This window comes from Acanthochromis polyacanthus, chromosome 2 (genome assembly GCF_021347895.1).
Source record: "Acanthochromis polyacanthus isolate Apoly-LR-REF ecotype Palm Island chromosome 2, KAUST_Apoly_ChrSc, whole genome shotgun sequence".
In the NCBI taxonomy this organism is placed as follows: Eukaryota; Metazoa; Chordata; class Actinopteri; family Pomacentridae; genus Acanthochromis; species Acanthochromis polyacanthus.
Window position 1 is genome coordinate 19,653,451 of NC_067114.1, and position 144,179 is coordinate 19,797,629.

Sequence of the window (144,179 nt, forward strand, 5' to 3'; positions counted from 1 at the left end):
AACCAAAATGCATCACAACAAGACACAACTAATTGGCTCATTTACCCCAGCCTTTGATCACATTAGACTCGAAGTGAACCGCGTCAAATGCTAAAATAAATCTCAGTTTTCTCTGCTATCTTGGTCTGAACGCGGTAATTGGTGGAAGCTCATTTGGGTCAGATTGGCTCCCGAACAGCTGGGGTTCTGGGCTGCAGGGGCTCTCACCACCAGCAGGGGGCGAGCGGGAGCCGTACACATCCAGCACCTCACCCAACCTCCCCCCTCCACATCGCTCTCTCATCCAACCACCACCCCTACCCGCACGCGCTTGCGCACACTGACGCACCCATCTTCCCTCCATCCTCTCTCCCATGTGACAGAGAGAGACTGAGGAAGAAAAGGGGGAAAAGAGAGAGAGAGGGAGGGAAAGGAATGTGATTTCGCTAGAAGGCCAGACAATTAGTGGCTGTTGGAGAAAAGCATGACACACATCTCAGCTGAGAGAGGAGAGCAGGACTGACAGAGGGAGACGGCCTCATGCACAGAGATGGAGAGAGGGGGAGATGGCCTTTTATTTGAACGCTTAATCACCACCGCTGATGTGTACTGTCATGTGACACTACCTGCAATGTTTTCATCCCACCGTGTCCGTCTTCATTTGGCCCCGTCAACAGGAAATTAAAGCCGCAATTAACAAAAAATGTCACACAAGGACAAGTTCAAGCAAGTGTCCAAATGTGCGTCTCCTCAGTTGTCCTACCTGCTAAGGTGCATTTTCAATATAAAGAGGAATCCTTTTCCACGGCTGCGGATTTCAGTCCACGACGCTGATGTTTTTTTAATACACCAGAGTGCATCAATGACAAATCTGCAGCGTCAATGAGCAATCATGCATGACGATGTTTCCACTGAGAGACGTAATTTGATGATGTGTGTTACAAATGGGAATGGGGCTTCTATGGAGACTTGAAGTTGCCTCAGATCTTTAACGTTTGTGTGTGTTTGGGAGACCGAGATGAAAGTGCGCTCCTCGTGCCCCTCAGGCATGCCCATAAAGCCCGTGCACAGCCGCGCACAAGCGCGGCCCCTGACGAAAAATTAAAGCAATACCCCCCTCTTGTAGTAACACTTCTCCTCAGTGTGCTGCTCGTGCTTTATTAACATATTACATCACTCTAATGCTTCCATCGGAATGCGTAGTTTTTGAAATACGGTTATGTGGCCACTTGGAATTACGCACCAACACTCTGCTGTCCCTCTATTTTTTTGTGCTTCCATTACACTCAAAACATCTCCAGTAAGTCTCTCTCTCTCTCTCTCTCTCTCTCTCTCTCTCTCTCTGTGTGTGTGTGTGTGTGTGTGTGTGTGTGTGTGTGTGTGTGTGTTTGGAGGTATCGTCATGCACACTCACACTGAGAGTAGGGAGAGTGAGTGAGAGAGACACACACACACACACACACACACACACATAGAGAGAGAGACAGAGAGAGAGAGAGAGGGAGGGAGTTGTGTACCAGGGAGGGACGGACATTCTCCAGCCGGGGAGCAGAGCTTCTGTCTGGGCAGCCAGGAGCAGCAGCAGCGCTGTCTGCCCTCCCCGTCAGCGCCACCACCACCCACCTGCACCCCGTTTTGGACTAGACACCCCGTGCTGTGACACTGTCTACGAGCACGGTGTGTGACTGCGTGTGCACGAGTGCGTGCGTGTCTGTGTGTGTGCGTGTCAGTCGTGGAGCAAAATTTTTTTTTTTTTAAATTACCCAGCAGCTTGCGGCTTTAAAAGGCAGCGTCTTCACCCCCCACAACGCGGATCAGGGGGAGCGCAGCGGAGGAGCGGAAGACAGGAGGGGGGTACCGTCGGTGGCATGGAGCAGAGGTGTGTGTGCGATTATCCGCGGAGGCAGGGCTGTGGGATGTGGTGTCTGACGGACGCGGAGAGATGCTGTGAGCTCTGGTATTAGCAGGCAGCTGCGCACCGAAGCCGCTCTCCCCTCCCCACCTCCCTCCGTCCCTCCCCCTGCCCAGCATCGCCGCGCTCCCAGCACCGACCATTCGCTGAAACCGGGGATTCGGCTCCGCACGGCAACGCTTTGCTCACTACCGCTGGGCGTCCTGCACGGGGATCTGACACCACCAGGTATGTGCAGCGGCGCAGCCCGTTTAGGGCGCCGGATGTGTGTGGTTGAATGGCGTGGGGATGTTGACTGTTTGACTTCATCCTGTGTCTTCTTGTTGCTTCCCTCCCCTCCCTCTGTGGCCCTGTCAGTGGATTAATGAAACCTTATTTGAGAATGATGCGCAGAGATGGCATCATCTATCGATATGGCTGAGGTGGGAAGAAAAAAACACACGGAAGAAACGTGAGGTGGGGATGATACTAAATCGTTGTGTTGCTTAGACTAAAATCCCACGTTGATACAAACACTATCGATTCCACTGATGTCCCGTTGCTCTCATTCTCACCTCTCCCCGTGTTGTCATGCATAACGCACAACATAAACGCATGTGAGCAATGCTGTTGTTTCACACTGAGCAAACGCGATGAGACAGGTCCTCGTCATGCTGGCCAAAGAAATTGTAATATTTTGATTTACGAGGGGAGACAATCTGTTGTGGTGTTGGCTGGTTTCCTGAGGCTGCAGGCAGATATTTGACTGTTGGGAAATAAGACTACACAGGTTAGGAGAATGAGGGGTAGAATGTAACTGAGGATGGGCGTGAGGGGGAATATGATGTGAAGATGCTCACTACCTCAACACGCTCACCCCCCACTGGTGCACTTCGCTCTTCTCTGGGAGCAGCAAATGCACGCTTTAAAGCAATCATGCACGGAGGCATGCATGGCGCACATGTGTGTGCATGCATGGCTGCACACGCACAGACGCACGGGCGTGCAAGCACACGCACCCGCATGTGCACTAATCCACTCTGGGCCATAATCCATAATCATGTGTTCTGGAGACATGACGTAACATATCTCTCGTATACGCGCGTGAAAGGTTTGCACACAAAAATATTGCTCATTCCCACCCAGAAAGGACAAAGAAATGGAGAGCACGTCTCAGCGTGGAGGATACTTGCTTGCAGCATGACAACCTCAAACTGGCATACTTGGGTTTTCATCAGGAGGAAGGAGCGGTTGTACTATTGTGAGAAATAGGTTAGCATGCCTCCAACTGACACTCATTTTCATTAAAGGAGAGTGGCAGAGGCTGTGCAGGCTGCGAGAAATGGACTGTTTTAAAGTGCTCTGCTAATCAGATGCATTAGGGGGGGAAAACGGGGGGAAATAGGTCCCTGGACAGTAATGCAGGGCCCTGGGTAGCAGTGCCTCAGAGCTTTGGTAAAGTGGGTGTGGCTGAGGTGCTCCCTCTTCCTCTGGAGGTTTCTCTAGTCTGACTCACAGATTGGGAGGGGCTGTACCTCAGGACCACAGGAATTCCCAGATTTTTTTGTTTTGTCATAGTAGCCACTCATTTCTGATCCAGCAAGCTGATTAAAGATTCCTTTTTTTCTTTCTCTCTTTTTACAACCTGCTAGTGAGGAAGATAAAACGTTTAATCCAGTGGAGCAGCTGGAGATTCAGTGCCTTGCTCAATGGCCCAGCGCCTCATTTGTAAAGGAAGGAAACAGGAAGTTTATGAAGGTGGAAAAACCAATTACACAGACGTCAGATGCGTTCCACGGTTTGTGGAACATGCGACCTGCTGGATGTTGTCATATTCAGTCCAATTTTATTATGCATGTCATTTAATATTCTAATGTAGTAACAATGTGTGCTCCAGCCTGATTTTTATAAAGGGTATATGTGTCTGTGAGGCTGCTTACATAAATTAATTGAGACTTATCCTCTTCTAAAAATCAATAGCTACTGTCCACTTATCTTTACTTAGGTGCTTCAGACTGAGTTCTATTAGCCTCGATATGCTTCTATTATGTTCAAATCTGCAGTGAGAAAGAGCACAAGTGCAGATACTGTAGAATTAGATAGCGTCTAATTGTCACGTGCTTGTCACGATGGCTCGGAATAAATGGTGCCATTTCATTTGTGGCCCATTTGCTGCAGAATCTGCCCACAGAGGCATGCCTTTACATGTTCACTAGTCAAATTGGTAAAACTCACATGAGTAGGACAAGGTGATCAGTTATGTCATCCTTTTTTCCTTAATTCTTGCATCATTACACTCTAATGGGACGCTACAGGCGATAGCTCATGGGCATTAGCAAGTCATTTGCGCATCAGGTCTGGCTCTGAAACGAGGTGAATGCTTCATTTGTCAAACCTTAACATGCAGATGTCAGGATGTTGGCTCTGTGAACAGAAAGGCAGCTCCCTAATTAGTGATCAACACTCATTAAACAGGAGTACTCTTTCAGTGTGATTTGTCCAGACAGAGTGCAGCACAGTGTTTTATGTAAGTGATGTTCCAGTGTCTGCTACAGTAAACAGTGCCAGACGGTATCAGCCATGATTGTGGCTGTTGCTCAATTTAGTTCATTACAAAAAATTGCATCACAAATGGATTAAGGTCATTGGTGGAAATTAACCAGCAGTCATTATTAGGCGTCTTTTGTGTGGGCTGTTGTGCAATAATGGTTCATTATGGTTGAGTCATTTAACGAGATGCAGCTTAAAACATTTGTGTTGGATAAATATAGTTTTGAAAATGGGCCATCAATTTTACAAATGACTGAATTTGGACTGAAAGGGACGTACGTTTAAATATTTGCAAAACCTGCTTCTTTGACCTCAAACAAAAAATGGAATTTTCACTTTTTACTGTGATAACATCATTTCAAGACAGGCTTTGGAAAGGTCAGGTTTCTGCAAACCAAACCTGAAGAGTCTTTTAATGTCTGAATCTTTGCATTTGTTGTAGTTAATCGTATAAAATCTATAATTGCATTTTCCCTGTTTTGTTTTAATCAAACCAAACCATTACTGTGATTCAAAGTTGATGTTTCTCAATATCTTGCAACATGCTGCATTTCTTGATACAGGGCATTGTTCTTGATTTTTTTTTTCCAAAATGCTTTGCTTTTGTCTGCGTAAGTTAAAATACTTTGTTAATATTCAGACATTGTTGGAAGTCAGATGTGGTTAGCATCCTGCGTTCTGTTTGACAATAACCGCATAGTAACCACATGTATGTACTGAGCATTAGCAGCACATTTCAACAACTCTGTGTTCAGACAGCATCCCCTGTTATGTAACCAGTGGTAGAAAGTAACTAAGCACATTTACTCAGGTACTTCAGTACAATTTTGAGCTATTTTTATTTTGCTTGAGTATTTCCGTATTCTTCTACTTTCCACATTGACACCACTACAATTCAGAGGCAAATAATGTCCCTTTTACTCAACTACATTTATTTGTTATTTTAAGATAAAACTAAATTCATCTCACCAGATAGACTAAAAGTGGTTAGATGATCTAAACCAGCTTAAAAAATAAAGAGATGAACACATTCATGCGCTTATAATTAGAATCCAGTAGTATACATTTTTACTAAGGAACAATGGAGTTATGCGACTCGGCGTACGTTTATCCGTCTGTTTGTCCGTCTGTCTGTTAGCAACATTACTCAAAAATGGACAAACGGATTAGGATAAAATTTTCAGGGAAGGTCAGAAATGTCACAAGGACCAAGTGATTTGATTTTGACAGTGATGTGGTTTATAGACTGGATCCACAAATTTGTCAAAGATTTCTGTATTGTGGTGTCCACTTCATTGTGCCCACTGTAACTATGACTGCAAGTCAGCTGCGTGCTGACAATAACATGATTGCAACTGTTGCGGACTTATCGGGATTTATCCGTCAGAAATGATACAAGGCACAATTGATTAATGTGATTAATGTGTTTCCAGACAAATTCCATCAATTCCCACCGCCTGCTACATATTTGTTCCGTTAGGTATCCGTACAAAACGTACACATGCATAACACACGCATGTGCTCAGTGCAAGGTCATTTTGTTTGTGTATACATCTATATTAAATGGCCACATTCTATAGTGCTGTGATTTCTGCTGTTGGAAATGATACAGCGGCTGAGTAGCCTTTCCGTAGTACTGCGCTCCAAGAGTGCTTTTCTTGTTCTGATATGTGGTATTGTTTAAAATGAGTTTTTACTTTTTTGTACTTTAAGTATATTTAGATATTCCTTTTGTACTTTTACTAAAGTAAAAATGTAAATGCAGTGCTTTTACTTGTAACGGAGTATTCCTACGTTGTGATTTTGGTACTCGGCTACTTAACTAGAGAGCAGCGTTCTTCTTCCACTTGTGCATGTAATCCCTACAAGTGTGCAGCCTCCACAAAGGACGACAGAAGTTTGTTTGATCAGACCAAAAGTGCAGTCAAACGTGGGTCAGACATCTCCTACCTGTTGGGCTGGTGTCAGAGATGGGTGAAAACCGTCTCACTGCAGCTCACCCTGCTACACCTCAAGCACTGTCTTGCAAAGACCAAAACCAATATGTCAGCTTCACGTAACATCAAAGGAGAAAGACTAGTTTGATGCCAGCGTTGATCTTAATGAAGTCTTTGCTGCCTTTAGCAAAGAAATGCTGGCAGTTTTTTATATCAACCACCATATTCTTGTAAAATTTTCACAACAAATTACTTAATTATATTCTACTACTGCTGTCATTCAAATGTGTAGCTCATTAATACTATATTTCTTTATTTTTTCCATTTTAACTTCACTGCATTCCACTCATAATTTCCGTCTTATAATTATTTCATGCCTACATTCCATTCTCCTCATTATATCGTGTTATTCAAGTGTGTAGAAAATGAATATATTCATTTATTATAACAAGTCATTTTTGGTATGTCTCTCTGCATGCTACTGTGAAAGAAATCAATCAATGGGAAGAGTTGACTAATTTCATCTCTGACTGACTATAAGTAAAGGCTTGTCTTCCACTAATAACTAAACGGTGCCTCACTTGACTGTATAATGTTAATTAGTTCATTTAATTAAGTAATCCTGTTCAAACTGTATATGGTGACAGCACTGAACCTGACAAACTATGACAGTGATAACTTTCAACATATGCAAAAAGGCGTGACATATCTGTCTTTAAATTGGGTGTTCTGCTGTTTTAGAAAACATCCACCACAGCTTTAAAATACTGGATTTATTTTTAATGAAACTGTCAACAGTGACAAGATACATTTTGTTTTTTTTATTCATTTGTACAGCCATTAAACAACCACAGTCCAGCCACACTGCTGTTGTCACTTTCTATTTCCTGATTGGACGTGCTAACTGAGAAATCCAAAGCTTCTTTACTGGCAACAGTTGTTTTACAGCACATGTCCCTCAGGCAACCCATTTTTCAGCAGTGTTTTTTTTAGACAGCCATGTAGCAGGAGATGTTTTGAGGGTTTTTTTTTTTTGGCCCATAGGTACCAGTCCATTCAGCTTGGTTTAAGAGGTGTGCTGGCAACTTTTCCCTGTAGGATATCCAAAATTTCCCACAAATCAGGGTCAAAGCAGCTGTAATTCAAGGGTGGGGAAAGATTTATCAGTGTTATTTGCTTTCACCTGTGAAGCTTTCCCACAATCTCAGAACTTTCTCCAAGAATGAATAAATAGTCCACCTGTTTTTATGTGCTTTTTCAAATATACAAATGGACTCTTTAAATAGCATGATCTCAATGCGCCTTTTTTTATCTATTTAATTTTTTGCAATAGTTTTATGGTAGTAGATGTAAATCACTATTCTTTCACATGTATGTTTTGAAGTTTACTTGTTACAATTTGTACAAAACCTGACTACCACAAATTGACTGTGCTTTTGCTGTGGCATCTCCTCAGGTTCTGTATGCCATTTAAAATTTAGATGAGCGCTGATAGTGAGGTAGTTGAGGCAATCTCAGGACATATTCAAACGATTCTGCTGTGATTTATTTATGGTGGGACAGCTTTGGGTCATGACCTATCGGTTGCAAAAGGCAGCTCTTGGCTTTACGCCAGTTTGTGAGAGAGCTGAGTCATGAACCTCCTCATGGCATAAAATATGCTGTAGTTCTTCCTCACCTCATGTTGTCATTCCATTTCTGTAATGACACATTTTGATACATTTTTTCTTAGCTTCAAAACCTAAGATTGCATTGGCTTATAAAAGTATCTGGGCAGTTTATAATTACACATTTACATTTAAATGCCAGCTTAAGATAGTTTTTTTTAATTAACTGTAGTTTATCAGCTCCAGCTCACCTATTAAGATTGGTGCTTTAGCAAAAGACATTTGCTTATTAGGTAGAGTACAAATAATGCTGGCCCAGGCCTGTGTCAAACTTTATTCTGAGTTTAACAAATAGCCAAGCTGTTCCATTCATTACATCATACAGTGGTTGCAGGAAAATGTATATGCTGGCAACCAAGACTTTGCTCTGTTTGCTAATGCCTGGTCCTTCCTCAGAGGCCTGCAATGAAAGCGAACTGCGATTCTGTGTTTCACAGCTCATTTCAAGTGAGCATGTCTCTGTGGTCATGAGACTGTAGACGCATCAAGCTCGAAACCCCAGAACTAATGAGGAGCAGCTGTCGGATCCTCTGCACAAAAACAATCCCTCTTTTGACTCAGCTGACCAGTTCCACACACCTATCAGGGCAACTCCAAGGTGTTGAAGGTTTAACACTCTTTAGCTTGATTCAAAAAGTTGTCATCCTCTTTTCAGTGGGCATAAGATGTTGCCCGCTCGGTAGCTGTATAGTTGGATCAAGTGCTGAACCATTTTAATTAAATGAATGGAGACATCAAGTGTATGACAACACAAGTGATTAAGTTAACATTTTTAATTAATGAAAGCATCTACATCATCCTAATTTTAATTAACATAGAGATAATGAATTGAAATGTAATGACACTGTCTTCTGATTGATTGTTTGTTTTCAGAAAATTCATTGTTGAAAATGTAAAACAAAAACATAATTCACTCCCTATATGAAAATGAAATATTTCCTTACATTGTTGAAATATGATCACACGTTAGTTTGTTGCCGCCTCTGCTCCACAGACACGGTCAAAAGAGTATAGTAGCACTGAAGCAATTATAATAATTGGCTAGCTCCTGCTGTAAAAGCTGGACACATCGATGTAACCAGTGTGTCTATTGCCCTTGACTGACACATACACACGTATGTGATAGTACACACTGTCATGTTTATCTCTTTGACTTTTCCTCTCTCGAACACTCTGCTGTCCCTCTTTTTTTCTTTTTGCTTCCATTACACTCAAAGCATCTCTAGTATTTCTCTCTGTCTCTCTCTCTCGGTCTGTCTGTCTCTCTCTCTGTCTTTGTGTGTGTGTGTGTGTGTGTGTGTGTGTGTGTGTGTGTGTGTGTGTGTGTGTGTGTGTGTGTGTGTGTGTGTGTGTGTGTGTGTGTGTGTAAGAACCTCTGGTATTCATTTAAAGTGACACCATGTTGGATGAATGACTTGAGTTATCTGCGTGATGTCCAATAAAATGATGCACTTGAAAATAACACTTAGAATTAAGAAATGAGTACTAAAGTACCAAACATGTCCTTATTTCAGTGTTCAAATAAAAGTGGTCAGTTATTCTATATAAAATGTGGTGACTATTTAAAGAGAAACTTTGTATGTAATTGGTCTGCAAAGTTACAAAGCCTAAAGTTCATGTCATGTGGAGCAGAGAAAACACTCTGAAAGAACTGTCAAACGCCCAGTCCAGGCTTTTTTTTTATTACTTATTTAAATTGTTATATACCAAATTTATATAATGTGGCCAGCCTGCCCTCTTATAGAATGAGCAGCTCCCTCTGAGTGTGCCGTCATCTACTTGTTTCAGTCTCTTTTTCTAACTGTAACTCTAAATTGTCTCAAATCTTCTGTTCTTATTCTTGTTCTTGCATCTTTATTCCTGGGATCTGGGGACATAAAGATCCACTATCAAGTATTGTTTTGGATGGCTCCACAATCATAGGAAAATTCTATGTATTTGTATGTTGGATGGCTAATGTAGGCAGCATTATCAGTAGCTTTGATTGTGTCCCCACAGGCCAGAGTTATCTCGAGATTGTAATGCTAAGGAATAGTCAGAAATTGCAGGACCTTTAAGATCAATTTGAAACCAATAAACAGGACTGGCAGTGGGCTACTGTGTATTCATGTCACCTTTTGTGCTAAGTCAGCTGGCTCTCTGCTTGCATTCCCTGATGGTACATATGTGAAAAAATAAATGGTCTAAAAGCAAACTCATTTCAGAAATGGTGACACCACTGCATGAAAATATTGCACATTGTGTAGCATAGCGACATCTGCAGGAATCGCTCCATGTTCTGGGTCTGAGTCGAGTGCAAACATACAGCAAAATAGTGGCTTTTGAACAGATTATCCATTGTCTTGGCAAATGCAAACTTAAACCTCAGTCTCTGCTGTATTTATGTGTAATATGGAAATCTGCAACTACACACTAAAACAAGTATTCTTTTTTTGTCTTACAGAGAGATGTTTCTTAACTGGAAGAAGGCCACTGGATTCAAAAGTATTAGTGAATCTCTACGCAGACTGTGGTTTTAGAGATTGTGAGCTGGGCCCACACTGTCAAGCACAGGTTGATTGTGCTTGGCTCACCAACGCTGTATTACCAGCCAATTTCTTCTTTCACCAGATGACAAAAACAGTCCACAGGATTGCCATCCATGGTTTCTGCCCTAATCAAGACTATATCATCCTACATTGAAAAGATTTGCAAAGGAATGTTTACAAAGAAATTGGCAAACCCAATAAAGAAGAAAGAGAGAAGCGAAAATAAAGAGCCCAAATTGACCACTGATTTGCAAGCACACAATCTAACTCTCTCTACCACACTGAAGACTACAGTTAAAAAGATTTCCAAATGCTCTTCGGCACGTAACATATCGCTTGAAGAAGACGACGGAAAGAACGACTGCTCATCCCTGTCACCCACGTTCAGTTATCGTGTAGCTATAGCAAATGGACTCCCGAAAAACTCTCTTTTTTTGAATAATAATGAAAGTATCTTTCCTGACATTCTTTCAATTGATAGTAGTTACTCTGACTCCTTGAGTGAGACAAAACCTGTCAGGAGACTGGATGAGCATAAATCACACACTATGCCTGTGAGACGAAACAGAAAGAGCCTCATCAGTTTGGCTCCCTCTGATGGCAGTTCTGAGGGTGAACGAGTGGAGCGCTCCAGTCTACACACACTTAGGCTGGGTGCCCTACGCAAGTTAAGAAAATGGAAAAAGAGTCAGGAATGTGTCTCCTCAGACTCCGAAGTGAGCAACTGGAGGAAAACCCTGGGCATCCGGAGTAAATCCTTGGACCGCGCTGGACGGCAGCAAAAGAGTTCAACCCTTGAACCTGGCTCCTCCTCCACAGGTTGCATCAGTCAGACCCAAGATGTGATGGAAATGATCTTTAAGGAGCTTCAGGGGATCAGCCAGATAGAGACAGAACTATCTGAGCTACGTGGTCATGTAAATGCCCTAAAAAGCTCTATTGATGAGATCTCCAGCAGCGTGGAAGTAGTTCAGAGTGAGATTGAACAGCTTCGCTCAGGATTTGTCCAGTCAAGGAGGGAAACACGTGATATCCATGACTACATAAAACAAATTAGCCACCAGGCCAATAATTCAACCTTGCGATTCCTCAATGTTCCTGAAGAAAGATCAGAAAAAACAGAGATAGTGATATATAAAATCCTGAAAGACAAAATGGGTTTCATTGATGCCCATAAAACAATTAAAATTGAGCTTGCTCATAGGTTAGGGCAACAAAGAGAATGTTCAAATGCAAAACCCCGCCCTATAATTGTTATTTTTGCAACGACCCAAGATAGGGATGTAGTCTTGAAAAAATGTTATAAACTGAAAGGAACTGGCATTACAGTCTCTACCGATAGCTTAACTCACGATGGAAAAGAGAGGAAAGATAAAACAATGTCATCTTCACAAACCTACGAGAGCATGGATATAAAGGTCTCAGGAAAGGAGAAAGTTGTGGAAAGTGATGACTGGGACTCAATGGACAGTGATAAAGAGTTGGATGAATTAAGCAGAAATAAATATGCAATGGTGATTTCAAAGCCTGTCCATAAAAGCAAAGCAGAGAAGAGGCGGTCACATGACCATAGCCGGTCAGGAGATGAAGCAGGCTACTCAGGCACAGTTCACTATGCGGATGACTCTTACTATGACCCAGACAAGCATGCAAAGGCTTACTACTCTGATTTGACCCCTGGTTGGCTTTCCCAGAGTGACTATTCCACCCCAAAACTCAGCCGCTCTGAGTCTGACTGCTCAAAACTTTGCCAGTCATACTCCGAAGACTTTTCAGAGAGTCAGTACTTTACACGGGCAAATGGCTGCTCACTGCTGTCATCTTCAGATCAGGAACTGTGGCAGAGAAAACAGGAAGACATGGCCTCCTCCTGGTATGCTAGTCCCAGTCATCCCCTTAGTCATGATAATCAAACTTATGAACACAATGAAGTTGAGACTACAGAAACTATAGACAGTGGGGTTAGCAATGGACTTGTCTGCATGTCCGGGGATAGAAGCCACTACAGTGGTTCCCAGCTCTCTCTGCAAGGTGATCTATCACCCTGGAAAGACTGGCATCATCTGGAGCAGGGTGCTGACTCTGGCTTGGAAGCTTCCATTGAGGTTAGCAGCCCCTTTGACCCATCAACCATCCCTGGTTTTCCAGAGAATATCACTAAATGTCAGGAGGTTGATTTACAGTTTGAGGGAGATGAGGAATTCATGATGCTTGACAGAGAATCTAGCCTACCACCTATAACCACCCACATTATTCCTCCCATTACAGAACGAGAGTCTGTTATAAAGACATCCTCCCGGCAGTCTAAAGAAGGAAGTAAGGTTGTCACAAAAGAAATCACGAAAGTATCATCTAAAGATGCACCCAAACCTGCTGCTAAAGTGACACATAAACAAACTAAACTGGCCCCGAAAGAAGAAACCACCAAAATGTTGCCAAAGGAAAGTCCCAAGGTATCTAAGGTTTCACCTAAAGTGACCTCTAAAGCCACCCCTAAAGAGTCACCTAAAGAGATTCTAAGACCAGCAGCTAAAGAATCCTCCCAAGCTGTCCCTAAAGACAGCTCTAAAGTCACACCTAAAGATGCCACAAAGCCCATAATTAAGGAAGTATCTAAAGTTACACCTAAAGTCACTTCGACTGACGTCAAAGGGACTTCTAAAGTGACCCCAAAAGACAGTCCAATAGTGACTCCTAAAGAAAGTCCGAAAGAGTCACCTAAAGAAAGCCCTAAAATAACCCCAATCGACACCCCTGTCTTGACTCCTGTCTCAACTCCTAAAGAGTCCCCTAAAGAATCCCCAAAAGCCATTCTTAAGGAACTCCCTCAAGTTACACCTAAAGAAGGTCTGAAAGTTGCTGCTAAAGAGGTCACCAAAGAAGCTTCAAAATTACCTCCAAAAGAGGCCCCAAAAGAGGTCTCAAAGGAGATGCCTAAAGTAATATCTAAGGATACTGTTATAGTACCCACTAAAGAAGTTGGTAAGATTCCACCTAATGAAGCCTCTAAGGTAACCCCCAAAGAGAGTCCTAAGGTGACACCAAAAGAGACCCCTAAAGCAGCCCCAGCAGAAGCCCCTAAAGTAGCACCAAAAGTACCCTCTAAAGATGTCCCTAAGGATTCTGCTAAAGTGGTTCCAAAAGAAAAATTCCCTGAACTGGATGTTAATCATAGCTTTCACCAGCCCCAGGGTAAGTCCACAACTATGTACCGCAGCCAAAGTGAGATTCGAACAGAAAAGGTAGAGGAGGTCCCTAAATCTTGGAGCAGTAGACTCAGCATAGACCTCAGTGAAAAGTCCTTTGGTTTTGGCTTTGGCTCTACTCTGCAGAGAGCTAAGTCAGCTCTCGAGGTTGTTTGGAAGTCGGGCTCTCAGACTACTCCTGCACCTCCTGAGGAACCGGTCAATGCTCCTTCCTCATTTATGGGGCGTTTCCGAACCCTCTCCACTTCCGGTACAAATAACTCCAGTACTGCAGTAGACTCGGATGTCCATACAGAGCCTGTCTTCTGCAAGCCAGAGAAAGAAAAAACCAGTGCAGAAGCTGAGGAGCAACCAGTGGACAATGAGACCCACTATGTTGAAGTGATGGAGCAGGTACTTGCTAACTTGGAAAACAGAACTAATGCTAATGAGACAGAGGAGACAGATGAGCTGATACAGGAGGGTGAGACTTCTCAGGACTTTGATGCATCTGATGACATCGAGACCTCTCAAGACAATGACGCCTCTCAGGATTTTGAGGCTTCTCAAGATTTGGAAGCCCAAGAAGACAGTGAGGCAAGTAAAGAGGCACGTGTTTTGGAGTATGACTGCAGTTTGGATGACCAGTATGATGAAGAGTACAGCGAGGATTATGAAACCCAACTCACTGAGGACACTGCTGAATATGACGCAATGGTAGAGTATGTAGATGTAGAAGAACCAGATGAGACTGAGGACAATGATGTGACAGAGGAGATGGAGGAGGGCGATGAAGAGTTGGAGGAGGTAGAGGAGATACCTGAGGAGGCCGCTGAGGTGTCTGAGAAAGTGGAACAACAGCAGGAGGATGAAAACAAAAATGTTCCAGAGGAGAAGCCTGTGGAGGCCCCACCCAAGAAGCGTGTTCGACCCACATTCAAGGAGGCAGCGCTGAGGGCCTACAGGAAACAGATGGCTGAACTGGAGCAACAGATTCTGGCAGGGGGTATGACTCTTTACTCCTTATTGCTTGTCACAGCATTACTTTGATTTTATACAGTTTTATAAAGTTTTCCATTTTCTATACATGGCAGGTCATGCCTGTGTTTATAACATATTGCATAATTGTAAAATAAAAACATCTAGGACTTAATGAGGTATATCAGCAGTTTTGTGTGTTAGCATCATCTGTAAATTGTGAATGCTTACCATTACTTTATAAAATAGCTAAAATTTCAGCTGCAGTCACATTTGCTCTTTGAGCTGTGTCAAAAAAGGAACAAACCACAAGCAAACACGGACATCTGCAAAAGGGCATTGTAGATTTACAGTGTCGGGTATCACACTGATATGATGCAGCAGCCAACTTTTTAATATCAGATGTTGCAGCATTCGTGAAAACAGTACTGATACTGCCAAATGTTTAAAGCTGTTCTAGTACATGTTGCAAGAAACGATGACAAAGAACAAAAGGTAATAGCAATTAACACAAAAAGGAAGTTGTTGCATGTAGTTACTTTCTTGTGGCCATGTAGTATGCTGGAATGAAGGTAACCTTTGTCTCACTTTTTGGCAGTGAGCAGAATTACACCCAACACTGATGATGCATGCTTGTGACATACACCTTACTTTCCTTTTTAGACTGTAAACCTGCCTCTTTAATGCCGGGTTTCATTTTTATTTTCGGTAACTTGACTAGGTTTTCAGACTCCATCATACTTCTAGTTGCTGTAGCTTTCTCTGTCTTTGTCACTGTTGTTCACCTATTTAGCTTTGACAAACCAATCTTTGCTAGTTGATATAAAATGCATTGCTACCAGTATGGCAGTGTAAGAATGTTACCACAGATGCCGGATTAAAAACTTTAGTGTATGGAGAAAGACTTGCACTGATAGCTTTCATCAGTATAGCCTTCATCAGTATGATGTGAAGTGGTTTGGTGAGGGCTTAAAAGTAATGGATGTTCATTTATGTGCAAAAGTCCTGCTCTCCAGTTCTAATGAGTCAGAGGTCCCTGGTGTCAGTGAAAGCCTACACTGTTGTATTTAATTGGTATGGTCGAGACAAGCCTGGAACTTGGAACTTGATGGTTCAATATTGTTGGATTTATGTGAACCTCTCAATTTGAACGTGTTGAATGATTTTGTGGAATCGGTTGTTTATTTTGCGGTGAAAAAATGAAGAGAATGAATCTCTCTGATGGTGAATGGTTGTGTTATTGGTGGCATTGACCGTATTTGTATTCCCGTGGCACAGTGCTGGATTGTCGTGCAGCAGACAGTGTGCACAAGGGATAAGAATGTCAAACAGGTTTCTCTGAAGGTTTATCATTTATCATCAAAATTTAATAGACCTTAAAAGCTACAGTAGGGATGGCCTCCAAAACTACCATCCATTCTTTACAATGAATAAAAACATGACTGCAGTCTGTTGTTAAGTGCCCTTGTGGTGGCAGATACTTAAAGCAAGTGTGGACATGAAGTCTGTACACATTTACTTACCACTGTTCTGTTCTTTTGTTAACACTGCAAAGTTTCAAATGGGAGGCACTGTATTGTTATTCACACTATAGGTGAAAGTATAATGTACCATTTTTTTCATTTATCTCTTTGTATCATACCTATGCTTCCCTGAATCAAATTGCTAGATTGTTGATGTATCCAGGTTTACTTAAAAATGAGATTGATTCATGGAAAAGTCTTCCACCTGGAATGAAAAAAAGACATGAGGGAATTTCCACTCTTACTTAAAATCAAAAAGGCTCTTGACCTACATATGTAGCTGCAGCTGTGGAGCTCACGGTGAGGTAGGTTAGTTTGGGAAATACACTCTACATCTCAAGACTGACTGTGTGACAGATATATTCACAAAGCTTTTCAGAAAAGAACTTCCCTAAACAGCCTGCAGAAAAGACATTCTGCACGCGTTAAATTCAGTTAGAAGACTTTTCTTTCTTCTCTGTCTTATACAGTCTTTTACGCCAGACTGAGTTAATGAGAGAGAAATGACAATATAGAAAGCATGATCATCTTAATCATAACGGATGTCATACATATACCATATACTATAGTTTAAATTATTATATTTGATTACATTTTCAATGTCTTAAAAGTGAAACTACAGTTTAAATAAATTTATTTGTGCTGATCAATTCATCATTATCAACATGTTGGTAATGTAGGCAGGCGAGATGCTATAATAATTCACACCCCAACTCAAAATGGATTTCTTAGCCTTATAAATATATAGATTTTTGGGGGTTAGAATAAATCTGGCACAGTACATGGGCTGACATTTGTTTTTTTTAACATCACATTTAACATAAACAGGCATTCTTGTAATACAAGTGTGACCAATACATACTCAGCAGGACATTTTACATTTGAAAAACTGACTTGTCATTGCTCTATGATGGATAATTTACTAAACTGGTGCCCTGAATCCTTGTTTGACATATTTGCAGTGCAATTTCCTGCCCTGTGACTGTGCAGTTTTAGTCTTACACATTGCTTTTGCTGAGCTACCAGGCGAGAAGAATTAAGAGTCACACTGAGTGACTGACTCATTGACTGATTGAGTCACTCCTCATTGTTGATTTGTGTGTGTGTGAGGTGAAGCATGCAGCTCACCCCAGGCATATGACTTCTAATGAAAGTGTGTGACCAATTGTCCTCGCTGTCCAGTGCCTTTTCAGCTCTTTTTTTAAAATTCTTTTGATAAGTCACTTATTGGGCTCATTCTTTGGTGTCTCTATATTGTTGTACTGTTGTGTTTCCGGATTCTGTGAACAGTACTAGCGGGGTGTTAAAGATCATTGTTAATTTTCACAATTGACTGCAAAAATGGTTGTGAAACGGGGTGGAAGAGGCTGAGATGAAGAGAAGGAAATTGAGGCAGAAGTAACCAGAAACAAAAGTAAAATAATTTTCTTTTACACCAATCTTTCAATGCCTCTATCTACAAATGTTTCTGTAGTATAGAAACTCACTACCTGACATACTGAAATGATCGATAAAGCTGTTTCAGTTTGTTTATAAATTTATGCTGATAGTGATTAGGAGATTATAGTTACACTCAGATCATTGTTAAAATGGAAACTGGTGATTGCTAGTCATTTTATGTACAGTAAGCAGCATTAGAAAATGTTATAAATTATATCCCAATAATGTCTTCACACTTGTTGAGGTTCTTCTTGGTTTGTAATTGTTTTAAACAGAATATATTAAGACTGCACAAATGAAGCCAAATACATGATTTACCGTTGTCATCAAGAACACTCGTATACATTTTTCGACACATCAAATATGATCAGTGCAAACTTAAGGAACTCTGGTATCTGGTGGGTTTTAAGCGATCCTTGCACTTTTACAAACTACCTGCAACTTTACACAATCACTTTCACTTCCTCTAAAAAAGTTACTGGAAACACATCCAACATGAATTTTAGTGACAATGAACACAATTTGTGCAAAATTCATTATGCTGCTGATGGAGCATTAGCCTTAGATGCATGCATACTCTACAACCCACCTCATTAGCTTTATGCCTTCATTTCTTCAAGCTGATGTGTGCTCATCGTGCTCGTGCTCTGAAGCATGCTGGCTGGTCTATGTAGGAGCTGTGAAGGGAGTCTCAGCAGTACTGCCACTCCTGCCAGGCCTGTCTTCAACTGGCTACAGCAGCGTCTGTATTCAGATGCTAATTCACACTCCCAAGGGCATTCTGTAACCAGGTCAGCCTTGCTTGGAATATTTATAGAGGTCTGCTGCTAGTGAAGTTTGCTGCTTGCTCCTGGGGGAGCAAAGGAGGTAGACCCTCTTTATGCTTAGTGCACCATTTCTCAAGTAAGTGTGAGCATGAAAAATGCAGATGCTGGGAATGAAGAGTCTCTGTTGTTGCTTTAAGTGATACTATCAAATGCAAAGTATTGACTGAATCAGTATACAGTGAAAGTCTTCTTTCCACAGCTTACATTGGCTCACAAGTTTGTGAAGTTCTAGCTTTCCGATTAAACACCAAAAACGCTGCAGTGCTTCTCTAACTACAGTGTTAAGTCACCCCCGTGCTTGTACTTTTCACCCTGTACCAGCAAAATTTTATGCTAACTTAAGGCAGTAGTTTTCAGTTTATCTTTGCAATTTAAATCTCAAAAAAAGAATACAACAAGTCTATAATTAAATGAGGGTTGATAACCCATTTTACCCCATTGCTCTCTTCCTGTTTTAGGCCTTCAGGGATTCAATTTTTGTGCTGAAATATTGAAGTAAATAAACCCTCTCACATCAGCTTGCAACAGCCTCAAACCCTTAGTCATGATTGGGAAAAAAAATAAACAGGAGCTGGGGGGAACAGTGAGAGCACATGCTGTATACTGCAGGGCCGTGTTTTCCTCTGTAGTAGGAAATGGTCTTGTCATGTGGTATTGTTTGAGTCATCCGAGGGACAAACTGGTTGCACAGGAGCTCGCATCTGACTCTGAGCTACCACATTTCATCAAAGCCTGGAAGTGGCAACCTCCCACTACATGTATTTCTCTTTTATGTTTTGTCACATATTTATTTTCTATGAAGTAATTTGTGAGATTATTAAAGATTCAGGTTTGACTTGGCTGCTGATAAGATGAAATGTTCCTCCATTACTACCATCTGTGTATTTTGTGTGTCATAAAAGATAAGGAAAATACCCAGGATTTTAAACTGTATGAATGTGGCAATTACTAACAATGGCTATAAAAGAGCAGCAAGGAAGGAATAACCGCCATTATATACAAATAATTAGATTTAAATAAATGTTAAATGAACGTAAATGGTACATACTAAAAAATACAGCACTTCATAGCAGTGAAATTGAAAATAGCTTTCCGTTGTTCCAAGGACTCACAAAACAACACATCGCAATATACACTTTTAAATTATTTTTTTTCTTTTGTAGTGAACAGAAAACTTATAATTATTCATGTTGTTTCAAACACTATGGCGTTGTTGGCCTGACTCACCACACGTAGGATTCAGGTATCAGCCTGCCATCAGCCACTCATGTCAAACAGTTTTTTCCTCCTCTTCTGTTATCTGCAGGTTACCGTTTTCAAATCCTCTTCACTACAGGAAACAGCAACAACCTCTGGGCAGCAGCCCACCACACTTAAAATATCAAGTTTTATCAGGGATTTGAATCGTGCAGTAAAGCAGCTTTCCTAGTTTTTTTGGGGGAATTATCCATTTTAATGATATTGCTAGCCTCCCTGCATGCAAATGTTGCACCACAGATTTTCCACTCGTCACTATTATGAGGGAACACCAATAACACATCCTTCGCTTAGTTTTGCTCAGGAAGACTGCGATTGGTTTAAAGAAAAATGTACAATCTGGAGCATTTTGACCTCCAGTTCAGTTGTAAACTTTTCATTTTAAATTTCTGTGTGTCCATGTAGCCACTGGACTGAAACATGCTAACTTTATCCTGGCAAAGCTAAGAGTTAGCCTCTGCCAAAAAAAAAGAGGAATTGACCATCTGCTTAAATTAAATTGCATACTTGGATTTTTTTTTTGCCATGAGAATAATCCCTTCCTGCCTTAAAATGGTTAAGATGTAACTCTACACGATCCCCACTTCTCTCTCCATGCACCCCTCCACACTTGCTGCAGCTCAAGCACACCAGCTCACCTTCAACTCTGCACAAACACTGTCAACTGCAAACTATTCTAAAGTTGTCAAGGTTGTGAGTTGTGTGCTTAAACTGGAAAATGCTTCTGAGGAAGAAAGATGATATGGAAAGACCCGCTTTGCAAGTGAACAGGATCGGTTCTTTAGACTTGTTTTGCAGACAGCCTGGATCTGTGTTTTTGTACCCCACAGTTTTAAGGTGGAAATGCTTAGCCATGACTCTCACTGTTTATTTTACTCACAGCGTCTCTTATCAAAAAAAAAAAAAAAAAATCAAAAAAATAAAGGATCAAGCAAAAATAGACATGTTAACAAGCTAAAAACTCTTAATTTTCACCAGAATAGGCCTTAAGGCTTGGTTGGCTGTTAATAGCCTAGCTTAGCTAGACTGTATTCCCGTTATAAGGGATATACGGGAATACGGTCTAGCCCTCCTCCATTGACACATTTTGACAGGTTTTCAAGCTCCGAGCAGATCAGACCGAACCAATCAGAGCACCAGAGGCGGGAGTTAACGATGCGTCATCTTCAGGGCCGAGTTGGCGACCGCAACAGAGCGAGGTTTCTCTTGTGCGCTTTCCTCTGTTTTGCACGGGCTGAATTTGTCCTTAAAACCTCAACAAGAAGCAGCTCTTAAAGCTTTTCTTTTTAAAAAGGATGTATTTTTAATTCCGGCAGGCTGTACGATAGAATGCGTAATGCTGCCCTCTACTGTTGAAAGGGAGAGCTTAGATTTTCTTCAGGACCCCTGTACGGCAAAGGAAGCTGTTAAAACTACAAAACATCATGGCGGAAAGGCAATTGTTAGGTCGCTTAGTGATTGCGTCACACATATGTTACGCTGATTGGCTCTCTCCAATTCAAGCTGTGATCGGTAGTCCCGCCTCTGGGCTAGATTTGGTTCAATGGAGCAGTTACAGACTGACTTTATGTGTATTTGTAATACACAATATAAAGGCTGTCTGGTCCCCAGGCAAGGCTGTTAATAGTCAGTGAGTTAGTGACTCAGTTCTAGGGAGACTGATGCTTCTTAAACATTATTTTTTTAATTCTACATTTTGAATACTGTAGACAGAAGTGGTGATCAAGCTAGAACTTAAAATAGGATTTCTGTCAAGTAATGAAAGTAACGTCAGTCTAATTCAGCTTTATCATGGTAGGTATTTTAGCTTGAAAAGCAAAGGTGTGACAACTGAAATTAACAATGGCTCTGTTTGGTTAACTGTATCCGTAAACCTGCAATAAAATGTCTCTGAATCTGCAATTTTGCAATACATACTCAGATTTTAGCTATTAAAACAGAATTATTTACTCCTGTGGTGGCACTAAATGGAACTATTATAAATAGACAAAACAAACCCAAAATATTCCAAGTGAAATTAAACTGTTTAGTGCAAAACTCTACAGTGCAGTAGAACACTGATAAGGTGGTAAGTAATGCTAAGAAGACTGATCATAAATATCATAAAAGGCGAGCTTCCTGAAAGTGGATGCGCTTACATTACTTTAGTCAAATCTGCAGTATGATCTTATTACTAGAATAAAATAAATGCTGTTGGAACACTCACTCAAATGTTGTTTTAAGGATTTACATATAGCGTTTAACTTCAGATATTGAACCAGTCGTACGCTTTATTTTCTTCCATTAGAATTGAGAGTTTGTGTGATGTCTCGACCCCATGATCACTTCTCAGCTTTTACAAGCCAGTGACTCGTCTTCTGCTCAATCCTCATCCTCTCTGCTGTCAGTAGAACAAACTTTGTGCCAAACTCCTGCTAGCGATACAAATTAAGCTCTATTCTGTTCTAGTGCAGCCAATTAGAAAATCTGCACTGACAAGCAAAATCTATATCTGTAACTAAACCTTTAGAAGTTATTACTGTACACAAACGCGGGTTTCAAGCCCGTACTGAAGGGACTGTGTGAAAGTGTTGCCCAGCATCAATACGCCATCCTTTAAGGTCAGTAAAAGCAAAATATCTTAAATTATTTGGGGAATAAAGCATGATATATTTGAAAAGCACAACAAGTACAGCCATAGATTTTATCTCAGTAATAGTTATTAGTGTCAAATTTATTCAAGACTCACAACCATCGAGCTGATGAAAGCTTTTACGCAACAGCTTTTGAGAGCAACATCTCACAACCGCACTTTTGGGATTTGTTCATTCACACTTTTTCTTTCAGTCACTCTAACATTCATGTATGAACCCTGAGCTTCAAAGAAGGATAGAGGCTTTGAGAGACTGTCACAAGCCCCGCACCTTTTCTTCTCTTGATTTCCACTGTTTCAAGAGCTGCTTGTAAATATTCTCATACTGTCACAAAAGCACAATGTTGGACCAGGATCCTGGCGTATTTTGTCACCGTGCTGAAAGCCGACGGTATCGGCATAAGAACACAAGTTCCTGGGTGTGCGGGCACATTTGTCAGTCGTGGGAGTACTATCAGCCACATGCAAGCTTTTCTGCTCTGGAGAGTCCTGATCTATGTTACGGTGCGGCCGTGTGTGTCGGCACTAAAACGCAGGATTCATTGTTGCTTTTGCTACCTCAACACTTCACCCACAACACACACACTCTCAGAGGTTTCCTACCAGTCAATTACATTTTTGTTCCACAGATTTAAGGCACCTGTGAAATGAGGTTCATATCAGCAGCCAATAGCCTATCTTTGTAGGCTGGCTTTATCTAGTGCCGCTGCAGCCTTGCTGGTAGAGGAGACGGCTCTATCTTGTCGAGCTGTGCTGAAAGTAGCATGGCTGATCGCCGTCCGTGGTACCCACTTGCAGCTTAGCTCCTCTTTGTGTGCAGTTTCTCTGCATGTGCGCAGCTTTGGATATTAACTCACCCGGTGACAATATATTGCCATACCTGTACCGAAGATGGCTCTCCACACAAATCAGCCTTTTAAAAAATTGATACATTCTAATTGTTTGTTGATGAGAGCGCATTTGTAATGTTTTTAATATGTCAGTGCTTCCGTGAGGGCTCATTATGAAAAGATATGCACTTGTGGTGAACACTAATAGCACTATAAAGCACTCTGAACAAAGCCATCCACCACATACTATGTAATGTGTTCTCAATTTATGTGCAGGTCCACATTTCTCTTTACTTTAATATGCTTCAGTTGCTTTTGTTTCACGTCTATTGGTGTTACCTTTCCAGTAGGCAGGCAGAACTAAATCAAACAGGTAACATTACAGCTGTCTGTGTCCTATGCTGCATTAGTGATGCAGTAACTGCACATCAACAATGAACAGTCTGTTGTGTCGCTTTAATCAGAGGGGGCAATTTGATCTTTCTCTTGTGAACAGCTGTTTTCTGTTTGTAACACATTAGATCATGATTATGCTGCCATTTATCACCCATGGATCAATAGCACAGTAATTACACCTCTGCAGTCTTGCTTATTTAAAGGGCTTGCCCTCTTGCAGTTCGTCTCTAAAATTGCAACATGATACCAACCGCTTACGCCTACCTAATGTCCCGTGACTGCATTGCTGTGTGTGTGTTAACTTAGGCAGTGTTATTGATCTGAGGCATCAATTTTACCAAACGCTGATTTTATTAAAAATATTCTATCATGCAGAGGAACGATCTTCACATTCCAAAGTTAAACTGAGTTGGTTTTGTTTTTTATGCATTTGTTTTACTGTACACAAATTTTTGTGCATAGCCATCCTCCCTGAGGTGCACATTGACTCTGTCTCCACTTCTGCGTAAACTGTTTGGGGGAAAAACAAAATTATAATGGTGGACATTGGTAATAGTTTAGTTTCCTGACTAAGGTGTGTTTCTTTTGGAGTGATCTCATCCTTTCTAACTCTTGACCCCCTTGTCATTTTCTTCTTTCAGACACCAGTGCTTTGGATACTCAGGTTTTGCATCACTGTTAATCATCAAATAAATGCACACTTGTCATTTCCTTGCATGTGTTTTTGTGATGTGTGGTGTGATATTGTGTGTCATGTGTAACTGCGTGTGTCTGTATGTGTGTTTGTTTCCTTGAGGGTGAATTAAAGTGATACCTGTAGGTATGATAGAGAGTGCAGCATGTGCCTGTGAGCCACCCTGTTGTCATTTTGTGGTGGTTATCCCTTCAATCATCTTTTTTTTTTTTTTTTTTTTTTTTTTTTGTTACAGAAAATGGTATATGCTTCAAATTGGGTATTTGGTCAGTGAGGAGGGAGCGTTACACAATAGACAAATTTGGCCTGAAGCACCAAGAGCGGCAAAACTCTCAGTCTTGAGCCCACAAATTACATTGATGTGGAATAACTTGGTCTTTTGCCTGTGGTGCTTCCCTCCCTTCTTTCTGCACTGTACTCCCTCTCTTTTGTCATTCATCTCATCCTGAGCTGACCCCAAATGTGCAGTATTTTTCCCAAATGCATTTGTTATACGTATACTTCTTTTGCTTTAAATTTGCTCCGTGTTTGCACCCAACTTTTCTTGTATTTCTCATTTTACACTGTGTATTTGTTCTCTTTGCAGCCTCGCAGTATTTTGGATCCCAAACTGCTCGGCTTGCAGTCTGGAGGGTGAGTGGTGGTTCACTTCTTGATCTGATGGCTTCACAATTACACAAATCGGATCTGCTGTGCTGTTTTGAACCTTCATGCTGAGACACATGTAGCTGAAATGTTACTGGCGTGCTGTTTCCCTGGCAGGCAGCCCCAATTAAAGTATCATGATCCCTGTTTTGTGACATGCCACACAGAGAAGATGAATTTCCAAAATGCCTGACGCCTTCACAACATTTGTGAGGCTTCTAATATATCAGACTTTTTTTTTTTTGAGAAATGGTTATTTTGAAGGTCTTCATGGGAGGTACATGCAGCCAACTGTTGTTATATTTCATGCGGGACAAAACAGCTCGTAATCTTATTTAGCCGCCATTACCCCAACACATGCCATGACTATGCAGCCATCTGCAGCATGCATTGCCCGTATAGGCAGCGAGAGCCAGGGTCCCTGGGATGAAGCAAAAGACTGTACAGCTGTCACGTTGTGTATCTTTAGGGTCAAACCACTGATGTCGCTGAGAGGGCTGACAGAAAAGCTTGAGGAGCTTTATCTGTGTGGAGGCATTGGGGCCTTGATGTCATGTCGAGGTCATTAGAGAGGCTTTGAGTGACAGCTGAGGTGATGCCACTGAGAGCCTCATGGGGGAAAAGGACAAAGAAGGGAAGCAACGAGGGAGCCGCGGAGTGTGCACAAGGGAGTTAGAAGATAGAGAGAGCAAGAGAACTGGAGCTGAAGTGCTGTAGACTGAGAATGCTGAAGTGGAGTCCGTTGTCTGCATAGTTTTCGCTGCACTGGGCCCTCATTAGTCAGTGGGTCTCACAGTGTGCTCTCATGGAATGTAAAATAAATCGAGTAACGTGAAATATGCATCAATGACAAGCATCTCTGCAGATATGGCCTGTAAAAATTGAGGGGGAGTCTATAGGTGCAGTGGAAGGTGAGAGGGATTACTGGACAACCTAGTGTAGGTGGTCAGCACACTGCAAAGCGAAGAGGAAGGGGGCAAGACAGGTTAGGAAGGAGACATGATCCATGGTGTTTGCCGGCTGTGTAAATCAAGGCCCCCCTTTCACCGTAGTAATGTCTCCCACAGCATGGCATTATTATGATATTAATACACCTTAAATCTGTCTGCTTCTCCAGGGCTGGCAGTATTCTTTATGGTATTGACAGCATGCCAGATTTACGCCGCAAGAGGACAGTGCCTCTTGTCCGAGACCTGGTGAGTCATCTGCCTCAACAAGGTTATGTGTGATTTATGTGAAATCTATCCAAGTGAGCCCATGTTACACCACTGTAGTGGAATCTAACTCTGTGTGAGTATGGACCCCTGCTGAGGACAATAATATCTTTACTAGCAACCTGATAAAATGTGATGGTACCTTAGCGTGGCAGTGTTTGTTTTTTACCATTATGTAATGTACATCGTACTTAAACCTACCTACCTAAACACATCTTGATCTGGTTTTGTAATTTCAATTCCGATTGTTGCAGCATATGATGTGATGATTTAAAATATATAGAATTTAGAATGTCACATAACCCTTGTAAGTAGCTGATTGGTGATGAAAAGCAACCACTTAAAACTCTGGCTATTCTGTTTAGAGCACTGCCTTGTGGGAATGTTAAATGTAACCTTACCCATAACTCTGCTGCTTGATTAATTAGTCTAGAGAGGGTGTTTAAGGCAGTGCATCACAGTGATGCTCCACCATTTGTTTTTATTGCACCATAATGTGTCATAACATATCCCACAGAGAGGCCGGTTGCAGTGAAGTCCACTTTAGCACTGTGCCACATGGTTAGCCTTTGTGAAAGACAACAGTCTGTTGTGATGCCATGTCTGTTTATAACTGTTTGTCCATTATGTGCTGCACAGTATGTCTGTCTTGTGTATGTTCATTTCTCATCTTCGGGTATTTTAGCCGAAACAGTGGAAATATTTACACAACTCTTTAAAATTAACACTCTTAAAAAACAATCTGTTTAATATTCTTTACACATTTGATCCTTTTTTGAATTTATTTGAAGTAGTACAAAATGCATTTGATGCAAATGATAATGCAGCTTGATGTCATACACATAGATGCTGATGAATGTTTATATCACGGTGAACAACATGAGTTGATGCTGTATTTGTCCATATCTCTCATGAAATTAATAACCAACAATGTCTTGGTAAGTATGGGTTGTCGTTTTTAATTTTTAAATTTTCATTTTTTTTTGGATTTTGCGTGTATATTTGCCATTCCTACATAGACCCATAACAGCTATGGGTAATATTTTTCAGTGAGTTGTCAGATTTCAGCCTCGCCGATGCCCGACATTTCTCTTCTTTATCCTGTTGCTCGGCAGGTGTCGCAAAATTGTACTGAACTTGAAATGTTGACAACTCAGCCCAAAAATATATCCGAGAGACTTCATTGACTTCTGATTTAACTGTGTGAGGCTTTTAAATCATGTAAAAGTGACACTGGGCAAGCCTTTTACACGTGGGATGAAGTCAGTAGTCAGCAAACTAATTGGTCCCCTTTCATGCCTCTCCTTTGTCAATGTTCCCCATTTGCTGTGTGATTGCTTCAGGGCAGCAACAGCGTTTGATTGGAATGGACAGCAGGGTTCCCCCACATTAAGGCGGGGTGCAAAAGCATAAATAACAACAACAAAAAAAGTTTAAAATCGATTCCCAAAGCACTGAACGCTACATTATAGCTGAGTTGATAATATCTGGTCACAGGGTCTTATTGTATTGCCCGCAGCAACCTCAGCAGTGCTGGTGCATGTTGATAAACTTACATCAACACTCACAGTTCATGTAGAGGTCACGTTCCCTCCTACATTCTCCATGGCTTCCATGGATCTTTACCATAGCTGGGCTGTACAGACAAGAGGGTCGTGGTAAAGACTGATCCAATATTGTCAGCTGTCCATGTCTGCATTCCTCTGTTACGTAATTTCCCTCAGTATGGGATAAATGTTTATCAATCTCTGCTCACCCAGACTCAATGGATCTTAATATAAAAGCTAATTTATGTAAATGTGTGTTTCTCTGTGTGTGTGTTGTTCCCTGTTTGTGTTTGTGAGCGTGCCGTGTGTGGGTGTGCTCTGGTTTACGTTCGAGTAACTGTCTGGGCAGATGTGTGTGTGTGTGTGTGTGTGTGTGTGTGTCTGTTTCTTTGTAAGTGTGTGTGAGTGGGAGTCGGTGTCGTGCAGTACATCTGGCTTCACCCATACATGAGTGTGTGTGTCTTGTGTTTCTCTGTTTGTGTCAAACTAATGTGCAGAGCAGACAGCAGAAAATATGATCAAAGCTTCATCCAACAGAGAACTGAATATAAGTGCCAAGCATGACTGCAGTTTAGTAACTTCCAATGCATGAGTGGATAAAGAATCATGCAGCGGCTGTATAATCTCTCTTGATGAATAGTTGAATCTTTCTAGAGCTCTATGCCTTAACCAGCAGTCCTGCATGGCAGTTGAGACACCTATGCGCTCAGTATGGATAATAAATTCACTTCCTCTGCTGTTTGTGCCTTCAGCCTTCACCTTTCCCACTTCTTGTCTAATTCAATTTCTTGTTTTTTTCTTTCATTCTCTATTCGTGACCTCTTGGAAATGACAGGCTTTGGTAAGCTTACTTTTTCTGTGTCTTAGTGCACCAGTTTTCTGTTTTGATGTATTGGTTTTGAGTTTAACTACCAAATTACATGTTTTTGTGCTAATCATTTGTGCGCAGGGCTTATCTGCCTTTCACCAAATATTCCCACTCATTCACAAGCTGTTGAACTCTCTATAGCTGTGTGTTCTACATGCTGCTGTGTATAAATCCATTGAGATGCTGCATAAAAGCACCGATAGGTAAAATGGGTCGGTGAATTTAATCCCTGTTCTTGATCTCAGTTTTCCTCTTCTTCCCTCAGACCCTCACTGCTCGAAAGGCAGGCATCTCGTTCGCTCTGGTGAACCGGTCCACCCTGAATAACGAGGACCTGGTGAGTACATTGACGTCATTGTGTGGTTATTGTGCAGTCTTAGTGGGTAATGAGGGGTTTTGCAGGCACGCGGGATGTGTGTTCTCATTATTTTTTAGGACGATGTTTGGAGAAGAGGATGCTGGAATACTGGCAGACTTTTGTAGCTGTGCTGTTTGTTGCAGCCATCGTACTTGAGGGTGTGGAGCCATGTTGCCAGGAACACAGGGTTCCACAGTCTCCCCATCTCTTTGTCTGAAATACACACTGCAGTTTATTAAATTGGTCTCTGTGGTCAGTTAATCATTCTCTGTGCTGTGCTCCCTCTGTCAGATAATTTGGCTGAGTTCAGAAATCAAGGAATGGTCCTATTGTTTTATTTAGACAGTGTGCTACAATTAATAATAAGCACTGTACACTGAGGATGACTGAGCTTTGGAAAGGGCAGAATGTCTCAGTCGATGGTGTGAGACACTTTTGTGTTGACCTCTAAAGCTCTCTCTGCATTAATTGATTGCAATTCTTCCCTCCCAGAGGGAAGACCGCGTAACAGGAGGCAAACAGCAGGAGGAGGCAGTTTCTCAGCAAGACCAACAAGCAGACAATTTCATATCCGCTGATGTGCAACAAGAGGCTGCCTAAGCCTACAAGATTTCTGAATTCAAATGTACCCTGTACACATTGCACAAAGATTTCATCGTTTCAAGAGACCCTAAATGTGGAATTGAATTTGTGTGCATGGATTTGTCTATATGTTCACAGAACCTATTGGTTTCATACACTTGACTTGCTTCCAATGGTCCACATGTCCAGTTGCCCTTTGGTGACAGCATCTTGATTGCTTACTAATAGTCACGCTTTTGATCAAAGGAGCTTTAGGGATGAACAACTCATGTCCTAGATGAGGGAGAAGTGACGTGAGCAATGCATTATGTTAACTGGTGTAGAAAAAGAGCCGTTTCTTGGGTAACTTTTGAAATTGTGCTGCAGCGGTAAATAAGGACCTGAACTTTAGGGACAGATATCCCATATTGTTATTAGGAGAAAACAAGGAAGAGTTTAATAATTGGTTGATTCTAGCTAACTTCTAAGCAGAGCTGTAGATTGTGTGGTGTTGGTAAGTAGGACGAGCAGATGTCAGAGTTTCATCTGCTGCATTAAGTCCACGAGAGTGCTTCACTGCGAGAACTGCAAGAGTACTCAGTAAACAACCATATGCTGTTTAAGAGTGCGGAGGAGTTAAGAAAAGGGAGGAGAACGGATGAGGACAGGAAGAGTGAGAAAATAATAAAAATTAGGAGAGCATGAGAGAAGATAAGAACAGAGAGGGATTTGTCATCATGACCCCTCTGGCCCTGATGCCTCTGCTTAGGCAGCCATGTTGAACAATCTGCCCTCCCTGCAGACATGTTTGAATACATTTGTGCTTTCTTCTTCCATCTTCTTTTCGTTTCATATATTCACTCTCCCTTCCACTATTTAACTTTTCATCTTGACACATTGTAATTTAATTAAAGTGCCTGACTGCCATTGCTAACATATAGACCTCTCCCTTTTTCTTAATGTAATTCTCTTTGTGCGTCACGTTTCCCATGTATTTGCTTTTTAGAGCAGAAAGAAACATTATGTGGGGGCCGGTTAACTGCCCGTGTGTCCACGCAATGTTCTCAGCTGCATGTGATCTGTCCACCAGAGCCTTTTAACGGTCACTGTCAACATAAAGTGAGGCCATGCTTACCTGCTGAGACAAGCCAGGGAGTTTTATAAAGGAAGAAGGAAGCTACGACCTGACATGGGTCAGCGAGTATCTGGAAATAAGATGTGATGTGTAACTATAAGTCAGTTCAGATATCATCAGGCAGGTTGTTAGCTGCAAAATAATGCTGTATTGATTTTAAATTACTTCTCCATGATTTCTATCTCAAAATCTTGCTGTACAGAAATGCGACTTAGACGTAATTTAAAATAGTTGCATGTGTCTTAGTTGCATGCCAAGGTCATGTGGCTTGAAAGGAAATGCATGGATTCCTTGTTAGGGACAGTAGAGTAGTTAACGCTTAAGATTAGAGGTGTAGAAGGCTGGAACAGGGTGTGTAGGGGGGAGGGAATGGACGTGTCAATGAAGAAGTTGACAAGGACAATAGGTGGTGAAATTGGAAAGGAGTGGTGAAAGGAGGAGGAGAGATTAGATTCCTCCCCGTCATGTTGCTCTCGGGCACAGGCTGCGGCTGTCAATCAATTCTAGCAGTGTCTAGCACAAAATCAGCAGGGTTACCTCACAGTGTAACACATGAGGCTCACACATGCAGCACTCTTCTCACATCTGCTGCACAGTGTGACGTTCAGTGTCAGGGCTGACAGTGAAGAGACGGGGAGAAGTAAGGAAATGCAAGAAGACAGAAACAGACAGCGTGTGATCATGAAACTAATAGTGAAATGTTAATAATACAACGGTCAAAGAGGGGCACAAATTGAGAAGATCTGTTTTGCAAGGTATGCTATGTAGCAATCAAAACCATTAGGTGGGTAAAATACAAGATAAAAACAGAAGTACCTGCTAAGTCAACTCACTGAGAAAAACTGTAAGCGGGAGCTCTCGGAGATTTCCCAAGCTTGTCGAAATTTTGACTCACTCATGTCCTGCGGGCTGTGTCAGTATTAGACAGCTAAGTATTAAATTCGTGAGGAGCAGGCTTGCGGGAGTGGCCCTTGTCTCGCTTGTGTGTAAGTTGTGGATAAATCTCAGACATCTGCTTCATCTCATCGTCCTCAGATTAAAAGGGAAATCTTTCCGTCTCCCTGTTTGTTTCATTAGAGGCCCTCAAGGGTTTAGCAGCCTCTCTGTTTCATCAACAAAGTTTCACAATGTTAGATAGCCTTGTTGTCCTGTCATCTGGTGTCATTTAATCATCCCTGCAAGTGCTTGTGTCTGTCAGAGTGGGCACGCAGTGCAGTGGTCTCGGCAAAGTGCAGAGCTACTATTCAGGTGTTAAAGCACGTTGTCAACATGCTGTGGGGCTGGCAGCGAGGGGAGGGGCGGGGGAGACGGGGTGAGGAGTGGAGCTCAGTGGAGAACAAGTACCTCTCGAAGATTTATTTAACTGCCATACATCTCCTTCTCTTTCTCTGTCATTCTCTCTCTCACTCTCTCCCTCTCTCCCTCTCTCAATCTGGATAATGCTCACTTTTAAAAACCTTATTTACAGCATCCATTGATTCTGCCTTCAAGAACTGGCAAGTCCTTTCCCGTTTTCTAGTCCTTGTGGATTGCAAGGGTCCTGTAGTAAAGCATTCAGTCTGAAGAGGCTTCTGTTACACAGCAAACAGTCTAGACAGCCCCTTCTTTAGTATTTGGTTTTGGAGGGGCTTTTGTCAGGAAACCATTCAATAGGAGCAAAGCCTGTGGGCTAAGGATGCTGTTAATCTAAGCTTAATGAGATATAGGACTAACTTACTCTCATGCAGCTGACCTCTCCATTGATGAGGAGGTAATCAGAAAAGGGATCAACAAAACCTGCAAATTATCTCTTGGCAAGTGTAATCTGTTGGGTCAGTTTCACTAAGAAACAAAGTTTGAAATCGCTGCAGCACTGAATGATGCTGGAGCCTAGCCAGGTTATATAATTGTCTAAATTAATGCAGGCGTTATTTTCATCCAGCTCAGAATGCATCTTACTTTGAATTGAATCTACTGAGGCTGCAGTTCTATTAAACTTCTAAACTTTGACAAAAAAGCTTTGTTAATGATATCAGGCTGCTGTGTTCCCTCAGCAGGTGAGCAATGTTTCTCTTTTTGAGTACTGATCTCAAGATGTGAACATTTTTAAAAATCAATTTCAGAATTCGTTTGTCTTTCATGAACTTTTGAAATTGCTATGAAATCTTATTTTCTCTAGCATCTGGTGCCATGAGAGTTTAAGAAACATCAGCTGCAACTCGTCTGTTTATCCATTTTTTTTCCATCACTGCCTTCATACCTTAATTTATCGACGAGTTTTTAATGCCCTCTTTTTCTTTCAGAAACTTCATGTCTTCAAGAAGACTCTTCAGGCCCTTATCTACCCAATTTCATCTACAACACCCCACAACTTTGAGGTTTGGACAGCTACCGCACCCACCTACTGTCATGAGTGTGAGGGTCTGCTGTGGGGCATCGCCCGCCAGGGGATGCGCTGCTCAGAGTGTGGTGTTAAATGCCACGAGAAGTGCCAGGACCTGCTTAATGCAGACTGTTTACAAAGTAAGGACGTGGATGCATTTTTCAATCAGCACACTGACAGCCGTGTTTTCCTTTTACATCCAATAATGCTTTCATGTAAGGTCAAACTCAAAGGCATGTGCTCACAAACATTCCTTTATGAGTGTAGCGGTTTGTGGCTGTGCATGTGTGTGTTTGAGTGAGAGAGCGAGCAAATGTGATTCTCATTCTGTTACCTGTAGAAATTTTACAGATTTTTTTTTTTTTGCATTTCTGATTAACAGTTGATGCACCATAATTAAATTCTTTCAAATGTAAATGGTGTATCTGAGAATCTGATAAATGCAGACTATGCTAGTGTGGTATTTCTTCTTGGTAAAAATGTTCCTCTCCCATACATTATTTAATATGTATTTTTAGGCATTTTTCTGCCTTTATTGAGAGAGTGAGGGAGACAGTGGAGAGAGGCAGGAATTATGGGGGAAGAGAGCACCGGTATGACAGGCAGTAAATGGTCCAGCTGGCTGGGTATCCAGTTGGGAACTTGCTGCTCAGGACATTGGCGCTCATATGGTATGCGTCCTCACCACTCAGCTATCAGGTCGCCCCCCTCCCCCATATTTCTATAAATACAGCTATTATACAGCAAGTCCTACAGTATGCGTGAATGCTGTCATGATGGTTTGTGTAACATGTATAATCCATGTCCTTGTAGTCATTGCTACACGGGGCCTTTACAACGCTCCCTCAGTCACTGGTACTCATTACAATCTCCAATCAGCTTTTTCAATCAGTCACATCCCTGTTGTTCTAGTGTAGGCTAATAGGAACAATGTGACATGGAGGCTTCAGGATGATCCTCACGGCAATCCTCGCACACTCTAAGTGGATTAGCTACACCCTGGCTGTTTTAAAAGTCAGTGTTTCTCTGCCGCCTTCGTACCAACATAGCAATGTTTTATAGTTCAAGCTGCGATTCATCTTTATCACATTTCAATCTGCGCTCATGAAGGCAATGCAAATACGCGATGCTCTGATCAGATATGGAAAATTCACCGTCACATGTGCCTCTTTTGTCTCACAGACACGCACTCACATAAGAAACACACACATACACACCAACATTGAAGCATGACTTTGTGATTTCTCATTTTGCACGAGCTCAGAATCACAGAGACACACACTGAATCTAATGAGTTGCTGGATGTGCACTCCCACTCACACTGCAGTATTTTAGAAAATCAAGGTTGGCTGAGTCTCCCTGTTGAAAAAATAAAATTGGATAAAATGTGGTCAGTACATATGAGAAATAACCTTTTCTACGGGCATTAGATTTACAGCCTAAACTCTTGGCTTTTTTTCAGGGGCAGTGGAGAAGAGCTCCAAGCATGGGGCCGAAGACAAGACCCAGAATATCATCATGGCTATGAAGGAACGCATGAAGATCAGGGAAAAGAATCGTCCTGAAGTGTTCGAGGTTATCCAGGAGATGTTTCATGTCACTAAAGAGGAATTCACCAGCCAGCTGAAGACGGCCAAGCAGGCTGTGCTAGATGGAACCTCCAAGTGGTCTGCAAAAATCAGCATCACAGGTTAGCCTGGCTGATTGTATGAGAAAAGTTCAGTACTCACACCATCCATTAGGTTTTTATTTTCTCTCATGAACACTTCACTCATCTGTCAGCCGAATTGTAAGACATGTTTTGTAGCAAGTGAAGTCTTAATACTGTGACGTGGATCTGCTGCCATGTGGACCATGACCCTTTACTCCCATACTACATCAACAAAAGTGCCATTAGTCTTCCAAATGACAAACACTGGTATTCTAATTAGTATTTGCTTGTTATTAACCTCATGATCTTGGCCGTTAACCTTTGACACTGAACCACAAACAACAGAGCACATTTAATCAGATATAGAAATAGAAATTGATTATGTAGTTTGAGGAGAACTAATTTGTTGATAATACCTTGAAGGTTTTTTACTGCAGACAGAAATTAATGATTTTTTTGGGCGATCATGTAGTGACTGTGAAATTAGGACACAAATTCTTACATTCCCCTGTAATCTATGTGACTTGTCTACCCAAGTAATGGCATATTTTTGATAACATTTGATTTTTTTTTTTACGTGTCAGTCTAATGAAAGCAAGATAAAAGTTGAGCAGTAGTAGAGTTTATCAAATGTGCTTGCCAAATGTTAAATGGTGGCACTTTAAATACAAAGCTTCTGAGATGCCTTAGAGGCTACATCGACGTATTATTATAGTTGAAGAAAACCTACATTTATGTCCTTTTTCGCTTGATAGCTTCCTAATCGGTTCTATGGCGCCACTGAAAAAACTTTGCAGATGTACTTTGGAGCTGATTCCCCCAGAGCTGCACTTCAAGCTCTATCAGAGATGCCAATCAAGATGTTGTGCCCATGAGTGCATTTTGACAGCATATCACTTCACAGCATGTTCACATGTTTAGATGCTTTATTACACATCGATTCTGCTCTTTTTGGGGGATGATTAGTTCCTTTGGTTGCTTAATGATTAGATTTATTTGCCAACTCAGATAGTACTTTTTCTCTTCTTAGTGTCTTCAAGGCACAATTTATGGGAACCAGTGTTCTTTCTTTTCTTACCTAACCTGTTTTGTCTTTGTTTACCAGCCCTCTTAGTGGGAAGTAGTACAACTAAACCCCATTTCCATATTGAAGTCTAATTTTGGTGCTGTTTTTCATAACCTATTTGATTACATAACCTCAGTTGTTTATCCCTATTACTGTTATATTTTTCTTTGCTGCAACACGGCTTAGCTTCCAGTGTTCATATTAGCTCTATAAGCATACAGGCAAAAACTGTTTATGTAAAAATTCTCATTGTATAATAGAAAACCATACACTGTAAATATGCAGAACTGTGCAAAGATTTTAGGCACTCATTCAGGGCAGAATTTCCTCTGTATTTGTTAAAGGCAGTTAGTTCTTTATCTGCCTGGCTTGGGGTTGTAGCAGATTTGTTCCATGTTATATCTAGTAAGTGGCTGCTGAAAGAAGGTCAGAATCTTATATCTGTAACCTCGCACTGGAGCCCAGTCGATCTCTGTGGTAACTCTGCCGGGTCCGGCACGTTTATTGCTCACCTTGCATTTCTCTCAGTGTCAATACAGCAGAAAGAAATAGCAACAGAGAAGGAGGGAGACAAATAGAGATGGAGGCGAAAAGTATCAGAATGGAGAGGGAAAGGAGAGGAAGAAGAAAGATGGGAAAAATGAGTGAAAGAGACGTGACAAAGACCCAGGGTTACTTCAGCCAATTTTCTGGGGGATTATTGAACGCCCCATTTTAGAGTATAGGTATTGAGTTGTTATTTACTTGATCATTCATTAGATAAAAACAGCCTGGCATTGACTATGGAGCGCAGAGTGACCATGAGGTATTCTGTGTCTGGTAAAGGTGCAGAGTAAATATGAACCTTGATCACAAATGTTCTAATTTTAACATTTCATTGCTGATTTGAATCACTATTCTCCTCACGGACTGAATGGACTCATATGATCAGAGCTTAATGGACAAAGCGGAGATATATTAATGGTTCACATGAGGTAATAGGCAATGATGACGTACAATCTGTCCTCAAAGACACTCATGGCACAGCAGTTGTTCCTGGAGATGTAATATGTCACTGTCTGAGACCCCTCCCTTTACTACATTTTATTTGGAGTACTCCTGGAGCAAGCAGGCCATGGTTCCCCCAAAACCTCTATATCCTGCCCACCAACTCCTGTCAGCATTGAGCTGAGGGTATATGTACCCTGAATTATTTAGACTGTCACTTATGCATATTTAATGCAGCAGTGTCCTTTTTCCCTTTTATGGCGCGGTGAAATACTACTGTCTCTCCTTCTGTGCACCTTCCTCTGTGTGGAAGTGAGATTCTGAATCAGCTAAGCCAAGTCTTAGCCCAGCATGGGCATGTTGTAGCAGTGGGCACACTCACGGTGCTGGGATCAACCTACAGCCTGGATATAGGAACAGATAAATCATAGATATACTGAAGATTTACAAAAAAAAAAAGCATAAATGACTGTTGTCAATAGACCAAAGAGCTGCATTGCTGCATTAGCTATTGCAAGACAAGTGTGGCACTGCTAGTGTTCTTTTATTCAATGTTTTTCTTCATGGTTTGCTGTAATTCAGCAGCAGATGCTGTCTGGCACAAATAACACTGATCAAATATGCATGAGGTTGATTTTTTTATTTCTTAATCGAAATATCTCTAACTATTGAATTTGCTGTAAAATTTGCTGTATACACTGATGTTCCTCGGGGGATTCGTTATAGTAAAGATAATCTACCGGCTGTTCATTACCAAATATGACCAAATAACTACAAATCATTCCTATGGGGTTCAATTTATTTAGTAATTAGTTCTAGTAAATGTTTATGTGCCAGCACACTAAAGCACCAAGGTGACGATGGTAAATATGAAACGAAGCAGAATATTATGTTCACTCACACTTCTTGTTATGTTTGTCAGTTTTGTGACTCATTGCAATTGGATATCTTAAATATATATTTAGCAGCCTTTTTTTATCATCATTTATTAATCCATCCAGGCAAAAGATCTTCGGGTTATTGTATCTATAAGAACCAAAGAGTAAGTGATATCTGAGTGAAGTTATGGGATTGCCTTGTAATCTGTGCAAACATTAAACCCTCAAATTTTCTATGAGTGGATCAAGAGCACATACAATCTGTTATAAAGAACAGAGTTGCTACTGCATATAGAATATTAAGACAAGATGATTAGGTAAATTTGCCACAGATTATCCAATTTACAGATAATTTTATCATAAAAATCCTGTCAGCAGCAGCCAGGTGAATATAGGTACAAAAATACAGTTCTGTTTTAACACTGAAGCTCCATCATGAAACTCTTGACTTGTGTCGCCTGTATCAAAGAATTGAAGGATGCTGTTACAGAATCAATGAATAAGAGTCTGGTTTGCAAATAGCTTACTTTTCTGTAGGGTTTTTTAATAAATTCAACGAAGAATAGACATACATACGCGTATGGAATTAAAATATTTCACGTAAAAGGCTTGCTCTTGTATCCATCAGTGAACATGAGCTGCACTACAGAGCCAAACACTGCTGGCGTTGTTTGATCTTTCTTCTCTAAAAGTAGTGATACGGCGTCTTAAAAACATTCCTTTATCGCAAGTCCTGCATTAAGAAAAGTCTGTTTTCTTCACAACGCTCAATGCTTTTACATTTCTTGCAGTTGTTACACTCAGATAAAGTAGCAGCTGCACATGGCAGTCAGACATTGGAAAAGTGGAGCTGCGAAGAGACAGACAGTGCAGCATGTTGTGATCGACTACAGGCTTTATAGCGAAGAAAGAGACATCCTGCAGCAGATATTGAATGCTAACCTAATAAATTGCTTGTGAAATGCCAGATAACATACAGTGCTGCTCACGACAGCAAATCTGACCGGTGTTATTTACTCCAGCTGGCATCTCACATTGAATTTTTGCTGCTCAACAAGTCCAGAATGGTGTATAGTGAAAAATACAGCAATTAAAAATACATCGATAGTAGTACACTTGGCTGGATTAGACCAATGCCTCCTTGTGACTTTAAAAGCAACGTGACTTTGAGAACGGAATACGTTACACTATTGATCAGTGATCCTATAACTAATGTCAGGTGAAGTGACAATTCATGGGTAAAATCATAATTTCAAAACCTTAAGATAATCATATATATGCTTGAGTGTGTGGACTACATGACAATTAATTCTTCTCCAACCGTGTTTTGTGGTTCCAGTCATGAGTGCACAGGGTTTACAGGCCAAGGACAAAACTGGCTCCAGCGACCCTTACGTCACCGTCCAGGTGGGAAAGACCAAACGCCGAACGAAGACAATCTTTGGCAACCTCAACCCGGTCTGGGATGAGAAGTTCTTCTTGTGAGTGCTCTCTATTAATTTAATCTCCAGATAATCCCTACTAAGATTAGGAAGCATCTGTTCAAGCAATTCTTAAGACATTATTTTTTTACTATTATGACTGACTCTTTCGTAATAGCCCAGACAGGACATGTTTGGACAGCTGAGGTAGCTTTCAGTTGTTGTCATAGTTACAGTGACGCCATGCCGCTATCAGACGCTGTGCAGCTATCTCAATGGGAAATCCATAACAAATCTGTGCATTTAGACTATAGGTCGCATCACTGCCAAAATCTAATGAGGTGGTCCTTATGCCATTTGTCCATTTTTGAATAATGTTGTCCACAGATGGAAGGATTCACATAAGCCAATCCTCACACTCTGCCGCATTCCTTAGCGGAGTAATTATGCACACTTTTGAATAAATTGTGTAGCTATCCTGCTAGTCTAAAAGGAAGTAGTAACCTTTGGATTCCCAAATAGACAGTTTTGGAAATGTGGAAAGTTGGAGCTTTTACAAACCATGTGGGAAACGTGCTTTGCTTACCTTAATGGATGTTGTCTTTGTTTAGATCGATGCCAGAACTGAAAATAAGAACCAGGTTGAAAAGCAAAGTGTAATTTCCTCTTAGGAGCTGCAGAGGTTAACTTAGACCTGGGTGAATAAGAGTATTTGTTAGTAGTTTTTAGCGGTTGTTCTGCTCTGCCTCGGGCAGCGGATGTGTAAGTTTTCTGCCTCAGGACATTCCAAATAGGAAGCGCAAAGGTGTTCAAAACTGACTTGTTAATGCCACAGTCAGACATTCAACTCGCATAGATCTGTCTGTTAAAACAAACAAAAATAGTGTGGACATGTAATTTGACCCAAGTCTGACTCCAACCCACCAGGCATCAGCAAAGGCTTTGCATTATATAATTATTTTTAGCTCTTTTTTTTTCTGTTCACTGTAATCCTGTGATGATGGCGAAAATGTGGCCAAATGTGAGAGAATCAGGGAGCTTTTGTCACATGGATTTAAACCAAAGAGAGAGCAGCTAATGGCATTTTTAAAACTTATGGCAGTACTGACTTTTCCAGCATAATTCCTCTGGATATTTTTTTCTATACTGTTAGCTCAAATTCATGTCAGAAGCTGTGTTACTATTAGCCTAGCCGTGCTAGACAACCCACGGCAACAAATTTAATTCTCTGCCAGGGTGGGTCTAGTTACCCTCCATAAGGCTCGAGGTTGGATGCTCCTAAAACTGGCCGGACGAATCACCATGAAGTGTAGAGTCAGAAGGCGGGCGTAACTAAGTGACGACGGAGGCGCGACGATTCTGACAGAAACAACCGGAAACAACTAGCCTAGCCGCGCTAGACAACCCACGGCAACGAATTTAATTCTCTGCCAGGGTCGACAACAAAAACGACAGCAGTCGTTGAGCTCCATTAGCACCGACTCTGAATAATCTTTCTGTTAACATGTCTGTAATATACTTGAGCTTCACCCATTGACTGTATAAATAAGGCTTCACCGAACTACTGCATCCTCTGATTTCGGGCGCTCTCGGAGCCTATTCGTTGCGCTGATTGGTTGTTTACCAACCCAATTGCTGCAGAGTGATTTGATAGACAACCTTTTAGCCCGCCTCCCTCCCTGTCGAGCGTGCCTAGACCCTTGCGTCTTCAGAGCATGGATCTAGCGCGGCTAGGCTATGTTACTATACTATTTTGAGTCAAATTGTGTTTCTCTCCCCTTTCAAAACTCTTGGAATTAGTGCTGCTACACTTATATACTTTTCACATCTGTGGACTTGTGTTCTGCTGAGATTTTCTAAATATTTGTGTTGCGTCTCCTAAGTCAGTTACAGACAAAACTCCACACCTGTAATGAGACTCCAGTGGTGGCAGTAATAAAACTCTTTCCCATTACTACAGGGATGTAGATTAATAGAGCGATACATTACTGTGTGCTTGGCAGAGAGCAAAATCCTGGACTAGCGCAGCTGCAGCAGCCAGTGTTTCCCCTGAAAAGGGATTAGTTAAAAAAAGTACTGCAGATACTGTTTTTTTTTTTTCAGTCTGTCACACCCAAGATGTCGTTGGAACAAAATGTAATCTGTTGCTTTTAAATCCAGAGCTGAACAGTCTGACCCCGTCTGAATTGCTTTGGTAACCTCTGTTCTATTTAGCAGTGTCATTACTGCGGAGCGTCTGTCAGCTGTACATATGCAAGAGGCAAAAAAAAAAGAGAGAAGAGATGGACTTTTTACAGTATAAATGTATTACAAATATATAATCCATGCTTTGAATGCCACACTTTCATTCTTTTGCTGAAACATTCAGCTCTCCCCTGATAATTTTAGCATGCAATGGGAGAGAGTAAGAACGCAGAGATGCAGAATAAAGGTCATGGAATATCTTGGGGTAATTCTTCCTGTCAGGCAGAGAGCTCATCTTCACCAATGCATACACACTCAGACATACACAACCATATGCACACGCTAGAAATCTCACTTTCTTCCCATGTAAATTGAGACAAGAATGGTCCTCTATATGCTACTTGGAGAAGATCTGGACGTACGTGTGTCGGCACTTATTTTTGTGCTTTGACTGTGCATTTGACTGCCATCCGGTCTGCTGAATAGCACAAGCTGATGAACTGTCACCGAATGCGCCGTTGCCGCTGTTGGTATTTGTGTTGTTGTGATTGTTTTGACCTGCCGTGATTGTCTTCCGACCCACAGCGAATGCCACAACGCCACTGATCGCATCAAGGTGCGAGTGTGGGACGAGGATGATGACATCAAATCACGGGTGAAGCAACATTTCAAGCGGGAGTCAGACGATTTCCTGGGCCAGACCATCATTGAGGTTCGCACTCTCAGCGGAGAAATGGACGTCTGGTATAATCTAGGTATGCTACCTATTTGATCTCGCAATATTCTTACATGAGATTATCTGAAAATGATGGTGGCAGGTATTCTAATGATAAAATGATTACATTATGTGATATATTGGAATATAATACCAGAGTTTCGGGATTGATTCCAAAATAGAAATATAACTTTTTCCATTTAACAGCTACATCGGCAGACTCTAAAATGTTAAGTGTCAAGATAGAAGTACCCATCGAAAGTTTTAGACTGGCAAAGGAAGCATTTAAATCCGTGACTGGAAAATAAATGGCTGCAACAACACATTCTGATTTTCATCATCGATTGGTTTGCCGAGTATTTCCTTGATTAATTGTTTAGTAATTAAATGTTAAAACCCAGTGAAAAAAAGGCATGTCTCAGAGGTCCCAGTAGGGTCTTCAATCTCTTTGTTTAGTTTCACAGTTTGAAAAATTACTGCCATTAATAACAAAGATGACAGCAAATCATCCATTTTGAGAAGCTGAAACCACAGAGTGTTGTGATGAATAAATCCAGAAATTAAGAACTGATAATTAAATAGGTGAGATTAATTAGGTTTTCGATTTAGGTCTTATTTACATAGCATAGATATCAGCAATTTATTATGGTTTGCTGATGATTTTGACATCTTTCACAAAGTTCACAAGTTCTAAATATGATACAGGCTCATTTCACCTCCCTATATCTTACTCCTGTGCGTTCCTATTGCACTGTGAGCATTTTACCAGGAAATGAGTGTAAATTCATGATGAAACGCGGTGTGGTCCAGTTGAGGTCATCGCCGCTGCCCTTGAACCAGAGTCGTTCTGTCACTGTTTGCTTTCTCATACATCACTGGTTTCAACATGCCGCATGAAGCTGAATAGCAACATAATGGGAGCTCCCACTTCTGTTGAAGTATTATGACTGGCGGGTGCTGTCTTTGTTTGCCTCTCTAGCTAAAAGGAAGCAATTTGTGGTAATAGTGACCCCTGCCCACTGCTGCTGCTCTGTGCCTTTTTAAATGTCCACAATGAATGTTTAAACAGGCCTTTGCTGGTGTGGGTGTCCACCCCTCCAGCTGCTCTCCTCTCTACGCCTCTTCAGCTGCTCTTCAATCCGGGCTTTTGCGTTTGCAGCACTCGTCTCTGTCGCTTTGTCACGTCATTATTCTTCACTTGTCTGCCTCTTGACCAACTGACTGCAGAGGAAAATTTCACTCATTTGACACAGAAACGATGAATAGTATATGAGAGCATGGAGGGGGGGGCATTCAAAGTCTGTAATGAACCCCCGCAGCTTTGCAGTCATTAGCTCTCAGACCTGTCAGTGTGTATTTCCGCATTTGATGTTGCGTGTGTTTGGCTGAGTGAGTGTTTGTGTGTGTGCTGATACTTGCATGCAGAGCTGCATTTCCCAAAAACCTAAAAGTTTTGTCAAGTACTTCAAAAGTTCATGTTTTACAGTACATGATGTCTTGCCATTAATGAGTCTTTTCATTTATATTTATTGTTTGGGAAGATTTTACTTGAACATTTGAGTGTTTTATCTGTGTTACTTTAATGTTGCAGTCAAGAACACATTTCTAAGCACACAATAACTGTTTAAAAAGTTTACTGAAGTTTACTTTCTATTGATGACTCGAGTCTTTAATGTCTTTCACCATCTGGTATTCTGTTACCAAAAAAATAAAAATCAACCCAAGGATGTTCATGTCAGTAAGCTGAGCTGAACGAAGAACAAAGGCCTGGTATTACTGAAGAATCCCTAATTAATTTGTAATTCAAATTCTTGTTTTTGTCTCTAAACCAAAAAAATTAAAACAGGAAACATTAATCAAACACAACCAGTCTTTTGTTTTTTGGCGGTTTTGGTTTTTGTTTGGAAACCAAAATTCTAAGTTATGCGCCTTTTTCATTTTTTTTTGTTTTGTTTTTGCCCAGTAGAAATAAGTAGCTTAGAAAACGGACTCTACTGTGTGTTTTGAAGCAGAGTTTGCAGACTTTGAAAAGTAAATGAAAGATGTACTTGAATAATCTATTATTTTTCTGCAGATATACATCAGTTTTGCTTGAGTTACTTTTCAAACCATTTCAAGTTATGACTAATCCAGTTCATTTCTGTTTTCCAGACAAAAGGACTGACAAATCTGCAGTTTCTGGTGCCATCAGACTGAAGATCAGCGTGGAGATGAAAGGGGAGGAGAACGTGGTTCCTCCTCATGGCCAATATACATGTTTACATGAGGTAACCAGCATAACGTGATCCAATTACTGGAAAAAATGTCATTGGATTAGATCACACTCCAGTCTAGTCCTCATCTTTGAGTTTACAAAGACAGTTACAGCCATGATAAGGGGCTTCATTAACGGCCAAGTGCTGCACAAAGAAACATCTCTTTTAAGGCTGTCGTGACACTGTGCTCCATCACCTGAACTTGTTTGGTCTTATCTCTCGTACCACTCACAGAACCTGTTCCACTACCTGACCGAGGTGAAGAACAGCGGGGTGGTGAAAATCCCACAGGTGAAAGGGGACGAGGCGTGGAAGGTCTACTTTGACGACGTGTCGCAGGAGATAGTGGATGAGTTCGCCATGAGATACGGAGTGGAGTCCATCTATCAGGCGATGACGTTAGTACCACCCTGATCTATGGCCTTTTACCTCACCAATCTGTCATTGTCTCATCCGGCAGAGTGGAGGAGAGAAGGAGATGAGGGAAGGAGAGCAGGACGAGAACAGGAGTAGTAAAGATGTCTCCTCAGCAGAATCAGAGCTTGGAGGACTATCGAGCTCCTAAGTTTGATTAATTGTTGGTCTCCTAGAAAAAAGGAACTCCTTACCTGCTTTGGTCACATTGATCATGAACACATATAAACAGCCTTGCTTCCGTCTGTCGCCGTCTCTCTGATCCGTCCTGACCTCTTCCATCCGTACATGTCTATATCCGTTTCCTTCACACACTCACAAGCACATGCAAAGACACCACCTGAAACATTAAAATCACTAAATATTGATCAAGGTCATGTCATGCCATTTTACACTGTGCGCTGCTGATGTAATGGGAACCACTGCAGAAGCCTGCATGTATCTATGTTGCAGTTCACTAGTGGCTGCTTCAGCTCTATTTATTTTTGTTTGTTTTTACACAGGAGACACTAAGAGCCACATTTGTTAAATCCCTCAGATGCAGAAATTTCCAAAAGATTGTTCATGTGGGCCACCTAAATCGATTTTGCTCTTCCCTAAAAGATTCTGCATTTATTATGCAAGCCAAGCTGATCAGGAACTCTTGCAAGTGCGTTCTTCTGAAAAAGCCCTTTTTAACAATAGTTGGAGACGTTAGACACCGTCTACATCACACAAACAATCTGGTGTGGGCTTCAGTTAGGGTTCATTCTCATGATTGTTTATAGCTGGTTGTTTTTTGGCAGTTTTATACAAGTATTCATTTCTTTTGTGTGTCATCTCTCGTAGGATGAAGAGCCAAACTTTGAGAGCATTTTAAAAGTGCAACCTAAGGCAGTCTGGGATTTTAGTACAAATCGTGTTTTGTAATTTGATTAAAATTAAATATTCTAAATGTCTTTCAGTATATTTTTAGGCAATTAAACAACTGAAAATCATCACTGAAAATGAATCACCATTGACCATTATTTTACCAAATTTAACACGGATGTTTTACTGAAGTAAACAGATTCAGATAGTAGCTTAGTGCTTCACTCTGTAGCTCTTTCTCATTGTTTGCTGATGGCTTCTATCACATATCATTATTCAGTTAGTAATGAATTATTGAGTGCCTCTGCAGCATCATAACTTTGTGATTTCACTCTGAACTGCTTTGTAAAAATCTCCAATCATCACCAAACTGCACCTTTTGAGCGTTCTTCCCCCTGCAGAATGCCCTCGTTGGGCAGTCCCAGTAGCTCACTATGTAATTAGCTGCTGCCTAAGTAAATCAGACACTAATTACACACAGATTGTGTTGGCAAATTGAATGGAAGGCTCAGCTCACATTTGTGCTTTCATATTTGAAAACCTAACCACGTGCATTCCTGAGATGACACAGAACTGGGAAATTACTTTTCTTTTCTCGTCTAAATATCATTTGGTCAAGATTTGTTATGAATTTAGAAACGTGCAGTGCTTCCAAAAGTGTTGAGCAACGAAAAGAGACAAGAAGCTTTCCTTCAGTAGATCTTTGGATGTTGTTTTCCTTGTGTGCTTGCTGGTTTGCGTCTCCCCATTTCTGAATTTTGCATTATTTTCCAATTGCCCCTAAACAATATATTGATCTCTTTACCTTTTGCTCTCATGCTGATAAGGATTTACCTCCTATATACCATGACAGATCCTTCATCGATCCACTTGCTGCCCTTTAGTGCCAACACATCATTGGGTTTCTGTTTATTGAAACTGGTTTTAACTGTTTCTACCAGCCCTCAACATCCCAAACACCCTATATTTATATAATACATAAAATAGCCAAATGAGAAAGGAGTGCAGCATAAATATATTAATGCTTTTGATGCATCTGATAGTTTTGATAAAGAAAAGTGGTGTGGCGTTGCTAGGTGACAGGTAGTTGTTTCAGCATGACAGTGTATTGCTGCATATGAGGGATGGTTGGGTTATTTGAGTGCACACAAGTGCAGCAGTCAGTGGCTTTATTAGCAGCTTTATCAGGTGGAGTTAATGCTTCGGGCTTGAACCTTGTTTAAGCCCAGCGTTGCCCGTATCCCCTTATTATGCTTCATCAGGAATTTATGAAAGCCTCTACCTTTCCGTTTTCTTCATCATCGAACCTTCACTCCCAGTCATTCCTGACATGATGGCTGCATAAATCACCGCAGCTGCGACGACTCCCTCCCCCTCCCGTGCCCCCCACAACAACTCCCAACGTTTTCCTTCATCTCACTCCATCACCACTCCCGACCCTACTCACCTCCCTCCTCGCTGTCCTCATCTCTCATCATCGTTTTCTCATTTCGTCCAGCCATCTGAAACCATGAAATGACACGTGAGCTTGTGTGTTGTGTGTCTCATCTGCTGGTAAAACCCAAAGCAGGGTACCACCGGGGGAAACCAATGTCTTCCCTCTTGAAAACTGACTCAGGAGATTCAGCTCTAAAAGTGCCATGGGAATTCGGCGGATGCCATCATCACTCTCTCTGCATCACTCCTTTTGCTCGCCTAACCCCAAGTGCTCCTGGGTAATTTGGAGGCTGAAAGCAGAGTAATTAAATAGGCCTCCCGATGAGAACATGTTTGTGTATTTGTGTGTGTGTGTGTGTGTGTGTGTGTGTGTGTGTGTGTGTGTGTGTGTGTGTGTGTGTGTGTGTGTGTGTGTGTGTGTGTGTGTGTGTGTGTGTGTGTGTGTGTGTGTGTGTGTGTGTGTGTGTGTGTGTGTGTGTGTGTGTGTGTGTGTGTGTGTGTGTGTGTGTGTGTGCGCACTCAGGAGAGGGAGTAAATCTGTAATCTTTAGTCCACATAACTCTGTGCCTTTATGAAGCAATGACTCACAGAGTGAGATTTTTCTAGTTTCTAAATGTTTATTTCCAAACTCCAAGCTCAACAACCAGCATTGAAGTGCTTATAGAGCCTGTCATTAATGGAAATATTTATTTTCTCAAAGTATTCTATAATATATTAAAAATGATTATCAATTTATGCTGCCTAATTTATATCTAAAGATGAAGGAGTAAATAGCGTAATTTAATTCTATATAGAAGGTGTGGTGTGAACAGCATGTTGGTAAAGCACAGTGGTCGTGTTCTGACGGCAGAGTGTTGTGAAATCCGTTTCTCCAGAGAGAAGAAGAAGAAGCGTTTAAACAAATGTTATATTTATAGAGCTTAGCCTACTTTTTCCTGCTTTAAGCTCTGCGGCGTCTTTACTGTAAAAAGTGTCCAGTGCAACCAAATGTTTGGTTGCTACTGGTCACGCCAGAGGCTCACAAAGAAGCCCATGTGTCTGACATTGTCTAGTGCATTCAAATAAACATACAGATTATTACAACTCTGAATTTTCGATGTGTTTTGCTATCTAGAACAGGGATCATTTTTGTGCTGTATGAATGTGCATATAGATGATCGGTCTTCGTGTTTATTTTATGTAATTGTGAGTCATGGTGTAGGAGGTTTTCCATGTGGCTTGTGATGCAGCAGGATGGTGTGTTAAAATGAGCATATGATCTTCAGTCAGGCAGAGATCTCTGCTCAAGCCAGGCCTCTCAGGCTCCAGCGCTTAATTATTGCTGGGTAGCACCGTTGCAGATGAGAGCAGAGAGAGAAAGAGATGGTGGCGAATCCAAGGCGGTAATACTTCTCTTTTACTGCGTGTAGCCTAAAAGTCACAGAGTTAAAAATACGCCAGAGATGGAGAAAAGGAAACAAGATTTACTTAAAGAGAACACATCCAGTGTGCAACAGTAAAGGACCCCTACACAAGTCATCTCTTCCTCTGGGAAGGATGACTTGTGTAATTTTAGAAATTCCACACAACACCGAGATTTAGTTTTTGCTGGGTTGAAATATTTGTTTTCACCTCAGTGGAAAACAGTTAAATTGACAAGTGAATATACCGTGCTTGGGTTTGTCTCGCTCGTATTTGTTACTGAATGAAGCAAACAAGTTTAATGGGAGTCGGTAAAATTCGAAATTTTCCCTTCTGCTGCTCTGGATATGATTACATCTCAGCCCCCACAGAATCCCTTGATTTACTATCCGAGCTCGCTGCTTCATCTATTCCTCTGCAGCCTTATGGCGGTAATAGTATAGGTTATACAGTGTTGATTTATGACATAATTTGTTGCAGATAGTCATTGAAGACACTTTTTTACTACATGAACAGGGCAGTGGACTATTTACGCGCTGACTCTTCCAATAGAAGTAATTGTTCGGAACATTAAAATATGCTCCCTCTTCAGCAGTCAGAAGGCGAAAATAATAAAGCAGTTTTGTCCTGCAGTACGTCTGCTCAATTTGAATTCTTTATTTTTTTGGTTACTGCAAACTAATACAGAGAAGCAGGGCAGGGGGTACTTTTGAATTATATATATATAGATTCAAGGAATGCTGTTCTTATCTCTTTTTAATGACTTTCTGCTTTTTGAAAATGACTTCAGTGCATGTTGACCTCTTTAACTTTCTCTCTGGGACTGTCTAGCTGATAATGAGTCTCCAGTTGTCTGTGTGTTTGTATTTTGTTACATGGTAGGGAAATGATGTCTAATTTCTTTATTTTTTGAGCCATTTGCCATAGCATAATAGCCGTTTGTTCTCCTCTGCAGGCATTTTTCTTGTCTGTCCGCCAAATACATGTGTCCCGGTGTGCCAGCAGTGATGAGCAACCTGCTTGCTAATATCAACGCCTACTTTGCCCACACCACCACCACCACCACAACCACTGCCTCCGCCTCAGACCGATTTGCTGCCTCTAACTTTGGGGTAAGTGCACCTATTATTGTCTTGTTGTCCAGCAACCACAGTCATTACTGCAGTGATATACTGTATATAGTGACAGTGCTCTCCTGTTTGACTTTAGCGATGGCTCTTGTGTTTTTACAGCTCGATATTAAACTGCTGACATCGCTTCTTTTTCTAGTAATTCTCAGTTATTTGTCTAAAGCAAGTTCAAAATCAACATCTCAGAAGTGCTTTCCACTTTAGCTTTTTAATAAGCTAATGTTATAAGGCATCAAATAATATTTTTAGGCAGTAAGCCGAGTCTGGCAATACAGCTAAACCTCTAAATATTGTTCCAGGAAGTAAAAATGAATCACTGCAGGCACAGCAACGCTACAGACCATGCAGCGTCATAAATCTTTAGGCACAATGCTTTGGGTGTGGTGACACTCTGAACTAAATCATGCAATTCTGATTCTGGCAGAGGGAGAAATTTGTCAAATTACTGGACCAGCTGCATAACTCGTTGAGGATCGACCTCTCTAAATATCGGGTAAGTGTGAAATGTTTCCGTGACATCATGTTCATGTTTGTCTCTGTGACTTCTGTCATCTTTACGGTTTGCTGTCAAAACTGAAACACTGTCCACAGGCACGCATTTCCCCTTGACATTAAAATGTGCCTCACACACTGCAGGGCCAGTGCTCTGTTTGCTGTGAAAGTGCTGCTTGCCATTTAGATTCCTGTATTCACTGTTTACATCCTTAAACCTCTTAACATTTGAACTTTTAATCTCGAAAAAGACTAAATGCTTGGCAGTGTTTTGTTCAGTGGACTCTTACGGTGAACGTAGTGTGCAGCATGTGGCATTTCAAGCAGTATTTGCCCCTATAGATGATAGAAAAGGTAAAAAGCTGCTGTTTTGCTGTGTTTGCACTCTTATTATAAAGCACAAAAAACTAATGCTGTTCCTTAGGAACGACTAGGGAACATGAGTGTGGAGGCTTTGTGCTTTCAAACGAATTATAATAAGGACCAATGCAGCAAAGTTTTCCTTGGGCCTGTGTTGAAGTTAGTGAGTGTTAACCCCTTGATGCCTATTGTGAATTCGCAACATACCACTTTCATTCAGACTGCAGCCATGATAGTGCATCCATTCCCCCAATGGTGGTTTTTGCTTATTCAATACGTACCTCGGAACCTTTTGCAAGCACTGGTTTCTTGTTGGACTGGTCGGAGTGGGACCTAATTATTATATATCTGTTATTATTATTATTATATATCTATGTATCTATGCTCTATGTGTAATAGATAAATTAACAATCTCCACTTATTTCAGCATCAGCTGGAAAGCAAAAACACGCAAAAATGTTTTTTATTTAATTGTAAATAAATTCTGGCGTCGAGGGGTTAATGGGTTCAAACTGACTATTAGTATTTTATTGTATTTTTCTCTGCTCTGTTGATTGCACACTACCTGCTACCTGGTTTACTTTATATAGGCCTCCAGGTGATATTACCTCTGTCTGTATTATGTGTCTATGTGCTATATCTGTCACGGAGCTGCAGTACTGTTACACTTTGTTGTTAATGCCAAGTGGATACAGTTCGTATTCATATCTGAAACACACAGATGCACATTAAGGCCAAGTGTAAATGTCTTTTCCGAAATATTAGGATTAAGATGAGGTAAAAGTCATTGTAGATTCGGTGATGCCATACCAAGGATGACATTTAATAATGTCACATGTTCACCCATCCTGTGTTATTGTCAGCCTTAGTAAATGGCTTTGAACGCTTTGTGGTCTTCTGCTGTGACAATAAAATAAGTGAAAAGGCAAAAGTGTAATGTGGAAAAGCAGAAATTAGAAATTTAAATGCATCTTGACACATAAATCATGACCTTCAGCTGTAGACCCAAGCAGGTTATTAAATCACTCCATACTGTATATATATGGAGCTCCATGTGGTACCTCCAAAGTGCTCTTTAGCAACAGAAATGACTGATTTAGATTTAGTTTAAAATGATTTCAAGGGTAAATGAGTCTTTTTGTGGTTTTCATCAGATTGTGGCTATGTGGTGTAGCCAGAAACATAAATATCAATAATCAGGCAACAATGTTAACCCAATGTCAGTGGATCCTTTTGGCATTTTAAGAAATTATGGTTCTTGTAGTCCAATAAACTCCTACAGTGAGTTCACAGACATCTTGTAAACATCTGTAAAGTAGGAGACGTGCTTCATGTTTCTATATATAGCTACATACCTGTCACATCGCTCAATTAAATGCATGATTCCAAGAAAAAAAATCATATGTGTTGATTTAGATAAGGCTTTCAGGTTGCAAATATTATTTTTGATGAATTGTGCTGGCATAATAATGATAGAGAATACATTAACTAAATGTTGTGTGTTATTCAAAATTAGTTATTTCTGTATTAACTGATTTAAAACAAAATGCAGTCCATTAATTAATACATTTCTTGATAACCTGTTTATTCTCTACCTTAAGTTAGGGATTCCAAGTCCTCAAAAAGAGAAAAGACAAATTTCTTGAACTCTGTATTAATTAGTTTCATTATAAGCTGTCAAATCTCAAATAGACTGATGCACACTGTTGCATTTTTTTTAACTTGTTGAGCCTAAACATTTGTTTTTAGAGTTTAACATCTAGAGAATGATTTAAACTTGGCTGTGACAATTATAAAAAGCAAACACTTTTACAACTAAGCCAATCATGTTTGCACCCATGCTAGGCATTGTAAACTATCTTAAGAGACACACTTTATAGTTTGATGGTTCAGCTGCAGCATCCAGAGTCAGAAACCTCAGCATGAACTGCTAACTATCTAATCTACAAACTGCAGCAACAAGGCTATAATCAGGTGAATGCACACTGGGGAGTAGGAGAAACTGCTAAAATACAGTATACACTATATTTCCAGCTGAATACAACCCTGAGCTAGTTTAGTGGTAGACGGGGTTAAGATTATTATTTAGAATGTAATCCCCTGAGGCAATATACTTCATGTTACCTGTGCAAGTTAATCCTGTCCAATAAAACAGCAGTATAACACGTCTTCTTTATTGGCACTGGCTTAGAGAGGTATTGATTCAAATCCATAGAATACTGATTTTTGAGTGGCATTGTGAACTGGTCTGTATATTGTGAAATGTACACACAGTGTTTTATCCACCCCTTACATACAAGTACATGCTGGGAAATGTTCCCAGCTTGTATGTAAGCCATTTCACATATTTCACCCAGCGGAGTCGCTTGCATCTTGCTTATTTATCATATTATCGGTTCATATTTCATAGTTGTTTGTTTGGTGATTATTACTGAATGATGAGCATCAAGCAGCATCACTCTGCGAGTTTGATAGTTGTGCTTTATATGGAATTTTCCGGTTGACGTGTTCACAGGCATAACATGGACGTGTTTGATGTAAACAGTTGTCACTTTTTTACATTAATATGATGCATTACGAGGTTGAACTGCACATTGTCTGTGTCTTTCAGGACATGTTGTCTTGGCAATGTTTTGTTGCTGCCAACTCACAGACAGATAAATGGCTAGATAGATAAAATATTTGTGACGTACATGGAATAAAATGATTAAAAAACTAATATAATTTTTTATAATAGTTATTTTTTTTAATTATATTGAACAAAATACATGAAATGTGAGTTCAGCACACCTAATCAATTTACCCCCAATGAAGAAAAAACAAAAACACTGTTACTGTACACAAACTCAAAATATATGATCATAGGCTCCAATAAAACCAAAGAAATTGTGAAATAAAGAAAACTCGGGCCACTGAAGGTGCTGCTGTATTCTTGTCAGGCAAATTGAAATCCTGACATGCAGTACATACTGTAATCTTCCAGAACAATCTCAGGAGAGCTAATCCTGTTAGACATTACACATGCACACACACACACTCTCCCTTTCTTTCACACACACACTGATGCACACTTTTGCCTGACCTTGTATACGTACATGTGCATTCATACTAATGTGCTCAGACATAATGCAGCCGTGTATCTCTTCTCGCTCTCTGTGTCTTTCTCTCCTCTGCAGAAATACATGCGCACACACACATCTCCACACGTCTCTCCCCAGCTGGTGGCATGACACACTGAACTGTAGCTGAAAGATGTCCCTCTCACCTTTAGTGTGACACAAAAGGCAACGTGTCATTGAGAGGGCGATTGCTTCGGTTCCTCTGTTTTTGTTTTTTGTTTTTTTTGTGTCACTGCTCTCTGTGTGAAGCCACACATGATTACAGAGACACACCCTGAACGCAGCAGATACTGCTGTGTGCCTATGAAGAAAAAAGGAAGGATGAGACAGAGAGAGAGAGAGGACTTCAGAGAGACAGAGAATGAAGTTGCAAATAGTAAGGGAGGGATAAAGAGGATTTGGAGAGAGAGGTGGATGAAACAAGCAGAGAGAGGGAGTTGGATGAGAAGGGATTTGGACAAAGAGGGAGACAGTTGTGGGGGGAAAAGAGATGGAGTTTGAAAGAGTGGAGTGGAGAAACAGACGAAGAATGAAAGGCATGGGTGGGTGACGGAGAAAGAGAGACGGGGTTAAGTGAAGAAGAGATGGCCTCCTTTATTTTCCGATAGCCTGGCTGTCTGGCAATGACACGTTTACTGAGAGAAGTCACAGAATATCACATTGGCTTCACCTGTCAGTGCTGCCCTGCTGCTCTCTTGTCAAAACTGCCACAGACCAGTGGTTCATGCGCACACCTCCACCTCCACACACGCAGTCTCTCTTTCGCTCTCTCACTTTGTGAAGCCATCCCACAGAGCCGGCCTGCCACTTTTGGAAAATAATAAGATTCAGATCTGGCTGCTCCGCCCGTTCACCGTATGGATTTCCCTATAATGACATTCTGAGGGAGATTGAGTTTGCTTTTGTAAAACAGAGGGTTTGAATCAGCAGAGAGGGAGCCGTGGTGCAGCTGCCACTCCACATTTTGCTACATATGCGTTTCTTCCCTTTCAACTTTATTCTAACAGCCGTGATACACGATGACACCTTGTATAGCCAATCTGTCCCAGCTGGGATTTGCAAGTTTCTCTGGGTCGAACATATTATCTCAGTATTCAGAGCATGCTGTGAGGGATTTGGGCTGTTGGTTAAGTTTGGGCGGTTTGATATAAAGTGATGTTTGTTTGGTAAGTCCTGCTGGGAGTTGTGTGCTATTCTTTTAAAATGGAACTCTGCTGTATTAGTGAGTCTTTGGAGACACGGTTACATAATGCAAATAACTGGTTTGTTGCTTTGTGTGGTACTGCCTCCACCAGTGAGAACAATAGAGTGGATCCATACGTACTTGCAGCTCTCTACAGTAGGATTGTGTCCTATTCAATGACCTGTTAATGAAGCTCATAAAGCATCACATGGACAAATAGTGATACGTTTGGGATAATATCAGCAAAGTTGTGCTGAGACGTTGACAGGATATACTCTGACAAACGCTCCCTACAGTCTGATACAGAAGCATTTATTCAGCGTCTGTCATCCTCATATGGCAGAAAAATACAATTTTCTAGTTCGTGGAGAAAGAAAATGTTTGTAGAACAAAAGCTACATCGGCATTGTTGCAAATGTTTGGGGTAATCGTCTTCTTTGCAGAGCAAAACCTGCATAATCCAGAGCGAGGACTTTGAAATTTATGACAGACAGTGCAAAAATCCACATAAGAAACGACAAGCTAGTATCACCTTTCACAGAGTGTCAAAGATAAGAAACCTCTGTGCCAACTGTGTTGGAAAAGAAAGGAATTATAGAAAGGGCACTGAACTCACAAATGTGTAAAGTTCTGTTCCTAAAGTAATTTGAAGGAAACATTAATATTCATTGTTCCATACCTTAGACGAATATGTACGTGGCTTAGTTCTCTGTCTGTCCTTTTGCTGCTGCTCATCCAGAGGTAGGTCACAGTGCAGCAGCTCCCAGACATTAATGCAGACATTCCAGCTCCTCCTTTGGGATCCCAAGGCATTCCCAAGTCAGATGAGAGATCTGATCTTTCCTGTACATTCTGGTTCTACATGGAGTTTCCTATCAGTTGGGCTTGCCTGGAAAAACTCCAAGGCCTCCTGAAGCATTTCAGTTCTGCAGAATAGGAAAACTAGCTAAACCACTTTGAGTCAAAGTTAACAGATGAACTTGCATTCACTAAATAGACAATTGTATATACAAATTTATTAGACCACCATCCAGTGTAAGGTGGTTACCACCGCTGCTTTAAATTAACAGTATTGCTGATTCACAAAATATTTTTTGTTATATTTCTGTAATGGTCAGTCCACCAGTATGTGCAAGCTCTTTAATTAAAATGACATTTTTAATGTTAAAATATAATTATTATTGTTACTCATGAATTTTCAAATTTACTGTTTTACAAAAAAGCTGAAAAAATAGTAAAGCACATTATTATTTTTTGACTGAGGTGCCAAATTACAGCTATTTGTTTACATTCCCGAACAAAAAAAAATTAGTTTTAGTGGTTAAAAGAACGTGAATTCAGCTGAAATTCATCACTTCAGTGTTCTCACAGTGTGGCCAAGTATGACTTGGACTTGATTGCAGATACTGGGGCTTTCAAAATGTGCCAAGGAAGACGCAGAAAACTAATACTAACTGAAACAGATGTCAAGCACCTCAAGATTTTAGGTCCTAAATACAGAAAGAAGACCACAGCTGATCTTCAGGCAGAGATTAATGCTTCTAGATCAGAATGAGAGAAAGTCTCCAGAATGACCATATGCAGACAACTGAAGGAACAAGGCTTAAAGGGAAGAATAGCTGCTAAGATGCCATTATTGAGGCCTACAAATATCCATAAATGCCTAAAATTTGTGAGGAAGCACAATACTGGGGTGTAGATGACTGGATGAAGGGTAATCTGGAAGGACGAATTCAAGTTTGAACTCTTCTGTCAGCAACGTTGTGTTTATATCCACAGAGAAGCTGGAGAATGTTTTGATGCTAGATGCATTGTTCCCACAGTGAAACATGGTGGAGGTTCCATTAGAGTATGGGTCCTATTTGTGAAAATGGCATGGGTAAATTAGTTAAAATAGATGGTATAATGAACAAGAAGGTCTACCACAATATCTTGGTGCATCATGGAATCAATTCTGGATTGAACCTGATTGGTTGTTGGTTCATAGACCAAGAAGACAATGACCCAAGAATATTTCAAAGCTGTGCAAAGACTACTTCACCAAGAAAAAATAATCTGGAGTACTGGAACCAATGGACTGGCCAAATCAAAGTCCAGACTTGAATCCTGTTGAACAGATCTGGGATTTATTGAATTCAAAAATAGATGACAAAAAAGTTTCATCCAAAGCAGTCCTACAAAGTATTCAGATTTTTACTTAATATGAATGAACAAGGACTAATTAGTTGTTCCAGTTTGTTATTTTCATTATAAACAATAATGCAATTTTTAGTTTGAAGCAAGTTTTTGATAGGTTTCTCAAATATTTGTATTTTCTTGTTTTAATGGCAGTTGGACTAATAAATTTGTTAAGCGCTCTTTGTTTCAAAAAAATGTAATGTATATACCTGAACTGCACTATTTATACTTTATAGCAATATAAAGACAGGTCCTTAGACACTAAGCATATGCCTTCACTTAGGAGTGCAGGTCAGAATGCAGAGTGACCAGTGCAATTTTGGCAGTGCTTCACTGCTTTACTCTATTTTTCCACATGATTAGCTGCACTCCCTCCACTTGTTAATGGTCATAATCCTGTATTATAGAACACTTTTAAAAATCCACATCAGGAAATGCTTCACAAGGGCAGAAAAATGGAGCAAACGAGTCATAAAATCATTCATCATCTCTGAAAAGAATGATGCGTGACCAGTAACCTTTTACTCATTAGTTATCCTTTTTAATGGGCACAGATCAATATCGGCAGTCTTCCATTCTGGTTGTTGCTTTTAACCCAATGCTACATCACATAAAGAGGCATATTCATATGTTAAGATGGAGTGGTGTTTGTTCACTGGAACTATGAAGCTGCACAGTGTATTGTATATAATAACATCAGAGCTACATTTTTAAATTGCAAAAGACAGTTGAAGTTGTAAAAGGTTGGCTTGCTCTTCTGTTTTCCCTTTTTTAAAATAAAGTGCTGACCTTTTCCATTTTGATGATAAATTGTGACTGCTTTGGAGTTCTGCTATCAGTGAAGGCACCGGCCCAACGTAATATTCAATGTAGACTAGAACAAAGACAAAGAACTTAAAGCTCATCAGCATCACTCACTCCTCATTTCATCCTATAATGGACTTTCTCTCAACTTTGCAAGGCAATGCTGATGTTGTCTCTACTTTTGGCTCAGAGATGGATGCTTTCTTAGTATGCTCGTCTGCTTGTGGGCAATAAATCTTTCTCCTCCTTTTTTTCCCTCCGGATGAAGTTGGAGTTCTTATTTCTGTCATGAGTTTTCAGGCATTGTAGCAGTTTAAGCTGCAGAAAGTTCTTTTTACCATGTGTCTAGAAACACCTGGCATTGAGATCTGTGTTCTTGAATGCCAATTAATCAGCATTTCTTTTTGCCCATTCCTTCGATGACTCATAATGAGATGTTTGTCAGCAATAAAGAGAGGCTGACTTACATTTTACAGTTGCTTGTATTTTGTGATTAATACTTCACTATTTCACAAGTGCAGTTCATGCTGTTTTAAGCCCAGAGGGTTTGAAGGCCTTTCCTCTTAAAAAAAGAAGTCCCCAAAATTACACCATTTATCACTGCCAGAAACTATTCAGGCCTGAAAGAAGTGTTGGATTTTTTACTTTCCAGCAATCTTTAGAATACTCATTTGTGGCGTGCCTTTCTGATATGAAAATTGTCTAAACCGAAGGTTGCGATCATATTTCATCAAAATTGCTTCATTGTATGTGTGTCATTTAAAAATGAAAAAGTAAACTGTCTTTATAAACCAGATTCTGTAAAAAGAAAAATGTAAATATAGCCATACCCCTCATGACTACCATTAAGTCATTGGTGACTCAGCTGTGACAAACAGACACGTATCCAAAAATCACAGACTGGGGCTGAACTGCAGGCTGTATTTACACAGAGCAGATAGGAGATAACTATGGAAACAAAATAAAAACCTATTAGTAATATAACGACAGCAAGTCTAGCCACACATGGGAAAAGGCTCTACATGTTGATGCTAATGTTTTCTCTTTTTTCTATTATTGGAAAATAAACAGAGCAATTCAAGTGCTGTTCCTTTTCTTTCTTGTGTGTGATTTATGACATCATAAATGCATCATACTGAACAAAAGACATCTTTGAGTTTTCTTCACATCTAACCATGGTTGTGCAGAATTTCATACTACAGTGAAAATCGATCCCACAGGAAGGAAAAATGCGACAGGAGCAAACTGCTTGTGATTCAGAGGGTCAGACTTCCCTCAAATCCTGCTCTCCTGCAGAAGCAGTGATTAGAATTTCGATTAACCTCATCCACTTTCTTGTTGCCTGACATTCATGTACAATCATTTTTGAGAACCTTTACCATCTGCAATCAAGATACATTGTCATCTATCAGATTAGATCAGTACCTGAGTTCATAACATTTTGTATGTAGACATTCAGTTGCTCCTGCTTCCAGTGCAGCAGCTAAAGGCAGTGTCAATAAGCACTTGACTTTACTTGACTTCAATCACCATAATTACACAGTTAGACTGCTTTTTGAGAATCCACCATGGGAATTAACACAATGAAAATGCTAAAATATGAAGAATTTTCTATTGAAATGTATGGAATTTGTTAGTAGATGTCACTGAGTGCAATTTGAATTAATCATGTAATTTCATAACCATCAATGGATCAGACTTGCATTATCACTGAAAGGCAGACTGGGAATACTCAGTCTTTTTTGGGTGCAGCTTCAGCTCTTTCTGGGGTGATTTCCTCCTCCTAGATAAAGTTGTTAATTACCCCTTTGGAAAAGCAAGAAAGCTCAGATTAGTTTGACATTACTCGAGGAATGCAGTAGCCTCAGCGGATTATCTTTATGTTTCAAAGTTACTGTTTAGCAACAAAGTCACACCCCAGTCTCAATTAGTTTTACTCTATACAATCTGCAGTTCTTATACAAGAAGAAAATAAACTGATGGTGCACATATTGTCAATTGCTTTTGTGACACAGTGATTTCAGCGCATACAGACGACAATATTCAAAGTTGCAGTAAAGCAAAAGTACATAGTCCATGATTGAAAGAGACAAATGGTTTCACTTGTGTTCAAAGGCTACATACATTGGAGGTTATTGTTAGAGAAATGCCACTGTCAGCACAGAGAGGAAAGGTAGTGACTGATGGCACTTACTGGCTCCATGCTGGGGTGGTGAGACTAGTAGCTGCAGAAAGGCATTTTCTTTCCCTTTAACTGTAAATGAAAAAGAAGTCTGCTGGAGCCTGGACGAGACAGAATGCCCAAATTCCTTTTTAAAACTGAAACTGAATGCAGTCTCTCAGCTAGAAACAAATGATGAAATACTTCAACAACTGTATTGTTCATAAAAAAGGCAGTGATGCAAACAACATTTTATCTGAAGGGAAAAAAGCAGCTCGTACCGATTTTCTTCTCTTTTTTTTAAACATCAGCAGCCAAATATAGTATAACTGGTCCACATTGGCTCATGCAGGATGTGTGTCAAGCTTGTTTGCCTGGAGGCTGTTTATTTTATTGGGGACTCCACTTTCACCTCTAAGCTTGACTTTTCCTATTAATCATTGGTCTGGAGAAAACTACCGTAAGCTCTCAGTGGACTGCTGTCTGTCTGTGAAACATTAACAGGCCATCCACATGCTTTTTTTTTTTCTGCTGCCTAGTTTTCAGTCCGGGTTGTGTTCAACAGTTGTTCCTGAAAACTCCGTTGTCTGTTTTTTTGGGGTTTTTTTTGTATTCTTTGGAATCTGGTCATCTTGAATCATGTATCAACCCAATAAAACTCCCTACGCTGCTCACGTCCTAAAGATGTCAGCCGAGTTTTGCTTCTGCTGATCGGCCTTGATCTCAGATAGGGCTCTACTGTGCTTGTGCTGTCAAGCTTGCAGGCAGCTGCTAAGATTTGGCTCTATTTCCCGAATCTCCGGTGTGTATTTATTGACAGGGTAGAGGAGGGATAGAAAACAAGCAAAATTTTATTAGAGCACTGAGAGAGTAGGAGAAGTAGGATAATGTATGGGGCAGCAATGTCTTTCCTCAGAGCTGTCAGGGCTTTATATGCTCCCCGTCACGCTGCTCTGCACCGCCTGATGACTTCATGGCCCTGAAATAGAGGTTTTCATCAGCAGAGACCTCCCTTGTCCACTAAACGATTAGACAGACAGTCATTTGGTTATGATTGCTGGGCCATTGCTCTAATCAATTTTAGTGTTTTGGCCAAAGAGATGTGACGTGGTGGATGGAGGTGTGTGACGTTACAAGCGTGTTACCAGCAACATGTCCTCTCTCCTCAAGTCATCTTCTCTCTCTTTTTCTCCAGGATAATTTCCCTGCAGGAAACCCAGAGCGTCTCCAAGATCTGAAGTCCACCGTTGATCTGCTGACCAGCATCACCTTCTTCAGGATGAAGGTAGCTTGTGAGTGAGTGTGAAGGTTGATTGGCAGTGAATAATTTAAAGAGTGACAGGGGACAGGGAAGCATAGCATTTAAGAGAAACTGAAAGAAACGTGAACATTGCGATAAATGATGATGGAGCACAACAGTATGCAACCTTTGTATAACTGTAATGTATATCTGAGTTACGACCTTTTGCCACAGAAGGACCGAGTGACTCAGACACCTTCACTATTGGTTACAGCCGTTAAATCTCCTAACATTCAATTATGAACGGAAACCCAGATTGATTTTAGGCACGTTTCATTTAGGTGAAATCAATTCAAACTCATAATTCCTGAAAACCTGTCCCCTGCAACAACATTGAGCATTCAAAACCAAATCATTTATTATTGCTCAATTCCACGCCTGCAGGCTAATGCAGTGGGGTTGTCTTTGTGCTGACCTGCATTTGCCAAGAGACCGCGATGTTTAAAATGATTCCAGCGCTGCCTTATTTCCTCTTCCTCTCTCACCTCCAACAACAAACCGACTTGTCTCTCGCTATAGGAAAAGCTCGGCTCCATCCGGCTCTCTTTTAGTGGGAGTGGGGTTGTAGTGCTGGAGCGCTGAGGCATAGCTAAGATGGCAGCTGTGAGCAAAGGAATGAAAACTGTCACTTTAGGTTACCAAAGCTTTCACTCTGTGCCAGGCCCATGCTGAGCATTTCTGTGTATACAGTATGCGCCGCTGCTTCCAAACCGGAGCTACAGTGGTACTATACGATATACCGCACATGCACTTCAATGCCGGTCTGGCCACATGTCAATTATGATATACATAATAGATGTAAGTAGGCTGCCATTTTTTCCCACAAGGAAGTGATATCTTGCATAAATGTTTCAAACATGTAATATGATAGCACTACATTATCACTGATGGTGTATAGTAAAGCAGACTTTGCATTTGTGATTGCTTTGGATTGGAAGCATTACAAACAGTATTTGGATATTTTTTATGGATTTTTATGGGGTGTAAACTGTTTGGACACCTAAAGGAAGAACTAACCCTGAAAGCAAACCTACTGGATTTTAATCGTGTATGTGTGTGTGCAGGTACAAGAGCTGCAGAGTCCACCAAGGGCCAGTATGGTGGTGAAGGACTGCGTGAAGGCATGTCTGGACTCTACGTATAAATACATCTTTGATAACTGTCATGAACTGTACAACCAGCTCCTCGATCAGGTAATCACTTTATGTCTTGTTGACTATTATCACACATTAAAGTCGGGCCTCTACTGATAAACAGAAACACTCCACAGCAACACACTCGTATATACAAAGTGATAAAATGTTAGGATCTCTGTATTTCTCATATTTCATCTTGCAGATGTAGTGATGCACACCAAACACTTTAACACCTTGAATGCCGACTGGTTACTCACTTGGATGAACTTCTCATATCTCTCACTGTCTTAAAGCCCAGTTGTAAACAAACTGGAATTAGCTATAGCACAAGTTGGGCAGGACAAGTTGCTGTACTGTAGCTGTGTATGCATTCATTTTTGTCAAAAAATATAAGTGGCGTCAGTGGCCAGGTTGTTGACTCAAAAGGAGGCCTGCTGCATGGATTTGCTACCAGGCATCTGCAAACCTGTGTTATTCCATAATTGCACATTTCTCAAAACCTGACACAATATCATCTGTAGGCACGACGACCACACACAACCGCTTGCTGAAGATTGTTTGTCACGCAAACCCTTGACCCAATCAAGTATTATTTCTCCTTTCAAAACACTGACAGCTGTTGTATTTTTTAGAGAACAGGGAGGCAAGTAGAGATGCACAAGTACAATGGGGACATGCAGATGCTTCCTTGAGCTTTCCGTTTTGCTTTCTTGCCTTGCATAATGTTGTGTTTTGTGAGTTGTTTACTTAGTTGTTCATCATCATCAGTCATTTTGAGGTACTTTCTGCTTGAAAAACTCTTTGACAGAAGCAATGGACATTTGTGCATTCCACGAGAGATCTTTAAAAGCTGCATATTAATGCAAACAAATACATTTGTTTACCATTATTTTAGTGTGGCAACTAGCTTGGAAAATCCAAACTGAATCTCCATGTAATCTCCTATCTCCATGTTAGGAGATACAGGAGAATCAGTTTGGCATTGTGCGAATTGAATCGCGTTTCCCTCCCGGTACAGTTTGGTACGACCAATCATAGCACGGGAGGCGGGAGTTAATGCTGCATCACCTTCAGCGCCTGGATTACCCATAAAACACCTGCGCACCACCCAGCAAGCCTACATATTGTTTATGCAAGTGTTCAACTTCAGCTACCTTGGTAATGCTTCGCCTCGAAGATGATGCCGGAGGAGGAGGAGGGGGGCCAAAGCGAATCTTTTTGTGGTCTCTTGGCGTTTTGGATGGCGTTAGTCGTTGCCTCTTTTCACTTGACGTTTCCGACGATGAGGAGGCAGTGGATGGCTCGTTACTTTCGGCTTCTTGCCATTGTTTATACAGAGGAAAGTCCCGTTCCAAACGTGTGAGTAAATTTAAGCAACTTTTACACATACGCACCGACTTGGTTTGGCTCCGATTTAAAGTTATTCCTAACACCGCTAATCGTTCGGAAGGAGTCTTTTGTTGCGTAGCCTTGCGTAGCCTTTTCAAAAATAAGTGTTGTACTTGAGAGTACCCCATGTATTCGCAGATTTTTGTGACAAAAACGGCAGTAATCATTCACCGCGACACTTTCTCGACTGCATGCCATTGTTGTTTGGACGACATGGACTTCAAGGTCGATTTGTTTGTGCGTCACATCCGTGTTGCGCTGATTGGTTCTTTCTCCTTCAAGCTGCATTCGTTAGCCCCTCCTTTTTGAAATCGTCTCCTATCATCACAATGCCAGACTGCCTTTATTTGTATTTATATTAATACATAAATAAAGTCAGTCTGGATTTTCCAGGCAATGTGGCAACTGTTCAACTTTAGTGTCCCTTTGTTTCTTTCCCTGTGGTTGGGGTTTTTGTGACTTTTGGACAATTCACAGAAATCAAAGAACAAGAAAAAGATAATTTCTTACATGAAGACATTTTTTCATGGATAGTACACATATGGAAACAGCAAGCATTCAAATAAAATGTGGAACGATGTCTTTATTGCTAATGTAATGGTTCTTTAATATCATCTTTTCTGCATATCTGAACACACAGTGTGAGCAACAGCTGCTAAACTTTAATGAGAGTAACTCATAGGATACTGCACAGATTTGCACAGTCAAACTTAATCTGCAATCGAGCAACTGAGCATCTGGTAATTACCCAGGCAGACAGGCAACAGTAACTAGATAACTGACATTTAATGGAGTCTTCATGATCCAATCACCTCCATCGTTCCATAAAGCAAGTGATGTAGCTTGTTCAAATGTAAAGGTGATGCCAGAAAAATGTATTACTGTTGAATGCAGGTATTATTTCAGAGACACTCTTGGTGGAAACTCAAGCTTTAGTTGATCAAAAAGTTCACGAGTGTGCTTTGTAGCGATGTGTGAAAATGTACATTCAATCCAGCATGAGTGGAAGTTATTAGTCTATATATCATGTGTAACATTTCCCAGACACTAAAATGTACCTGTTGTCTGTTGCAAACTTTGTATGGACAACTTCCAAATTGAACCTTGGAGAAAGAGATCGTCAGGCTGCACTTATCTGATGCAAATCATCACTGTTTTCAGGCTTTTTCACATGAATATTATATGAACCCGCATAAATGATACATTGATACTCAATGATATATCACATGAACATGTGATGTCACAGCCTGCACATGAAAGAATGTAATATTAATTATATATTAATATTAATCTTACACTATGAGCACCTGAAGGCATATTCACTCATTAAGAACTCAGAGATTCACATATTCGCACATTCAAAAAACAAAGCATCACCAAGTCCTCAGTGAAAGTTTTTTCTTTCAAATGCATAATGCTAGTTTACCTGTGCTTCGGCTTCTCCTGAGTAAATAATCCGTCAACAGGCAGCTCCGCCTGATTATTTTACGGTTTACTTCCCAAGGAGAATGGCCTCCACACCGCAGAAGATAATGTCTTTTTAGGTCGTAATAGGGTGCAATCTGCTCAAAAGTTGAATAATAATCTTCCTTTGTTTAAACAGCCTGTGGGGTTGTAAGCAATTACCAAACCTGTGAGATAGACACTCGCGCTAATTACATCTTCGTCCACCACAGTTTCACAGTAGACAGCCTCTCCATCAATGTTTCCTCCACTGAAGAGGAAAAAGACATCCGCTTCACCCCAAAGTAAGCCACACCGTGGCTATAAATTATTATGTTCACATACGCTAGGTAGCCTTTGACACAACAGATAGCACACTTCTCAGACCCCAATTCTCTAGTTGCTCACAGTGACGGAGTGTGGCGACACAAGAGCTGACACGGTGGCCAGGCAAGCAGTGAAATATTCCAGGCGTCTTGCATAACATAACAACAAAGCTCTCCGCTTCTGCCTGGGCGTAAAAATGACTGTGGGGAGGAGGGAAAGAGGGAGTCTAGCTTAACTGTTTCCTTAAATCCTGGCAGTAAAGAGGAGGATTTTCAAAAGCAAGATGAAGAGGAATTGGAAAGAGGGCAAAGGAATCATGGAAAAGGACAAAAGGAAATAAACAATTGCAGTTTTCTTCTGGTTCATCCACTGTGAAGGAAAGTGGAGCTGCAATGATGGTGCACGGATCAGATGGTACATGCATCTATAAAGATATACAATCTATTCACACATACCTAAGCGTTATGCAAATATTAATGCATAAGGAGACAGATGAATGGATGCAATTTGATAGTGAAGAGGCAGGTTGGTGACTGGTGACAGGCATGCACAGGCTCTAATCCACTGTGCCTATTTGTGTGAAGAACCATAGAGGAGCTCGAGGACGACTTCACTTACGAAGCAAGCCGTTCAAATTGATTTGATAAGTCTGTCTCTTACAAACATGTTTGCTAACAGTACCCAAGTGGTGGGTTTTAACTACATTTGGAGAATATGCTGTTTGTTTTCAGGAACTGTGTGTCTTCTCCTATACCTACTACATGCAACCTTTTATCACCGTGCCTTGAAATGCATCTCTGCAGTTCCAGTTCCTCGCGCAGCTCGTTCTCTTGGGAATTTGATCACATTCTCAGAGAACATCCTTCAATCAGAGACTCTGTAATTTGTGTCACATTGTGAGAACTGATGAGGAGCGAGTGTATGCTAATGCTGATTTCTCCCACACAGGGACTGGAAATGCTAAACAATAAACATAAACCACCAGCTACCCTCTAGAGGAGTAATATTCTGCTATCAATATCTCTGCTGGTGCACCACCACCACCCCGTGCACCAGAGGTAGTGAAACTCCACTGGACTCTTAGCTCAGTGACTTATTCACCTAGAGCTGAGAGTAAAGCCCATGGGTGTGTTGTTGACTGTAAAAAGACAGCAGGGCACTTAATCACCTTTGAGGATGTATTTGTACCCACTTGAAGTGAATACCAATGAGCAAAGGGACACTACACTACATTTTAGTCAGATCCATGCTGCATCCAATCTAGCAGGGAAGATCCAACCTTCAGTGCCCTTCATATATGCATATAGTTATGCAGACACATACACACTAATACACACACAGGCAGGCTTAGCATAGCTGACTTACCTCCTGCAGAGATGTTTCTTTTAATATTCATTTTTCCAATTTACCTTCCGACATGTAGTGGCGCATCTCCCCCTGATTGCCCAGGCCTCTCATATCCACCCCTTTCTCTTTGAAGCAAACATCACAAATCTGGTTTGACAAACTCTGTGTTCGGGGTCTAAATAATTGCAGTGCTAGTTCAAGTGGCTTTGATCCAAACACAGAAATCAGTATTTGACTTGATGAAGCAAGTCAATTGGTCATTCATTCTCTCTTTTTTCACTCATGATCACATTCTCATCCATCACTTGCAAATGTTGTCTCAACACAGTGTTTGCATTGAGATACTGCCACATATACATTCCAGACTCCCCATTACCTTCACGTTGGAAACCAGTGTAGTTTGCATGTTTCATCCATAGTGTTAAAAATGTGCAAATTAGAAATTCATCAACCTTTGATCAATATGATCCATGTGATGGAACCTCCAGTGAAATGTGTAGTAATCTCTCTTCATGTATGTGACGCATTAGATGATAGACTTAACTTTTGCAGCCTCAAGTCTCAAAGATTAAACTGGTGAACCCCAGGTTGACATGATCGACTGTCACAGAATCATTTGTAAGCATTATCTGCGTTTCTTGTTCCTGTGAGATTAAATTCCAAAGCACTTCCAAATGCAATGTCAGTGAGACATGCAGCAGCGTAACATGCTTTGCATCACCACGCATTGGAAACAAGAATCAGCGTCATCAGACACAGTTGATTATTGTAGCAATTGATTAGAGCCCGAGGATTGTACAGAGAATAAATTAACTCATGTTGTATTTCTAATTTCCCCAGCTCTCCCTACAATGTCTCCACTGTGTGCTGCACCAAAGTCAATATGCTAAAGGTTGTTAAATAATCCCACCTAAATTATTCAATACCGGATCTGAACATGTTTCATTTTTAACAGAATTTTTTTTTCATCAGGAATACATTTTTGCTCCTCTCAGAATTGCACGCACAAATGAGAGAATGTGTTTTGCATCCTCTTGGTAGGATACTGTATGTCCCCACAGTCACAGACAGCATTTGTCACTGTCGGTGTGCATAAGAACTCAAGTGTGTTTCCATGTTAGCGTGTCTGTATATGAAGCAGATCTGTCACAATGCGTGAGTTTGTGACATTATGGGAACTCAGCTGTGTTTATTTTTCAGTGCTCGTGGCCTTTCTCTGTTTCTGTGGAACCTGTTTATGGCAGATTTAATGACTGGGACAGTTACTTGCTGACTGGAGATGAGTGCGGTCACACTCAGTGTGGGGCGAACAGATGGTAGAGTCAGTGAGAGGTTTTGGATTCAGCACCTTTCACCCCAGTACAGCAACAGAGATTTCTGCAACAGATTCTGTCACATACCCACATTTACATACACACATGTTAATCATGATGCTTTTGAAGTGATAAAGTTGTCATCCGTAAGATATCGGTGCTGGTTGATTTGACAACACATCTGGTTAGTGATAGTAGTTTATCGCTACAGCTGGCAGAGAAAATGCTCTTCATGCAGCAAGTTTGTCAGAGAGAAAAGACTACTGGTGTCTTCTTCCAGTGCAGCCAAACAAATTCATGTTGTTTTAATGAAGAGTTCAGGTAATAATCTCCACTTTTCTATCATGCAAGCAGCTGTGATCGGATTTCGTGCTACACACAAAGCTTTTTTTTTTTTTTTTACATAACAGCAGGACACAATAAAATAGAGTTGGTTCCCTTGCTGAGAAATTTTATGGGTTGTAACTTGCCACTCTTCATCTTGCAGGTCTTATGCCATCACTCCATTATGCCAAAACCAATCCACTGTCTGAAAAATACAGGAATTGTTTGATTGTTTTGAGTACAAGACAAATAAACGGCATGTCCTTCACAATAAAAAAAAGGCACTTTTTATAAGAGATGTTGGTTTGCATTAGTGATGCATGAGCAGAATACTAAACACCAAGGCTGATATTAGCGAGATAAAATGGTAAATGCTGCACTATATCCTGCATCTTTCTCTGTGATTCTCTAATTTGCATGAAGGTAATTTGAATCGTGCTTTAGAGTGGCTGACTCTGCCAATAACAGTGATAGGAAATACATGGGCTACCTAATAATCACAGGATCTAAATGCTGTCCATCCACTTCTAAAATAAAAAACATTTCATGAAAACATTTAGATGCAAAACACGCAGAATCTGATATTTGGATCTGGGCTGAGCTGGAGTCCACTAACCATTTCTCAATTGAAGATTTTCAATTTTATTGCTCTCACATTGGATACTAATTCCTGCCCCTCAGTTCTTATTCTGTCCGGTTTTACTGACTACAGCTTCAGGTGCATAAGAATACTAAAGTGCCAGATTCATCTTTGTTTGGCTTTTCTTTTCAAATGTTGTTTTCATCACATTAACTGCTTCAATATGAACCTCACCACCCAGTCTTCCTTCTCTGCAGAGCCGGAAGCAGGACATTCCCAGAGAGGAGCAGGGCCCATCAATAAAAAACCTGGACTTCTGGCCAAAACTCATCACACTCATGGTGTCTGTAATCGATGAGGACCGGACGGCTTACACCCCAGTCATTAACCAGTATGTACTTCTTAATGTACTTCTTAGTTTACAATGCATGTGTTTTTAATAATTTTTTTAAACCAAGAATTCTAATCAAATGTATGTTTCAAACTGCACTTGTAATGCAATGCACGACCAGCTTTCAAACATTCTTTTTTTTTAACACTGCGTTAGCATTACCACATGCTTCTAAATAATTTAATAGTCTAGCATTCATTTAAATTGTTTAAAGTTCCAAAAAAATATGGTAGAAGCACACACAGCAGCAGCAGCTGATCTATGTTTAACTATTCATGCACTAACAAACACACGCATGGTTGAGGTTTACAGTTATTTGTGTAGATTTCGGTGAGTTGGTTTGAGAAATTGTTAAAACTAAACAGATTAGTAATTCTTTGGGGCCTTAACGTGGTCTGTATTGATTAAACATTTACATATTTATCCAATATTTACATTATTAATAAGTTAGCTTTCTTATGGCCAATTCTGTGTTTATTATTCATCATACAAAGTTGAAGAGAGACCCACTTAAAGTAGAATTAATGTCATTATTGATTAAGGATTAAGATTTGAAGGATAACTGAATTAGTAAGAGAAGGAAAAAGTAAGAGAAGACCAACAGCAAGAGAGAAAAAGACTCCTTGAAAAACCTAAGCAGCTCCTGTACATTTGAAAAAATATATTTTCTGTTTGTGGAAACATGAATGAGCTCAGTGTTGTGCAAGGAGGCAGTGAGGCAGCCAAAGAAGCCAGCAGTGAAAAATGTTTTGTTTGGCGAGCCGTGGTATGGATGGATAAAAGGGAAAGGCACTGTTGCTGAATTATATAACAGATTAGAGAGTTGTTTGTAGAACAGAAGGAGCTGGTTGTGGTAGAGGTGTAGAGGGAGGTGCAAGGTGTTCGCCCTCTAGATGGCTTGGCTAATAAAAAAATAAATAAATTACATGACCTGAGGAAAATGGAGCGTCACTTGCCTTGAAAAAAGTAAGATTAAATGTATTTTTCTCTTTCTGCCTCGCTCATACATATCCTCTCATATGCCTCCCCCTTTCTCCTTTCTCCTTCTTCTTGGTGATTTACGATGCTTATTAAGACTCTGTTTATGCCCTGAGCTTTCTCTCCTACACTGTCTAATGATAGATTTGCAATATTCATGCCCAATGCCTCCACATTTCCCTGGTCAAGTTCCAGAGTGACAGCAAATCTGATGTTTTTTTTGTTTTTTTTTTATGATAAAGCCAGGAGTGGACTTGTTGCTTTTAAATAATAAACGTTGAAGCCAGAAGGAGGGGAAACGTTAATCTGTTGCTCTTTGCTAAGAATATTTGCATCCATCTTTGAAAAATTCAAGCTAATAATCTGATCTGCAGAATTTTTTTTTGATTATGAAAAAAAAAAAGGATGCCGCAGTTGTTTTTCAAAGTGCAAAGCATAAGAAGCTTTAGAGATTATTTGGAGAAATACTCTCCATGAAGATTTATGCATTTATTTCACCACATACAAGTAAAGCATCTACAGTTACACACAGCGGCTGCAGGTATTATGTGCCTTTTTACCGTGAAGGGTTGTTATTGTCTGCCTCGCCTACGGTACATCATGTGGGTGCAGGATGAGGCTGAAGAATAACCGAGGTGGAGAGAAAGATCTTGAGAAAGATAGAGGAGAACGACAAAGCCAATTGTTTCTGGGATTCTTTTTTTCTTTAGTTGCCACAGGGAGCACAAATCAACATTCTGGTCTCAGTATTTGTTCCGTTGCTGCACAAAAGCCTGTGCTGCAGGTTCAGGAAGGAAGAAGACGATTTTTCTGTGTGTGCGAGCTCGCTTGGGTTTGTGCTTCCGGACTGAGCAGACGAGCGCTGTTTCAATAGAAATTGTCAGATAGTGTTTGGTTTGGGGAACAGGGTGGCCACTCGCAAAAAAGTAAAACATTTCCTGATAAATTGATTTTTCTAAGGCCGAGACCTTGTCATCCATAACCGTCCTCCCGTCACTGTCTGAAGATACGGATAATTAAAGCATTGACATATCACACTCAAGCTCCGACTGAAAATCTATAGGCATTCAAAATAGCAGATTACCATCCAAATAGGTTGCCACCCTCAGTCTCTCCATTTTCGCCCTGCGCTTTTCCCCATCTTTAAGCCGCGTGCATACATCTCAATTCCGCCCCAATTCAACTAGGTTTGGAAATGGCGGGGGATTATTAGATTAGGAGATTCACCAACCATGTCCTCTTCCACATCTGTTAAGTCATTTGTTAGAGATTTCAGGCTGGGCCAAGCCATCAGGGCATCCACTCAAGCGTGTCATTATGCGGAAATGAGTCTGATTGGAATCCGTTTCAATTCCACCAGGTTTCCACAGGAGCTGAATGTGGGCAGGATCAGCGCTGAGATCACGTGGAACCTCTTTGCCCAGGATATGAAGTATGCAATGGAAGGTCAGTAATGCTGCTGATCAGGCAGTTATCACTTGCTTGGGAGCATGTGTGTGAATAAGCGCGAGATTAAGATAGCTGATATGAATAAAGAATGATCAGTAATGCAAGCTGAGTACTTCAAATCCGTTGCTCTCTGATTGCTCAGTAGCTACACCAGGACAAGTTTGAAGTGTTACCGTGTTACCTCTGTGTGCTGTTTATCGGCTGGTGTCCCACTCTTTATCAGCTGTGTCTGGCCGTGGTTAGCTCTGCTGTCTATCTAGATTATGCCTTCCTGCTTTAATTTTATTGATCCCTACAGAGAAACTGGAACTTCTTTTAATCAAGATGAACAATTGATCAGTGGCACTATCAGAAGCAGATGAGCTGCTCAGGTTTTTTATGTCCTGGTATGTGCATGTGGTCTAGTTACTGTCAGAAAATAGGAAAAAAACAAACTGCAAAGGAAAACTATTTATGGGGCATTTGTGGGTTAAAGTCGTTTCCAGTTGAATATTTGAGATGGATCTGTAGGGGGAGAAGTTAGAGATGCGTGTCCCTAATTTAAACCCATGATGAGTGGGCAGCTCTTTGAAGCATTGCTTTCAGTAGGCAGTAGTAGGTTGATAGTGGTGAGTCAGTTTCAAATCTTTTCCCCAAAATGTAACATTATTATAGATACACAACACCTACGTAAAACGTGCACCGCAGTACGCATTCTGCACAATTTCTGTGTCCTTGTAATGGCCTAATAAACACAATGTTAGCTTATTATATTATATTGTAGACGTGTTATACAATAAGTATATAAAGAGGATTTTCTGCATTGTGCAGGGTAAAGAAATAAAAAGGGAAGTTTGCATTTGAGTTGAGATGATAAACTGTCTGTAATCCAGCATGAACCAAGATAATCAGTCAGTTTCCTCCATTAACACTAATTACTTAGAAGTGTTAAACCATTAATTTGTGGCAGCTATGTAGTACCTAATTCAAACAATACATATGCAGCAAAATGTGATCCCCATGCATATCCATGTAAGCTATGGTAGTTCAACATTGATTCTGTCGACATGAATAAGTCTTTTTTCAAAGACAGCAAAGACGCACAGTGATCAAGCAAAAAATCTCAGATGCACTCTGTTGGCATGAAGACATGTTCCACATTTGAATGTGGGCTTTTTGACTTTACTCCCTCTTCCTCCAGCCTTCCTCCCAAAAGGCAGTAAATGCCTCCTGGAGGCTGTTTTTAAGGCCGGTGGTGTCTAGATCAAACCCCACTGGATATATGGTGCGGAGGTAGAATACAGAATGGAGTTAAAGTGACTGAGGTTATGCATGAATGTTAAAATGATCCCCCTTGGTTACGACTTTTTATGGTTGTTCTGTTGTACTCAGATAAAGTTTGTCACAGTCATTTCCCTGAAAAGCAATGGATCTTTTTAAGCTTCAGTACACAGATGTCGTGTATTGTTACAATAGCATGGTCACATGCTATGCTCACATGTATCAAATTCATCTCGCTTGTCTAATGCTTGTTCGTTTAAGTGTAGGGCACTTATTTATTCAGAAAAAAAATCACAATTTGCAATACAGTTTAGAATGTCAAATGTTTTGTACCTCATATTAGAGATGAAGGTTCTGATGGCATCTGTGGTCCTACTTTATTATTGTTATTGTTTTCATGCCTTTTGTGCATGGTGCTTCTGAATCACATCTTTGCTGAATTTACCACGGTAATTGTTACTTTGATGAGGCCATAGGAAGGAGAGAAGTAGTGAAGTAGTGAGAAGGAAAGCTGTGTGATCTTATTGAGGTCAAACATTGGAAATGCTCTTCAGACTGTGCATAAGAGGAAAGGCACAGGAGCACCAAGGAGCTTATTGGTGATTTATCCTCATCTACGCAGAATATACCTGCTGCTTTCTCTATGCTGAGCCATCTTGAGTTGCTATGGCAACCAGGTGCCATGTGAAGACACTGCAAACTGCAGACACACACACACACACACACACACACACACACACACACACACACACACACTGTGCATGCATCATGTTTTCATGTGGCATGGTTTAAATGTGATCTGCTTTCCACCAGGGAAAAGCATCCAGAATGTGCATATAAATATGTGCTTTTCAATTTCATTGAGACAGGTGCAGACTAGTGAGTGTACATATGGATATATTTATGAACAAGCAATAAGCAGATCTAAACAGCCTGAAGGTATCTGAGATCTGAGCTGAGATTTTAATTAAATCACTAATTCCAATCTGTTTTTCATCATTCTGCTTGTATCATTTTGAACTTTCATCATCATATTTCATCAAATTAACTGCAACATCTTTAACAGTGGTATTTACTGGTAATAAATTAGGTCTCAGCAGCTTCTATCTGACACTAGTGAATTACTAAAGTTATAGAGCCTCAGACTTCCTTTACCTTCTGGCATAAACAGGATGTTTCCACTTAATCTAGCCTAAAGTGATAGCTTGGAAAATCCAAACTGAATCTCCATGTAATCTCCTATCTCCATGTTAGGAGATAGAGGAGAGTCAGTTTGGCATTGTGCGAATTGAATCGCGTTTCCCTCCCGGTCCAGTTTGGTACGACCAATCATAGCACGGGAGGCGGGAGTTAATACTGCGTCATCTTCAGCGCCTGGATTACCCATAAAGATGACGCCGGAGGAGGAGGAGGGGGGCCATGGCCGAAAAAACAAGAAGGAGAGAGAGAGAGAGAGAGAGAGAGAGAGAGAAAGGAGGGGGGCCAAAGTGAATCTTTTTGTGGTCTCTTGGCGTTTTGGATGGCGTTAGTCGTTGCATCTTTTCACTTGACGTTTCCGACGATGAGGAGGCAGTGGATGGCTCGTTACTTTCGGCTTCTTGCCATTGTTTCTACAGAGGAAAATCCCGTTCCAAACGTGTGAGTAAATTTAAGCAACTTTTACACATACGCACCGACTTGGTTTGGCTCCGATTTAAAGTTATTCCTAACACCGCTAATCGTTCGGAAGGAGTCTTTTGTTGCGTAGCCTTTTCAAAATAAGTGTTGTACTTGAGAGTACCCCATGTATTCGCAGATTTTTGTGACAAAAACGGCAGTAATCATTCACCGCGACACTTTCTCGGCTGCATGCCATTGTTGTTTGGACTACATGGACTTCAAGGTCGATTTGTTTGTGCGTCACATCCATGTTAGGCTGATTGGTTCTTTCTCGTTCAAGCTGCATTCGTTAGCCCCTCCTTTTTGAAATCGTCTCCTATCATCGCAATGCCAGACTGCCTTTATTTCTATTTATATTAATACATAAATAAAGTCAGTCTGGATTTTCCAGGCAACTAAAGTGATTAAGTGACCTTTATATTGAATGTTTGTGCTGTAAAACAAATCGGTAGATTTTTCTGAGAATCCATCGCAGTGGCATCAGGTTGTAGTAACACAGAATCTAGTTTAAAAAATGGTAAAATTCTAAAGATTATACCACATCAATACCAATAAAGTTAAAATCAGCAAAAATATGCTTAACATAATATAGCTGAAAAATTATTTAGTGCTACACTAATAGTTGAGTTTCACCTCTGTTTTTTTTTCTCACGAATAGCAACAAAGTCTCAACACTTCAACGTTAATCTAACAGTGTGTCTGGGCTTTTGAATGGGCATTTTCCAAACACTCGAAAAAGGGTGTATTTTCTCTTATTAACTTAAATGTTAGAAGATATAAAATGCCTTTGAAGGTTCGGAAAAGAGAACACAGCATAAGTAAAATCAGAACAGAACTCAAGAGTGTCGTCTGCATAATAACACACATTAGACTCATTTAGAGATCAAATTTTGATCAATCCTGTATCTTTTTTTTAGATAATCAAAAAGATAGCCCCTTGGGACCACTTTATTAGGTTTATTAACACCATCTACTTCAGAGCAAGTGTCTTTTTTTTTTGTAAACAGTTAATTAAGCATTGGCACGTATAGGCTCAATAAAATGACCGAAACAAGAACACGTTGATGATTTTCAAGTGAGTGCAAGGCTTTTGTTAAAGTGTACATTCAACATTTAACCAAATCAATCAAGAAAAACAGACAGCGGGCAGTTGTGGCTCACTGTTTATATGTGTGCATATCTGAATCAGGGCAGCTGGGCATGTGACCACCCAGGGTGTTACTCACTGCTGTCACAGCAGGTTTGGGGAGTGTGTGTGTGTGTGTTTATGTGTGTGTGTCTGATTTGCCTGAGGGTGTTCGTGTTACAAAAAGAGACAAGAATCATGGATGCACTCAGTCACATATACCCTCTTTCTCGCTCTGTGAGCCTGAACCCTCTTCCCCTGCTTTGCCTCTTCTTGTCAGTACATCACTGCACGCCCACAGCGACACGTGCCAGGATGAGGACAAGACTGTCATGTTCCTCAAAGGAGCACTTTGCATGAATTATTGCTCATTTCTTGTTGGTTCTATTGGCCATTGGAGCTCTGGGTTTGGTTTGGTGGAGACAGGCTAGTAGTTAATTGAAGGAGAGTTTGACAGTTCATAAAACACTTAATGGTAAGGAGCAAACATGCACACTGTAAACCATATAATGTGTTTTACTCTATAGGTTGTAAAACTGCATTAAAATAAAACTGATGTTGCAACTCGGAAAGCAGAACCCACTTTTTTTGCTTGATCCTGAGTATATTGTGTTTTTATTGCAGAATGTGATGATGCTGTGCATCCATAAAATGCGAGGATGTATGATACATTGACATTAATATCCGGCCATCCTGTCCACAGACTTCATAATATGCTGTTCCTGTATGACCAATGTGCTGGGTTTTCCCCTCATCACATTTATCACTACTTAAATATTAAGTTGTAAAATATGGCATCTGTGTTGTGGAAACACATGCATATAAAGTGCCTCCAGAAAGTATTCAGATCTTATCTCTTTATTCACATTTAGTTATGTTGCACTTATGCTAAAATGATTTAAATTCATTCTCGTCAGTCCACACTCAGCACCCATCATAATAAGGCAAATTCTGAATTTCACAAGTATTTCCATCTTTGTTTTTTTTAAAGAAGAAAATTTTAAATATCACATTTACATAAGTATTCAGAACCTTTGATAATTGCTGGTAAATTCCATTGATTGAGCATGATTTGGAAAGGGTCTGTATAAGGTCTCACAGCTGACATGCACATTACTGCTAAAACCAACCCATAAGGTAAACACTCTGCCTGCAGAGCTCGGAGGGAAGATTCTTAAATAGAACCACCATGAAAAAACCATGACACTTTGGAGAGCTGGCCATCCGACAAACTGAGCAACCAGGAGAGATGGGCGTTTAGCCTTGGTAGGAGAGAGATACAGTAACTTAATGGTCACTGCCTGAGTTTCACTGATACTGTGGAGTTAAAGGAAGGATCCAGATGGACAAGCATCATTGCAGCACTCCACTTACCTGGTCGTCTCCTCAGAGAACTTTTCAGCATTGCACCTGCAGAAAACCAGGTATCGCTCATTCCACACCCAATACTATTCCAGCAGAGAAGCATGGTGGTAGTATCATCATGCTGTGGGGGTGTTTTTTCAACGACAGGAACAGGGAGACTGGTCAGAGTTGAGAGAACACTGAGTACAGCAAAATTTAGATACTTCCTTAGTGAAATCTTGCTCCAGAGTGCTCAGACTGGGCTGCTAGGTTCACCTGCCAACAGGACAATGACCCTAAGCATAGAACTCAGTCATAACTGGAGTGACTTGGGGACAACTCTGTAGATGTCCCTGAGTGGCCCGGCAAAAAACCTCTGAGTTTGACTCAATCGAATGCCTCTGGAGAGACATGAAGATGGCTTTGCACCAACGGTCCCCATCCAGCCTGACAGAGCTTGAGAGGATCTGCTGATAAGAATGACAGAAAAGCTCCAAATCCAGCAGAGGGCAGATTGATTACTCTACTAATGGTTCACTGCTTTCTACCAATATCAGTCACAAAACAATCACTCAGCTGCACATTTCATGGACAGGAAATGTTAGTGGAAGACTCAGCTATTGACCGGGCTGAACTCTATTCTCAGAGAAGGTAAGGAAGCTTAGCTGGGTCACTTTTGATTAAATGTCTGTGTAAGAACGGTACTAAAAAAGTTTCTTAAATTTTGCTAGGGCCACATTTCATGTCCTCAGCATTATAGTGCCAAGCATCTTCAGTGATTTTGTTTTTTTTGAACAGCTGTGTGTGGAGTTAAGAAGTAAAACGGTAGAAAAGCTGCAGGAAAATTAACAAATTGGATGCATTCCTTTATACTTACTTGTACTGTGTGTGGTGATGAGGGAGTAGAGGATATACTGTGCCAGTCCAGGTTGCTGCTTGTCTTTCTCATTCAGACAAATGGAACTAACTCAGAGCGAGCAGTTTACGTAAGAAGGCACATGAAATTGGCAGGGCAGCTGAAAGAGACACCCTGAAGGAGGCGGGCCAGAATGTCCTGCTTTGTTGCTCTGTGTTTGTGTGTGTCTGTGCATGCAGGCCTGTTTGTCTGTGCGCTTGTTCGAGTGTTCAGCTGTGCAAGTAAGTATGAAGGAATGAATGAGAATAAAAGAAGAATTTGTGTGTGCATGCGTGTGTGTGTCAGTGTGCACGCATGTGGTCGCGCATTACTTAATGAAGTCTTTGATGCATTCTCTGCTTCCTGCTCCGAGGCCTTTGGTGCCAGTGCTGGTGCAGAAATGGATGCTGCTAATTTTAGCATCTCAGTGAGAATCTCTGAATGTGAGAGAGGAGAGGCAAAGAGCATCTGAAAGAGGTAGGAGGGGAGACCAAAAGTGAGAGAGGATAAAAAAAGAAACAGAAAAGAAAACGGAGCATGTGAGACAGTGACTGACTGTAGCTGAACTCAGTAACTCATTAATTTATTCACTAATACCTGCATAATAAACACCCAGAAGTATAGTCTGTAGACAAAAAAGTTTTGAGACCTTTATTAATCATCATAATTGTTTTCCGTAGAGTTGATTTATATTTATTCATTTAGAAATTAAGTTAAAACCTAATATTTCAATTCAAATTTATATCTGCTGTCGGGAAACTTGAAGCCAGCTCGCTGAATGTCAGCAACAAGAAAAGGAGTCAGAGAGAGCAGTACTCCACCAAGGCTGCTCAGTCTTTGTATCATTTCGGACGAATTAAATCTTTAATTAAAAATAAGACCTTGCGCTGAGTACAGGCATGTGTACATTATGTATGGATACCGACTCGCATGACCTAAATATGTAGCAGGCGGCAGGAATTGATGGGACTCGGAAACACCCCCACAATTGAATAAATTTTTCCGTGGATTTATAGGAGGATCGCAGTCGTGATCGTCAGCAGGTAACTGATGCAGCGTTCACTTGTTCTCATAATTACAGTGACGCTGTGCTGACCGCTATCTCACAATGGGAAATCCTTACCAAATCTGTGGATCCAGACTATAAGCTGCATCACTGCCAAAATCTAATGAGGTGGTCCTTCTGTTATTTCGGACCTTCCCTGAAAATTTCGTCTAATCCGTTTGTCCATTTTTGAGTAGTGTTGTGCACAAACGGATTCATGTACGCTGATCGTCACCCAAGTCCGCTGCATTCCTTGGTGGAGTAATAAACAACCAGAAGGTGTCAGCCGTTGATAAAAGTGAGCATTTCTGTTCAGCAACAGAGTGCTTCAAAAAGAAGACAGTAAGTTGTGCTGTTTCTAGACTTCAGATTCCTTCTGTGATTAAGTTTTACAGTTCATGCTGTATATCCACTGTATAGCTGTTTAATGGCGGTGGCCTCTGGAGCATGTCATTAAAGATCCAGTGCCTCAGCAGCCCATTAACTCATCTTCAGCCTGTTGGAACTGCCTCACTCCATAGAATATTTTAATTGAATTTCCATTAATGCACCTCAGCAGTAGGAGTTTTGTTACCTAAGAAAGATGTTTATGAGACTGGGGCGTGGCTACACTTTGTGTGCTGCTGTGTGATTTTAAATAAGCCATGCGTCTCATTTCTCAGCTCAGAACTGCACATGCAATTTTGATCACTTTGTACCTAAGCTAACAGCTTATGCCTTTCTATACTGATAGATTTTATAGAGCACTGCGGTCTCGTTTTTGCCTTGCGGTCAATATAATGATTTCATACATGGAAATCCCATAAATTCTTAATAAATTTTCTCCATTGAATGTAATGCACTCTGTCAGTCCACTTAAAAAATAATGTTATATATGCCATCTTTAAAAAAAACTCATGACACTGTCTTGTATAATGTATTATGTTAGCGTTTTTGGTTTAACACAGTATATTAAACAAATCTGCACTGATTATAGACGGATCACAACATAGCAGTATGTATTTCAATGCAGACGCACTAATCCAAAGTGCACCCTTAAAATCAGTGAGTCACGGGTCTGGTTGCGTCCCATTTCATTATATTTCGGCCTGAGTCACATCAGTGGAAGTTAGTCTCTGTGGACTCTGTTTTAGCAGAGCTGTGTCAGTAGGCCCCTGTGATACAGCTTAGAAGAACCTTTGACAGAACTGGGTCATAAGCCAAGATGAAGGAATTATGTCAGAGAGAAAACTACACTGGCCTTGGCTGCCATTCTGGTCCCTCAGCCTTTTGTCTTGAGCAAATCAGTCTAACCTTGCACTCCTATAGATATATTCACTAAATGGTAATTGTAGGATGAAAAAGCTGTGGTTAGCCGCGACAGTTCATCATAATATCCTCGGCATTTAAATCAATGAGGCAGAGAGTGAGTGAGTCTCCTGTGAGTTTGTCTGTCCCTGTGGGCTGCGTCAGACAAGATGACATCCTCACCAGGGACCTTGAGCCTACTCCTCCCTCAGGACAGCCCACACTGCTTACCACCAGCAGGACACAAAGACGCACACACACACACACACACGTACAACAGCATGTGAATGTATATGTTTTAGCACATTTAGTACTTTTGTTCATACAAGTGTAGCACATTATGAGTGTGGGTAAAAGAATATGAATAAAATGGGTGTGGCAATTAATCATTATCTTCTCAGTCAGTCACATTATCTGTTATAAAGCTGTGCAATGAAATGCAATGGCAACGTCTCACTGAATAAAGACTTCAGGGATCCGAGAGGGTATGAGTTGTGAACGGTGGACTAGCTCTTCACTCGTGCAGAGTTGCTGAGGGTGTCATTAGAGTTTGACCATCCAGTCCACGTGTGTTTTGTGGAGCTGAAGAAGGCTTACGAGTGTGTACCCAGGGGGACTGTTGCTACAAGCCATCTGGTCCTTGTACAACCAAAGTGAGACTTTACTGGACAGACATCCACACTGCACATAGCGTACACACTGCATGCACACTGCACATTATACACGACATACACACACATTCTTACATGCGTTTTTGCACATGCACACTTTGCACATTTTACACCACCACATACAGTCACTCTGCACTCTCGTATTTATACATCACAACCACAATGCCACAAATTTCACGTTATGTTTTTATCCTAATCTGTAGACGCTTTATATTTACAGATGTTAAATCATTCATATTCAGGCTGTAAAGACTGTTTTAAAATTTCTGTATATATTGTCCATGCCTGTGCAGGCTCTTTGTTTTGTGTGCTCCTTGTCTCTTTTGCGCTATTACTTTGTGTTGTGTGTACAAGCCGGATCAGATACACAAAACATTTTACTCTGCCATGTACAACTATGTATGTAACAAAAAAATTAGATTCTATCTGCGTTCATATCCTCTGCACTAAATTACACATTTGTCTGGTAGATGCTGAGTATTCTTGTTCGTCCTCTCACGGCACAGTCAGGTTGAGGGGGGTGTTCGGTTCGCAAACCTCAGAGATGCTTTTTGCGCATGAGTCGGTTCTGTTGGCTTCTTTAGGCCATGACCTTGAGCGCACACTGGGTGCTTCACAGCCAAGTGGGATGAGAGTCATCGTCTCCAAGTCCGAGGCCATGGCTCTCTGCTGGAAAGCAGTGGATTGTTCTGTCAGCGCTGCAGACTTGCTGCTGCCCCAAGTGACGCAATATTAGATATTTCACGATTTTGCTCTTGAGTGACTGGAAAATGAAGCGCAAGATGGACAGATGGTTGGGTGCAGCATCAGCAATAATGCAGGTGTTGTACTGGACCGTTGCGGTGAAGAGGGAGTTGAGCTGGAAGGCAAAGCTCTTGATTTACTAGTCAAGCTACATTACAACCCTCACCTATGGCCATGAGCTCTGGGTAGAGACCGAAAGAATGAGGTCATGTATACAAAATGATCGGACTTTGCTGTAGCGATAAGGTGAGGAGCTTGGATGTCTGGAGGGCACTCAGAGTAGAGTGGCTGCCCCTTTGCATTGAAAGGAGCCAGCTGAGGTGGTTCGGGGACCTGACAAGGATGTCTCCAGGGCACCTTCTTTGGTGCCTTTCTGGGCATTTGGAACTAGAAGGAGACCCCTGGGCAGATGAAGAACTTGCTGGAAAGATAGAGTATCTCCTCTGATCTGGCAAGGCTCCTATAGGCACTGGAAAACATTACTGGGACATCTGGAGTGCCCAGCATAGCTTGCTGTCACTCCTGACCCTAGAAAGCAGAGGAAAATGGATGGATGGATGATGTGAATGTATAGACTCACACTGCACAAGCAATCACATTGTACTGTAATTAAAAATACAGCAGTTTAACATGTTTGAAAGGAGGCAGTGCTGTACACATCTGCTTTGTGAGTGAGAGGAAAATTTAGAAGAGTGGTGAGAATGTTTAGGGATGCAGAAGGAAAAGGAATTTCTCATGGAAGTGCGTGAACTGTGTTTGTCCAATGCACCCGGAATGTTCCTGTCACCTGCGTCTGTGGTTTGTAATGTGTAAGATCATGAAATCACAGAGTCATATCTGGGTAGTTTGATCTGCATGGAAGATTACTTTATGACATTCTGGCACTGGTTTCTCAGTTCCCCTCTTTAAACCAGAGACTGTAGATGGAACACGTACAATATGAGCCTCGGTACCTCAGTCAGTTGAAGTAAAGGGAAAATCTTCATACAGCCAGTTGTAGATGCTAATAATGGTTAATTAATACTGAGTGCCTCACAGATTTGTCTTTGCTGACATTTTTCTATAACCATAATACTATCAATTTGTGTATTTTAGGTGAAGATTTTGAAATGCTGGTGTAGAGGCAAAATTAGACATGTTTTCTTCCCGTTAGACAGTCAAAGATTTTCTAGATCTCACAGAAATTTAAACACTTCACCTTGTTTAGCCTCATTTGAATGCAGCTTCTGTGTTGTTTTGTCTCTTTATAGACCTTTCCATAATGCACAGATTGCAAGGCACAAAAATGCCATGCAAATAGATGAAGCATATTTCAAAGTCAGTAGTGGTACGGCTTTGGTCCAGCCTTTGTGATGCCACAAGAATAGCACACATTAAAACATGCACCAGCATACATATACATGGTACAGTAAATCCTTTTTATTTTTAATGTGTCAAGTCATGTGGCACCACGACGAGGCCTCCAGAGGCTGGATTTGCATTAAAAAGCATAACTGCATAAGCAAATATAAACTGACTTGCCTCCAAAATGACAGATTGCTCATTTGAAATAATCTGACATCTCAGCTTATAAAATAATTACTGTTACTGAAGTGAAAGTCATCAACGAATGATAAATAAATTACATTGAACTTCGATTACATTTTTGAGAGGGCCTTTATTTTGTTTTAAGTCACAAGAAATGTCTGTCTCCTGCAACATTTTCAGATGGAATTCTTAGATATAAAAAATTTAAAAGCATTTTCAGATGACTCATTGTGAAGTCAGGCAGCTTCTGTATGTTTTATTGCAGTATTTTTAAAACACTGTTCCCTGCGGCCTCATTTCCTTCAGATTCTCTCATCTATTCAAAAATGGTATATGCAGCTCAGTGAATGGAAAATTATCTCCCTTTTCTTTCAATCAGAGTGTGCAAAGAACCACTTTCTGTCCCTTTGTGCTGCTGTTTTCTAGAAAGAAATATAATCTTTACGACTCCTAAACCGAAGAGTTTAGGAAGACGAAAGCTTTCTGAAAGTTAACACTCTTTTAACCACAGACAGATGCTTCTATCTTCATACGTACAAAAATGCTATTGGAGGATATTTGCCTGGGAACGTCAAGAATTCTTTTCAGTCAGCAAAATGCAGCTGGTAATCTAGACATTCAGCTGATCTGAGGCAATGGTATGTACTCTTCATACTGTTCCAAATTTGGTATTAAAGAATTTCTCAAAATATCTTTGGTGACACAGACATGTGCGTTAGTGCCACCGTCAGGCCAACATTTCCCCTTGCAGGCAAGAAAATATAAACATTTACAAGACAGAACTTTAATTAGCTTACATGAAATATTCATGATTTCCAGAGGACGAACATTTCAATTTTTCATGAGTTTCCTCTAAAGCCACTATCAGAAAAACTTTATACTTTTAGTCCAAAGACCTAAAATTACCAAAAGGGTAACTACACTAGGTTGTTATTACTGTAACCACCATTAATAAAGAATAGCAAGTGTACAACAAGTATACAGCCCATTTAATATGGCCTAAGACAGCTCACATTTCTTTCATGCTGTATGTATAAAAGAGTTGTTGTAATAAATGAATCACCCTTCATAAATTCTAGTACAATCTCTATGGTAAAAAAAAATGGCTCCTCACTCATTCCTCAGCTTGGATTTACCAAATTCGCTCTTCCTTTGTGCATATTTCATTGTTACTGTTGTATATAATGAAGAGGCTGGCTGGAAGCACCAAACAAAGCACCTGCTGACCTCTACTTTTCTGTCTCCCAGCTGACCTCCATCTGCTTCCTTTAGGTGATGACTGTAGGTGACTGTGAGTGTGTGACAGCGAGGGTGTGTGCAGTCAGAGCTCAGGGCAGAAAGGTTGACAAACTGTGATGGTGTGTGTACGTGTGTGTGTGTGTGTGTCCGTCTTGTATGTGTGTAAGCTGCCTTGCAGTGCCAGCTCAGTTATTAAAGTGGCACTGCCACAGTGGATCCCTCTCTTCAGATATTACACATCCTCCGCTGCAGAATTACTGCAGGTCCTCTCTGGTAAAACAATCCTGACTCAATATTCAGATTGTTAAAACCACCTGCTCCTCCTGTGACACAGACTGAATAGGTGAATTCGGGTGAAACCGTAAATCTTTTGGCAATTTCAGCCATCAAAACCACTTTGGTCATGAAGGTGAGGTGTGGATGAAAGCTGTGACATTTTGTAGAGCTGGGCCCTCGAAGAAAATAAGGGATGGTGTCTGAGGTGATTGTGGATTTTCATATCAGTAATCTGCAGAATGCTGCTTAAAACAATCCCCTACAGTGGCTCTTGGGGTTTTTGAAAAGATGTTCAGGTCTGCATGTACAACATTTTTTTACTTAAAATATAAATAGAGAAACTGGCTTGGATAGGAATGCTACTCCACACAAAGAGATCGTAGGATATTAAGAGATTCCTTATGTGAATGTTGTGTCCAAACTCACATTCCTTTTTCTCACTTGAATTTCTCTCAAAGTATTCATTGTAGCAAAGTGTAGGGCATATGAATGAAACTGCACATCTTGACTTTTCCAGTGATGCCAAGTGCTTGTCTGTGAAACAAAAATGTTGCCGAGAAAAACTATTTCAAATTTACATCAAATTTAATCATGTTTACCATCTGCATGCAGCTCTCCACTCCCATTACACTTGTTTGAATTAGTCATGGACTCATTATTGCATAGATCTGAAACGGTTGCCTGGTTCTCTCTTGACGATGTGGCTCTGCAAATAGACGACAGTATATGCACACTTCAGTGAATAAAATAATGATATTTTTTATTTCCGTTAGGCACTGAGCAATTCCCCTTCTCCCCTACCTCCAAGTCTCCCCTATCTGTCTTACGCATTTCGGAAAATATATTTCTGTTGCCATCTTTTTATGGTGAGATGCATGTGAAAACGGAACAGATTGTTCTGAGGAAAAGAATATACAGCATGTAGTAAAGTAAATGTAGTGAAATTACCCTTATTAATAGCATTGGGCACATAGGGTTAATCTAGATCCAAGTTCTTGCAATCTGTTACCGACAGTATGTGTTAAAATATGGTGGCTATGACACCCACCTCTCCACTTTTACTGATATTTATCTTCACACTTCTGCTGAAACATCAGAGACATTTACTCAGGAGAGACCATCACTGTCAAACCTTTCACTGAAATGTGTGAAACAATTGTGTTTCATTCTGTTATAGTCTCTGAAATGAGTAATGTTTCAGTTCAAGATGACGATATTCATGCACAACTACTGTAGCACATGCATTCACAGGCATTCATGCTGTATATGACCACCTACCCAATTCTTTTAAAGGAGTTTCACTTGAGTCCACCCTCAGTTTTTTGAGTAGGTTTAAAACAGCTTAAGTACTAGTTGTCAAGACGACAATTTGAATGGAGGGCTCACTGTCTTCTAAATTCTAACCAGTAAAATATTGTGCTGTGCGTTTGACTGAATTATCATACAGGTACATATGTTAATTACATATATGTAAATATTTTTCTCAGGGCTTAGAAGGAAGTATAGGGTGCCAAGCGTTGCGCTGTTCATCAGAGTAAACACTCTAGGTTCTTATCGGGATTAAAGAATGACAGCCAGGGTGCTTTGCATTGGATTTAAACATGTCTTTGATGTTGTATGGATGGTTGTTTCTTGTTTCTGCATTTGAATATGTGTGTCTTGCAATACAGTTGTTGCTGCTGTAAAAAAAAAAAAAAAAAAAATCTATCGCACTCCTTTAGATTTCCTGCTTTTCCAGTCCTATATAGACCTAGTGTATAGGGCCCAGATACAGTGATTTTGTCCTCTGTGAGTTGAGATGGACTGCGGGTTACGCTTTGCATCACAGAATTCCAAATGTGTATCAAATAACCATTTATAAACAAGTGTTGCTTCCCCACTCCCCAGATTTCATTTGTGAAAACCAGCAGCGCCTGCTAAACCCCAAAAAATTGATGTCCGCATTCTGTCATAGAGAAACGAATTGTATGGCTATTTGCATGTTGAATAAAAAGCACACACACACAAAAAAAGGTTGGAAGCAAAACAATGAAACAAGACCAGACACAGGGAGCAGCTAGGAGATGGAGAGCAAAACTTATATACTGAAAAAGGGCAGGTAAGGACTGAGCTTGGGATTTTGTCGTGCGTAAGGCATACAGCCTTTTCTGTAGAGCATTTCGAGATGCATCTGTGTACAACCAGCACCGTAATGTTAACAAATGTGGACTGACAATGCTGAATGCGTTTTAAGAGCTCAGTATTTTCATAACTGCAGCCTTTGCAGTTCAGGTTTTATTAAGTTTATGCTTTTTTGGTTAAGTTTTGGAGGAGGTAGTGGTCACGATTCAGTAAACTCTGTGTTTATTGTTGGTAGGAGATGGAATGCATCGTCTTAGGTAGACAGGATGTCTGCCCAAACACCCACTCCCTTTCACCTTTGCTCCACACAGATAATAGGCATTACTTTCAAGGCAACTAGAGGTCACTCGCAAGGAAGAAGCAATCGCTCGCTCCAGAGTTTTGGTCCTGGAATAATTCAACAACTATTAGATAGTTAAGGAGAAATTCTCATAGGTGCTCTGTGTTTAGTGCGAATCAATAAGCGTCAGTGTGATAACAGTGCAGGATGACTCACATGGTGAACATTACAAATTCCAAACGTCAGTTATTCATGGTTGTCACAGTGAGCAGTATTTAGTTTGTTAGTTTGTTGGTAACACTGAATGTTACATTACATTACCAATAGAAAGGTTTTCACTCCAACTGACCTTTTATTGCTTTTCACTATTTAATTTCAGGCAATGTAATTTGGCTTTTTTGAAAGGAATTCATGAAAAAGAAAGACTCTTTCATTTCAAAGTGAAAACAGATTTCAACAAAATAATGTCAAATGATCAAAAACAACAGATTAATATTACCTTCACTTAGTTTTCACATCAATATCCAAGCTGTAAGTACACTCAACAAAAATATAAATGCAGCACTTTTGTTTTTGCTCCCATTTTTTATGAGATAAACTCAAAGATCGAAAACTTTTTCCACATACACAATATCACCATTTCTCTCAAATATTGTTCACAAATCTGTGATAGTGAGTATTTCTCCTTTGCTGAGATAATCCATCCCACCTCACAGGTGTGCCATATTAAGATGCTGATTAGACACCATGATTAGTGCACAGGTGTGCCTTAGACTGCCCACAATAAAAGGCCACTCTGAAATGTGCAGTTTTATCACACAGCACAATGCCACAGATGTGGCAAGATTTGAGGGAGCGTGCAATTGGCATGCTGACAGCAGGAATGTCAACCAGAGCTGTTGCTCGTGTATTGAATGTTCATTTCTCTACCATAAGCCGTCTCCAAAGGCGTTTCAGAGAATTTGGCAGTCCATCCAACCAGCCTCACAACCGCAGACCACGTGTAACCACACCAGCCCAGGACCTCCACATCCAGCATGTTCACCTCCAAGATCGTCTGATACCAGCCACTCGGACAGCTGCTGAAACAATGGGTTTGCATAACCAAAGAATTTCTGCACAAATTGTCAGAAACCGTCTCAGGGAAGCTCATCTGCATGCTCGTCGTCCTCATCGGGATCTCGACCTGACTCCAGTTCGTCGTCGTAACCAACTTGAGTGGGCAAATGCTCACATTGGATGGTGTCTGGCATGTTGGAGAGGTGTTCTCTTCATGGATGAATCCCTTTTTACAGTGTTCAGGGCAGATGGCAGACAGTGTGTGTGGTGTCGTGTGGGTGAGCGGTTTTCTGATGTCAATGTTGTGGATGGAGTGGCCCATGGTGGCGGTGGGGTTATGGTATGGGCAGGCGTCTGTTATGAATGAAGAACACGGGTGCATTTTATTGACGGCATTTTGAATGCACAGAGATATCGTGACGAGATCCTGAGGCCCATTGTTGTGCCATACATCCAAGAACATCAGCTCATGTTGCAGCAGGATAATAAACGGCCCCATGATGCAAGGATCTGGAGACAATTCTTGGAAGCTGAAAACGTCCCAGTTCTTACATGGCCAGCATACTCACCGGACATGTCACCCATTGAGCATGTTTGGGATGGTCTGGATCGGCGTATACGACAGCGTGTACCAGTTCCCGCCAATATCCAGCAACTTCACACAGCCTGAAGGACACCCCCACCCCTCAAATGTTTGACCCAACTCGTATATGTTAATGGGGTGGACAAAATATCACAGGTACCTAAATATAATGCAGTCCAGTAGACCACTGCCACCCGCCATGACCTCAGTAATAAATAGAAAGCAGAATGATTGCCATATTTCAGGGTCACGTAATAAGTGACCCAATCAATGCAGTGTTTTAGTAGTAGTTAGCTAAGAAATGTAACTTTCCATTTGGCTCTGTTTGTGTATATTGATTAAGACAGCTATAATAATGAGTGACAAGCAGCAGCCCAGGAAAACTGGCAGCTGCCGTCTTCCCACTCACACCCATGGCAGTCTCTCCTATTATTTCATTCCTTCCCACTTGACATCAACACACAGCGCCTCCTCGCAGAGCTGCTTGCGTGGTTGTAGACCTTTACGGATCGTTCCTTCTTCCCATGTGTGAGCGGCTGGTCTCTGTTGTATACAGTGTTAACTGCCTGGGTGGTCTTTGATCTATATCCCGTCTTATCTGTGATAAAATGCTTTCACAATACCACAAATGCTCCATTGATCCTCTGTGATGTTTCCTTCTACTACACGCCCAACTTTTTTCAAAATTTTTCTTCTAAGTGCCATCATCTCATCTGCAACCTAACACTGGATTCCTGCATGGTGTTTTCTCTTCTGTCTGACATCCATCCCACTGTTTCTTCTTCACTGATTTCCTTTATTTCCTCTCATCTCTTCTTTCCTCACTCTCTGCTGCACCATCACCATCCATCTCTTCTCCAAGGGATCCCATGGAAATGATTAATTGTTATGAAATGTCTACAGTGTGCTGGACTAAATGACTCAGCAGACTTGTCAGCTGACATGAAAGTCTAATCCATTTTAGCTTTAGTTTGTCTGCAGCCATTCAAGGGCTTTATTTTTTTTTTCTTTGGTGAGAGCTGGACCCATTCAGAGGCTCGGTTTTATTTTCTCATTCTTTGACAGCTCAAGGCTGTACATAATTGAGCTTGTTGAGATGTCGGATTGAAAGGGGCCGCTGCTGCTCAGGTCTCTTTTATGTTTATGAGCAATTTTTCTTATTTGTACAAGTATGTGTTGATATCTGCCTGTTCTTGTTCTTTCAATTTTTGTGAGAATATGTTGATAATTGAAGAAACAGAGCGCATACAACACACTTACTCTTTCATGAAGCAGGTTTGATGCTTTACTGCCTTATAATTTAGCATCCTGTCTAGTCGGTCCACAGATGTTTCTACGAGTGAGACTTTAACATAATACAACTTCATTTTCTCTGTCTGACTTTGCCTTCCGCGAGCAGTGTGCATACTGACGTGTGTGCCTCTCATCTTTTAATCTGCATTACAGAGCATGACAAGCACCGCCTATGCAAAAGCACCGAATACATGAATCTTCACTTCAAAGTCAAGTGGTTCCATAATGAGTACGTCCGTGACCTGCCGGCCTTCAAGGGGGTTCCACCTGAATATTCCCTGTGAGTGTCCTTTCATTTCCATACGCACACAAAGTGTACTGTACTGAACAAAAGTATGCAGATGAATTGGTAATGAGAAATTGTGCAAAGATGAAGAAAGACACACTCAGCTGAGGGTTTAGCAAGTAAGTATGATGTTCTGTTTTTGTGAGATGTTGATTTAACCATATGATCATTTTTGGATGCTGCAGTTTTTGATAGTTATCCTTCCCATTTAAATAATGAGGAAACACCTCTCCGCATCAATACAGATTGTTGCAAGACAGCTTGATTAAGTTTACCTAAAGTGGCAAGTGAGTGTCTATAAATCAGAGGACAAACAACTGTGGGTAAATTGAAAAGCGTAGGAGGGATTCTAAAGCATGACAAGACATTAGCAGACTGCTGCTAGCAACCAAGTTAACTTCTTAACCTTCTCACCTATTTGGTAAACCTAAATGAAAGAGCTTAGAACTGCTCACTGTCTGCATGTACCTGTTGAAAGAAAATCATAGTTTCTCTCTATAATAGAATATTTTGAGGCTCCTGACCTCACTGTGTGAAGTGCTGAGGCGACTTAGGCTGAGTTGGTGTTGAATAAACAACATTGAATTGCACTGAACTGAATAACAGAAGAACTGTAAGGTCAAAAAACATGAATGAAACTTAACTTAATAGGTAGCATCTTCAGGTTTCTGAAAATGTGCTTGTTTAAGTGATGATCTGGTGGTTGTTTAACCATCTGAACACCAGTACCTACCAGAGGGTTTGAAAGGCATGCTCATTTTTTTTAAAATCACCAACATTTTATCAGAGCAACAAACTTTAAAACCAAAAAGAATCTGTGGATTTTCGTCTTTCAGGAAGTCCTCTCACGAATCATGTGCGACTTTGTTTCACCAAGAAAAATTACCAAAGCTTAAAGTTGTGATATTTCATCAAAATAATGTCTTATTTTAAAATTTGGCAAAAAAAAGTAATTCCACTAACCAGAATCTGTAAAAAACACACACAAAACATTCCTCAGTTTGGACAACTGTGAAGCCATTAGTGACTCAGCTCTGACTAACAGTCATGTCACAAAGATTTCAAGGACTTTTTATCTGAACTGAGCTGAACTGTAAGTAGAGAGTGTAGAAACTAATCAAACCTGCAAGTAGTAAAATATCTATAATATGAATCATCAGATTTTTTTTCTAGCATTTGGAAGAATATTGTACATGTAAATATTCAAAGAAATTCAAGTTAAATTTTTTATGATTGATTTCATTTTAAATGCACAAAATACATTTTCAGTGTTTATTTCTAGCCATTAGTTTGCTTTTGTCTGTAGAGGTGCCGGACTTTATGTTACAATGAAAACTGAGCGCTCAGTGAATGAAAATGAATGAAATACAGGAAAGTAAAAGGATAGCAAGGGTCATGTTTAGTTGTTTCAAGATGAAATTTTATTAATAAAGACAAGTGCAAATATTTTTCCTTGTTCACACCACTTAATTCAGTGGTTATTACACCCTCAAATTACTGTACACCTTTATTATTAGATAAGAAGCTGTCAGAATTATCAGCAAAGCAAATGTATGGATATTTAAGTAAATTTTAGAGATGTTTGCATTTAAAATGTCTGAAATTGTCCAAAAACTGATCTGCTGAACTAATGAAAAATGTCGTTTTGCAGCCTGAGGAAATGCTGTTGCTACACCAAAACTGTTTTTCTTTATCGTCTCAATTTTGAGCCATACTTCAGTAGCAATTCCAGAAAAGGCTTCTGTAATGGCTAACAGAATGAATGTGATTACAACAATGTCTGTGCTGTCTAGTGCATTACAGCAAGCCTTTAAGCAAGCAGATCATAGACTGTTTAGAAAGACAAGACTAATTTAGAGCCCAAAATTTGTTCTTCTTTTTTCGCGTAATCGCATAATTGTGTGCAGCAAAGCCGGGATAGCTGCAATATAAACACGTGCAATGCAAGTAGGGAACACCGTGCCCTCTCCCATCCAGCCGGTCTATCAGAGTAATGACTCACCCTCCCCGTCTCCAAAACTGTCACTCAAACACCATCTCCAGCAGCACTCATTCTTCCAGAGGCATACACATCATGCATGCAGTCGCACACACGCAGCCTTTTCCTGTCGTCTGCTCGCCTCTCCCCTCTTTCTCCGTCGCCACGCCCACCTTATTTATTGGCTCTCCCTCGTGAGGCAGATGCCCTCAGCCGGAGTACAAAGCAGCTTGGGGGGACATCCGTTGCTCTGAGGACAAACCCAGGCACTATATGAAACAAGGAAATGGCAAAGTGAGAGCGACAAAGCAACATTATTATTCCGCTAACAAATGTACGTCTCTCATCTGTCCCAGCCTGTCCTGTCCTCTGCTGTCCTCTGTCTGAGCCTCGCAGTCTAATCTGTTCGCAAACTGAAACCCGATATCAGCATCTACACAGAACTGCAGCCTTGCTCAAAACCGCAGAGAAATCTGCTAAGATTTGAGTGTATGATTCAACTACGTTCTTTAAATAGAAAACCTCTGCATCTGAATTGTTGTAAATTGTGAGTGATCTCGTGCTCCAGACAGCTGACAACAACAACATGCTAAAAAAACAAAACCATCCGACCATTTCACCCTTCAATGATAGAAGACTTGTCTTTTATTCAGGTGGTTCGAGCCATTTGTCATTCAGTGGCTTGATGAGAATGAGGACGTTGCCATGGATTTTCTCAATGGAGCGCTGGAAAGGGACAAGAAAGATGGAGTGAGTACAGAATTGCATTGTTTCTCAGGATGCAAATTTTTATATTTACCCACCCGCGCCACTTAGGAGAGCTTTTTTATTCACAAGGACGACTTGCTCAGATTGAATTTACCTCTAGAGGAGGAGGATTGGAGGGGATAAAAGAAATTTCACGCAGTCAGAAACACCTCTCGCCTTGAGACAAGAGAGGAATATAAATGAAATTTCAATTAAAAATTTATATAATCAGGAAACAAAATGTGATTTTTTTTGGGGGGGGGACAGAAAAAAGCACAGGAGGATATTAGGCAGTAATGAGAGGAAATGTGCAAAGCCTCACAAACCAAGTGGAATATACTGATGAACCTTCACATGTGTTTGGTTGCTCGCTCATTTGTTCATGTTTATCAGAATTAGAGATATTTTCCATCTCATGCATTTAATCACATCGGCACTTATGATTGCTTCTGTAAAAATCGCACAGCACTGCACTATTAAAGTAACTGATTAACCAATACATTTTATAAAAATTTATCCAAAATGACTTTTGTAATGTCAGCAACAGGTATTCTACTAGAATTATAGCGTTGTCTGTGTAAAGGACCAATTCAGAGATCTTGCATCAAAGACTTTAACACACAGCCTTTGAAAACAGCAGTTCTGTCTTGTGAAGCTTTATAAAGTTGGAAATGTATTCTTGTGTCATCCACTCATGGCTCAAAATATAAAACTGTTTTGTTTTTTTTAAAAAGTATCCATTGCAAAATTTGAATGAGAAAAATTAAAATTTGCAGGTGATTGCTAGTCTGCGATGTCTAAGTGAAAGATTATGGAAAGTGTAGAATCTAGTTATTTTGGAGCTTGTGCCATGGGAGGAATTAAAACTAGGGATGCACAGTATTAAATCACTTGAGTACGCTTAAAGGTGATACACTCTGTCCATATCTGTCTGGGTACGTTAATTTTATTGTCAACAAAGCAAAAAGCTTTTGGCCTCCTGCTCGGTGTTCAAACAACATATTCCACACAATTTTCAAGCAGTCAGGTGTAATGTTTTGTGAATATTGGCGCATTCATTCATTGACTGTCTTCACTAGACACAGTTAAATACTGGAACTTTGAATCATTTTTGATTTAACGCAGAAAATGTGACAAAATGCAACATTTAATAGTAAAATCCTCTTTGCATCAGTTTTAAACTACTTTTTTACTCTGGTTCCATAAAAAAAAAACTTTATTTTTATAATTTATGTCTACTGTGAATAAATGCAGGCACTCACATATATTTTTGTGCTAAATCAAGAGTTGTGTGTTACGAGTCCACTCCAGCTGCTCTTCAGTGTTCACATAAACCTGCTGCAGGAGTGTCATCAGCAGTAAGTGGTCTTGAATCGTGCTGTGTGAGTGATGTTGTTACAGAGTTGTTGGTACATTAATCGAATGTCCTCTTCACTGTCCTAAACAAAGTTACACTATTGTGAGACGCTTAAAGGTCTTAAGCTCTACATCTGTCTCCCTCTTGTTTGCCCCCCCCCCCCCCCCCCCCTTTCTGTCTCCCATCTTTCTCTGTTTAAACTCATGACCGTCTCTCGTCCTCTCTTCCCTACAACAGTTCCAGCAAACCTCGGAGCACGCCCTCTTTTCCTGTTCAGTGGTGGATGTGTTCACTCAACTAAACCAGAGCTTTGAGATTATCAAGAAGCTGGAGTGCCCAAACCCACAGGCTCTGGCTCACTTCATGTGCCGCTTTGCAAAGGTCAGGCTCTTTGGAAAAGGCCTCCTAGTGAATCCCGAGTACCAATGCTGGGAGTAATAACTGGCAATTAAAGAGTTTGCCATTGATCCAAGCAGACTCTTCTGTATATTTGTTGTGTGGTATTAGCTTGTTATTGGCTAGTGACTCTTCAGTGAGATTCGATGGTAGGATTGCAAACAAACTGTAATTTTAACACTGCCTCTCTCAATCCTACAGACTATCAACAAAGTTCTTCTGCAATATGCTGCAATCGTGTCCAAGGACTTTCCTTTGCATCTGAGTAAGGAGAATGTGGTAAGTGCCCACTCAAAGTCTGCAAATGTTAGAAGCGAAGGTAACATTTTTTCTATCTGTTTTTTTGGTGCAATAGCAAATATGGCAAGTCAGATGATTGTGTTTGTATGATTACTGTCTCCAGCTGCCGTTGTCATGGAGACTGTGAAAAAATGTTTAAAATAAAAGCCCAGCCTGTTATACGCAGAGCCCTGCCCTGTCTCCTGTTATACACTTAACAAAGTGTCTCTATTAACCGAGATGCAATTATTCATTTCACAGCCCATGGCTGATATGGAAAAGTCATTGGTATTTTCTGGGCTCTCTGTCCATTGTTTAATGTGACGGATGAATCCCGAGCTTTGTGAGTGGCCTAATTATCCACACGGGTCTTTGAAGTTGAAGCGAGAGATAACACACGGCGAACTAGCGGAGGAGGCAGATGTTTCTTTACAGTGTTGACAGGCTCATTACAGCTGTCCCAGAGAAAATATGAAATGTCCCTTCTCCGGGCAACACTGAGGAGACAATTGATGTAAAAAAGGAACTGAGAGGAAGACAAAGTTACACAGGGGCACAGTTACATCATATTAGACCTACTGTAGTCTAGTTAGACAGCAGGGCATGCATGATGTACATCATATCTATTGTTCCCAAACATCTAGTTTGTGTTCTTCTTTGGTGGATTCCAACTTTGCACTCTCCAGTATTTAAAAAATTTGAATAATAAAATCATTTTTCTGGAAGCAAAAAAGTCCTTAAATCATTTTGTGACTCCTCAGATTTATCCTGAGATCCTTTGGGACATCCCATTCCCCAGATTAGGAATCACCCAGGAGACCCACTTTGAAGACACAGAGAGAGAGATTTATAGAACTGAAAGGAATCATGTCATAATATTAATAATATTAGCAGACAATTTTGCTGGCTTAGCATCCTTCTATTCAAACAGGGAAATAGTCTCTTTTTTCTTTGCCTTCTACCATCCAGCCTGATATCTGAGCAGCCTCTAGCATTAAAATGATACTGTAGATCCATTGCACATGTTTCACCCTCTTTTACACTAGAAATATGTAATTGTGGGAAATCTCCAGTGGTATTCAGATTGAGAATGTTTAATCACTTCTACACAAATATGCTCATAAATCTAGTAGAGAGCAAGCCGTTATGTGTTCCCGCTGAGACAGTATTGGCTGCTTTGGGGACTGAAAGACACCAATCATCCTTCTCCTGTGGGGTGCTGAATTATAATTTTCCTACTGTCCATTACCACTATCATAGTTTTGGTGCGTTTTCTACACAGATGGGTTATTTTTTTTGGTGGGGACAGATAATGTACATAATATGCGACTGTCTGAAAACTCTGAGGAATGACTCTGGGTCTCCATAAAAAGCAGCGTGATTAATGTCTGTCATCTGTTAAACTTGTTCCGGAGCTGAGAATCGATAACGCCTGACACATTCAGTGCAGATATTTCTTTCCTTGTTGTGTTACAACTGTGGACTAGCACAGAAAACTTGCATCTTGGTATAGATGATGTGTCAGGAAATCAAAACTGATGGATTTTACAGTTGTTGGCCCCGTGATATTTCTGACATTTCACATTATGTTTTCAATGGGGTAGTTTCCAACTCACAAACCGTAACAATACTGTGATGATGGCTGTAAAACAGGGAGTTTATTGTCCTCTGTGTATTGCAGGATGTCAAGAAACAATAAAAATATATTTTATATTTTCAGCATGTTGGATAATGCAGCGTGCTATATAAAGCAACCTAGTCATACTCATTCTGCTCCTTTTACAGCCCTGCATCCTTCTCAACAACATTCAGCAGCTTCGTGTCCAACTGGAGAAGATGTTTGAATCAATGGGTGGCAAACAGGTCTGTCCTTACAGCATATTTCTGCAATGTCTGCATCAAGGTTTGAGACAACTCACTTTCAATTCAAATTGAAATTTGTGACCTTAAATTTAATAAAATCTGGACTTTTTTTGTCAGAATAATGTAGACATTTGGACAATGCCATTGATCTGTTCCCTTCCACTGGAGGGACAAATCACAAGGTTAACCAAAGAGCACCGTCCTCTTGGGCTTTTGGGATTCAGAGTCTTGCTAAAGGACACTTCAGCAGAGTTGGTGCCAGTTAATATGGAAACTTAAACCTCCCTCCTCGCAGCAGCGCTCCGCTGCCATAAAATAAATGCTGTGTCATTATTATGTAAATGATGACTTTAGTTGACATTTGTGTGAAGTGAAGGTGAGTTGACCCCAACAGTGATGTGCTGTAATCTTCCCCCACAGTTCTGCACATAACCATCCAGTAGTCCAATCTGACATGTGGCTCAGTTTGCTAATACCACCCCTCCGACGACTACCTCTACTGCTGTTCCTCAATAACTTCCTGTGTATCCCATCACTATTTCTCCAACTGTAATCCCCCCCTCTGTGTATAACGTGTTGACTTTTTATTTTCTAAATGATGAATTAAAACCCCTAAAATCTGTGTGTTGCATTACAAGCACAGGTGAATATTTTCTCTGTCGACGTGTCGGTCTGTCAGTGTAACCTGAGAAGCAGCCGCCATGGCTTCTTGTGACTTACATGCATGTGTCTACTCTAGTTTCTAATGCCTGTCTTGCCTTGCGTTTTGTCTCCTGTCGTTGTGTCTTCTGTTTTCCCCCCCGTTTTCCTTTTTTTGTGCTCTCTCTCTCTGTCTCCAGGAGGAGGGGGTTGTGTCCTTCTGTAAGGTGTGTGCAATAGGACTCGTCAACACCCCTTCTCACCATTTACCAAACGATACGACAAAAGCACGCCCCCTCCCCCCTTCGTGCCTCCCCCTGCCACCCCTCACGCTCCTACGCTTCTCACCCCACCTCCCCACACACTCCCCCAACCCCTCCAGCAGCATGTGCCACAGAGCATACGGAAACTGAATTACCCATCACCCCTCCGGACAGGCTGCTCAAGCTCACCATCCCCTGTGCTTTGGGGATAGTGGCTCAAATCAACCACCCGATCCCATCTTTATTTTTAGCTTGCTTTCTTTTTATCTGTCCACTGTTTCTCTTGATCCATGGCTAATTTAGAAGTGTGATATTTATTTTAGGTCATTGGCCCCCTCCCTTTCTCTTTTACGCTGACACACAGAGCAGAGTCAGAGGCTCACCAAGTCGCTGTGGTTTTGATCTTCTCTTTCCATTTCCCAAGCTGCAGCCACAAAATGCTTCAGATAGGATTTTTCAGTCCGTGTTTAACGAGCTTCTCAAACACCTACAAATCTCCCCAGCCTCGCCCTCAGCTGAGGTGCTGCTGCTGCCTAACTGTTTGCAGATCTAGACCTTGATCACTCCCAGGTCATTATTGTCTGAAGAATAATGACACTCGAAGTCTTTGCCTTCCCTTCAAAAAGTCGGGCTGTGAATTCCCCAGTTAATGGACAGTCGAGTATATCTTAAAGAATGTCCCTAGTAATTTCTCTGGAATGCTAATTGCAAAGCCAGAGTGTATTTCAGGTGAAAGTTTCCATTAGTTTTCTGCCTGCATAGGAGGCCATTCATTACCGAATAGTTCCCTATCAGCAATTAACTCCCACAGAGCCAATGTAATTACCAAGAGCTGTTATCACAGTGCTACCAATAACAGAGATTAGCAATAATCTCTTACACTGCCCATTTATGGAATCATCATAGACTGATCTCTTCAGATTGGTATCAGACTTTATTTTGGATGTCACCCTGTTTGCAAATATGCTTTCCTCACTTTAGAGAAGGCAGTTTAATAAACCTTTATTTATTTGGCCTTGTTAGTCATTTTGGACAAACTGTACTGCAGAATAACAACCTGCCAGTGAATAGATATTGCAGTGTTGAAACAGGCAAAGGGAAGCAAAGCTGGGCTGCAGCTGATAGGCTGTCAGCCAGGGGAGAGTTTGTACACTCTGGAGGACTCTGGATGCCAGTCAGTGTCGAGTGAAACCAGCTACCATGGAGGAGCCAGGTGCTCCGTGAATTCCAAACACGATGTTTTCTTCGTATAAAGTTTAATTAACAGCATAAGAAGTGCCTTCAGTTCCGGAGTGGACTATGTATAAGAACTATTGTAGTGACACTGGTACATACAGTGACAGCTTAAGCAAGGCTCACGTTTAGTTTCTGCTCAAGTTCTATTCATTTGCATCCATACGTGTTTACATAAAACATCCACCATAGGACTCTAAACAATATGTCCCATTTCCAAATCAAAGACCTTATCTTTGACCTGACTCCTCAACGATTATTCTTTGATATTTTCAAACCACAAAACTTCCTTCACAGAAATTCCCACGTCTACCTTTAAATCAAGGTCTTTTTCATCAGGGCTGCAGTTAGACATTTCACTGGAGCATCAGGAATCACATGAGGTCAGAATGGAATTTTCTCCTCTCAGGCGGTGACAGGTGCTGGGATTTATCTAACGGTGGGGTGAATTTCCTTTGCCAGCATCCCCATTAAAAAAGAGAAAGAAAATAAAAGGAGAATCTCAATTTCTGAAACTGCCAAGCTACAGATTAGAGACCAATCTAAAACTTTCCCCAGGCCAGGGTGGACTGATAAAAGACCAAGGCCAACAGTATGTTTTTGCTATCACTTGAAAAAGATGTCATTTGTTACTCAAACTGTAAAATAACAACTCAAACCTCTAAGGGCAATTTTCTGTGTGACAGAAAAATCTCACATGCTGTGATTACCTCCATTGAGGTGACAGCAGTATGAATGTGTATGCATGTGTACACGCATACATAGAAGTATAAATCTGTCTTGTTCATGCTCCAGATAGGGGCATGTCTGCAGAATAACAGTGTCTATAAAAAGTATAGTTTACACATCCGCTTCCCAGCTGAGCCATCCGCCATTAGAATGTGTGAGATGAGCGGCTCCATGGCTAAGCTTATCGGGTCTAATGTGATGATCTGTCATGCATGCGGTGCGGTGCCTCGCCTCACACATCCATCTCAGCACTGAGCCTCAACAACATGTGTTCACCGCCCCCATCTAAAACATCAATATTTGGACATTTGTACGTGGCGAACGTAACTCATAAGCACTGAGACAAACAGATGCACTCATACATGCATTTACTGACACACAAATGCACTCACACATGAAGTCCACTGGAAATATCCCATATTCACCCATGCATTTTTTTTAGAATACACCAAATGAACACAAACAAGTACACACCTGGGCATCCATCACATGCACATTCATAAATATGGCACTGCAGTAACCCAACACATGCCATGCATGGGCATGTAAGTGCTGTGAATACATTTTAGAAATGTTTATGTATGAGCTGGTATTAAAAATTGTTGACTGTAAGTTCATGTTTGCTCTGTCAATATATAAATATTTAGGTACATAGTACAGTGATTTCATAGGCTTGCAGTCACTGAAAATTGTACACTTGAATACATACAGTACTGACGCAAACCCACTACAGTGTTCTTCTTGAAAACAAGAAGTCAGGACAGATGAGAACATCATACATACGGGGCTTTATGTGTAGATGTGAGAAACCTTTACTCCCTCAGATGTAGTGGCTGACAGCCTTCTCTGTTTTCTTTAATGTATGTAACAGTGCACAAAAATGCTCCCTTTTGAAAGACCACTAGCTGGCTGCTTCTTTGCTGACACCATGTCTCATGACTCGGCTAGTGATCATAGCAGCGCTCGGAGGTGAGCTGTCCATTGGTATTCAGAGCGTTGCTCGGCACAGATGGCAGGCAGAATGAGTAGGAGGCCACCTGCAAGGCAGGTTACCTCTCCTCTGTGCCTGTTGCCCCCAACCCCCCAAACTCCCACCCCAGTTGAGGCATCCTCCAGAGATACAGGGTTGTAGTGAGTGTGAGCTACTGTATGGAGTGTAGTGATGTGGTAACTGTCTGTTTCCCACTGACAGCTGGATGCAGAGGCCAGTGATCTGCTAAAGGAGCTGCAGAATAAACTCAACACAGTGCTGGATGAGCTCAGTGGAGTGTTTGGCTCAAGGTGAGCATTAGTGTGACTCAAAATTTGTGTGTGTCTGTAGAGGTCGTTTGAATGGGTTAATGTCTTTATTCATGTCTTGTTCTGTCAAAGAAATTGTATTACAAGGCTGCTTAGTTATTGACAGGCATGTACTCAAGGTATAATTGGCTCAAGCTCATGCTGTGCACCATGCTTCATGAGCACAGCAAGTTGCTAAATGTTTCAGCTTGAACAAAAGACACCCCTGCTCTTAACTCCTTATCAATAATATAATAGCAGCAGGAGAGAGCTAGCACCTATTCAGAGTGACTAACTTTCACTGCTGTGGCCTTGCATGTGAAATGGATTTAAAAGCTTGCTGCTGTCCATCACCCAGTTTCAAACCTGTGATCGAGGACTGTGTGAAGCAGATGAACCAGGAGCTGGTTCAGATGAAGGGTTCAGCCAAAGGAAGCAACGCTGCCATGGATGCAGAGACTGTTCTCCGGCCTCTTATGGATCTTCTGGATAAAAAGTGGGTATCTGTTGATTTCAAAGTTGTGACATGAAGGTCAGTTTTGTCCTTTTGACCTCAACAGGCGCCACCCTCTCTAGCTAAGTATTTGAAAATAATTCATCCAAGAACTACAGGTAGCCATACATCCACACAGTGATAATTAAGGATCTAAATCAGAGTTGCTTTATCGCACCAATTGCAGATACTAAGAATTAGTAGCACATTTTTTTTGATGTGGTCATTGCAGCACCTTGCCAGATGACAGTGCATTTTGCTGCAGCAAAAACTGAGCCAGATTTAACTTTCTTGGCAGAATAATTTATGGTTGCTTTTTTTCACATATTGCTGTTGTTTCTGAACACTGCCTTAGTCACAAAAACCAAATAATCCTCCTTACTGTCAGTCACTTCATTAACCATGTTTCATCTTCAGACGTGATGACAGTTGAGGCATTTCCAACTTTAGTTCTGCTTTACCTAATTCGAGGCCCTCCAAATGCCACTATAATACTCACTGCCACAGACAGAGGGAGACACATTATCTGGTAATGTCTTTTATTTCAACCTGTATTTACTTCCGTGGCATTCTCAAATGACATCCTTGAAAGAACTGATAGAGTTCAGCTGAGCTCTGGGAATCGTTCTCAACCGTTTGTCAAAGCAACATTGAGGCCAATGGGGTATTACAGGGAATCCTTTTAATGATATGGAAATACCAAATCCTTCCTCCTGTCTCTTAGACCCTGCTTGCACAATAGGGTGAGATTAAAGCCTAAAGCTGCTGCATTTATTCTATAAGTCACAGGTGTTTTTCTTTATTTAATCATATTATTTATGAAGACATCATTACTTGGAGCCTTTAGCCATGTTAGCTCCGTCTGAGACTCGCGCTTCCACTCTTGATCTGACAAACACCCTCTTTGCCGCTTTGCAGTTTGATGTTATTTGCCAAGATTTGTGAGAAGACAGTCCTGAAACGAGTCCTCAAAGAGCTATGGAAAATTGTGCTGAACACCATCGAGAGAACAATTGTTCTCCCTCCACTGAGTGACCAGAGTGTGAGTTTCATCAATTATCTGTCTCTTTCCCGTTTCTCTTCCTCTGCGCATCTCTCGGCTTGGCCTCCACCTCCCTCCTCTTGTCCACCTGTCTGTTTCTCATTTCCTCCATCTGTTCAGCTCTCCTGCTCCCTCATAACACACAAATTACCGTACAGGAAATGAAACAATGTGGCATCTCCAAATCTCCACATACGAAGAGTAAATTTTTCATATTGTTAATCCTTCTGTAAGACCTTGGTTGACATATTTTATTTTAGAAATATTGCTTCTGTTGTTGTCAGTGGTGCCAGACAAGTTTTAATGCCATAATGTGGAGCAGTTTTTCAAACATTTTCATCTGCTTCCTGTTTTAGCAGTGAGTCCATGTTCGAGATTTTGTCCCTTCATCTTTTGCTGCTGAGTTTGTTCATATAATCCCTTTTTTTAACCCCATCATCACCAATTGAGTGTTTCTGGCTTTGTTTACCTTCTGCACATGTGATGATGGAAACATATCTGTTTCTCCAACAGCAAGGTGCTCAGATGATCTTCAGTGCTGCCAAGGACTTGGGACAGCTGTCCAAACTGAAGGTAATGTTTGACTGGACCTATGGCAGACTTTGCATATCTCTCTATTCTCCATCCTGTCTGAGCCCTATGATGTCTGTCTCCAAAGGGACTTCTCAAAGCTTAAGGATAAGACAGTGATGTATTTTGCATACTTGTACACCAAATGTATAAATATGCTGATCATGAACTATCTAGCATATTTTGATCAGCATATCAGAGCCATTGTAGATGCAATAGTCGTGCACAGACAGAAAGAAACCCAGCATGCAACTGCACTCTATCCACATTTCCATCGCTTACCGGATACATACCTACATGTCACTGCACATAACATAATGACATGCTACTAAAAATAAAAACTAGATCATTCAGAAACAAAGTCATGTAAGATAATGTAGGTTTTGGTATTGTATATTACAGCTCGGTACAACGAAACTAGGCAGGTGTCTAATTGCTAATGTAACTGGAGGATGTTTAATCCCTTGAGCTCTGCATAGGGAGGCACTGGAATGGATCAGTAGCTACACTGTGTTTTCACAAACAGCTCCAGTGTGACAATAACTCTGAGAGGCATTGTACTTCTAAACCACACAGGGCCTGCAAACTAATGTGTCTTTAACAGTGAACATATGCATGCATTTGTGCACTGATTTGTTCGTATTTACGTTTTGTGTGGGACTGGTGTGTCTGATGTCCTTTGAGGCAACATCTGGGTACTGATCATCAGTACACAGATGGGTGTGTTTCTGTCTCCCTCCCACAGCATTAAAGTGCTTTATCATCCCCTTGTTATTGTGATTATGACTGATATTCTCCAGCTTGTCTACTTTTCTCATGTTCGATATGTCTACGTTCACGTTTATTCAGTTATTTTCTGTTACAGTTCCATCCTCAATGAGTCTAGTTTAATGTCATAATTTCTATCTTCTGTTCTTCTGTTCATATAGTGTACCATGATTTGCGACAAAGTCTTGCACGCAAAAAAAAAAAAAACCTCACAAATTGTTCTTATAGCTCTGTGACCTTTGACTCCTGTAATGGCGTAGATTTAATGGAACAGCAGAGGAGCTAGTTGCTCTGATAGGCTGTTTGTCCGTAGCACATAATGCTCTGCACAGGACCACTTTAACATCCATGTCCTTTGACCTCTGCAAATCCCATGTTCATCTCTGTGCAGCGCTTATCTGTCTAAAAGGCTAAGAGATGGCTTGTACTGCATTTTCAGCTTTCTTTAATTGCATTTCTTTAATGAATGTACAAGTGAGGACATGTAAGTAATACTATTAGACTCAAGTGGAACATTCTACTGGCGCAATCATAATTAAATGAACGGTTCTGAAAAAATCCCAATGAAAAGATATTGTTTATGGCCAGATAACAAGCGTAATGTTCAAATGGGCTGAGAATTTCTTCCTGTGTACCATATCTAGTTTTTTTTTTTTTTTTTTAAACAACATAACGTGATATTACTTTCACTCGATGGAGAGACTGTTGGAACAGACACAATGCAAGTCAGTTTAATGTTGGCATGGAAACCAGACAACGCTTTAGCATCGATGTTGATTAAGGCGTTTAATTACTCATAGTAGATCTTTATAAATTGTGTTTAAAACAGACTAGTGGTTGGTTACATCTATACCATTTGCTGATTACACCTGTGTGTTTATGTGTGCTTCATCCGAGGGGTGGGATTTGCATTCCCCCAGTGCTGCGCCGTGTGCATGCATCTTCCATTGTGGTTATGTTGATTATATGTTAGCATCCGACATTAAGCTCCTTCAAGCGTCCACACACTTGTGTATTGTTGGACACACGAAGATACCAGACACAGGGAACGTTTCAGATTAGGACCAACATTTGTATCAGTGTTCGTCTCAATAATTTAGTTTCTTCAAAGTCCCGTTTCATGAAACATTAATGCTATTTTGTCTGTGCCCTGTTAAGGAAACATCTTGGAAATAAGACAGTGCCAGAAGTTATTTACTGTAATCAATTCACAGATCAGCAAAGCTTCAAATAGAATTGACAAAAACATTTTTCATGATTAAAATAGATTTTTAGAGTGCTGGTGTGAGACAGCGGGGTCAAATTTATCAGACACTCTGCAGTTAAAGTGACTGCAACTGGTTCTGTTTTATGAACGGGAAACGCACTGTATCTTGAGTGCTGTGGTTCACTTAAGGTCACCGCCATTACGGTGGAGAAACATCTTAAAATTCTAAGTGTCTGAATGTGACTTGTAATGTTGTTTTGCTTACTGCAGACTGTTTCACTTTCTCTGGTATCCTTCCAGGAGCATGTCATTCGAGAAGAGGCCAGAAGTCTGACACCACGCCAGTGTGCAGCCATGGACCTTGTGCTTCCCACCATCAAGGTTAGTTTTTTATTTAGTGCGCTGTTGGCTGTACAGAATGGCTAAACAACAGATGCACACAGCAAACCGGTGACAGACAAATGAGTTAAATGCTCGTGTAAAGCCTGCAATCCTGTGCTCAACTGCATCCATCTGAGGGATGTAATTAGTATGCAGGAATATTGAGAGATGTCCAAAACCTCTCAGCAAAATAAACCATGAGCTGCAGCATTTCACTTTACTGCCATGCCACTATGTTTTGAATGGATATGAGACGGTTTCAGGAGCGAGCCTGAAAGAGGAGAGTTATGGTGAGGTGCCGCTAGGGGAACACAAAGTACCGAGAAAACTAATTGATTTTTCTGTTACCAGGGTAACCACCTGCAGGGTCAGATCAAGCACATCACAGGGATTCTTTTCATCAGTATTCCAATGAGAACAGTCAATTAACACAGCTGGGTTAAGGAGAAGAGGGCAATTGGATGAAGAAATGCTGTGCAGAGGTTTACCTGCAGCATATCCTCATGTAATCTAAAATGGCATCAAATGTGTTTTATATGTTGACTTCTACTATTATAAATGACCCAAAACCTAGTCTGTGTACTGTATTAAGGAGTCAAATGTAATACAGGAAAAAAAATTACAGAGAGGTTGCACATTCCTTCATTTTTACACAAGTAAGGAAATAAGCTGAAAATGAACTAGTTTTGCTTGGTTTTGAAAAGTGAACTCACACACAGTATAAATATGAAACGGATTATCCCACTGAAAATATTTCATCCAGAGTGAACTTTGAACCTGTGAAAACTAATGGGTAGGATAATGAGTAAATGCACTGGACCAGAAAGAGGTTCACGTATGTCAGAGCAGTCCATTAACAGATTCCCAACAATACCTCATTTATGCCTTTCTTTGAACTCTGACCTGTGGATGTTTTTAGAAGACAGCTGTTTCGGCTTTCTCATCAAATTTGGATTTCCATCCATCCATTATCTGTACACCTCTTAATCCTCATTGGGATTGCCGGGGAACTGGATTCTATCCCAGCTGACTCAGGGTGAAGGCAGGCGACACCCTGGACAGGTCGCCAGTCTCAGGGCTACGTATACAGACAAACAGTCACACTCTCATTCACACCTAAAGATAATTTAGAATTATCAATTAACCTCAGCATGTTTTTGGACTGTGGGAAGAAGCCAGAGTACAAAGAGAAAACCAGGCATACACAGGGAGAACATGCAAACTCCATGCAGAAAGATCCCAGGAAAGTCCAGGACGGGAACCACCAAGCCCCTGTGCAGCCCAACTTTGGACAAATAAATAAAATTGTATGTCACATATTACAACCCTGTGAGGACAAAATAAGTACATATATACGAGGCACGCAGAAATGAAAAATGTATCACCTATTTTAACCTAATTGCAGTAAACATTTTACCTGAGGATCCTTTGGGCTGAGTCACCTCTTTCCTTTAATTTGAGAGCACAAATGGGTCATTTTCAGAATACATGCCATGCTTTTCACAAGAAGACCCTCATCAGTTGTTTACCCTATTGCCAGATGTAGATGGTGCATAACTATGAAATATAGAGGATCGCTTACTTGTTCATATGTGCCAAAGACTGAAATCAAGAGAAAAATATAACCTCAACCTTGCAAACAACTAGTTAGCCTTGAGTACAGGGAATAAGAAAGGAAACAAGGGACTGAAATCAAGAAAAAAGACGACATAAATGACAAAGAAAGAAATACATAAAGGGGATATTGGGATGGATATAAAAAAGTTTAGGAGCAACGGGGAAAGAAGACATGTTGGAAGGGTGGCTGTTTGACAGGTAATTTTGTCAGAGGCAGGGTGATATTTTGAGCATGCAGTTTGACTCTGGTCTTTTTGCCAGAGGGAGTTGAGCGTTGCAGCCTAGCAGTAACGCTGTGGGCATATTTCAACATGAGGCAAAACTTTTCTCAACCAGCACACTTTCTTGTATCAGCTCTGAGGCCATGATGAGGTTATTAGAGTGGCATTTTTTATTTTAATAAAAATAAACTGCATAACTTACAATCCCCCACAGCAAAATGAGACAAAACTGTTGATGACATGCATGTATGCATGTCGTAAATACTCAACTTCTTCAATTCTTCTTGCGCCATGTTGGGAAATCCTGTAAAAGGGCAAGTTAGACTATTATAATACGATTTCTTAAAAAAGAAAATTCTTGTAGGGCCTTATAATGTCATTTGAACTAATCCAATTTGCACTTGGATGTGTTTTTAAAAAAGTACAGCTTTATTATCACTTAAAGCGAGCTTTGCCTTAGTTTCATGCTAATTCGTGACAGAAAGCATAAACGTATGTTTGCAAAGTAGATTTGCTGTTTGCTGCAGGCTGTTTTGTGGATTAAGGATGTGCAGTTTCTCTTGCAGTGTTTACCATTTTGTCCTTTTTCTCTCTAAAAACTCCACCCATGACTCATCCCCTGCATGCCAGATTATGTACAGTTCACAAGAGGCACATGTCGGTCAAATTTTATGACTCATGAGTCATTGGTCAGGCAGAAAACAGTCCCTCCTCCTGTGTTGAGTCACTGCCAAGTACTGACCTGACACCGGTCACAAAATGTTTGCCAGCGCCCTCTTTACTGGGGTGGGTCAGTCTGTGTCTGAGGAAGACGGTGCTGCTAAGATGTCACCTGGCAGCCATATACAATGTGCAAACAGTATCTCCGTTTACTGTATTGTTGATCAGTGTGTACCAACTTTTAAACTTGGATCACGGCAACAGACTCTCATCTTACACCCTGACAAATACAGTGGTGTTCAAGTCGCTTAAAATTATCCTTCTTATCTGAATTAGCATAAGCAGATGTCAATATTTCTTACAGATTGTCTTCACATTCACACTCATGGGGAGGATTTTCTGTTCATTACAACTGCTGTGTAGAGGTAGCAAATACTCCTTTGTTAGTATTTAAAGGGCACTTTTCAAGTATTAATTAGATTTGGGTTATTTAGTGTTAAAAATGTGTGATGGTAGTTATTAATATAACATAGTACCCTGAAAAAACAGTTAGAAATGTGAAATTCTTTTGTTTGTAGACCAGTGTGCTCCTTTGTCTTTGTAAAGATCATGTGTTACAGAGAAGAGCCAGCTGAACAAATAAGCACAAAAGAATAAAGCAGTGCATCCTTTCTTAAGAAGATCTGTCCATGGTCACCCTCCCACCTTCCATATGTGGGAGTGGTGACAACATTTGAAAGGAACTCAAAGCTTTGTCTGTGTTCAGCAATCAGGCTCATCAGCACAAATGTGCATTAACAAACCAAGCAGGGACTTCAGACTTTAAATGCATGGTAATTATCCAGCAAAGTAGCCATTACTGCTGTCTCCTGCCTGGTCTCCTGCTTGTAAAATGCATACTGTCTAAATAATCCTAGGTTAGCCCCCAGCCAACTGTAAATTGCTGTTGTGCATCAACTTAAAAGTGGTTTACTAATTTAACAGTCTCAAGTTCATTCTGAAGTGGTGTTTCGTATTCTTTTTTTGTAGCAATACTTCCATGCTGGAGGAAATGGGCTGAAGAAGACCTTCCTCGAGAAGAGCCCCGACATGAAGTCCCTCAAATATGCTCTCAGCCTTTACACTCAACCTACAGATGCCTTGATCAAGAAATATATATGCACCCAAACCTCTCAAGGTAAGCAGCTAACCAAGGTCAGGCTCAGTTAGGCTCCAGTCAGGGAGGGGGGGTGGAATCATGTCAGCATTCAAACACTGAGAAAACCATTATGAGCTGTTTCCTGTGCCCATAAAAAGTGTCTGAAAGGGGTGAGTTCAGGCTCAAAGACAGCTTTATTGAAAATGATGGCAGAAGTGGCTATAAGGTGTGAAAAGCACAGATTGTTGGTCTAATTGTAAAATAGCATTTTCGTGCTTTTCCAGGACATCCCTTATAAACATATTCTAATAGAACTTTCCAAATTGTTTGCTCACAGATCTTTTTTTTCCTGTGATTGTTCACAGTTTATGTCTAACATGTCTGCAGCCTTCCAATTTGTAATCATGTGCTTTTTCAGTGGAAAAAGCTTTATTTCCTCTGCTTCAGTTCACTTTCAGCTTCTATTACTATTTAAAATTGATTGAAAATAATGTGACTCCAGTCCTGGCCTGTTCCACCTCAGCAGCATGCTGTTCCCCTATAAGTTCAAGTTACATAATTACAGTATGTGTGTTCTAAAAATCCTTCTGTGTCACTTCATTGTCTTTAGGCTTGTATGAGCAGTGGACATTGCAGTAATTGCACTCATCCCCTCACTGCGGAAGTCATTTGTCTCTTTCACTGTAAATAAATGAAAAAAACAGATGCATAAGTGGAGTTATCTGTGACCTCCTCACCCCATGTGCTTAAGGGCTTGATGGCTCTCATGCTCCTCCTGTCTCTCTCTGTCATTGGAAGCACATAAAACTCTGTCAGGACAAATGTATGAGAGATATGCGTAGCGTAAACCTGTGAATTCCCTATTGTACTCTCTGCTTGCTCTGCTCCTCCGTCATCACTGACCCACTTTTCTGTGTTGTTGTTGTCTCATTCATCTGTCTCTATTTGGAATTTTTTCCCATCTTTCTCTGTAACGAGGCAGAAATACCTTCAGGTGTCCGGAGAGATTTGAGGGGGGAACTCAGCCTTTAAGCTCCTGGTTGCCTCGGTGTGTTCAGCCTTGCAGAACGTCACATAGGCAGGCAGCAGGAAAGAGAAAAGGCTGTAGGAGAAAGCAAGTCAGCCAGCAAGCCAACCAGCAATGCCGCCCTCCCTGACTGACAGATGGGCCTGGATGCACAGTGTTTCGCTGTGTGCTATTTTTGAGATTTGCGATGTGTTTCTCCTCTTCCTGCCACTCTGTCTCCCATCGTGTTCCACCCCCAACCCCCGATTTCACACCATGTTGTCGCTCTTTATCTGAGGTGGTCTAATGTGATGTCTATAAGTGGAAGTGGTGAGGTAGCTGATGTGCATTAGGTCAGTAAACAGTGTGGAGATGTGCTGATGCTTGATGTAGCACGGTGGACACTGTTTCATTAATCACCAACCCCTGTGCTCTGACAGCGACATATTTAGACCACAGAGTGCACTACTTTAATCCTGCCAAATATGCTCTTGGAAGCATATGTGTCTCTCTGTTTGTTAGTGAGGAGGCTGATGCCGTATGCAGCCGCATTAATACATAGCAGTCCTATAGATGGTAATTTCACATTTATAATTTGCACTTTCTTGCTAATGAAGTAGTTTCCTTTTGCTATATTACTTAATGCAGGCTGAGGCTGACATCTTGTCTGACAATGGAAAAAGCTGTGAATTACAGAGCAAGTCTTTGACAATTAATGCTCACCTTTCTTATCTGTTAATTCCCTTTGTTACATTTATCTCACTTAATCTTCTGACCCTACTCTCTGTCACCTTTGTTTTATCTACCTCTGTTTTCCTTTATCTTACTCAAACTCCGCTCTTCCATGTCTCTCAAACTCCCTGCTCCAGTGTCTGCTGTCTAAATCTGTTTATTCTCTCATAAATGTGCTAACTGGCAGTGTCATGCATCCGACTTCCGTCAGAAAGCACACCAAGGAAGTCTATTAACCAATAATGTTGTTTCAGCCAATAGCTGATGTAAATGTGCAACTGCATTGCTCCGATAATTTCCCACAAGTCCAGAGACTAATTGTGCAGCAGCAAAACTGTTCTGCCTTTCCCCAGCCTCTCAGGGCATCATTACACTAAATCTTGAGGCTTGTTTCTTCATTACCAGCTATAATGGGCACTACATGTTTGGCACATATTGATTAGCTATTGGATCACCATGCCCGTTCATCAACCACACTTGCCTTCCAGTGTTCAACATTTGTGTGTCCCAAGCTGAGTGAAACATCAGCTAAAACGGGAAGGACTCTCTGCATTAGGCAAAGTGAGACACGCGGTCAGCAATTAATTCTGTTTGTCCATATGCGGCTGTAGCTGTAACGAGGATGTAGCTCTACAGGGTGTGATGCCTGAAAGGGTATTTCCTCCATTGCAATCATTCTTTTGTTCGCCCTTGTCCCCTTGCTACCTCCTCTCTGATGTGTTGTTTTCATTCCTACTTGGGTTGCCCCGCATACAGTCAAATCTGGTGTTTTGTATATCCGTTGAGCTGAGCAGTTTGATGATTTTATCATGTAGAACATTATTCATTTAGTGGATCCCCTCACACCATCTGCCTCTTGCACGGCCTTCAAACCAGGCAGATTATTTCATGTTTCTTTTTTTTTTGTTTAGCCTGAAGCTAAAGGAAACCCTGGCTCTGTTTGCTACTGGCAGTGAAAACAAGTCTACTCCTGCTCTGCTTTTCTTAGGTTTAGGTTTGTTTTTTTTTAGCTTTGACATACAGAGAGGTGTTTATACACAGCTTTTTGGATCAATGTTTGGATACCTCATCTACAAGAAAAAAAACCCACAAAGCTGCACCCACAGTTTTGGATCATGTCCTTGCATCCTCTCTCTCTTTTATTTCTGGTTCCTGGTCACTCTATTTCTCTGGCTTCCTCTCTGCCTCTCCCCCGTTCTCCCAGATTTTCATTATGCCTCTTTCCAATTCTCCTGTTGCTGTTTTGGTGTGTGTCCAGGTCAGTCATCCAATGGATCGGTGGGGGAGGTGTCAATGCAAGTGAATCTCATCTCTCACCCTGGCACTGGAGAGCACAAAGTCAGCGTGAAGGGTGAGCTTTTTCCTATACCCAGACCTGCTTCTCATCATTTCTATTCAAATTTATTCACACCTGCGTGTTCAAAGACTCAATTTCATTTGCGCAACAGGACTGCTGGGGCCATGATCAGGAGGATTGTTGTTTACCATTGGCGCTCCTTCAAACACAAAGAATACGAAAATTATCATCTAATTAATTGCTAATGTCACAATTAAAGTAATTAAAAATGAAACAACAATGATGACTTGCTCCACAGTTTCTTTTTGGTTCCTGCTGAGGGTATAAAATGCATGACATAGCCTAGTATCTAAGATTAGGTAGATTTATATATCAGAGCCACCTATATTTTTCTTGTCTGTATTTTTATTATAAGGCTATACCATAGCAGCAAAGATTTATGGATCGTAATATAGGTGTGTTGCTGATTTTGGATTTGGATTCAGACTGAAATACCTGAACAACTACTGGACAGATTGCTATAAAATCTAGCACAGATCAAGAGGAAACCAGAGATAAAAACAAAGCCAAGAAACAAATGCCAAACCTGCAGTTCTTGGAATAACCACTTGAGGCTGGCTCCAAAAACAAGTCAATTCCCATAGATCCCCCATATTAAATGTCCAAGTCTGGTGCAAAAAACTGTTTTGGTCTATAGGCTTGATGTTGTGTCCATAAAAACTGTACGGGGAGGGATTTTTAAAAAAATATATCTCACCCATTTAAATTGTATCAAAAATTAAAGTTTTGCGCAACTAGAACTAAGAGTGTGACAGCCATCGTTGAACAGTCCATGGCTCAGAGGCATTTGCATGATGCGCCTCAGCTCCACCCACACTCCACTTGTTTGCTTCTCTTTGGATTAGCCAGGAGTTAGAAATAGTCAAGCACTGCCAAGATGGTGACAGTTGGAGCCACAACACCAAGTTTCAAAAGCATTGTTTAGCAAACCAGTGCATGACGCCAAAGAGGGTTTGTCCGTCTCTGTATACAGTCAGCATAGAGACCTTTGTGCTCCCCAGAGAGCCATTCCTGATGACTTTGATAATGATATTACTTTTTTTTTTGCAGCACAGATGTTTCACAAATTGAATATGTATTGCTGTGAAATTAGTACACTGATTATTATGTCTTGCCTAAGTTTAAAAAGTGGTGATACTTAAAACCCAGTGGCATTCCTGTCTGCTTCAGTGATGTTTTGTTTTAGGTGCTAATTAGCAAATGTTGGCATGCTAACACACTAAACTGAGATGATGAACATTTTACCAGTTTAGCGTTAGCATGTTAGCATTATCATTGGAATGTTTACATTGTCATTCATCTCAGAGCAACATTGTACCTATATAGACTTACAGAGCTGGTATTATCTCTGCAAACTTCAGTAACTGGGAATAAATATGCATGATACACCAACTTCACTTACCTATTTTTTTAAGTAGAAATGACTATGTTCAGATTCTAGCTTACTTGTGCCTGTATCAAACATTTTTCACAGCATGGTTCTGTGAGAAAAGTTTGCGTACTCTTACCCTCATTATAAATAGGCATGACTGCTTTTTTTATTATTATTCTATTTTTATAATCACACATTTTTAGATTTCTCATTTTCAGTAACAAAAATTTGACTCACTAAAAGCATCACCCACATAGCTGCAATGATACACATTCCGCCTCCTTCCAGCAGCACCATATGCACTACAGCTGCCAAACAGCTATAATCAGTGACAGCAGTTGCATGGCAATGTGATTGGCAGTTAGGTGACTCTGCAATCATACATTTGTGTTTTCTATTCAAGGAAGACTCATTATTGTAGGATGAAGATCTACAGTTTAGCACATTTGTTTTTCTGCATTATCTTTGACAGCTTTCACAGAACCAAATAAAACATGTAAAACTTGAAATCCATCTGTTGTGGCTGCACACTGCCGTGGCATTATGGGTGCATTGAAGCTGCCGTGTCAATCAGTGTATCTTGTCTCCTTCATGGTGGATTTATTCCTACACATTTTTTGAATGTCAGTGTGGAGTGGTGAGTCTGGGAAGAAATCTTTTCGCTTTGATTCATAGGCACTAACACCCTGAGATGTTTACTCTTAATGTTATAGATCACTTGAAATGTTTCTGCTATCAGACTCCGTTGTACTTGCTCTGGCAATATCTCAGCACAAGAAGGCATTTTCTACAGTTAGCCAGTAATCTATGAGAAAAAGACAAATACACCCCCAGGAATAGAAAACAGGGCCAGAAATACACCTTTTCCATCAGGAGAATTCATGTTTGACATGAACTTTCCTTTTCTTTTTGCATAACCTGTATCTATGACATATTTCAGTATTTTCCTCTGAATTATTTCCTTCCTCAGTGGTCGCAGTCAACAACCTCATCTGGCAGACCAATGCCATGTTCAGGCCATTCGTAGAGGTCAACGCTGTCGGTCCGCACCTGGCTGACAAGAAGCGCAAATTCAGCACCAAGACCAAGAATAACAATTGGTCACCAAAGTACAATGAAACATTCCAGTAGTGAGTATGCAGTTTTCTTTCTTGTTAGTTACAAAAGTGGAGAGAAGGGACAGTAAAGCTGGTAGGTTTTATTGTAGTGCAGTAATTAATATGATGACCAGGCACATACAGTATAAACGATGTGCCCTTAAACCAGAGATCTTCATTCTGTAGGCACATCTCAAAAGAGCGTGCAGCAACCGGTACGCCCCACAGTACCTGTATAACCTTGCAGCGAGGGCAGCTGTTCTAAGCTGTGAATAGAAAGCAAATTCTTCTGCTCTTTGCCTTGAAACAGTTGAAGAAAATCACGGGACTGCTTTTGCAATTTTATATCTTCAACACTGTAATGCACAGAGCCAAGCCAGTGCAGCCAAGTCACCGAGCAGAAGTGATTTAGACTGAGTTATAGCCACACCAGTGTGATCTGTGCAAGCACACTGCTGGTTGGACCTATATATTCACTCCTGGCTTTGCCATTTGAATTTAAAGAAGCCGTTAAGTTGCTAGGGATAATTAAAAATCAGCTTTGAAAGAGGCAGCGTAAGAATAATGGCTCATTTAAATAGAAATGTTCATTTGACTTACAAAACATGATTCAATCGTCTCATCATAGCCGCACATACAATAAGGAGGCTTTTCTCTGGGGAAATGTCACCAAGCCAGACTGCTTTACTGACACTTTATATTCAGCAGCGAACAAAGCTGAATGTCAGGTTCCCAAAAGCAATTGGTTTGCTCTCATGTACGAATCTTTGGAACGAGAATTTGGGCTTTTCACTAAGTTTGAATGCTCATAAAGACAGTGCATCAGATTTAATTGAGCGTACCTTTAAGTGACTTTAAATTTACTGAACAGCATTTGTAGGCTACTGTCAGTATGCTGTTACCCCTGCTGTGTTAGTTTTCATTAGCCATGCCGCTTATTATTAGTTATTAGTGGGCATCTTGTGAACCTGTTCAAACTCCTCTCTCACTTGTCTTTTCTCTCCTTGTCATTCCTGCCAGTGTTCTGAGTAACGAACACGGTCCCGAGGCCTACGAGCTGCACGTCTCAGTAAAGGACTACTGCTTTGCCCGGGAGGACCGCATCATCGGCATGACGGTCATCCAGCTCCGAGAGCTGGCGGACAAGGGCAGCTGCTCCGCCTGCTACCCGCTGGTGAAGAGCATCTCCATGGACGAAACGGGCCTCACCATCATGAGGATACTCTCTCAAAGGACCCACGACGAGGTGGCCAAAGAGTTTGTGCGTCTCAAGACTGACACACGCTCGGCGGAGGAAGTGTCGTAATGTGGAGTGAAAAAAATGCAGTATTAAAAGAGTTGTGTTGTCTTAAGTGAGAGATAAGGTGGAGGGAGAGAAAGAGCGTTAGCAACGGTTGTGCTTTCAGGCACAGAGGCTGAAGAAAACAGCAGCAGAATGAGATTGTCCAAAGAGAAACAGAGGAGGCTCGAATGTGGCAACGGCAGCAAGAGGGAGAGAGAAAGAGAGAGAGTTGTGTTTGTTTGTTTTTGTGCATGTGCGTAAAACATCTGTTGGAATGTTCATTTTAAAACTACAGTATGTACAAGTGTTTACTTACCGTATGCTTACTATTAAGTACTATATTCTACGAGTTATGTTAATGAGACATGATACCTTTTGTACTACATTTAGTCTTTTTGAACAGAGATTTGTTCCAATAAAGTGCCAAACCAGTGGAAAAAAAGAACAAAATCAACGTATATGAATTATGGTGAACTTAGTATGTTTGAAATTTGCTCGATTATTTTGTCCGGTGTAAGTCATTTTCTGACCGTGTGGCGTTTTGATTGTTGCAAAGTCGTTCATTTTGCACCCTCGTTTTTTGGCTTCACGTTCTTCCACACAGCACTGTTGTGCATGTCCTCTTCTCGGTCATGTCTCTCCCATGATTCCACAGTGACCGCTGAGCAGGGTCCTGTCCCCTTGCCTTCAAAACTGTTTGTATTTTAAGTCGACCTGAAAATAGACCATGTTTTTTTAAATGGCGATGACTGCTATGTAAACCTTCATAGGTGTTTGTAATTTTATAACCATGACAACAATGACGACAGCCTCCAGTGCTAACAGTCTTAGCAGAAAGGATGGAAATGTTTTCTTTTTCTTTGGCTTACTTTGTTCTTTCTTTTCGACCATCGGCTTCCAGCCTTTCTGAATGACCACTGTGAACATGAGCTTTGGAAGGCAAGCTTACATGACATTGCTGACAGTTTGATATTATTGTTTCATATTTTTCCGATAACTTTGTTCCTGATAAACTGCCAAAGTTATATAAAATATTTGTACAAAAGCAATCCATTACATGTATGAAGATATATATGTACATGTGATCTATTACTTTTTCAATGCTAAATATCTGATTGTTGATAGGGTGGTACTAAGATTTTATTTTTTTTATTTCCTGTGAAGCTGTTAACCAATATGAAAGTTGCACATGTTACTTTACACATTAGTTATATCAGCTTCTGTCATTGGAATTATTTTTCTTCATAAAGGAAAGAGTCTAACATTTGGTAAATATGCAACATTCCTATGTATTGCACTGATGGCGAATTGTATGTCATGTAAATATATTTAGTGAGATATTGTACAAAAGTCTACTTTTCTTCTATGTGCATAAAGTATGTGCAAATGTGTTAAAACATCCGGGTCATTTTGAGCAACTGTCCAGTAAGATTCCTGTTAATGTTTAAGTATTTATCATTTCTCAGGATTTTTTTTATCTCTGAAGCATCAAGGTCCATGAAGAAGCAAATTTGTCAGCTACTGTTCATAGAAGCACCCGATTCCTTGTATTTCACGCCGAGACCTTTGCAAAGCTCTTTGCTCTTGTTGTGGGTAAATTGTGGTTACAACCACTATGGAAATTATTTAATCTCTAAAAAGGCTTCCAAACAGGTTTTCCATTACATTCAAAAGAAGGAAGAAAAATCAACGCAATGGACCCACTGATATTTCAGATTTATTTTACCAATGCTTTTGTTACACCTGCATTACCAGCATTGCCACTCAATCACCAACTGTGATTTTGGTGTAAAGGCTTTAGCAGCTGATTCAGCCTTGAGCCCTTATTCTAAAGCAGAGTTGAGGGCAATCTGATGAGCTCACCCCTTTATATCTGTTTTTTTTTTTCTCACATTTTCACGCTTGCGCTCACTTTAAAGACTCATAGGCACTTTGCTTTTCTAAGCTAACCATGGTGTCTTTCATTTACTGGACTTACTTTCAGAGTTTTACTCTTCCAGCCTAGTTAGTCTGGGAAAAAACTAGAACAGCGCAATACATAACCGACAGTGGCAGCTGAAGTGAATAGCATTGAACATTTTGTTAGAATGCAATGCTCTGCTGAGAAACATTTGGTGCTGGCATTCATGTGGATGTTGCTTTGACACACAATACCTGGCACTGCAAGAGCTGCTCAAATATGGCCCAAATAGCACATCAAAGAGGCACTTACTCTCTTCTGATCCCAGTGCGATCATATATCCACACGATGCACCAGAACAGTCCTGATCAATGGAGGTCCCACTCTGCAACCCATAGGACTCAAAGGATCCGATGCCAATGAGCTTGACCTAAAAAAAAAAAAAAAAAATGATTGGTGTTAAGTTCCAGGGTGACACTTTGGCTCCTAGTTAGAAACTTTCAAGACTTATGTCCTCCACACCTGCCATATAAAAGCTTCCTGGTGGAATCTGCACGTGGCATATTTATAAATCTGACGCGCCATTGAAGATATTTCGCCTTTTGATGCATTTTCTTTGAAAAACACCTACAGATCTTTGCACCAGATACTGTAATCTTTTACAAAATACATCAAGGCTTTACTTCGTAAAAAAAAAAAGTTTCACTCTTATTCTTTTTGTTGGAGTTCATGATGTGCGAGATGAGTGTTTTTAGATCAGTTATGCTCTACTTACAACCAGTCATTCCACGCCCACGAGAAGAAATGCACGTATATGGGAGGAAATAGTCTCACAGAAACATGTCATCTGGCAGAACCTTATTGCCACATTTGTGCATTTTTATGTGGGCCGTCTCTGTTATATCACATGGTTAATACTTGAGGAAAATGCAAATTGCACAACTGTCATTCAAAATGACACCGGAACAAAACTACTTCTGAAACCACAAAAGCAATACCTTCTTCTGAGATGTAAGATGTGCATCCTAAACTAATTGTTCCAGCCACAGGCACACAGTGCATCTAATCATCTGGAACCAGGGCATAAGAGGGCAAGACAAAGTAAGTCCGTTTGTCAGTTTCACCCTTTAAGTATTGTCTTTACAGCTGTGGTTTAGTTTTGAAGGAGAGGGCAAAAGAAAGACAATGAGAGGTATCACGAGACTGACAGAAATAAGAACAAGAAGGTATAAAGAAATAAGAATAAGGTAAAGAATAGAGAATGCTCGAGGAAAATGATGGGATATGTGAAATATTTTTTTAGTCCTGAGCTGAAATGTTTCCCATTTTGGATGTCGGAGATCAATGAAATTATTATTCAAGATGACATTTCTTGCATTCAAGAACTAAACCCCTACAGGGTTTTTATTACTGAATAATAATGGTGCATTTGTGGTGTGAATGTTTGTTTTTTTAGCAAGGAATTTGACTGAATCTTTCAGCCAGTGATTCTACACTCTAAATTCCCCTTTCAGCATTGAAAAGTTAAAGATCACAAAGTAGAAAAAGTTAAACATTGTCAGTTGCAATTTTAACAACTACAAAAAGTCCATATTGTTAACTTCACTGTAGCTACCAAGTGTGACATTAGTGAGTCATTTAGATTCACATTTAGAGCAGTTTTAAGTGGTGTCTGAAGCGTTGCAAGAAATTGCATCACTATTTTCTAAAAAGATTCTCAGATGTTCTATTCCCCTGCTTCACCTGCAAGTGTGTGTGCGCATTTTAAAATTTTCACTCATTTTCTTCCCCTGAGCCAATTATGCCAGTCACGTCAGCTTGTTTTCTCACTGTGCAATCAGAGAAACAGGAAGCAAAAAGAGGAAGAAGAAAAAAAAAACATTCACAAAGGGGCAAAATGTATCAAGGGGAAGAAAACACTGCCATTCTCACTTCTGTACTCCCAGAAGGAAAGGAAAAGAGAGGAAAACACTAACCTGATTCATCCTACAGTAGAGCTGCCAAGATGCAAAATTACATTGACTTGCACAACCTTGACCTCGAATTTGCATACTGTCAACTCCTCTGGGAGTTTCTTGGTCATCATTTGCAGCACGTTGCAAAGGACAAATTGATGATGGGCAAATTCCGATCTTTGAGGATGAGCCGGCTGATATAATTTATGTTAAGATGACGACTTTGTTGTTGGATCACTAAAAATAAAGCCTAGATGAATTCCAGAGGCAGCTAATTGAGCATATGACAGGAGGACAAAACTGCAGTGAAGCTCAACAAGAGGAGGATATATTATCCAGAAGTTATGGGCTACAGGAACATGTCCATCTGTGTGATAATGTAATGCAACCAGCTGTTATGTATGAGTAACAGCCGGACAGACATGAAGCCTCCAACCTGGACTTCTCTATGTCCTTCAAAGCAGAGGGCTGTTTATTCTTCAGGGGAAGATTGATGGAGCTCTCCTCTGGGAAGGATTACTCACTCACAGCATGAATTTTTCTTTCTTTTTTTTAAAATTTTAAACCAGGCAGAAGCGATAAACCAATGGGGTTTGAACTTTAAAGTTGACATTTAAGTTATAAAACTTCATTAAGACAACTTTATGACTCTATATATGCTGTATAAAATTAATGCAATTAAATACAATTAAAGACACAATAATGCACCAGTAGTGTATATTAAAATGCAAAAAAATAAATAAATAAATACGACAATATTATACAATATGTTATCGTTAAATAGAAATCAAATGAGTTCTCTTAGGGGAAACACTTATTAAAACATTTATCAGTCTAGTTTGCATGAAAGCAAACTAAGCTTAATATATTGATACTGAGGGCATGCATGTAAATCATTTTACTAATCATTTTGGTTATTTTGAATATCTTGTGGTAAACATTTTGTGACTTTCAGGGTAAATAAATCTTGACTGTATTTTATCAGTAGTTCTTGAGCTGCAGCGGGAGAGAAAGCGTGATAAGACCATGAAATCTGTATAGGGGCAAATTCCAGGTAGATTCACCTAACCAGTGAATGATTATATACATGAAAACTAGTATCTACACCGAAAAATGTAAGAATTTCTTAGGATTACTTTGCAGATGGTCTCAGTGAACCACTTCAATGAATCAGAGTCACTGAAAACACTGTTGCATCTGTGCTTGTCCTTCTATGACAAGGCAAAATATGTGCTGTGAAAAAGGCTGTCAGGAACCACGCGCTATTTACTATGGAGTGCTTTCATTTAAGTGTCAGAATTCTGTGTGTGGATTGGATTCCTTTTATATAGCACCCTTGAAACTTTAAACTACAGTGGCTCTAAGAGCACTTGAAAAAACACATGCAAATAAACTAAGCACAAGCAGATTCAGAAAACATTACCAGTTTAGAGGTGAAGCATTCAGAAAAATAATGCTGCAATTTGAGTCACAAAAACTATCAAGCGCTACGAGGAAACTGGCTCACATGAGGACCGAGCCAGGAAATCTCTACATCAACTGACCAGAGGAGACTGCAAGAATCAGGCCTTTATGGTCAAATAGTTGCTGAGAAACCACCACTAAGGAAAAGCAACAGAGGGGATTGGTTTGAGCCAAGAAACAAAAGGAATGGACATTAGACCAGTGGAAATCTATGCTTTGGTCTGATGAGTTCAAATTTGAGATCTTTGGTTACACCTACTGTGTCTTTGTGTGATGCAGAAAAGGTGAGCGGATGGTCTCTACATGCATGGTTCCCACCGTGAAGCATGGAGGAGGAGGTGTGATGGTGTGGGGTTGCTGTGCTGGTGACCCTGTTGGGGATTTATTCAAAATTGAAGGCACACTCAACCATCATGGCTACCACAACATCCTGCAGCAACATGCCATCCCATCAAGTTTGCGTTTAGTTGGACCATCATTTATTTTTCAACAGGACATTGACCCCAAACACACCTCCAGGCTGTGTAAGAACTATTTGACCAAGAAGGAGAATGATGGAGTGCTGCGTCAGATGACCTGCCCTCCACAGTCACCTGACCAAAACTCAATTGAGATGGTTTGGGATGAGATGGACCACAAGGTGAAGGCAAAAGGGCCAACAAGTGCTCAGCATCTCTGGAAACTCCTTCAAGACTGTTGGAGAACCAGTTCAGGTGACTACCTCATGAAGCTCATCAAGAGAAAGCCAAGAGCGTGCAAAGTAGTAATCAAAGCAAAGGGTGTTGTTGTAGCATTTTAAGATTGACCAAATGATAAAATTAGTCAAATGGGGTGTGTGAATTACATTTAAAAGCTAACAAAGAGAAGATTATCAGATCTAATGTGTCAACTGAAGTTATGAGTACACTGAATAATCCTGTGGAAAGCAACAACCCAACTGAAGCCTACGGAGCTCATATAAGACATGAGACAGGAAGTTCATGCCCCCTCTATGTCTGCTCTCATGAGCTGAAACCCAGGGCATGCTGAGCCAAGCAGAAATAATGCCAACCTAGCAGAGATATAAATAGAGGAGGTGGTCTAGCTTTAGGTAAGATTACATCATGTACATTTTGATTAGGTCTTAAGACGATGGGTTGTGGCTTCCAGAATGGAAGAGGAATGTTTAGGAGAAGGTATATAAGACAATGTAACGTTTTGTATAGTCAGTTAAAATCTCAAGATTGTTCTTACAGCCTCTGTATTGAATCAACATTATTCGCATCAGACTCTGAAGACTGCTTGGAGACTCTTTCTTGAAAAATGCTGTTTTGAAAAAAACAATGGATGCTGCTCCTCAACAGGCTTCTGAAAGCTGGCTAAAGAAATGGGTTTTAGGAAGGGGGCTTAAAGAGCTGACTGAAAAAACAGGCAGTAAGAGATAAATCAGGAACATTTTGAACTGTGAATCATACAAAGCTGCTTTAACGGAGCCCAGAATAAAAATATAGAGCTGGAAATGAGCATACTATGTCTCCTGTTAATGAGCATGGCGATTCTTTGAAGTATCCACTTGAAGGACAGCCAAAGTGGTTACTATAGATAAGTTGCCTATTGAGCTATAAATAATCTGGCCAAGCATGGCTTATTCCAGATGACATCTGTAGTGATGTATGAGTCACGTCATTAGGAGGTTGAAACAAAAAACAGAAGAACCACGTTAGCTAATTTTCCAGCCATGCCCGGCACTTTATTGTGCCCCCCAGAAACATTTCCATTGCAGTAAGTCATGTTAAATTGGTGAAGAGCTCCTCTTGATTTGCCTGTGTTTTGTATATTTGCATGTGTTTTCTCAAGCTTAAAGCTGCTGTCCGGAGTTTGAATCGCAGCGTCTCCCAAAACGCTGTTGGTCCCACCCTCCCTCTGATTTCGCCCCTTTATTTGTGCACGCGCGCAGTACATGAGAGAAGTGCCCGGAGTGCTGCAGCATATGGCCTGTTTTGCTGTTTTCCCCTCTTCTGCATTTAGTACATTTAGTAAATAATAAAGGAATTACGTTAGAATGCTGTATTGAGTCTAACTTGTCCTAATACCAAAATAACATGAATCTGCTAGGACAAACGAGTAAAGTTTCAATATGTGATTACACTCGTGTATCCCTCTCGATGACGTTGTTTATCAAACTTAGTGCATTTACGCGTGTATATGTGTTACATTGTTTATTTATTTCTATCTAGAGTTCAGAATTGCATGACTCCTCTGACGAAGAGTATGTCCCAGACGCCCCAACATCTTCCTCCAGAGGTCGGGCATCTAAACGAAGCCGTCAGGCGGGCTATGGAGGCCGTGGTCGGGGAGCGACGGGAGCACCCCGAGCCAAAAAACGTCCTGCAATCTCTTGGCCTGACAAGCCGTGGGATTGGTAACTTTTCTGGAAGTTGCTGAGCCCTGATGCTCTCTCCTCCACAAGCAAAACAAATGTGCGCGCGGTTGCGTAGTGCGTAGCTCGCCCACCTCTGCATGGGCTTGCTTGCTGTGCGCGTAACCGTTGATTGACAGCATGACAAAGCGGAAGCTCGAACTTGATTGGTCGGCAGCAACCGGCGCTTTTTGGAATAACATGGGGGTCTATGAGAGGAAGGCGGAGCTCAGGAATAAATTTTCATATCGCGTTATACTAACTTTATATTATAGTATCGAACTAGACTAACACATTTAAGCTTTGTTAAAAAATGATACATAAATTGAAAACAAACGGAAACTCCGGACAGCAGCTTTAAGTGTGCTGAGCTTTCTGAGTCACCATATTAAACCGATGAGAGAACAAACAAGTCGTATGTGATATACTTACATTTTAGAAATGCAAAAATTACCTTTGTGTGACTCTGTACCTGTCAGTATTTATGAATAAATGTAAATCTCAGTTTACTGCTCATGTTTAGTTTAGTTTTTTTACATTTTGGCTTGCCAAGAGAAAAGTCCAGTTGGCTGAGTTCCATCAAATGTTCCAGTGAGCTATGCAAGTGAGGCTGCTTGAACGCATACCAGGATCCTTGAACTAGCTCACCTAAATGGTACGCAGCAGTTTTAATGCAATCAAATACCCCTGTGTGTATATAGGGAGTAGTGAATTAGCAAATACTGAGTTTCAAAACAGACTTCTTTCACTTAGGTGTTCTAGTAAGCCAGGCCACTGAGACAGTGTGCATCATTTCAGGGCAATTCCACTGAAAGACCTAAATGGAATGCAGTGAACCCTTTGATGTCTGAACTTATTCACAATTAAATTAAAAAAAAAAAACTTTTGCATGTTTTTGCTTTCCAGCTGATGCTAAAATAAGTGGAGATTGTTAATTTGTCTATTACACATAGAACAGATGCACAAAAATAATAACAGATATATAGTAATTAGGTCCCGCTCTGACCGGTGCTACGAGAAACCAGTGCTTGCAAAAGGTTCCGAGGTACGTACTGAATAAGCACAAGCCACCATTGGGAGAATGGATACAGTATCTCAGCTGCAGTCTGAATGAAAGTGGTATGTTGTGAATTTGCGACAATAGACGTCAAGGGGTTCATCTAAGCTTAATTGGTACACTTGTGTCTGACAAGCCAAAATGTACAAGTCAGATGTATTTACTTAGAGAAAATATGACGTTAAGGCATAATATACATACAGTAATTACCTTTAAAACTTAATTTCCTTTCGTGAACCTTTCCGAGGTGGGTCCATCCACACACTGTCCACTATCAGTGTGACATGTTGACCAGATCTCTGCCCCACTTTGTCTCCCAACGGCTTTCCTCTTCTCTCTCCATCACCGGGACCTGGTGACTCTCCTTTTCTCCTCTCGCTGCTTTAATAAATCATCAGGAGCATCTGTCTGGGGACAGTGTTGTGTGTATGTGTACTACATACAGTGTGTGCTCTAAGAAAGGTTACATTGTGTGACCTGCATGTGGAAGCACTGTTGTGTCCCCGTGAACTATATATATGTATATATATATGTGTGTGTGTGTGTGTGTGTGTGTGTGTGTAATGCACTTAACTATGTGTTTTTGTGTGCATCCTATGGGTGTGCACTTACCCTGGCCTTTTCTCCCTAACCAGTCTGGTCTGGCAGAGTGTAATTACAGTGCTATGTGTCTCAGTGGGCACAGGGAGCCAGCTCCTCCTCCTGCCATTAAACAGAGGAAAACAGGTCTACAGCCACATTGGGGAAGTAAGAGTCAGCCATTAAAGCACAAAGGTGAACACTATACTTGTTGAGCACTAAGTAACGTACCATCAGAGTGGCCAAAGTGGGATCCTGTGGTCATTAGACACAAGGGATTACTGCAGTGACCTCTAGCAACATGCAAACAACAGCTCTGCCGTTTTGACCCTGATAGATGAGATGTTGAAATGAACTGACACTGAGCAGCAAACCGTTGGCGTGTAGTTGGCTCAAACAATGCTGTAATTGCTTCTGCAGGTTGAAAGTTTTATGGCAAACACACATGACGACAAGGGAGGGGGAAATATAATTTATTTCCTTCTGTGAAACAGTCATCTGGGTGTAGTTTTCAGTTGGCTGGGCACAATTTCATTTTGCAGCTTTGATTAAAAGGAAGTGCCTGGATCTAGAATCTGGTCACCAGATCGCTCAATGGCAAGTATATCACTTTGATTTGACAAATCATTACATTTTAAAGCCTGGAGCTGTCCTATCTCTATCAAGCACTTTCAGTAATTCCCTGGTCGTAGAAAAAAGCTCAATGGGCCTCCAGAACAGTAAATATCTGCAGTTTAGTGTTTGTTTCAAAAATGCAGGCCCACTGAATCTTTTATGTGGTACCCCTTAGTACTATGCATCATTTTTCCCATATTTAGAAGTTAATCAAACCCTCTCCTTATTATTGTTTCCTTTTCTCTTTTATGTATCGTCTTTCTCTTTCAAATCACCACACTGAAATATGTTTCTGCAACTGTCTGCACTGGACTCCTGAAACACAGCAAAACACAACAGAGGCATTATTTGTGAGCGTTGCTCATAAATCACCTGCATGATTTCAAAGAGAGAACAAAGGACATAGCCAACACAGTGAGCATCTATCCCACTTCATCTTTATCTCGTGGGAGTCCACAGAAAGACTCTGAGAAAAAGCCAACTGCACTACACCATTTATAATTTTTTCTCCTCTTACTGCTGCTGCCAGTGGATGCAGAATTCATTTAAACTAGCAAAGCATTTTCCATTTTATGGCCTTTAAGTGTGTGCTTCCACCATTAGGGTATCCCATTATACACATCTCAGACACATCTTCAGGTTCACAGATGTCTTCTATTGGTAAATTTGAAACTTTGTGCACAAGAACAGTAACACACTGTCTCGTTAACGGTGATGGTGTCTGACTGAAAACTCAAACAGATACATCAGTATATTTTTCTGAATTTTAAATGTTATAATCATATGAATTAAAGGCTATATAGTATACTGTATGTGAGATTTCTTTCCCACAAAACTTTTCTGTTATACAGTCATGGAAAAATTTATTAGACCACCTTTGTTTCCTTCAATTTCTTGTTCATTTTAATTAATGCCTGGTACAACTAAAGGTACATTTGTTTGGACAAATATAATGATACCAACAAAAATAGCTCATAAGAGTTTCTTTTTAGAGCTGATATCTGGCCATTTTCCATGATTTTCTTGATAATAACCAAAATGGTTTTAATGTTTTAAAAGCATGAGTTTTTAACCAGGAGTTTTGGTTGCATCCTAACGACAGTAGTTAGCTCACTGAGCGTGATGTCCTCTCTATGATTATCTAAGCTGTCCTAAGAGGAGCAGAGGTGCAAAGTGGAAGAAAAGTTCCAGTGTAACCTGACTTCTACCTGCAAATGTTCCTCCTTTGAGATACATATATGTTTAATAATTCAAAACCTGTTTTCATGCTCTTAAAACTGCTGAAAACCATTGAAAATACTGTGAACTATGTACTGCAGTACTGGATTGTGGATTTAGACCATGCGCCAGAAATCATGACTCAGAATGTACTACAGCCATAATTTGCATGACCCATCTTAACACTATAACATTATAAAAAAAAAAAAACTACGATGCATTAGCGTCAGTCATTCTCCTGCTCAATAGCCAGTTACTACTCCCACTACAGCCTGCAGTTTATTAGCTAGCTATGCAAATACGCTGCCGCTGGATGCCAGAATTTGCTCAGCTGAAAAGCTCAGTCTCCTTACATAAGGAAGCACATCACCAGTAGTTCAGAGCAGAGAGTGCTGCTATTTATTCTATATTTCGAAAACTAATTTTATATGGCTGGTGATTTTTTCAAATTGGAAGGTTCATAACACACCTTTCTGTGGTATGTTTTATTGTAACTTAAGCTATCACAAAACCAGTAGAGACATGTTTTTTTCAACTAAGGAAGATTGCCAGAATTCAACCAATGTTAAGTTTAAAAGATCTAGAAAAAATGTATACTGACAGTCAATAGAAACTTTGAGACCATATTTTTCAACATAATTTTTATTTTGAAGCCCGAAACTGGATTTTCTTTATCTGAATCATTTGTTTAGCATATTGGCATACAGAAACAAAAATCTAAAGTTTCAAGAATGATTTCAAAATAAAGAATTTCATAAAAGAAAACAGCACCTGCCAAACACAAAGTCACAACAGCCAATACAGAGTATGGCCTCCATTTGCTTGGATGCAGGCAGCAATCCGTCGGCGCATGCTTTGGACCAGGCTTCTGATTGTGGGTTGGGAACAGCCCATACGTCTGGCTACATCACTGTAGCTCAAACCGGCCTCCACCATACCCAGTGCCCAGAGACGTTGTTCATGTGATAGACGCGGCATGATGCTGTTCACTGGACTAACAATGGTGGCCTTTTTTGGGCCTTTATATAGGCCTTCAAAACCCATTCTCAAATTGTGCAGATACTCACTGAGTATTGCTTGGTGTGTATTTGGTTCACGTTTGCAAAGTGACCCACCCATGTGCAATGAATCATGACAAAATGACAACTGATCATTATCTCAACTACCAGGGCACTAGATCATCAGTAAATCCACAATGAATAATTACAACCCCTCCTACAAGTAGAATTCTGCGTACATTTCTACCTCAAAGTTTCTATTGACTGTCAGTATACATGCTTTTATTCTATGACGTCTGTATTACTGTAACAGTCTTTCATCATGCTTAAATAATGAAATTTTACTTTCTACAGACAGTCAAATAAACTGCCAGGCTCTCAACTAAAGCAAGCAATTTTTATGTTATTGTAATTACTTGCAAGACATGACATGGTTTCACCTTTCAGTATATCTTAGATCTTTCATCTTCACACAAGTCAGACTGTTGTTTAACATTCTTGGACTGGGGCCTTCTGTGTGTTCCAAATCTCAGCTTAAGACAATGGCTGACAGAGCTTTTGAAATAACAGTCCCGAGGCTCTGTAAAAGCCTGTCCAATGAAATACACACAGATTCTGGGTTTTATCTGATTCTAGTTGCTATTCTGTTCATTAGTTTTGTTATTGTTAATTTTAGTATGACTGTTTAGTCATTTTAGGCTTGTTTTTGATGTTTCTGCATTATGGTTTGTGTGGTCTTTGCTTGCTGTGTGAAGTAGCTCTGCTTTGATGAGGACCATATAAATAAAGATGTTATAGTTGTTATAGTGTAGCTGGCTTTCTCTCTGATACTTCTTGTGGAGATAAAGATAGAAGAGGATAGAGACTTGCTTTGCTGGCCATGCCGTTTGTTCTCTCTTTGAAATGACGCGGCTGATTTATGAGCGAGGAATACAAATAATGCCTCTGTTGTGTTTTGGTGTGCTTTCTGTGGTCAGATAGAAGCAAAAGCATATTCCAGTCTGGTGATTCTGACTAATTTTAGACAGGAAACAATGCATTTTTAAGCTTCAAAAGATTTTTTCCCAACAATTTGCCTCAAAGTGGTTTGGTTTTCCACAAAACAAGTGTCTGTGGAGCAATCTCAGGAAGCGTGCCAATGGTGGCTGAACTCCACGAAGTTAATCCTGAGCACAAAAGCCTCAGTTTGGGGGTCTTTAGTCAGAAGATGTGCGCCCACACAGAGCTCTTCAACTTCACAGATCTATTTTAATTTCGCTTCTTTTACTTCTTTATCTTCTCCCTGATAGATTACATCCAGCCATCCACTAGCTATAACCTCTTTATGCTGTAGAGGGTCACGGGAGGCTGGAGCTTATCCCAGCTGACAGTGGGTGGGAGGTGGTTTACACCCTGGACAGATCGCCAGTCCATCACTGAGCTAAGACAAAGAGATGCACTGCCACACATGCTCAAATTCAACCTCTGTCCAATTTAGAACCACCAGTTGGACCACCATTCATGTCCGTGGACTGTGGGAAGAAACCAGAGCACCCTGAGAAAGGCTAAGCAGACCAAGGGGAGCATGCAAACTCCATTAAAATGTCCCATCGACCAGCAATTCAAGCCTTTTTGCATTGATAGTTCTGTCTACACCCGTCTATCACATAACACCCTGAAAAATACAGCTATTAATGTGACTCTGGCAGATGTGGAACGTGTTAGATTAATGTCTGAGTTTTACAATAATGCTATTCAGGTGTCACTGAAAGCAATTCACAAATTTGCCAAAATATTAATAGACCTACAGAAGTCCTGTTTGTTGCCTAGTTATGTGTCATATTCTTTCCTTTGACACAAAATGATAGGTGCTTCTTTTAATAAAGAATATTTTGTGCATTTAGGCACATGGTACAACAGCAGTAACTTCATTGCGCTTCTGATGGAAAATCAAGTTCTGTCTTCTTCTACACACCAGAAAACGTACAGATTACACTTTCATATATAGGAACCCTGAGATTCAACAGAGCAGTCAGGATATTTTGATTAAGATAAATCAATCATTAAATACAAAATTACATTTCAGTGGCTGCAGAGATAACCCTCTTTCTCCAGTACCCAAAGTAGCATCCCTCCATTCAAAGTTCCTTTATCCAAGTGAAGCACAGCGTCTGATACTTATGCATCTTTTTTCTGTCTAAAATATAACCCTCATTGCTCACCTCTTCCCCTCCATGTCACATTTTTCAAGTCCCCACCAAGTTCCCCCTCAATGTCTGACTGTATTTCTTGTCCTTTAATCCAGCCCCCGCCTCCCATTAACTGCAGACAACTATCTATGTGTGACAATGCTTTGAAGGCGGCAAAGCTCACTGCACTGCAGGTAGTGCGTCTGGAAGACGAAGGGATTGAGGGAGGAGAGTCCTCCAGGAGGACCATCTGTTCGTGTGTAATTACAGCTTAGGCCTCAGTTGGATCCTTCTCTGCTCAGTCTGAGTGCAGGTCCTCCTGACCAACCTATAGCCTGGCTCAGAGGTAAATTCTGGCTCTGTCTCCACAGCTTATGGTTTCAAGTCAGAAGTGAGCTGTTAAAAAGCTCTTGAGCTGACTGGATCTGAGAAAGAGGGAGATCTTGACAGGGGAGGAAAACAATCTGACAGTGGGTTATAAATTAAGAGAAGCAGTAATGTCATTACAAGTGGATTTATTGGCTATTTTCCCAGACAATTTATTTGACAAAATGGGCTATTTACAGTTGTTTCTTATCACCAATCCACCCATGATGGCTATAATTCCATATGAAATTCTGTGTAGCATGAAGGCTGTCCAACATGGTAAATGGATGTGACATGCAGCTTGTATGCACGTGCTGCCTCACAAATCCCCCACCACTGTGACATAGCTTCACAAAGTAGAACATAATCTTATATGCAGGCACTCAGCCATGGCTGTTGCACAGTGACAGTTTTGCTATTAATCATAATCACTGAAATAGTCCAACCCTTCACACTCAGTTGCCCATTTGCCCAATGACACATGGTGGGATATTTTTTTCCCGGGTTAAATGTATGTTTATGTATGCATGACTATGTCTCTGTTCATGTGTGGGTGAGTGTGTGTTTGTGTAACATGACATTTTGGATTCAGGCTAATTCTAAGGCTTGCATATATCAGCAGCGACAGTTTGAGAATTCGAGATGAACAACTTCCTTGTGGCTACATCTCCCAGTCTGACCATCAATAACCAGGCCGGGATGTACTTCCCAGTTGGAAGGCGGCTATGTTTCAGTCTCAACATTAGGTCACCGCAGTCTGCCCCTGTTTCTGTCCAGACTGTAGAGGAGAGGAAAGCCCCGCGGCAGATGGTCAGAGAGAGGGTTTCATCACTTTCCACCAAACTGCTTAAGTGTCTGTGGCTCTCTAAACGGACATGTGGCATTACAGCATCCCAGGCCATTCATTATGAACTCAGTCTATTTCCACACATCAGAATTAGAATAGGAAGAAAAACGGAACTACTATTCAATGTTGAGGGAGTTTCCAATATTTTTGGTACACAGCTCTGTACTGACACTCCCACTATAAGGCTGACAGTTGCAATTTTAAGTGAAATTTGACACAGACATTTATATCCCTTAAGGATGAATTTCAATGCCTTTTCCTTTAATGCTATTATCAAGTAGTTTCATTTGTTATATTTTGGGTTATGGTCAGATACTTGCAAAGCAACTATATTGCCATGAGTCTCATTTGGATTGTATACGTTTTGTCTGCTTGAATCAGCATGTTACCATTGTTATTGTGAGCATATTGTATAATGACTTTAGAATTTAATGCAAAGCTCAGCTGTGCATATCACAGAGCCGCAAGCACATCTAAAGCTGCTCTAGTCTAGCTGTTTTATGGTTGCATAATACGTCTACATTGCTGTATGTGGCCAAACGTCACTGTGGGTCTTAATGATGTTACAGTGAGAGACAAATAATGCTAGAGTAATACTGACCATGGGCAGGGGCATCATGGATAGGTCTGTTTTGAGACTGTAAAGTTTCACAATTGCAACACTCCCTCATTTTGACTTCCCTGCAAAAAGGCATATAAAGGATGAAGAACAAGGTTCTCTGATATGCTGCGCCTAAGCTGATTCCCAACTGTAGCGGAAATCGTCTCATACGTGGAAATATAATTATATGTAGCAAAAATGTGTGGCCTAATGTGACCGCATCACATATTTGTAGAAACTACACTTACTGATTAAAATTGCACTCATTTATCAAGGGCACCACTTAGGTATTTAATGTAGGCCACCTAAGAGACCTTCATCAAGAACGTTTCAGGTACAATGATCATTAATTAATCAAATCTATTTGTTTCGATCTGTGTCATAATCAAAAATCATAAACTCTGATTTCATTGACCTCCAGTTCCCCAAACAAAATAATACACGGTACAGCTGAAGATATACACAAACATTTATTAATTAATATTACAAGCAAACAATAAACAACAACAGAGAGTGAATAAATAAATGAATAAATGCAGATAAGACTAATTAACTGTGGTCGTCAGTGGAAGCAGTTGGTAGAAAGGTGATGAATTTGTAATCATTCTGGAATTGGAAAACCAATTGTAATTTGTAAATTCATCAGTTTAGCAGATGATACTTGTGTAGCCTTTATAGGAGGGGGGAGGCTGCTGCAGGATGTGTAGCTGTGATGATCTGCTGAATGAGTTGATTCAGGAATGCAGAGACAAGGAGGCACTTTGGCATGTTTGCATTGCTGAAGTATCGAAGTAAAAACACTAAGAGTCGAAGCTGATAGATATGCAGAAAATATTTGTGTTGTCTCAATAAATTAACCTTAGAAGCCCAATTCTATTTAACACATAGAAAAACAAAGCCCTATTTTAAAGTGAAGCCATACGTTTCTAAGCCATCATAAAAGAGCTCAGTGTTAAGCCTTGTATAAAGTCATCGTTTTAGTCCTGGCCCATTTCAAAAACCCTTTTTTTCTCTGAGCCCCAGTAACATTCTTCTATACAGAAAGTTTTGGAGCCAAATTCAAATCAGCACCTAACAAATCACGGATATATTCCTCCCAAAGGGTGGTCTTGAGCTTCATTGTCCATGAGAGGTCAGAGGCCAAACATCTTTAGAACTTATCTGAGGTGATTTCTTAAACATACAAATCCAATTATTAACTATCTCTGAAGACCACAGATCTAATATCTCACAAAATATGTGATTAGAATGACACCAACCATAATATAGTTATCTAATATGGTTCCTGAGATAATAATAAAAAGTGCAAAAATAAGAATAAACTGATAAATTGTACATATTAGGCTACATGAAAGTAAACTTATAACATAGCTAACAATGCATGCATATACATTCAATAAAAAAATGAGACTCAGGAAATATATATGCTAAAAATAAAAGTCTCTTTTTGCCTTCATGGCTGTAGTCTGTGACAGAAAGAAGGTGGGTGATGGCGTCTTGTGTGTGTTTCTCCACAAACTCTTCAGGTTCAGTGTGTTCTTCTCCCATACTGGTCTTACTCAACCTGTTATCAGAGACTAAATCCAGATTTTAGGGTCATCACTCCAGTGATGCTGCATTTCCTCAGTGCTCTGATTTAAACTGTTCAGTTCACTTCTGTGGAGAAAATTCTATGTTAGGTCGGGAGATCAGAAGGGCAATGTGACGAATGCGATCTCTTCCTCTTAGGTATGGTTTTCCTCACAGTTGACACTTTGTGATTATCAGATACTGATGGAGGTAGAAGGCATCCTATGGTCTCCAAGAGAGCCGTGAGTGGTCCTTTCGTAGTAAACATCCAGTCTGCATATGTTCCATTTGGGTGTGAGTTTGGGTTAGCTGTCTTCTAAAATGGTTTCTTACTAAATCCACAGCTGTGAGAAGGGGTTTCTGGACTATTTATATGTTTGCTTGGTATGTTCTGCTACTCAGTCCGCTACACAGCATAGTTTATTTTCTTGTCTTCTTTTGCTTATCTTTTTGATGTATTCAGCTCCTACAGATATATTATGTAGAACTGTTTTCACCATTATGGCTGGTAGAAATAGTTTTCAAGTGGCTGCTAATACGATTGTAATAAGTAAAAATGAAGATAAACTGATCATCTTTCGCTCTGTCTTCTCCAAAGGAGGCATACACCTGAATTCCCCTAGTTGCAGCAGGTTTTCTTTGTCTGTACAGTATTCTCACCTTTTTACCTTTTACCTGCTTGGATCCCTGAAAAGTTTTTTTGATTCCAAAAGTCATAGCACAGGGATATACGTAATCCTGAAGCTGGAACTGACCTGGGAGCTGATGAACCTGGTTGAAGGGAGGGTACCTGGCCACACGGGACCCTCTTTGAAGTAAAGTGAATGCACTTGCAAGGTCATGCAAAAATCTGAAAGCAGAACTTTAGCATGCAAACAGCAGCAGTGTGAGTGCAAGGAGGAGGGGTTTAGCTATAGCACAAGAAAGCTCTGCAAGCAGCCAGGAAATATCTAAGTGCAGATGTACAATTTTTAACAAGAGCAGAACAAAAAAAGTGCCCTAACAGGGACTATCTGAGGACAGGGCTTTAGGAGAGAGTGTTACAAAATCTGACTTTAAAAATCAAAAATCATGCTCTCAAACTGAAAGACCATGCCCTTGAACAGAAATAGATAAATAAACCAATAATTAGCATAGAGTATGTATGCCTGACATTCCTACTGACTAACTTCTGGCTCCCAGTTCACATAAATGGGCTTAAATACAAGAAAGTGACATTTCGCAGGATTTTGTTTTCACTCCGTGCATCACAAAAATATGTATTCACCCGTTTACAACCACTTCTTTTACAATGATTGCATGTGATAAAAATACTTTTTGTGCCAGTGTGCATCACATGATAAATGCAGAATGTATAGTAACACAATTTGGCTGCACGGCCCTACACAAATCCTCGGGTCTTGGTTTGAATAAAGCAGAAAAACACCATTGGTCTCTACAGCTTATTATCAAGAGCTGTTAAAATAATTACAGTGAAAATAATGTTTAACTATTTCCACAGCAATCCCACAAGGAAAAAAACTGTGGTATGGTTGAAAAAAAGAAACAGTATGTACTGTAATAGACACACTATGTAGGTACAGTATAGTACATCCTAACTAATTTCCTCTCCCAGACAGATCTGAATGTTCCAGGAGGATTTTGTTCCTTCCCTGGTGATTCATTAAATTAGACACTATGCAATAAAAGCTCCCACTATTTACAAGGCATTTTGCCACACTGGCTGCTAAAACATGTACTGTAAATCGCTTATAGTACATCAGTTGATCATAATTATCATAATGATTTGACCTTTACTGTATTTTGTGCACTTAAATGCATATTATATCTGAGCTTGACAGATGCAGCAGATTACATCAGAGTGACTGATGCAATCTGGGGCCCTGGGGAGCCTGAGGCCAAGTCTTGAACTGGAAATAATATCTGTCCAAATATGCTAGCGCAGTCGTTTTTCAATGGGAAATGCTTCTGCTGTGCCTAAGCGCCTGGTTATCAACAAACCAATTGAACATATGCATTTACAACTTATGAATTTTCTCCCCAATGATCTCCTATTGGCAACAGTATCAACAGAAAGCATACCTCTAACAGTGTTATCTTTCACTGTTAAAGGCATTAGAGGAGATTTAATTTCCTACGACTTTGAACGTAGCATGCGCATGCGCACATACAACCTCTCCCTCACCCCCCTCTAACCTCCCCCCTCTTAACATTTACGAAGAAACGCCCCCCTCCAGAAACCTGCATAGGACTCGTGAAGTTGCCTACAGCCACAGTATAATACAATAATACATTTTACCTGTCCAGAAGGAATTTAGCAACCAAGGCATCTGTCTTTAGGTCCATTTGTTGCTTGAGCTGACGCCATCGCCCAAATGACTCTTCAATAATCACTTTTATTTTTGCATTCTCACGATCCAGTTGTCTTTTATTTTCTCTGACCTCAAAAAATGACTTTCTTTTACGGCTGGGTCCTCCTGGATCTTTATCTGCCATTATGTAAAAAAAAAAGATGAGCAAGACAAGTCGCCAGCTAACTACGAAGCTATACCAAAGCAACACATACACAAAACACATAAGTCCAAGGCGTACGTAATCTACGTGACTAGGCCTGAGCCGGAAGATTTTTGATTGACAGGAAAGGGAGCAAACCAAACGCCTCGGTCCGAGCGCGTTGATTGGCTGATGTTTTTCAGGTCCTGCCATGTCCACAGTTTTTTTTTTTTAAATTCTTTTAGAAACCATACATACAAGTCTACTAAAGGTCAGTATATTTATTTTATGTGAATCAGACAAATTAAACAACAAAAACATCCTCCATAATGCCTTTAATTGTGTTAGCATCACTCCTGTGTAGAATGTAGTGTGCATAAAATTTAAAGGAGAAATCAGATTTATTGAAACTCACCATTTTTCACATTGTTATGGCTATGGATCATGCTAAATTTTCACTCTTCATTTCTGTTGCAGAGATTTGCAGAAATAAGGAGTCCCAGAAAACAGCCTGCAAACACTAGTAACTGGGGTGACTAGAATGAGCACCTGCAGCTTTTCATAAAAGACGCTGCTCACTGAATGAGGATCTCCATCCGTGGATACTTGCTGACTGACTTCATCGCTATCATATCAATCAGTACATGCAAGTTTTCTTCACATATGTGAGACTCCCTTTCACTGTGGTCATATCGTCTTGTGAGGAACCTCAGCAGTTAGTTGGTCCATTATGAGGTCGTAAACAGGTAATTTCAGTTTGATGGCTGGCCATATTTATTCAGACTGGAGGACACAGATGAGAAGCTAAATCACATAAACGACAACACATGGAGAATGGAGGCAGGCAACAGGGTCCTAAAAGCTATAAAAAATGTGGTGTTCCTGCGTTCAATGCTCTGCTACCAAATGAAGAGGACTTTTACTGAATAAGTGGAACCTGTTGATGCAAGACTTAAAAAACACTGATGTGTTCATGAATGAGAAAAATCCCAGCAGTACCAGTTGGAACTACAACTAATACATTTACGGGTATAATAAACATTGCTGTCCTGGAAATGTTTCATCCTCCCGAGTACTCGAAGAAAAGACCAAGACTGGAACACTCGCCTCTCTGATAAAAGCTAAGCAGTTGGAATAATCTTCCAGGTGAGTAATTCCTGTATTTTCTATGGGTCAGACAAAATAAATGCTTCAAACGATTCATGTAAAATTCACCTTTTTGGGAAAGCTGCTCTGAGCTCAAGCTGGTCGTCCCAAGAAATACCATTTTGTGTGACTCTTAATTTCTCCATTGGAGGTAAATAATGCAAAGTTATCATCACACCTAAATCCACAATAGCCACATTAATAGGAAGAGTAACAGTATAAAGTAAACTGGAATTCTTGCATAATCCATGTTCTAAAAACCTTTTGAAAATGCCTAGCCACAGAACATCTCAACTTGAATTGTTCTTCGCTCCAAACAATTTGGATGTTGCACCTCAAGTGTCTTCCCTGTAAGCCTTCTGTTTTCTGTTTGAGCTTGGTCAGTTCTGTGTTTATGTGGAGTATTTAGGTGCAGTAGGAACTGAGACTTTCATGAATCTGGCCTTTAAAGTCAGTAGACGGAGAATTGTGTTTTGCAGCTCACAGAACTTTGAGTTTGTTAATTTGGCCGTTACAGCCATTAGCTGTGGGTTTCTGGGATAACCTTCCCTTCATTAATGGTTCTCAATTAATGCATGAAACTAAGATTGCTTGAGCTGTAGGTGGAAAGAAAAGAAGAAAAAACATTTTCTTCATTAGAGAACCATTCTGTGTATATATACCAATATGAGGGTTCCTCAGCCAGACAGACACATGATTTAAAGGTCACAACTTACTGACTTGATGCACATTATATTGCCTAAAGATTGAAGACTGGATGCATGATGATTTGTGGTACAGTGTAGTTCAGGCTTAAATTGATGTCTGGGTCATTAATCTCTGTAAGGAGAGGAGATGGCACAGGTACACAGGGAACAATATGAAGCTCCCGTCCTCAAATGATGCATCACTCCCTGCTGAAACCTTCTGAAGAAACCTGCTTCTTTTCACTCTCATCTTTGTTTCCACATCTGACAGGATCCTGCAGACACCCTTAGAGCCTCAGAAAGCCAGAGATGGACAGAGCTGTGGAAAGATGACACCAAAGTCACTCTCTGGCAGACAAACCAACTCCTGTGAATACAAATGACAACTGTTACGATCATAAGCTTTTAAAGCCTAATGAGTGATAACTCCAAGGGGATGGCAGGGAAATTGTCTTGAACTGATTATAGGACTGTTTTCATCTGCCTTGCTGCATGAAATACCATAGACAAATCAAAGATCATTGTTATACACACAGATAACAGCAGTGTACATTTAAAAAACAGATTAATTATATTCAGTGGCATCCTTTTCTCTGGTCTCATTATCTTTATTTTTCAGAATTAGGTTAAACAACTGATGACATTCTGAATTCTGTAGGGAAAGGAGAAGCTGAGCATTAAGACAGTAAACCTGAGGAAGGTAACCCATATCAAACAGCCCGATCTCACGAGGATTCGTGAAACTGTCACGTAAATTTTTGTTTCGGCTTCGTGCGCACCAACACGATTTCGTCATGTTTTTCGTGCCGCTCACCACGAAATGCACACCAATGTATTTTAAACGGCGGACTTTTCGTGCCACTCAGAACGTATTTCAAAAGAATGTGTATATTATATTTTTAATGTAAAACCGCGGCGAATCCAACGCTATATTTTGCATGACATCGTCCCTAAACATAACCCTAACCATAACCCTAACCATAACCTAACCATAACCTAACCATAAGCCGGTGGTACACTTACCAATTTGCATAGGAATTTCAAGAATGTCGGCGGCCGCAAACGCGATCACACAAGCAGTATACGCCGATGGACAGCTTAGATCGTCATGAATCCGCCGGTATAAACCACTTTCAGATGTGATTACCACAGCGATAAACATTTCGTGCTGAGCGGCACGAAAAACATGACGAAATCGTGTTGGTGCGCACGAAACCGAAACTAAAACTTACGTGACAGTTTCACGAATCCCCGTGAGACCGGGTTGTATCAAACCACGTGAGTTTGGCTAGCTGTTTGCCACTGCCCTGAATTAGCTGCTGGTGGCAGTTTTCCATTTACTGTAGTGACATAAAAGTGGTATCAACTAACTAACAAACTCTTGGCCGCAGAAGGAAAGTGTATATCCCAAAATATCAATTTACAGTATTCCTTTAAGGAAACAACTGATGATTTTAAAGGTGATGCTAGCTTTAAACAGCTAGTTGCTTGTATTGACGTTCGAAAAACCCTAATGTCTGTCTTTTATAAAGTGTTCTTAAATTTGTCACTTACCAATTGTATCACCTTTAAATGTACAGACTATTCATTTTTAAGAATTTACTTTTTTTTATTGTTGGCCTTCAGACAGTTGCAGTGGAGCAAGAACAGGGAAAAGAGAAGGAGATATACAGAAAAATCTCAAGTCCACTAGAGAATTGAACCTGGAACTCACTGCTGAACGATATTCACATGTGGTTTACACCCAAGCCATTCAGCTTTCAGCTTGCTTGCCGGCACTGACTTAATTGATTTATCTAGGGAGACTAAGTCTCAACATGGCATATTTCACCTTGAGCTCTTAAAATGAACCTGACTTCATGGTTAATTCAACATCTGCAGAGCTCAGATCAGTTTATTATCTTTTCTTCAGAAAACAAAGAATATAGAGATGTGATGGAATCCAGCGGGCAGAGAGTGACACATTCAAGTTCATCCTGGAAGAGAAATGGAAAATTGGGACTTGCCTTGCTATTCTGACTACAATGCTGTAAGATTTTGGGATGACCTTTCAAAACAGAAATCCACATTTTCATCGACACGACTCTTAATTTCAAAGTTTGAAATTAAAGCTTGCAAAAAATGTCCTTCAATATAGGGTTAGATAGAACTGCCTACTGGAGTTCAGCGATTAAAATCAAGATAAGCTGCAATAAATAATTGGATAAATAATTGTCCGACTGCTTAGGTAGAACCCTTTTTGCTTTATTCTACATTTTTTTGTGTAACTGCAGAGCATTTTTCAGTGAGTCAGAATCAGGACTCTTTGATCTGGGAATAGAAGGGTTTAATAAAAGCGTGGCAAATGAAGCGATAAAAGCATCGGAGACACTGCACACCCCAGCATACATCGGTCTTAATTGGTGAAAGCTATTATCATATATTTGAGCTTGTTAAACGGCCTCTAATACACCCCACCATTTACTGGGGTCCTCACGGCTAATATAACCTAATATAACATTAACTGTTTCTGGCTCACTTAAATGGCAACCAGGGATCTTTACCCCAGTCCAGCCCTTACACTACTCTCCAATTTGCTGCCACCAAGTGGGGCTCACTGTAAAAAGTGAAACCATCAATATCTAAACAGCTAGGGCCATAAACGGGGTAAATCACCCTCGCCATCGGTGTTATAGTGTAAAAAAGAATACAAAAGAAAGGGATAAATATGTTAACATGTAATAAGAACTTTGCGGATTTGACGGTATGGATTTTAGGGAGCTGAACTTGTATAAGCACTTGTTTGTGCATTTTGCATTTGGATCCACGTTTTGGATTTCAAATTGACTGTGTGTGTCTGCATAGTTTTGCATGTGATTTAATTTTCCTTCATTCCACTGCAGAACAATGTTCAGCAGGTGTGTTAAAAAGGAAAAAGTGTGTGGGAAAATTTCTGAGCATCCTGTTTAGGATACAAAAAAGTTTAAAATACAAAAAGAGAAACTCCACTCAAGTGTCTTTCAGGAATTTCAATTTTAGGTCGTGTGAAGCATTGCTTCTTGGTTCACAATGAAAAAGAAGCCAGGCATAGCAGAACAAGGATCATTTCAGAGAAGGGCCATATAGATCTTACCCAACAGGAAATGTTACAGTGCATTGTTAATGACGACACGGCTGATGGTTTGTTTGTTTCAGCTGGTGAAGAGATGGCACATTAGAACGTCGTTAGAGATATTGGTTGTATTCAGCCGGGGCTGCTGCTGCTGTGCGCTAATCAAATGCTTTGGAATGAGGCCATGATGAGTTGAAAAGGTTAGCCAGAGGGAGGACAGCTGTAATATCTCACACTTCTCTTGTTGTGTTCTCTAAAGAGCTGCCGTCCAAATAAATCTCCTTGACGACCACCGAGCTATTGATTATCCAGCGTGGGTATTGGTAATGAATTGATCCAACAACAGGATGTAATCTAAGCCAAAAGGAATGTGACTACAGTGATTTATTCTTTTGTTTTCTTATCAACTAATATATTTACATGAAATGTGTAGAGGCAAAAGGGGTAAAATGTAAATGCAAAAATACACTGGCATCCACACTGATGAATGTTTTAGACTCTTAAGTTTTCCTGGCCTACATGTCTTTGGACAAAATCATAAACAGAAGGACAATCTTCAATCTTATGTAACAAAACCATAGCCAGAAGTTCTATCTTCTTTACTAAGATACTATTCTACATTATTATCATTTCTTTTGTTTGTTTTGTGTGTGATTAAATTGACCCTTTTATGAATACTTACAGACTAAAAAAAATGTAGACCAAGTAATATTGATTTTGTAGGAGCACAACCACATATAAACCCAACCAAAAATCCTATTCTTCTCAGTGTTGGTTTAGTCTCTACACTGACTGATTACATGTTAGATTCACCAAATAGTCCAGGACAGTGCACAGATGCAGTTCAGATAGATATTTATTGCCTGTAAGGAGCCAGATAATTTGTCTTCTTAAGTAAGGTACCTTTAACAAGCCATTGAGAATACTTTTGGTGATCTCTTTGAAGTCACAGACAGCCAGTCCAAGCTGCCTATAGTAACAGGCTGCATTCGCAATAAACACATACACACGTGGACAAAATTGTTGGTACCCCTCAGTTAAAGAAGGAAAAACCCACAATTCTCACTGAAATCACTTGAAACTCACAAAAGTAACAGTAAATAAAAATTTATTGAAAATTAAATAATCAAAATCAGCCATCACTTTTGAATTGTTGATTAACACAATTATTTAAAAAAACAAACTAATGAAATAGGGCTGGACAAAAATGATGGTACCCATAACTTAATATTTTGTTGCACAACCTTTTGAGGCAATCACTGCAATTAAACGATTTCTGTATTTGTCAATGAGCGTTCTGCAGCTGTCAACAGGTATTTTGGCCCACTCCTCATGAGCAAACAGCTCCAGTTGTCTCAGGTTTGATGGGTGTCTTCTCCAAATGGCATGTTTCAGCTCCTTCCACATATGTTCAATGGGATTCAGATCTGGGCTCATAGAAGGCCACTTTAGAATAGTCCAACGCTTTTCTCTCAGCCATTCTTGGGTGTTTTTGGCTGTGTGTTTTGGATCGTTGTCCTGTTGGAAGACCCATGACCTGCGACTGAGACCAAGCTTTCTGACACTAGGCAGCACATTTCTCTCCAGAATGCCTTGATAGTCTTCAGATTTCATCGTACCTTGCACACTTTCAAGACACCCTGTGCCAGATGCAGCAAAGCAGCCCCAAAACATTACTGAGCCTCCTCCATGTTTCACCGTAGGGACAGTGTTCTTTTCTTCGTATGCTTGGTTTTTGAGTCTATGAACATAGAGTTGATGTGCCTTACCAAAAAGCTCCAGTTTGGTCTCATCTGTCCAAAGGACATTCTCCCAGAAGCTTTGTGGCTTGTCAACATGCATTTTTGCAAATTCCAGTCTGGCTTTTTTATGAGTTTTTTTCAGCAGTGGTGTCCTCCTTGGTCGTCTCCCATGAAGTCCACTTTGGCTCAAACAACGACGAATGGTGCGATCTGACACTGATGTACCTTGGCCTTGGAGTTCACCTTTAATTTCTTTGGAGGTTGCTCTGGGCTCTTTGGATACAATTCCAACGATCCGTCTCTTCAATTTGTCATCAATTTTCCTCTTGCGGCCACGTCCAGGGAGGTTGGCTACTGTCCCGTGGGTCTTGAACTTCTGAATAATATGAGCCACTGTTGTCACAGGAACTTCAAGCTGTTTAGAGATGGTCTTATAGTCTTTACCTTTAAGATGTTTGTCTATCATTTTTTTTCGGATGTCCTGGGACAATTCTCTCCTTCGCTTTCTGTTGTCCATGTTCAGTGTGGTACACACCTTTTCACCAAACAGCAGGGTGACTACTTGTCTCCCTTTAAATAGGCAGACTGACTGACTATGAGTTTGGAAACACCTGTGATGTCAATTAAATGACACACCTGAGTTAATCATGTCACTCTGGTCAAATAGTTTTCAATCTTTCATAGAGGTACCATCATTTTTGTCCAGGCCTGTTTCATTAGTTTGTTTTTTTAAATAATTATGTTAATCAACAATTCAAAAGTAATGGCTGTTTTTGATTATTTAATTTTCAATAAATTTTTATTTATTGTTACTTTTGTGAGTTTCAAGTGATTTCAGTGAGAATTGTGGGTTTTTCCTTCTTTAACTGAGGGGTACCAACAATTTTGTCCACGTGTGTACATAGCAAAGAAAATGACTTGACATGACAGAGCCTGGGAGGATCAGCACGGAGGAGGGGGAGCCAATTCCATATCGATTTCCCTCTATCCCCAGAGAGCCTGAAAACAGTCCTTTGGCGAGAGCTAGTCAGGTTCTTGGTGGGAACCACATAGATGGGCTGATAAGGGTTGGCTGTGAAAAGGCTAGGCTCTAATCTAAAAGATTAGAAACTTGTATGAGAGAAAGTGAAAGTGTTTGTGTTCTATTGAATTCCACTGGCCGGTTGTCGAGAAGTGATCCCAACCCCCTTTGAGGGATTGGATCCACAATGTGGCAGTTA

At 40.6% G+C, this 144,179-nt stretch overlaps 1 protein-coding gene across 4 annotated transcripts; it reads left to right on the forward strand.

Moving 5' to 3' along the window:
* The first annotated feature begins 1,474 nt into the window (after positions 1 to 1,474).
* On the forward strand, positions 1,475 to 117,463 carry LOC110955449 (protein unc-13 homolog C). 4 transcript variants are annotated; one of them, XM_051960169.1, is made up of 33 exons: positions 1,475 to 2,119; positions 10,468 to 14,743; positions 24,262 to 24,284; positions 24,901 to 24,947; positions 26,077 to 26,155; positions 28,872 to 28,925; positions 32,925 to 33,144; positions 34,467 to 34,694; positions 38,926 to 39,067; positions 41,777 to 41,946; positions 44,058 to 44,173; positions 44,396 to 44,559; positions 49,218 to 49,374; positions 49,817 to 49,885; positions 60,885 to 60,974; positions 62,054 to 62,182; positions 69,106 to 69,239; positions 71,578 to 71,663; positions 90,229 to 90,355; positions 92,993 to 93,089; positions 94,681 to 94,824; positions 95,041 to 95,118; positions 96,904 to 96,981; positions 97,821 to 97,847; positions 101,038 to 101,126; positions 101,482 to 101,619; positions 102,535 to 102,658; positions 103,172 to 103,231; positions 105,504 to 105,584; positions 109,112 to 109,259; positions 112,217 to 112,309; positions 114,658 to 114,817; positions 115,805 to 117,463. In XM_051960169.1, exons 2-33 carry the CDS (start codon positions 10,666 to 10,668, stop codon positions 116,088 to 116,090), a joined length of 7,716 nt encoding a protein of 2,571 aa, XP_051816129.1. In that variant the 5' UTR covers positions 1,475 to 2,119; positions 10,468 to 10,665; the 3' UTR covers positions 116,091 to 117,463. The 4 variants fall into 4 exon arrangements, with proteins under 4 accessions (XP_051816129.1, XP_051816122.1, XP_051816134.1 ...); XM_051960162.1 differs by having other exon boundaries at positions 1,476 to 2,119; positions 28,854 to 28,925; XM_051960174.1 differs by lacking the exon at positions 97,821 to 97,847 and having other exon boundaries at positions 1,476 to 2,119; positions 28,854 to 28,925.
* The last annotated feature ends 26,716 nt before the right edge of the window (positions 117,464 to 144,179 follow it).

Bases quoted from the DNA above. Each gene is read 5' to 3' on its own strand.
- LOC110955449 (XM_051960162.1), top strand. From the start codon at position 10,666: ATGGTTTCTGCCCTAATCAAGACTATATCATCCTACATTGAAAAGATT. The intron at 33,145-34,466 runs GTAAGGACGTGG...GCTTTTTTTCAG, and splicing joins TAATGCAGACTGTTTACAAA to GGGCAGTGGAGAAGAGCTCC. The intron at 112,310-114,657 runs GTGAGCTTTTTC...TTCCTTCCTCAG, and splicing joins GCACAAAGTCAGCGTGAAGG to TGGTCGCAGTCAACAACCTC.